Source organism: Microtus oregoni, unplaced genomic scaffold (genome assembly GCF_018167655.1).
Source record: "Microtus oregoni isolate MIOR12 unplaced genomic scaffold, Mior012 000026F_ref0000081, whole genome shotgun sequence".
In the NCBI taxonomy this organism is placed as follows: domain Eukaryota; kingdom Metazoa; phylum Chordata; class Mammalia; order Rodentia; family Cricetidae; genus Microtus; species Microtus oregoni.
This window is the reverse complement of record NW_024543085.1, coordinates 19,696,458-19,840,636: the sequence shown is the minus strand read 5'-3', so window position 1 is coordinate 19,840,636 and position 144,179 is coordinate 19,696,458. Positions and strand designations below refer to the sequence as shown.

The following is a 144,179-nucleotide window of genomic DNA, read 5'->3' as shown; positions in this document are numbered from 1 at the left end:
AGCTGCACAAGACAGTTCCAACTTGGTTAGCTGAAATGGTGCACATCTTATACAACATTTTGGCCAGACCTGCACGAAAATACTCAGAGACTATTTGCAATTTTAAAAGACATTATCTTGAAATTTAACCATCATTTTACTTTCACAGGATCCCCCAGAAAGAACGTCGCCCCTATGACAGCTGGAAGTAATTCTAGAGAACGACGTCCCCTCTCCCAGTAAAGTTTGCCCTTGGGTTTAGGGACATCATTTAGGGGTTGATTATAATTAGTATATGATTGAGGGTTGGGAGAGGAATTTTATAAGCTCAAGGATCATTTTGAAAAAAAAAAAAAAGAAGGAATGATGGGATAATAGATTTATAATTGTGAGTTACTGCTTTTAGACAAATATATTGGTATCAATTCTTGTATAATGAAACAAAGTTAAATTATATGGACTATTGTACGCATGCATGTTTCTACCTCTGTTTAAAACATTTTTATGTATTGACATATATTGTATTGATATATATATTGTATATATTTACCATATTGCAGTGTACATTTCTACCTCTGATTAAGATACTTATATAATATTTGTGTATTGATATATATTTACCTACTGCAATGTATATTTGTACATTGTTTATATTTGGAGGTCATTGTCCTCATTTGTTTCACAGTCGTTTATTGTCTTAGTCTTTAAGTTAGATAGATATTGAGAATTATATAGACTAATTGTCATCTAAGTTTGTCATTTATAATTAGACTAATCAGGTTCTTTAGATATATAGAGATTATACTCAGTATAGATAGATAATCTTCAACCTCTTCAAAGAGCTGTAGAATATGGCCTTTAATCTAACTCAGAGTTTCGTGATAGTGAGACACAATTGCTCCTGGCAACACCGCTCTATTCCCGAGAGAATGTTGAGCACCAAAAACACTCCACCTGGAGCCTTTCTATTTTGGCAGAACTGGCCTTTGGGCAAAGAAATGCCCATACCTCAACCACTGACACAGATACAGAGCATGCATCAATGGATAAAACAGGACTGTCATATCCTGCCAAGACAGGGTAAGATAGTTTTGAAAAGTTCCTTGCCTTTAATAATGGTATGTCAGTTATGTTAGGCCTTAGCCAAAATTGGTTGACTCAACGTTGCAAACGAGACTTTGGGTGATTGCCCAGGTAGTCAGTTGTCTCTGTCAATTGTTGCACATTTTGGATATATCTCGTTTGTTGAGTAGTGTTTATTCCCTTCTCAGATCTTTGACTGAGTTGAAGATTATATAATTGTAGTTACTCTTTACATTATTTGGACTCCTTGAGATAGAATGTTTAGCAAAGCTTTTGTTCTCAATATTGTTTGTTATATTTATTATTTGTTGTTATTGTATGTAGTTGTATTTGGTTTAGTTCTGTCTTATTTAGACAAAAAGGGGAGATGTAGGGATAAGTCCCGCCCCTTAGGGGGCGTGTTCGCCTCGGGCTAATGTCTGCCTATAAATTTGGCGAGCAAGCTCCGAGCGCTTGCTTCTGCTTTCCTGGTCTCCGCGGGAACGGTGGTTCTGTAAGTCTATTTCTACATTAAAGCTATATATATATTTTTACACTCTGTCTGCATTCATTTACGCCGGTACATATATGTGCAGACATGCATGCGTGTGTGTGTGTGTGAATATTGATGGCTGGGGCATGTATACATGTCTGTGTGGTATGTGCGTATGCATTCCAAATCTTACAGGTATAAGAGTTTATCTATCCATCATCTACATCTTTAGCCATGTGTTGCTTTGACGCATATAAAATCAGTATAAGAAGAAGTGGAGACTCTAGTTGGTGTTTGCCCTTACTCTTTGTTCGCTTTCCTGGTATGCTTCTCTTGGCCTTGGTTTCTTCTTTTAAACTTTCTTCTTGCTTCTGTTAATGCTTTACCATGAACCAGAACTAGAGGAAATGCTCTCCAATGTCTCTTCCACCCCTGGGATTTTGTGAATCCAGTTCAGTGCAAAGCACATGGTTTAAAATGTAACCATCCCCATATTTAGATGTCACACACACACACACACACACACACACACACACACACACACACACGTACATCTGCAGGTATTCCTTCAGAACTTGACCAGGCTCCTGTTCTCCACAGACAGAAAAATGATTTAACATTTACATTTATTTCATGATGGAAACGGTGAAATCAGGAATTTTCCTCAAGAGCAAGGATAAGACTTCAACTTTTTTTTTTAAAAAAAATGAAAATAGCAGTTGAGACTTCATAACATATGTGCAACGTGTTTATTTTATAGTTTCCAATCCTGAGTGGTGTTAAAGTCTGTACCTGATAGTTCTTACACCTGCACTCATGAATAGTCTGCTTAGGGATTATGCAAGATCACCGAGATAACATTTAGTAAGGTAATCTAGTCCTTCGTAGAAAAACATACAAGGAACAGCATCACTTAAAAAACCCAACTCTCCTACTGTTTAAGTGAGATGGATTATAAAATGGTTGAAACTGGAATAGAGGTGAAAGAAATGATTTTATCACATGCCCATGGAAGGGAGAACAGTTAATACACAGAGTCGATATTTGAAGCTCCTTTACTGCTGCTGTGTGACTTATTTATTATATGCCATTAAAGCAGAATGTCACGGGTGAGGCCATTTATAAAGAAAAGAAACTGGGGCTTTGAGGAGATGCCTAAGCTCTTCTTTAGGGTGCATCAAGACCTCAATGTACATCTCAAAACCAAATACCCATAACTAGGCATAGCTGCCTGTAACCCCAGCACTAGGAGGGTGGAGACAGGCAAATCAAGAGTTTGCTGGTTGGATATTCAGCCAACCTAGCAAAACTGCCAGCTTTTCATTTTGGGAGCACTCCTGTCTCAAGGGTGACAGAAGAGGAAACCTGTCACTGCACTCTGGTCTCCACATACTTTGTGCCTTTGTGGTCCATCCTTTTGCATGCACCACACATTTGAACACAACACACTGGCCCAGACGTTTTCACACATACAAACTTGGTTTCTCACAGTTCTGGTGGCTGAGAAGTCCATGATCAAGGTGTTTCATATGTTGAGGAGCATCTTGCTGCACTGTGACATAGCAGAAAAAAAACAAAAAAAAAACGACCAAACACAGCCTCAATGCCTTTATGCAAAGGTTACTGGGATTCTTTATAGTTCTAAGTGTGATTTCATATTTTCAGAAAAACTATGAAGATAGTTGATGTAAAAAGACGTACTGCCAATCATATTCAATATTTTCATAATTTATGCATCATTAGACATGTCTCCTAAGCTGCTTTGCCTCTTTTTTTCTGTAGAAGTAGGAACAGATTTGCATTAGGCTAACTCCTCTTCTTTAAGTACAAAATGAAATGGAGGCCAGTCTATATTTCCAGTAGCTCAGAAACAAAAACCACTCAAGTCTAAGAATTGTGCTTCTGCTTTAGCCTTTTTAACCCTTTTCAACACCTGAGGGGAGTTCATCAGACGTTTTGTTAAGCTAACAATGGTGTATAATTTAACCACTCTAAATGAACAAATGAAAAATCAAAATGGGCAAACAGAATATTTAGGAAACCACAGGGTGACACAGCAGAATACTGGCTGCTACCTTGCCTTACGGTTCAGAGCTGGGAGCATCTGGCCAGCATCTGGTCAGTTTGTGGGCTTCCCTCAGAGGCTCTAAATCAGAACAGTGACTACTGCTGGAAGAAGTGGTCAGAATGGAGTTTCAATCATTTCACTAAATATGTGTACTTCCATTAACAACAGCCCTTCCCCAGCTGTAAAACAGGACAGAAAAATCTCACTGTAGAATTTCAGCATGAACCGAATTTAGATCTCCAGTCCCAGCAAGGAAGCTACAATACAAAGGAAACCAAATAGTTACAACTCTGGAAGTAATTCTCAAGGTGTCATCAAAGCTTTGGCCAGCTGTGCTTTAGAGGGTTTCTTGGACTACGGTGAAACCAGCCAGAAAGACAGTGGAGCTGTCCACTTAGAGGGACAATCTTTAAGGGAAAATGACAGGAGGGAAAGCCTCCCTTAAGATCCACTTACTGGAAAGATCCCAAGTGTTGGGGACTCAGAAGCTCTTCTGAAGTAATTGAGAGCTTAGAGGAAAAGCAGGCATGGTCTATGTGCAGTGAAGACTCAGGGCACTGATGAGAATGAGGGAGGTGATCTCTCTCTCAGATGACATTTCTCAGCTCCTGAAGTGCAGACTCCATGCAGGAGTTTGCCACCTAAAGGCCACCAGGGGCCAGGCTTGGCAGCCAGAAGGTCTTATGTGTCTGAGAACTGGAGACCAGGCAGTGAGCAGGGTATCTGCCTTCTTTCTTTCAGAGTATCATTTCTGGGGAAGAAAATGGGCACTCCCAATCACCAAGGGAGATGACAGAGGAGCAAGACTTCTGGTGCCCAGATTGTTCTGATCCTAGCCCAGTAAACAGGGTGTAATAGATGCTCGTGAAGGATTCACCACCACACTAATGGAGTGTTCTCCGCAGGACTTCTAGTGTCCAGGAAGATGCTGCACACTGCGGGTTTTTAGTATACAGGTTCTTCTATTGTCTATCAAAGAAAATACGTCATCCCTAGAGAATTGCTTGTGGGAGGGGAATGAAGTCATATTCGGCTGAAACTCTCCGCTCTCCCAGTATAGATTTCTAATGCCTATAAGTGCCATTCAACTTTTAAAGAGAAAATATATTATCATCCTTCTTTAATAGGTAAATACATTGTTAGTAAGGTCTGGAAGAAGCAGTCCTTGTATTATAATCTGCACAACTCCTTATACGTCACTCTTAGGCCTTCCAAAATGAGAGAGAATTGCATGAGTCACCAACAACTATTACTCAAAGAGTCCAGTGAAGACAAAAGGAACTCAAAAAGTAAATGAAGTTTATTTAAGGAAGCAAGATCTCCTTGGACTTGGGTTCTATGTCTCCTAAGTTTCCCTAACTTAATTATCCCGATTCTTCTCTCGTACCCTTGATCCTCTTTACCAGTTGTCTAGAGTCTCAAAAATACACAGCAGGGTCTCACTACATTCCAATCTACTTCTTGAAACACCTCCTTGAAGTTGAGACCCATGCCCTGCAGACTAACAGCCACCTTATATGTGTTTTTTTATATATAGCTAAATATATATTTATTTTTATTTAGCTATATATATATATATATATAGCTAAAATAGTTATGACTGTGTAATATAAATGTATATTTATATACACATATTTCATGTAGTTCAAGTAATAAATGTGTTGAATAAGTAAAATAATAATTGGAATAACCTATAAAAGCCTACCACTTTAACCTTGATTGTATCAGATTCCAGTCCATCCTGGTACTATTTTCAGGCTCTCTTCTCACTCTGATTTAAAGTGGGTGGTTACCTTGATGACTTCCATGTCTCTAGGATGATGTGGGAAGTGATGCTTTGGTTTCCTTTGACTCTAGGAATTCATTACAATTTGAGCAGATAATATAACTATTGAGTTCCAATTTTTATTTATCTATAAAAGCAACATAGCATTTTTTGCTGTATTTATCTAATAGTTTCCAAAAGGAGTTCATATAAATGACTGTGAAGACCTTGAGTCTTCTTGACAGTACACCACCCAGTACACCACCCGGTCATGGTTATACTAGCCAAGCCTGGGGCTTGAGCTCCAGGTCTCAGAAAGCTTTTGACAAGAGAGTTTCTTCTGTCTACAAGGTCATTTGTTACCTCCCCCTTTTCTAGAGCATTCCTTAGTTTTACCTGTATGCTCCTTTGTTCTGTAGGTTGAAACTTCCTTTCCCCTCTCATCTCTCACATTGCTTCTGATTTTCTATCTTAAGAGTCCCTTCTTTCACTTGTTGTTACTGTTGCTGCTGTTTCTGATTTAAGTCTGCACCATCACTTCTCTTACACAACTGGGTCCAAAGAGACTTTGACTTACTTAGATTTCCCCTTTTATAAGCAGGTTAATAGCTGACTCACTCACCACCTTTTCTGATCGTATACACAGGTGTTTTTCCAAGAAGTTTTTCAATAAAATTAAGGTTTAGGGGTAGCTCTCTGTTGCCTCACTACAATTAAGTCTCATGAGCTCTGCTCTTTCATTTCATATATCTCCCTATCAGGACCCAGCTTCACTAATGCAGAAAGATCTCACCCTCCCAAGCTACTGGTGTTTGGTCTCTTTAATGATTATCCACAATTACCTTTTCTCTTTACTTTGAAGCTGGGTATGGTCAAGCCTACAGAGACAGTCAGCTTCAGATCTGTGAGAAAAATACTATCACCCAGTAGAAGACCAGGACACAATCCAAACGTTTCACCCTTTCAGTGGGGTTTTTGAAGTTTATGAAGCAGCCACAAGGTAAGTACAGGACATGTCTCTACTATGACATGCTTCTTACTGAAAGATTCTTGCCTAAGAAGCCTTCTTGCTGAGGTTACCATTTTTTGCATAGTGATGCTTGCCTTTGGATACTGAGTCAATCTTTTTATTGAAGTAACTCTTAGCTGAGATTTCCAAATCATAGTATAATATAATTGCTTATTTTTTTACTTTTATAGTAATACTATTAATATGATAAAGCAGTTATAGCAGCGTCTTAAAGCCTAGTAGGTAATACAACAGAACTGTGTTGTTTAAAATGGGTAATGGTGGCGTATCATGCACTTCTGAGAGATGGGGGCAGTACTGAAGGTTCTCCTTGGTTAGGTAGAGTTCAAAGTTAGCCTGGGCTACATGAAACCCTGTCTCGAGCTCAGGTTCAAGATGTAGGTTTTATTTTGTTGTTGTTTAATTTAATTAATTAATTTTTTGTTACAGATTGGATCTCAGGCATGGTAAACAACCTACCAAGGACTGACTTGCATGCCTAGCCCAAGGTGGCTCCATGCAAAGGCAGCAAGGGAAAACTTTATTTTAGACCTCTCTCTAACCTCAGGCTCTCTCTTTTTCATCTCCACGTGGCTTCTCTTCTATTAGTATTAGCTTCTATGTGCAAAATTCCTTCTTTAACATTTTCCTTTGTTTTTGAGATTATCATAGGATTACATAATTTTCTCATATCTTTTTCTCTCTTCAAACTGTCCTATATATTCTCATTTTTCTCTTTCAAATTCATGACTTATCTTTTCATTAATTGTTTTTGTGTGTGTATTCCTAAATATTACCTGTTCAGTCTGCATAATGTTGCTTGTTTCCAAGACTTACCATTTGGTATTTGACAACCAATTGGTGTGCTCTCTCCTGGGAAGATGTTTCTCTTGGTATTAACCTTCCTTAGTTAAAATGGCACTAGTAGTACTGTATTCATGCCCAATTTAATGACTTCATTTTAATGTGATTATTTCTTAAAGAACCAATCTCCAAATGTCACCCTTTGAGATGCTGTGGCTAAGCCTCCAACATATAAATTTGAAAGCATATAAACCATGACAATAATAGCATAATCAGTGACATAAATACATAATTTACTATAGAGTATGGATACAGTATTACTAATTTTAAAATAAACTTACAGAAGCCTATTATTCAAATGTGAATTTAACTATATGCCCAGACATAATCGTACTCATCAAAGCTTTATTTAATGAAGTGAGAAATGTACCATAAGTGCCCCCTTATACCTCAATATTCTTCCTCACCTTTGTGTTTCTGGACTTGAGAGTTTCACCAGTAGACTTCCTTAGAGAATTAACACATTTTTATAACTCCATGTCTCTCATTCTTGTCAGGACCAAAACTGAAATCGCTGAAGACAAAAAACAAGCCAGCATGTTTCTTAGCCGCATGATCTCCACTAGATCTCAAGAGGATATGGAAAGCAGTGTAGTGAACAAATTGTTACCATGTCAGACAGTAATGTGTGTGTATGTATGAGTGTGTGTGTGTGTGTGTGTGTGTGTGAATGTGTGAAAGTGTGTTTATGGATGTGTATGTGAGTGTGTGTGTGTGTGTGTATGTGTGTATGTTCAGAAGAGTTCTACAATATTAATCAGTATTTAAAACCTCAGTGTATCTTGGTAAAACAGCTGTAAGTTTCTTAAGGTAATGAAACTGATCAGATGAATATCACTGGCAGATGGGATAAGAAGCAAAATGACAACTTGTACTTATACAAGGGGCACAGAGTAGGCACATTTCCCTGGGAAGCCCAGCTTGGTAGAGGGAAGCACGATCCACCAAAAAAGAAGATAAAGAAAAGAAAGTGCTTATGTGGAGAGTGAGGAACCCTGAGGAGAGGTTCGGAAAGGAGGACTGAAGAAGGAGAAGAGAAACACTAATGTCAAATATTTCCTTCTTAACATTCCTCTCTACTGACTTTTGAAGCAAACATGTTAATCAAAGCCTGCCAACGAGCCTGTCTCCTTTGGATTCCATAGTTGCTTGTGTGTGTGTGTATGAGAGATAGTGAAACTCTTGTTTGTTATGTGTGATGAGTCTAGTGTTCAACAGACACTCATTGGTTGCTTATTACCTAGGTACTCAGTTAGCTGTCAGTGACAAAAGAATGGATCAAACAGTACACTTTGTCCTTGTACCATGGATCCTTTTAGCTTTAATCCTAAGCATTTTTTTCTGGTTTCCTGTAAGTACTTAGTGGTAAACAAATAAAGATACCACTAGAAACACATTTGATTTTTACACACTGTTTAAATTGCAGCCATTACTTCCTTAGTGACATATTTGGAACAATGTCTGAAAACACTGACCACTCAACAAATATGGCTTGTGAGAAGAAAAGTAAGATGCTAATATAAAAAAAACTTACATTAATTATTAGACTTAGAAATAATGATTCGGCAGGGCGGTGGTGGTGGATGCCTTTAAACCCAGCACATTAGAGTCAGAGGCGGGCAGATCTCTGTAAGTCTGATGCTAGCCTGGTCTACAGAACGAGTTCCAGGAAGGCTCCAGAGCTACAGAGAAACCCTGTCTCGAAAAACAAAATAATGATTCATCTGGAGGCATGAAGTTGAGCCATAGGCTGATGCAGAACTATCAAGTTACAAAGGCTGCAAATCTCCTGAGCAAACTTATTTTGCTTGGGCCTTCCCACACTTATTTGTAAGGCGGAGGAAAATAGGCAATATATCTTCCAATTTCATAGACATCACATGGATCAAATAATATAAAATATTTCATAATAACTTTGGGTTTGGACCTGTAGAGATGGTTCAACCATTAAGAGTACTTGCTACTCTTCCAGAGGTACTGGGTTCTCTTCCTGACATTCACATGACAGCTCAGAGCCTTCTGAAACTTCAATTCGGGAGTCTTCCAAGGGTACCAGAAATGTACATGGTGTACATGCAAGCAAACACACACACACACACACACACACACACACACACACACAGTAAATCTGAATAATAATAATTTAGGGATTTGTAAAAATACTACTAAATGTCATGTTACTAACATATGTGCTTAATGTTAATCCAAATATTTACCAATTCAAATGTACTTGATATTTTATAATAAGAAATACACCACACCCAATGCTCTGATTTAATTATTTAATGGAAAATTACAATCTATAATCACTTATGGAACTACAAACCTTATGAACATCCAAGATAGGTTTAGTTTCCTTTACGAGAGTAAAAGATTCTTAGTTGTGAGGATAATGGTCCATGCTAGTTACTCTGCTATCTTCGTAATCTCCATAGCAACAAACTCTGGTGTACCAAAGAGCTGAATTTGATGTGGATACCAGAAGTAGCTTCAAGTTATCACAATGGAAAGTGAAAAATGTACTTGTAAAGTAAAGAAAAAATCTGTATAAGTACTTCCTTTTCTACACTGTTCTTCTCTCTATTAAAAAGTGGATTATTGAAAAGCGAAGCATTCCTGGAAAAACAAAACATTGTAAGCACATAATTCCCAACTCACTTAAGGGAATTTGTGGTTTTTCATGCGAGACTGTAAATAAGAGGTATGCCTCCAGGATATAACAGAGAGGAAGCCAATATGAGGCTGGGGTCTCTTCTGAGAACATGTCCCCCAGATGACCGAGGTATGTCCCCTGAGGTTCTTAAAGGTGTTGTCACATTACACACCATAGCAGGGGACCCTTTTAAATGCATGGGCCTTTGGGGCCTATAGTCAAACACTATCCAAATCACAACATTTGTCAATGCTTTATTGTACTCTCATTTATTCATTGGAGAAAGTATTTAGGGAGTACCAACTCCAAACACACACCAAATCGAACAAATAGACGCACAAAAATCACAAAAACATTCTTCCTCAGCTCAGCTTGCTCATAGTTGAGTGGGTGAGAGGGGAGACAAATAAAGGAATAGCTGAATTCTCAGGATATATTCCTTTGGGAGTGGTTAGAAAAGAAATGTCACAGAGGAAATAGTGTCTGGCCAGTCTTCAAGGTCAGATTCCTATTCTTTTCCTCAAGAAGTCTGTAGTAGGAGGTCAAAATTCAACCCCTGCAAAGATGAGAACATTTAGCTTTAGATGTCGGTGTGTGGGAAGGAAATAGAAAATGTGTCCTTGCCTCAAGCCTAATCTTGTCTCTAAAACATTACATTTTGTGCTCTTAAGAACTTTTTAAAGTGTGTTTCTAACTACTAGATATGAAGGATGTCATAGTTCCTTCAGTGACAGTGTAGATCTGATAGAATTGTGATACCCTCTCATTTCAGTTTGTCCTTCTCAAAGGTATTATCTAAGAAAACTGTGCTCCGTGATTGCTGGATTCCTCCTCTATATTCCAAAATTAAAGACGTTCAAAGAAAGAACAGGATATATTGAATGTTGATAGTCATTTTTATAGTTTCAGCATTCATGATAATAAACTTCTTTCCCTAGACTTTCTGACAAATGTCAATTCACCCTGTCAAGAGCATGTGGACACTACTTTCTTTGTGACTTTCCCTGTCTCATAATGAATGTCTCTAGCACATTCTCCTCCATCATCCAAATGCATTAAACCCTGCAATACAGTAAAAACTCTCAGCCCAGTGAGCATCGTCTCTGTGAGAAATGTGAACACAAATACAGCACTCCACATAGTTTCAGGCCCTTCTTTTGTTGGGCATTTTCTTTTTGGTTAATAAGGAGATTGTTTTTCTGGGCTACACAGTGTCTGAGAATAGTGAGTTGATAGATAAACTTATCTCTTTTCAGAGGATTTTTTTTCCAGATTGTCCTCTTAACTGCTTATAAGTGCCTAATTCAATCACTTGATACTATTCAAAGCTGCTAGAAGGACACATATGCTAAAAATCACACACTATCTCTCTCCATCAATAACACTATTGTTCCAGGACAAGATCCTTAGAGAGGATGCACACTTCTACGGGGAGTGGACAGAGCACAGATAAATCCTAACATCATAGAATCTTCAAATTTTTAAGCCAAAAAGAGAATTTAGAGAACATTTAGTCCAATATCTCATTTTGCTAATGATCATATTAAAACCTAGAATCTCATAGCCAGTAGAGGTGACAGGAAGTAGAGGCAGGACAACAAAGTCTGTGGTGGCTCACATTGCCCAGGCTTCTCATGGTGTATTTATAAAAACAAGTGGGTTTGGCCGTATGTGAAAAATATGTGATTTTTGTTGCTGTTGTTGTTGCTTTTAAAGACCTAGCCTGGAAGGTGCAATTAGTCTGGTATTTGTTCATCAACTGCTCTCACTTCCCTCCTCCTCTCTCTTTCCCTCTCCACCTCCCTCTTCCTCTCCATCTCTCTTTAGTACCAGGATTTGAACCCGGTCTTCATGGATGGTCCATATGTATACGATCATTAAGCTGTCTTCAGATCTGCAGCCTACCTTTCTCCTTATAATTCTCACTGGAGTAAAAGAGAAGTAGGAGGAGACAATGTTTCAAATTATGATATTCTAAACACTGAAGCAATTTGCGGGTTGGAAAATACAGGTATATAAGACATTAGGTTCTTAAAAGCGATTTCCAAGCTGTTTAAACAATATAATCTAGTTCTCTATATGCACAGGGTTCAGGTTTTAGAGAAACTGACCTCTGCCACTTTGTTAAGGCATGCTGTTTTAGAGGTCCCTGGTCTTACAACTGCTATAAAAGTCCAGGGAGTAAAAGTCTTTATGAATACATGTAGGAAGCTCAGTATTTACATTACAATATTTTCTTAAACAGGAGGAAATGTATGATGCCTGAACACCTAGAATCCTTTGCTATCTCATCTGGAGCAACCTCCACCTGAATCCCCCCAACATCCTGAGTGTAGTGGCATTCCAACTGTATTTTAATAAATAAAGACTGCCTGAAGATCTGAGAGTGAAACAGTCCCACCGGTCAGCCCTACAGACCAGATTATGGTAACACACACCTTTAATCCCAGTAGCCACGATAACACATACCTTTCATGTCAGCGGTGCACACCTTTAATCCCAGCCCTCGAGAGGAATATAAATCAGGGCACGACAGCTCTCAGACACAGTATCCCTCTGAGATTCCAGGATGCAGCATCGCCATTTCTGACTGAGAGCGACATAAGAGCTAATGGCTGGCTGTTTTGCTTTTCAGATCTTTAGGTTGAACCCCAATTTCTGACCCTGAGTTTTTATAAATCGTGCTTCACTTGAGCATTGTTTAGGCCCCATTCCTTCAGGGAATAGAGCACACCCTTGTGGAAGAGGCCCCGTGTACTTTGAATCCTCCACCAGTACAATCTTTATGCATATGCTTATCATGGTTCCTTCCTCTGGGCACTAGCCCTGAGCTCTGTTTATCAACCGATAGAATTCATTCTTAATGAAAAGGCCAAAGGTCACAAGTTCTTCTATGTTTAAACATGTCAGAAAAGTAAATCATGAGGTTAGTCTCTGGAAGACTATGATCCAGTGTCTGTAAAGATGGTACTGCCGTAGCACACCTGATATAAAAGTTTAGAAAAGCAAAGAGGAGGTGTGAGGTAGGAACACAGCCTCTGTTTGAGACAACTGGAATGCTGCAGACGATCCTTGGCTGGCAGACTCTAGAGGCTGCTGAAGCAGGGTTAAGGTAGGACACAGTGTGTTAGTATTAGTATCTAGCTTCCGTTTCATCTTTGCTATTAGCACATGTAGAAATCAATGTTATGTGTATCTTATGGGTTTAAGGTCAAAGAGACTGATGCTTTGGAGGCTTTATGGGCTGCATGCAAACTGGGAACCTCTATCCTTAGAGTTAACTATGAGTTTGACTTTGGCTTCTAAGGTGTGTCTGTCACATAATGCATAGGGCTCCTGGGTGTTGAGTCATCAGGAACGGAGATGGGGACTCACACAACTGGGAAGTCTTAAACACTGACAAAATTCTCTATGATTCTCCCCTGTATCAACATCTGACTCCTCCTAGGGGAGAGATAATATTAGGAGCACAATCTGAATAAGTAATTAAACAATGGTTATATACTCACCATTGAAACTCAAAATCAGGCATCTTGCTAAGCATTAAATGTCGGCTGAGGGTTCATCATGGATTTGGGGGCTATTTTTATACAGCATAAATGTAAGTTTGAGTGCACTGTGTGCACTTTAGAATTTTATGCGTGTTTCCTTGCTTAATTTTCATAATAACTCAATGAGGTAGATATTACTTGATAACCATTTTATTACTATTTTGATAATAGCTTAAATGTACTTTATGAGTTATTTCAATCAAGAAACATTACTTAAAAGAACTGGGGATATGGCTCAGTGGTTAAAGGGTTAACTGTGTAATTATGAGGATGGGAGGTCAATTCTTTAGAACCCATATAAATATGAGGCAGGTGTGGAATCCAGCCTACAACTCCAGCACTCAGGATGCAAAGACTGAATGAAGATCCTTAGAGCAATCTGATAGCCAGACTAGAGACTCTACCTCAATGAATAGGGTAGAGAGTAATGAAGGAAGACATCTGATGTTAACATAGGGCCTTCACGCAGCACACACAGAAGCATACACACACATGCACACACACAGAGAAGCATACACACACAAACACATACACATAAATACACGCATATAACAAACACATATACACATGCACACAAACACATAAACACATGTACACACATGTAAAACACACACATGAGATTGAAGTTTAAAAACCATCAATAAAAATCACATCTTTTGTTCCATAGCAAGACTCTTTAATAAATCAATACCCACAAAGAGAGATTTGGTGTGCACTAAGAATTCTAGATTAGTACTTACTTGCGTAAGTGAAGTCAGCATGCGTGTTGAAAATAACAGTTGGATGGCCAGAGGGGACTCATAAACACTAAGCAGTCATTGGATGAGAGGTTTATACAACTTTTAATTTTCATGTTAGAGCCATTTGGGGAGTTTGAGAGGCTCTGAATCCTGGGTCATACCCCCAGAGCAATTGAGTTGAATATCTGGGTATGATTGAGAGACTCGGGAATCGTGTTTTGGGAGGTTTCTAAGGAATCCCAACAAGTACTCAAGGCTGAACGACTGCTGTATGACCAGTGTGAGTGGGTATTTAGTCTCTCGGCATTGCTTACCTGTTCCCACAGGTTAAGAAACCTGGCTGTCAGACCAAGCTGAGGCGCTTGTAACCTGTAATCATTATCCCCATGTTTTCCGTCAGGCTTATCTGCTATGAAAGAGAATTGAAATTTAGAACCAGCTGAAGTTCTAAAAAGGTCATTCTGCAAAGGCAGGAAGCTGCCACCCCCTCCACACCCCCTGTTCAGCAGCAGTGCTCAGGTGGGTACGTTTTGGTCACTGAAGAAGTAAATTACAAACTACACAGGGCCCCTTGAATGAAGTTGCTCTCTCAGTAAGTTCTGGCTTCCCAGTTATTATCTTGTGTTTTTAATAATAATGGAAAATAAAAGTAAGACATTGTCTTTAGAATAATGAAGGAGGAAGTTTAGCAACTACTTCCAGTTACCTCAGGTACCAAGCCCCCTGCGAATCACAGTAACTTGGTGAATAAACACTAGTTACTAAGGAACTTGGCTGTCAGACCAAACTGAGGACCCTGTAACCAGTAATCATGGGACAATAGAAAGGGGCTGAGATTGTTTCTAAATGGAGGAAATATCTCCTCTATTCAAAGTTAAATTCCACTTCACACATATATAACACATTCTGAGTCTCTCCCTCACTTCCCTTCTTCTCCCTCCCCTTCCTCCTGTCTGATTTAAACTGAATTGTAAAAATAGATATGAAAGTCTTGTTTTAAAAGATACTTGACAAATATTTAGATAAAGGTCACAACAGAGTTCTAATTTCTATTTCCCTCCAGTAATACATATAAAATTATGCTACTGAGAAAATACAACTTGATTTTAAGGAACAGACCAGAGAATACATTCCCCCACCAGCAGCAGTGATTATACATTTGCACTTCTGTTCTACAACTACCAAACACCTATCAAAGTCATTATTCAGGGAGCATAGGTGAGCAGAGGGGTTTGTGTGCCAGAAACTGATAAACATCTGGGAATCCAGGTGCTCAGCATTTAAATTCTGGAGTGCAGAAATGTTCCTTCATTACATGAAACTGTCACGTTATTATTTTGCCTAATGATACCATCATTATCATATTCACTTGAGTGACAAAATGCCAGATTCATGCCCATCAATTTTCTGTGGTGTCTTTCCAAATCAAAGAGCCTTTCCTTTTTAAATCCATCAAATTAGCATGGTGAGCTGAAGCCACACAGAGTGGAATACAGCAGTTATATTCAAAAATTGTAAGCTATCTTAGTCCTCTCCTTTAGTTCATGCATTAAATTTAGTTTTGCCAAGATTTAGTCATTTCAGCTTGAATTATTCTGAGTTTAATTATGCATATCAAGACAAATATTTAAGTGTGAAAATTTTGATCTCAAGAGATGGTGAGAAAAAAGTAAACACAATTTAGAGAGGAAGGACAAAAATAAACATTCTTATTATACCAAGCTGTTAATCCATATCATTCAAATCTCTTTAAATGAATTAAAAGAACACATTTCATTTCCATGTATTTAGAAATGGTAGTTTGTCTGCAAACATATTATATCAAGTGTAGTTGGTGGAGATTACAGGAAAATAGTTAAAGGTGTTGATAGGTCTCCAATAATTTAGCAAATTAATTTTAGAAAGAAATATCAAACCAAAAGGCAAGATACTAGGTTAGGGAAATAGCTCAATCATTAAAGGACTGCCTCAAAGGATAAAGATCTGCATTGAACCCAGAGCCAAGTGTAGTAACACACACTTACAATCCCAGTACCGGGAGGCAGAGAGAGGCAGATCTCTGGGATTTGCTGACTAACCAGCTTAGTTTGCTTGAAAGACATCAGGCTAGTGAGAGAACCTGTCTAACAAAGTGGACAGCTTCCAAGACACAACTCTCAAAGTTATCCTTCTCTCTTCATTTGCCGGCACATACATGCATATGTGGATATACACGTACATGCACCCTCATATACATGCACTTTCACATAAGTAAATGCAAGAAATTTTATTATTAGGGGCTTAGGACCTGTGTTCAAATAACCTAAGTGGCTGTTCCTTGTATATATGCACTTGGCAGCCTCTTTATTGGTTAAATCCTTACTTCAATATAGCGTAACTCACACATTTTTTTGTGTGTGAAAATTGAAGTAATAATGTGTGCTGCCCACAGTAGGTATCCAAAGCATAGCTGTTGTTTATAAATCAGAGAACTATTATATATTATACTGAATTATGATATTATTATATGGTGACTTTATTTTTACTTATAAGACTTTCAGTTAACGGAGAAGAGTAGGCAAAGACTACCTAAATTTTAGTTGACTTTAGGAGAATTCTTAAATAATATTCATGTGAATTCAGCCTGAATGTCGGATGGCAGTTCGGCATGCTTTGTTCGTATGTGATGACTGATCACTAGGTTTCTAGTTACATCAATGAAACTGTACTCATTAAGTAGGATCTGCTTCATATTAACTAAAGGTACTACCTCTCTACTCAATCGCACAACAGAACCATCTTGGACAGTTGAGATGAATCTCAGTTCTCCACTGGTTCCCTTTTATAGCCATGAACTTAGAAGACTATTGGTTACATTCTGTCTGAATCTCTCCAAATTCATCTTTTTTATGCTGCTCTTTTAGTAAGGTATTGATTGTCTTCTCTTGCCTGAAGTCTATGGCTCTCCTATTGCCTTTTTAAGTTTCCCATTGCCTAGATAAAGGATCAATTACTTTTCTAAGGCAACTGGTTTCCTTCTTTTTCTTGTCTTCACTCCATATGAGTCACCTATTTTTCATCACATGATATGATGGCTGATAAAACTTTGAGTAAATTAAACCACTTTTTGAGCACGGTTTTAATGAATCCAAAACTTCTTACTTTTTTACCAAGTTAAGTATAATATACACAGATACCTGTATGGGAAGGAGCAAGTTACCAATGGTTCCTTAACATCACATGAGTCAACAAAGTGACATTATGACAATATCATAAAAATGAAGGTATGGGTTGTCATTATGCATCTTAGAAGACATTGAAAAAAATTTCAGTGACTGAGGAAGACATTATGGGAGTAAAAAGTATGGATAAGCTCTGATTGCTTATTCTGTACTCCTTAGCGAGCTCGGGAAACTGTCATAATAGTTTCAGTATGTTTTCCCCTATTCCATACTTTCACATATAGACCTCATGTGGAAGTTCATTACACAAAATTAGACAGATATCTGGCATTTCACTAAACTAGTGCAAAAATATCCATTGAACATGAAGCTGGGGGAGGCAATGAGGAACCTGTAGGAAGAGATCTTTAGGTAGAGGGAAGAATGAATGCAGAGTTCCAGGAGTAGCAACCAATATGGTTGGTTTGAAAAACAGCAGAAGGCAGGGTGAGAGAAGTGGAGGTTGACATATGAATAAAACTCATAGGATCTATGAACCAACCTAAGATTTTAGCTTTTCTTCTGGAGAAAACAGGAAAACAATGAATTATAGAGTGTATTGACATGATATGAATGGTACTTTTAAAAACACAACCACTGACAGCCAGTTTTTGGTTTGGGTTCTAATGGAACCCAACAGACCTACCACAGTAAGCGCTGGATATTGCAACATAGCTGAAGTACAAGACAAAGACCATAAAATTGTTTTTATTAATATGATAGAGGTTCTTAAAGAAGAAATGAATAAATCTCTTAAAGATACCTGTGAAAACACAAGCAGTGGATTGAAATGAATAAAACAGTTCAAGACCTAAAAGTAGAAATAGAAACATTAAATAAAACCAAAATGAGGAAACCCCAAAGGTGGAAATGAAATATTGAGGAACTGAACAGGAACATCAGAGACCAACCTCACCAAAGGAGAAGAAAGTGAAAATCACTTCAGACAGTAAAGACAACAAAAGAAACTGATAACTTGATCAAAGAAAATATTAAATCTAAAACATCCTGATACAAAACATCTAGGAAATCTGTGGCTCTATGAAAAAAATCAAGTATAAGAATAATAGTAATAGAGGAAGGAGAAGAAACCCAGGTCAAAGGCATAGAAAATGTTTTCGAAAACATCATAGAAGAAAATTTCCCTAACCTAAAGAAGGAGATGCCTATTAAGGTACAAGAAGCATACAGAACAACAAATAGACCGAACCAGAAAAGAAATTCCCCTCTGTTTATAATAATCAAAACTCCCAAACATACAGAACAAATAAAGAATATTAAAACTTCAAGGAAAGAAGACCAAGTAACATATAAAGGCAGATCTATTAGACTAACACTTAATTTCTTAATGGAAATGTTAAAGGCTAGAAGGGCCTGGACAGATGTCTACAGACTCTAAGAGACCACAGATGCCAGCCCCAGACTATACTGCACAGAAAATCTTTCAGTTACAATAGATAGAGGAAATAAGGCATTCCATAAACAACTAAATTTAAGCAATAACAAACTATAAATTCAGCCCTACAGGAGGTGCTAGAAGAAAAACTAAAATAATAAAGTTAACCACACCCAAGTAAACACAAGGAATAAATAGTCCCAGATAAGCAAATCAAAATGGGAAAATGCACAGCATGCATACCACCACCACTGCTACAACAACAGCAAATATAAGGAATCAGCAAACACTATTCACTGATATCTCTCAATATCAATGGTCTTAATTTTCCAGTAAAAAGACAGACTAACTGAATGGATATGACATCAAGATCCACCGTTTTGCTGCATATAAGAAGCACCTTAACATCAAGAATAGACATCACTTAGGGTAAAAGAATGGGGAAAGGTAGTCCAAGCAAATTGACCAAAGAAGCAAGCTGGTGTAGTCATTTTAAACTAATCAGAAGAGATAGGGAAGTACATAAGGCAAACATACATAAAGGAAAACACCATCCAGAGGACATTGCAACTCTAAATATTATGCAGCAAACACCAAGTTCATAAAAGAAATTCTACTACGGCTTAAATGATATATTAACTCTCACACACAGATAGTAAGAGACTTCAATACCCATCTCTCACCAATAGACAGGTCAAACAGAAACGAAAAAGAAAATATCTTCTCAGGAGCTCCTGGAAATGGTCTCCAGAATTGAGCACATTCTCCGATACAAAACAAGTCTCGGCAGGTACAAGAAAATTAAAATAACACCTTGACATACTTAAAAGACCTGTACCCCATCAAATTGGAAAAATCTAAAATAAATAGATAATTTTCTCAATATATGTGGAGATTAGTTGTTAAGTCAATGATAACCAAGCTATAATCTATGGAACAATAGAAGATGGATATAGTGTAAGAGACTGAGCAGGGACAGATAGGTCTCCTTAGAAAAGGAGAATAAACTAGATAGATATGAATAAATGAGGGTGGGAGTAGGCTGGAAAAAGAAGACTAAAAGGAGGATATGCAGGAAGAGGAAGATTAGTAAGGGACTATGGGAAGAGATATCTTGAGAGCCATTTGAAGAATAGTGTGGAAATGGTGGAAACCTAATATAGCAGAAGTTTCCTAAAATATATACATATATGATGGCAATATCAATTAATAACCAAATCATGAAGGAGACAGAGACACAAATGGCCATCTCTTGTCACCAAATGAAGCTTCTTGTACTGGGATTCGGTTACACCTAATGGAGTTGTTGGCCAAAGGGGTCCCATAAGAACCTTCAAACAACACAAGCTGTTGCCAAGCCTATAGGTTTTTCTCCACAATTTGATAGCAAGGCCCCATTGCTGAAGACAGCACCTACACAAATCATTGAACACTGAGAAGTTGAGCTTCCTATGTAGAGTTTTCACTCACTGGGAAAAACAAACTATTCTTAAGGGTATAGGCTGCATGCCAAACAATAGATGGACAAGAGTAAACAAATGCAATGGCATCTTATAATGTTGTCTTAGGACTTTTCCTTTACTCTTATTATTTGAAATCGTAAGTTAATTTTATTTATATATTTTTTATTCTCTCTTTCTTGTCATGTAGGTTTTTGTGTGTTATTATGGGTTCATGCTTAGTGTTTTTATTGAATTCTTGAAGATTCAAGCAATGGAGTCTCTATTTCTTGTGCCTTCTTTTAGGCTCTTTTAATTCTATTTGCTTTCCCCAATTTTGATGTGTTATTTTTCATTTATCTCATATTTTATTTTATTATTATTTCCTAGAAACCTTTTTCCTAATGATAAACAAAAAGGAGTTAGATCTGGATTGGAGAGGAGGTGAAAAGGAACTGGAGGAATAGAATAAAGAAAACCATAAGCAAGATGTATTGTGTTAGAAAAAAATAATCTATTTTCAATAAAAAGGGGAAACATTCTGAGTGGAAGAGATTGATTGGAGGTGAGTTGTGGCCAGGATGTGGGCAGGAAAGTTATAACCGAGGGACTTCAGGTCTCTGGCTAGGTGGAGGGTGCTGTGGTACAGCCGGAGGATTGTGAAAACAGAGAGATGGGGTCAGATTCTGGACCTTGTTTCAACAGAGTACTGACAGGATGATCAGACCAGAGCCGTTGTGACAGATCCCGAAATTGTTTTCTCCACCAGGTCCTCGTTCCATTTCACCTTACAAACCAGTATAAGGAGTGGTTGTTGAGATGCTTGTTGTGGGTACAAGACCTGCACCCCCAACAGAGCAGTAAAGTCTTGAACCCTTTTGTTATGCCCAGCTGACTTTCTCCCTAAGAGCTCCCTTCATCCCACGACATACTCTCAATATCATAACAAACATAGCCTTTCTAGTTCATATCCACTAGGTTTTGAGAAATTTTCCAGAATTCTTATAGACGATTTACATAGTATTCTGGGAAGAGAAGCCATACTGCTCTGAGTGGCCACCCTCCATTTCAACGACTGATAATTTCTGTAGCTTCCTCTCTGATTCCACTCTCCAACTCCATCCATCCCCATATCCACACAATAACTACTTGTGAAATACACTAACTAGGTGTCATTTGCTAGTTAACCTATCAGAAATATGTATTTTATAATGTGGAAGGGTAAAGAGATTTGGCAATGACAAAAACAGAAATAAAAATTTAGCCTTCATAAAAAACAGCTACTAAAGTCCCATATCTTCCAAGGATGTCATTTTGGTTTTGCCTTTGTCTCTCAATGTGAAAGAACTGTTGCTTTGTGCTTTTTAAAACACCTCTGGAACAGGGTTAGGGGAAAAGAGGCTTTCAGGGAGCAGAGGCAAAAGGTAGTTTTTGAGTAGGCAAGTTATTTCCCTGGGCATAATTAGGATTTAAACAGCATGGCGCTCATTTTTCTGCCTTCACTCTATGGTGGTGGAATAATGAGAATTAACAGCATTTTGACTAAGCCATTCCAGCTTAGTACCTTAGAAAATCAAGCTAATTTCCATTCTTGGGATAAACAGATCCTCAAAGGCCCATAAATGAAAACTCAAATACGATCCTGGGCAATTTTGTTCACTTTAAGTCCTATTTGCTCTTTTATAAAGGCAAGCGCAGTATGGAAGGGTGATTATTCGATCTCCAAACAATCCTTTAGTTCACTCTGAGGTTCTGAAACTGGTGAGCTTGTGCAAAGAGCCACAGAATTCTGTTCTCATGCTGAATTTGGCATGCAGGATGCCTTTCTCCATGAGCCAACATGGCTCCAATATAAAGTAATTTGGTTGGATTGATTTCCTCAGGAATTGAACGGTAATGTATTTTAGCATCCTCACACCCTGTGTAGAGCAGGAGGCTACCCCAGTGTATCCAATGGCTATTGCCTTTACATGTGAATCTCCTTTTGTTGGTGTTTGTTCCTTTGTTTGTTTGTTTCAAGCTTTGTCACTTCGACTTCTGTGAACCGAGTCTGAGCTGTTAGGGTGGAGTTGTAGTGCCTACAAAGGGTGCACAAGTGCTCTGATCATTACGCACTCCGTCTCATAAAGCTGGGAAAATCCACCCTGAGTCCAGGGCTCTGCTTCTGTGTGTCTGTGCTGCCATTCTGAAGAATGGCAAGTCTTACATTAAGATCAATGAGCGTAATGATTTTCCACCTCAGTGAGTCTATAATAATGATCTTGGAAGAAAAATTAAAAGTGTGACCTTCTCATAGAAACCCAATAAAGTGCTAATTGACAAATGCACAAAACAAATAGATCTGGGGTTGTAGTCAGTCAGTTCCCAATAAAAATCTACTTGTTACTATGAAGCCAATGTTTGCTGTAGCCCTCATTCATTCTTTCATTCATTCATTCATTCTGTATGTTATTTACAATTGTGTGAAAAGTATTACTAACATGCTAGGTTATTAGGTCCTACTAGAAATGTCGATTGTGGTAGGTTAAATTATTCAAAAATATTTAAATGCTGGGATTAGTATGTGGCTTGCTTGGGACATACAGCGGCCTAAGTATAATTTTTCCCTTTGATTTTTGAGTTCAAGTGTTTTATCTGTTGACCAGAGAAATTATAAGAATATCAAAATGTAACTGTATGATTTTCCCCAATCTCCTACACTTCTGCCATTGCTATATGATGTTTTATATGTCAAGATTTCCCAGTAGTCCATGTGTTAGAGTGAGACCCACTCTACACTGTTGAGTTGTGGTAGAAAATTAAAGAGTTGCAGGCTCAGTGATAAAGCACTCACCTAGCATCTGTAAAGTCCTAGGTTCAATCCCCAGGGCTGAAAAAGGAATAGAACAAAAAAGATGGGACCTTGGCAGAGAGCTTTCTTTAGGACAATAGGGAAAGGCCCCTTCAGCTGACCTGCATAATACAAGAATAAGAGCATGTTGTTTAAGTCAGTATGTGGCTGGAAGGGTCATTATTATGCAATCACAGCTAGGTAAGACAATGGGTGCATGCCCAGTGGTTAAATATACTATGTACTCATTCACTGTCTCATTTAATTCTTATTTCAAGCCCCTGGACTAGATATTATTATTCATATTTTGAAAAAATAGCATCAGATAGGTGATCTAAACTTTCAAACCAATAAAGTCCTTTTATGATTCCAAAGACTCCAGAGCCAGTGGAGATTAAATGTTTTTAAAATAAAAATTATTCATTAAAATTAGCTGGGTGTAGTGGCGCACACCTTTAATACCATTACTCAGGAGGCAGAGGCAGGTGGGTCTCTGCGAGTTCAAGGCCAGCTTGGTTTATGCAGTGAGTTTCAGGACAACCAGGGCTACACAGTAAGACCCTGTCTCAAAAACAAAAAGCAAAAATATTTATTAAAACTAACTACTAGTTCAGAAGTTGTTGTCAGTTTTCACAATTGGTTCTTTTCCATCATTTGGATTTCAAGCAAGTCTGCCTGACTACAGTAAGGTGTCCTCTTTGCTATTCTTCCCTTTCCCACACCCACCTTTGCTTCTTCAGAGTGTTATTGAAGTTTGGAACTGTTTATTCCTTCTTCCCATGTCAGATGCAATTTTCTTTGGAAGAGGGCATTTTCATCTAGTTGACTTTCATATTTTATCCATCTAGTGAGAGCCTGGTGGCTGGCATGGAGCGTGAGCTCAGTGCAGAATGGCTATGTCAGCAGGTGAGAGATAGGATGGGAATACAGGAGGCTGGCCAGTAGGCCACTGTAAACTTGGATACGTTGGAAAGGAGCCCTGAGTAACAAGAGTCAGATTTAAGACTTTATTTGTGGGATGTGATGGGAGGGGCTTTATACATATATGGGAAAGAATAAGAAGAGAAATTTGTCCACCAGAATTATACATAAGGCATGCCCTGGGTGATCAAAATTCTTTTCTTTTTGATAAACTCCAGTCAAATGTAGAAAAACAATATCACTGTATGGGTCAGACTATTTTTTAATTGAAATGTATTTGTTTTTTTTTTTTAGAGTTTGATAAAAGAAGCCAAAAGGAAAAATGTTGCAGCAACTGATGTGATGGGATCAAGAGGGGGAAAGACCTCCAGTGAGCTGCTTTCTTCAGCTGCTGCAGTCACGTCAAATCCTGATGAGTTGTTAGAGAAGTCATACAGCAGACCAGACAATGATAATGACTTTCACTAGTGACTTCTATGAGGCCAGGAAAAAATACACAGGTTTGTCTTATTTCTATCCAGTTTCTAGCAGACTACCACCCACAGAATTTTCAAAATGCCTTATTTACCTCAGTGGCTTTCTACAGCATTGAAAATGATCAAAAGACTACAAATGATGGCTAGAGAGAAGGCTCAGTGGTTAAGAGCACTTTCTCTTCTTACAGAGAACCTAGGTTCAATTCCCAGCACCCACATGGCACCTCACCATTATCTGTTACTCCATTTCCAAGGGATCTCTCTTATGTGTGTATACCCAAACACACACAAACACACACACACACACACACACACACACACGAAGACAAAACATTCAAACACATGAAATAAAAATAAATACACTTTTAAAGGACTCAGTGAACCATCAAAAAAGTATAACAGTGGCCCCAAGTTAATGAATTTATTAGTCTTACCATGTTCCCCACCATTTGGAGGCAGCTAGCGAGCCAAGCAGAATGGTTCTTTGAAGTTGCTTACTTCTCATTTACTTAGGTAATATTATATCCTTCTGGAGTCTTTGATAGAGTTGAAGAATAGATAGATAGTTATAATTTTCCATTGTTATGATAAAAGATAAAATAGATATAAATATTGTAACTGTAATTCTTGCTTGATAACTGTTTTGTTATATGTAAATTTACTATGTTAAAATGAAAGCCTTTATTTTTGTTTAAACAGAAAAAGGGGAAATGGTGTAGAAGGTCCTTTTGCATTTATGTTTCTTTCATTGGTTAAATAAAGAAGCTGCCTTGGTGTTGTGATGGCGGCGGCAGGCTACATCCCGCCACCCAGCTAGCTTTACCGAAATAATTACATGGAAACTGTATTCTTTTAAACACTGCTTGGCCCATTAGTTCCAGCCTCTTTTTGGCTAGTTCTTACATAATGATATAACCCATTTCTAATAATCTGTGTAGCCCACGAGGTGGCTTACCAGGGAAGATCCTAACCTGCGGCTGTGTCTGGTGGGAGAATCATGGCGACTGCCTGACTCGGCTTCTTTCTCCCAGCATTCTGTTCTGTTTACTCCGCCTACCTAATTTTCTGTCCTATTAAAGGCCAAGCAGTTTCTTTATTGGTTAACCAATGAAAGCAACAGATAAGATATAAGACCCACCTCCATCACCTTGGCCTTTGGATAGGGCAGCCCTTAGGTGGGTGGAGTAGACAGAACAGAATTCTGGTAGGAGGAAGGCAGAGAGAGAAAGAGAGAGAGAGAGAGAGAGAGAGAGAGAGAGAGAGTCACCCAAGAGCCAAGTCAGACATGCTGAATCTTTCCCGGTAAGCCATGACCCATTGGTGTAATCTGTAGATTAATAGAAATGGGTTGAATCAAGATGTGAGAGTTATCCAATAAGAGGCTAGAACTAATGGGCCAAGCAGTGTTTAAATGAATACAGTTTCTGTGTAATTATTTCGGGAATAAGCTAGCAGGGTGGCGGGACACAGCCCGCCACTCCTCAATACTACAGAATTAACTAGGTTTGATTATCTTGCAGGGGTAGGAAAGGTTCTTTAGGAGTCTGATTTATTTTCAGTCAGTATTGAATATTACTAACCCTTCCTCTGAATTCATAGGCTGAAATAGGAGTGGCATCACTCATCAAACTAGTAATCCAATTGTCTACTTTTTAGTTTTGGCTTCTTGTCTTGGCAACTTTATGTTTTGATAATTGCATATCTTAATTTCAGAGATAAGAATGTTTCCAACAGTAGATTAACTAGAAGTGAAAACTGATGCTCAGCCCTTGTGTGTTTCTCATTCCTCTGGTCAATAACTGAAGAAGAGAACTACCATGTGGGCTGTAGCGATTGATCTGAACTACCAAGAGAACAGAAAATTCTCAACATGGGGACAAGAAAGAATAATGTCTAGATCAGAAGACATTTCTTGGGGTCCCTTATTCTTCACATGTTCTGGAATGAATAAACGGAGACATACAAAACTGAATCATGACTGGAGTAGAAATGTCCCAGAGTTCTCAGAAAGAAAGGACTAGCTCATCCTGCTAAGCAAAGAACCAAGACTACATAAGTCTTCTACTGAAGGCAAGAGTGGAAAAGAAGTGGGTATAAATAAAGCTATTACTAGGTGACCACTTGCGAAGTGAGAAACATAACACCTGCATTTCCTCCTTGTTTTGTTATATGTGTGAGTGTATAGTACATAAACAAGTATATATTCATTCTGTCTTTCTTCTCTTATTCCTTGACCATGTCATATAGAATTTATTGGCTTTATATGATAGTCTTATTTATTATTCGTTGTATAAAGCATTTTCTGGGATTTGCATAAATGGATTCCTAGTTCCCTGGCTTGGAGACTCAGACTGAATTAAACTATTAGCTTTTCTGGTTCTTCAGCTGGAGATGGCATACCATGGGTTTCTGAATTTGTTTCCATAATTAGTGATGGAGGAAGGTCATTGGCTAATAAAGGACCTGCCTTGGCCCATTTTATTGGTTAGAAGATAGGTGGGAAAAGTAAACAGAACAGAACGCTGGGAGGAAGAGGAAGTGAGCTCAGACTCCACAGCTCTCCTCTCGGGAGCAGACGCCTGAGAGAGACGCCATGCTCTGCTCCTGGGCAGACACACGCCATGAAGCAAGCCGCCAGGTTAGACATGCTGAACCTTTCCCGGTCAGACCGGTGCTCACAGATTATTAGAGATGGGTTGATCGGGATAACAGAATTAGCCAGTAAGGGCTAGGGCTAAAGGGCCAAGCAGTGTTTAAATGAATACAGTTTGTTTGTTGTTATTTCGGGCATAAGCTAGCCAGGCGGCTGGGGTGCCAGGGACGCAGCCCCGCTGCTCATATTACTACTATTAGTTGAGTCAATATGAATCTCTTCTTATTCATCTCTATCATCTGTGTTCATAGGCTCAGCCTCTCCAGATAACCCTCACTGATACAGCACAGGGTTTGGAGATGCCACAACAAGTTGTAAATGTGAAAAGGAAAACTTAAGTAAGTTTTAAAGATGTGTAAAGTAAAAGTAGCATAATAAGAGTCAGAAGATGTTATACTAGCAGCTGTTGAGACAAAAATTTTGAAACATGCAGTTATTTGAAGAGAGTAAAAGCTCATAGAAGTTCTTTAGATAAGTGTCTTCCTTTTACTATTTCTTCAATTCCTTTTACTAGAATTGCTTTTCTATCACATGCATTTTCTTAAAGCCAAGTTTTTTATGTGTTGAATTGCATATACCAAAATGTACACAGTGAGGTCTTTTGCCATTAGGTTTAGGAACAGATGAATGAGGTTGGCTATGTTCTTCTTCTCTTCATTATTTTCTGGTATTTATGATCATGCTCTGTTCTGTTTGCCACATTCTGAATTGTCATCGTCAGGATGATGAAAGTGTTTCATGCCACAGATGCTGACAACAAACTAATTTGTTGCTTTGGAATAGGAAACTCTAGTCTATAGATAAATGGATGAAAACACAGAACAGAGATTGTATTTATAGACAAAACAGCCTATTTGATGTTCTGGAGTTCAGACTGAGAATATATGACATAAGGAATGACTTAAATTCTGATTCTAACAAGAATATTAATTGTTCTCCTCTTGCCTTGCATCTGGTGCCTCCGTACAAACCTTGCTCCTTTAATTAGATTTCAGAAGATTGAGAAAAAGTCCATGCCTGATCCGAATTGTTTCCCTTGGTGACATTATTAAGTTTCATTTCAGCAGCCTGGAGGTGAAGGCCATCAACCAATCATCAAGTTCCTACAGCATCCCTACTATGCAGTTTCTTTTGTGTGAGGAGTGCGCTAGGAGCACATAATTGACTTTAGGAGGCAAAAAATCCGCACATACGTAATAGTAAAAGAATAATGAGAACCATGCCAAGTGGAACGGACTTTTAGTACAATAGATATTTAGAGAAAGGAGAAGTCAGCATAGGCTAAATAGCCAAAGGTTTTAAAAATTACTATTATCAATTACTAACATTATAACAACAATGGCTAGAAGTTTTGAACATTATATATTCACCACATGACACATGGTGTGCAAAGCACTTTGTGAGCCTTCACTGATTTAATGACCTATTATTATTCCTACTTGTAGAGAGAAAACAATGCAGCCTTATTAACCCCCATTTGTAGTTGGAGATATTTAAGGTGGTTAGGTAATTCATCCATACCTGTTAGAACTATAAGTCAGAAGCCACAATTTATTACAATTTCATAATTTCAAACCACAATACTCATTTCCAAGATTTAGGGAAGTACTTACTCAGATTTTTAGCAGGTGGATTCCAATAGGTAGGGTAGAAGAGTGAAGACATTTCTACAGAAGTCTGTGTAGACATCTGGAGACAAATGAATAGACTTTATCTATGAGACACCGCAGGAAAAGCATTGCAAAACAGGACATTTGTGCTTTGTAGTAAATACGGGCGGCGGGGCTGCGTCCCCAGCACCCCAGCTGCCTGGCTAGCTTATGCCCGAAATAACAACACACAAACTGTATTCATTTAATCACTGCTTGGCCCATTTCTATCTAGCCTCTTCTAGGCTAATTCTCACATATTAATTTAGCCCATTTCTAATCATCTGTGTTGTGCCCCTAGGTGCGCTTACAGGGAAGATTCTAGCCTATGTCCATCCTGGGTCAGAGCTTCATCGTGTGCGTCTACCTGGGAGCTGGGAGCATGGCGTCTCTCTGAGGCGTCCGCTCCCGAGAGGAGAGCTGTGGAGTCTGAGCTCACTTCCTCTTCCTCCCAGCATTCTGTTCTGTTTACTCCTCCCACCTATCTTCTAACCAATGAGGGCCAAGCAGTTTCTTTTTATTTAACCAATGACCTTCCTCCATCAGTGCCTTCATTCTTGGGAAAGTCTGGGTAAGTCCATTTTACACAACTATACTGTAATTCTGCACAAAACATCTTGAAGTAAGAAGCCACTTTCAAACATGGCACTGGAAGTGCTGTTTAAGAAATGACTATCATCTTAGATATCAAAATCTTCACACTATGTTGAGAGGTCGAGAATCCAAAGAACAAATGAGTCACAGTAATAGAATCTGACTAAGCCGTTTTTCTGTCAGGTTTGGTGTGTCCATTGGTGGTATCCTTGTTCAGCTCATATTTAAGTAGTCATGTTGGTGAGACTTTATAGGTATATTATTAGATATATCTCTCTGATATACTAGGAGGCACAATCTGATAGCGAACTCCCTGGTCTTCTAGCTCTTAAATAATCTTTATACTCTTCTCCAGTGTTCCCTGCCATAGGTGGAGTGTTTTGTAGATGTATCCACTGGGACTGGACTCCACAACTCTACACTTTGATTGGTTGTGGCTTTCTGTAGTGGTACCCATCTCCCTGAAAAAGAGCACACCACTGGTTGTTCAGTGTCTAATAGTCCTGAAAACATACATAAATGTAGCATTATATGGAACGGAGAGTTTATATTAGGAATTTATACATACATATGTACATACATGCAATAATAATTAGCCAAGAAAGAGAGCCTAAATTTGGAAGAGAGTGCTGAGGAGCACTGGGAGGGTTTGCAGGGAGGACAGGTTAAAAAGAAAATGTTGCAACTACTTAAAAAAATAGGCAGAGGAGGTCATCTTTCTTTTATCCACTTGCAATAACATCCCTGAATATTTGCATATCAGTTACTTTTGCATTGCTGTGACAAAATGCCTGAAGGAAGCAACCTGAAGGAGGCAAGAGACATTTTGAATCATGGTTTTAGAGTGTTTAAGTCCAGCATAGCAGAAAAAAATTAGCCAAGCTGCTCTGCTCAATAGACGCCTGTGGCGGAAGCTGCTGTTGTGACAGCTGACCACAATCAGAGTGACCTAACCAGGGTCCAGGAAGAAGCTTCAAGGGTATGACCCTCACGACCACTTCATGATGACTCAAAGGCCTTGGCATTCTCCCAAACAACATTACCTACCAAGGGCTTAAACATTCAAAACAGGAGTCTCTTGGTGCAATTCATGTTCACACCACCACAGTCTACTGCACAAGACGACAGGACTGCAGAGTTGCAAAGTCAAACTCTGAATTCGTTCCCTCAAGCAGTCTTCAGTCTAGTCAGGGATCTTGGTTACAGGCAAGTTAGAATTCATGAGAATGGGAGGGCGGGGGAAGGCAAAGGAACGATTCTCTGAGAAAACACGTATCTGGAGAAAATTGAAAATTGGATGGCATAACTTTTTAATTTATTGTTAACTTAGCATTTACTATAAACTAGAAGTTGAGAAAAACTTAGCGATAGGGAAAAAGATAAATGTTTAAAAAAGATTAATCTAGATAGATTTTAGAATAAATATCAAACAAGTCTTACAAAGCAAATGAATTAAGACTATAAAGTTAATAACAATTAACCAGACACAAAAGAGAGATAATATTTTTACCATTTGGGTGAAAAGAAAAGGCCCATTGGATGTTGTATTTGGACTAAAAGCAAGATAACAATCACCATAAATAACTAAATAACTAAAGAAAGGCCAGAGATACAGAAGGAGTAACAGGTAACATGATTTTGAAGATTCTGAAGAAGAAGCTGAGGGAAGATTTCCAAAGATTTCTGTTGACAGCTGCAATTGGACAATAGAAAGGTAGTAAGAAGAGAGTGATAATCAACTATGAAATGGCAGACAATGGAATGGGAGGCAGGGAAGTGTCAATTCAGAAAGTTCATTAGAAGATTTGGCTAACATTGAGTTGGTAGACTGATGAAGAAAAAGCAAAACATTTAGAACATAAAGCTACAGGGTCATGGCAGTAGGTAGGGGTGAAGAAAAATAGGATGCCTAGATTTTACCCATGAGATGTATGGAATTATTAAACTTTTAATCACCTATGGTACCAACTGTTGGTGATAATGTAGAAAACTGCTTCTTACACTCCACTGAGAGATATATAAAATGGTCAAGCTTCAGCAGAAAATACTGTGGTAACCTTAAATGACGTGCTTTCAAAATGCTCAAAGATCCTGTTCTTAAGTGTTTGCCCAAAATCAAAGAGGACATAAGTTCACAGAAGACATAATGTAAATGTTCTTAATAGTTTATACTGAGAAGTGAGACACTTGGCGACTTTACTCATGCCCATCACTTACTTTATGGCTGCATCCACCCACAGAATAACATTGTCAGTGATAAAAAGGAGGGAGATGTTGGTCACACATCCAATATAGCCCAATCTCAGAAACAAGTTTAAGGGGCAGATTGTATCAGTCCACTCTACATGGCATTCTTTAAGGACAAAATCACACACATGTGAACAATATTCTCCAGAGGCTAGTGGATACATGAGGATGATCAGAATGCGGGGCCAATTTACTTGTGTGGTCAATCTAAAGAGCAAACCTCTGGGTGGCTACCTACATAAGAAATCCATTATCTCACTAGGAGATGAAAAGAAAAAGGAAAACATGTGGTAGCTACTATTCATCCAACGATAATAACTCATGCCTTCTGACGGTGTCTATCTCAGAGGCTGTCTTCATTTGGATTCAAAAGGTGTTAGATGAATATGCCTCTTCAACATGTAATTATCCTCACTTCAAGACCCTTCAGGAGACTTGAGATTTCTCTAATCATCCACATCTCCACTAATTAAAGATGCTTTCCCAGCAGGATCTTTGTTTTTTGTTTTTTGTGTTTTTAAATCAAGATGCCTCACCTGGGAATCATAACAAGCACTTTGAGAATGTATCAGATACGTGGATGGTCGGAGGCTACACTATGAAGTCACTTTCTTCTCATTGTGTTCTACATTAGAAGCTTATAGTCTTTGAATTTATAGCTTACCAGTAAACACATTGATGAACAAGTATGAAATGCAGTAAATAATTAATTCAGTAAAACCAAACATAATATTTCTGTTCAAAAATCATGAAATATTAAACTTAAAAAAGTCAAGGAGCTCTCCCAGGCACCGTAACTCAATTGAATATCTTAATACACATGTAATCTCAGAGCCTTTATTATCATCAGTCTTAATGGGAAGAAGGCTAAGTAACTTCCCTGAGGTCACATAGATCATAAGTGCAGAGACTTGAATGTGAACCTAAGAAGTTTAAAAGACCGTTACTCTCCACTACAACCTACTATATTAGTGCTGCACATCTGCGCTCTTCTTTACCTACAAACCAAGAGTTATGCTGTTGTGAATACTTATTGTGTGCAAAGACCAAAGTTGAAAACAACAACAAAAAAGGTTCCAAGGGGCAAAGTAAGCATGAAGTAGGGTGTGCCTACAAAGCTTGGGAAGTAAGCATCAACATAGTGTGTGTGTGTGTGTGTGTGTGTGTGTGTGTGTGTGTGTGAGAGAGAGAGAGAGAGAGAGAGAGAGAGAGAGAGAGAGAGAGAGAGTCCTACGTGTACCAATTTTAATTCATAATTGCTCTCAGTCCAATTACTTTTGGAAATTTCTCGGTATAACTGACATACTGTTATATTACCTGAAGGGGAACAAAATATCTTGAATTTCACCAACAGTTTGGTATCATTAGTTTCTTTCTCACTCTGTGGAAAACAATGTACTGTAATAGTCAGAAGGCAGGCCAATATCAGGTCAGTCCCTCACTGCCCATCACTAGGGTTATGGTAAAAATTGTGTGGAGTTGACATATTATTACTTCTACTCATATGATAGACATCCATCTAGTGACTTATTTAAATATTTTTGAAAAGTTAGAAAAATTCCCAGTTTGGTTTATGCCAGAGGATAGAACGATAAATAAAAGTCTTTGCTTTCAAAGAGCTGGATCTCCTGATAGAGGTAGACCAATAAGTGATGTTCAAAAAGTAATAAAGGGGGCCTGGGTGATGGGTTCACTTTATAAAATGCCTACTATGACTATGAAAGCATGAGGATAATTTGTTTGAGTATGAGCTAGCTTTCTCGGGTGTGCTTTTACAGTGTGTTTACCCTATGAATCAACGGGAAGAACAAGAGGCTATCTATAGAGCTGGAAATAGATGGTAGAAAGTTGCAGCCAGGATGAAGTCTTACAGAGCCTTGCTGTAACATATGATCACTGGGTAGCTGAGAAAGTGTGAACTAAGGGAAGATATGAAGGCTAGAGCTTCCTCTGAGTAGTCAGATCACTGAGAACATGATAGGCTGTGCTGGCTCCTGATCATGTCGCAGCTCATTGGTCCAAGATGCTTCATGACCCATCTGTTTGTACACCTCTCAGAACTTGATATGGTAGCTCAAGATCAATCTCAAAGCCCTTAACAGGATTCTGCATTTTAGACAACGGTCAAATAGGATAATTTGACTTGCTCAATTCAGACAGTTTAAATGAAAATCAATAGGCCGCCATGGGTACTAGAACCCAGGGTTGAGCTGAGGAAATGATTCAGTAGCAAATATGTTAGTTATGCAAAAATAAAGACCAAGGTTTGGATTCCCGGGGCTTATATAAAAAGCCAAGCTTGCTAGCATGCACCTGTTTTCCTTGATAGGTGGTTGTAGGAGGAGAGATAGGAAGATTCCTGGCAGAGCTCATTGGTTGACTCGTTTTGCTAAACCAATGAGATCCAGGTTTAGTGAGAGATCCTTGTCTCAAAAGCTGGAGAAGAATTGTAGAAGACAGATGACATCAACCTCTGCCCTCTCTACACACACATGTATACATACACTTCCCAAACCCATGTGTGCACACGCACCCCCAAATATACATACACTCACCATCAAATACAAAAAAAAACCCGTGCTTCAGGACTGTAATCCTTACCATTTTTCTATCACATCAGAGCTAATATTTTCTTACTAAATTATGGATGCCATAGTCAGACAAGGAAAGAGTGTTCTCATAAATCTAGACGTGTCTCTGTTTTTTGATGGTACGAGGATGTGAGAAATACTTTGTGGCTGGTTGGTTGTTTTGGTAAGACTGTCGGAATCAAAAGAAAAACAGTGGATTTCTTTTTCAGGCCATATAACAATAGTTAGGCAGAGCTGCTTAGAAGAAAGTGTTCTATTAAGACAGATCTGTGTTTGGAACTGGAGAAGCCTCTTTTTCATAACTGTGAACCATCTACATTCTCCACACACAAATGCAAAGAAAAGGAAGGCTTATTGCTGGCCAAATGCCAGAGATGACCATGAAAGGTTTTGTCTTGTCCAGTGAAGATCCTAAAGAATCTGAGTAGGAGGAAGCAATCAGCACAGACAAGGCCTTTGTGCTCCTGCCCTTGAGCCCCTTTCTGTGTACTCAGTTATGGGGAGTCCGTGTGTAGAAGGAGGCTGCTCGTTCTTTTCCAGGCCACCCAGGCCCAAAACAATCACACTTAAATTATATTAATTGCAACACTGTTTGGCCAATGACTCTATCATTTCTTAACTAGCTCTTAGATCTTAAATTTACCCATTTCTATTAATCTGTGTATTGCCACATGATTGTGCCCTACCGGTAAGGTTCCATCTGGTGTCCAGTGTCTGTCTCCTGCAGCGGCTACATGGCATTTCCCTGACTCTACCTTCTTTTCTCCTCTATCTCTGCTTGAAATTTCCACCTTGTTCTATTCTGCTATGCCAGCGGCCCAAAGTAGCTTCTTTATTAGCCAATGGTAGCAAGCACAGTCACAATGTACAGAAAGGAATCCCACAGCGTCTGTGTCTGTAGATCAAAACTGTCTAGGACTGTGCTCACTGACTGCCAAGCCTCTGCTGAGCATAGACCAGGTTCACTTCTTCCTCCCACTGATATTCTCAAGAAATTCACAGTGCGTGCTATGACAATGATGGAATAAACAGTAATCTATCTTCATTATTTAAGTTTGAAGCCTGGACTGACTCAATTATAGTAGCTATTACTACAAACTCTTTATAGATAAAAGTTCCCTATATATACTACACAGTGACACCAATTATGTGTTTAGATAAGTAGGTCATTAACTACTGACATGGTCATTAATTGGACAATGAACTGCCAGGAAAAAGCAGCATCTAATGATTTTCTGAACAAGTTGATTTTTCAATACTGTTCTCTCTATATAATTATCATTTGAAAAATTGTAATGCATACCTATTCCAAAAAGATAGATGTGAAATGCTTTTAATTTACGTCATTGAACACAACTAGAAACTATGTGAATATGTTCTCATTTGGCTAATGTTATGGGAATACAAAAGATACAATAAACAGACTTCTATATCACTAAAAGATAATCCTTTAGATATCACAAGTACGTTAATTTTCTCTTGTTACCTTTATCATCAATACTTTCCCTTTTCCTACTTCTAGTTAAGAATGTCATTTTGTCTATCTTGAAGATTCCTTTTCCTCTCAGGTGCCTTACCGGATGCTTCTGTTCTATAGATGTCACTCTTAAATATCCAGCCTTGGTTTCCCTTTTCCAGTCACACTGCTGATACCAGACTCAATTTATTGCCTGAACTGCTGTACAATGCTCTTGGTATTGATTCCTTCCTACGTATCCTAAACTGCATTGCCAGGTGAGGTGGCCCTCTGCTTGGAAAGCCCAAGCAGCACTTGCAGTGCATGATAATGTGACTAGAGATGTTTCTCTTTTACAGACCTGGTCTTCCAATGGCATAGCCCAGAGAACTGCCTTCTCTTGCTGCTCAGTACTAAGGTCCGAGACATGAGACTGGGGATATGGTAACTGCAGTTGTTCATAAACAGCCATAATATCAGGAGAGCAGGTGGAAGAAGATGGTTTCCATAGATTCCATTTTGTTGGGGATGGTAATGGGAGTATTATTATAGCAGAGTTAACTTTAGCACCCAGTGGCAGCACTTTGTGGTCCATTTTGAAGGTGATTTTGAGTAGCAGTCTTCTGATTGGCCTTGAGTCAAGGCCTTCAGCTCTCCTGAGGCTGAGGTTCTCTGTAGATCACCACCAGCCTTTAAGGAAGTTCAGTTCAATGCCTTAAACCTATTTAAGTATTCTTCCTGAAAGCAAAACCAAATCTATTCTCATTTTCTGATTAAGGGAGTTCTTGGAATCTTACTGCTTATGGAATGAAGTCCAAATTTTGTAAGCTGTAATTTACCTTCTATTGGCTTTGCCTTTCCATCATCCATAAAGATACTATAATCCATACACGCCAAACAACACACAAGACTCTACCTGCTTATATTTTAATGCTATTTAATGCTATTAACCCTTTGCTAAGTTACCCTTAATTCTTTCCCCATTGTCTAACGGATGATCATGATTTCATATCTTGTGTCATACCTGACCTTTACTGTTCCCTTATCAGAGTTATACACATTTCTTCTGTGTTCCCACAATGTACCATGGAACTATTTTTATGTCTGTCAGTCACATTGCTGAAAGTATATGTTAATACCTCATCACCAGGTTGCAAGTCTCTCAAAGGTAAGAAATATATTCTTTTCCTCCTTGGACCTCCTCTCCAAGCACAGTTCTAGACATCTGAAACAGATATTACAAATGAATGGGTTCCTTCTTTTAATTCATCTTCCTTTAAGCTTTACAATTCACTTCCTACCAACTTGAGCAAATGTTTCCTTAAGTAGTCATAAAACTCCTGAGGGCTCTCTGTCCTTGCTTGTAAACTCCTTCCAAATATTTCCTTGGAAACACTAGCTCTGATAAAAGGTTGTTCCCTTTACTCTGAGCAATTCTATACTCTATTTCTATGTACTGGGGCATTTGACTATTTTATCATTTAAGGAACTTCTGGAGGCATTACCATCCCTGACTTCAAACTCGACTACAGAGCTACAGTATTGAAAACAGCTTGGTATTGGTATAAAAACAGAGAAATCGACCAATGGAATCGTATAGAAGACCCAGATTCTAACCCACAAACCTATGAACACCTCACTTTCGAGAAAGGAGCTAAAAGTATACAATGGAAGAAAGAAAGCATCTTCAACAAATGGTGCTGGCACAACTGGATGTCAACCTGTAGAAGAATGAAAATTGACCCATATCTATCACCATGCACAAAACTCAAGTCCAAATGGATCAAAGACCTCAATATCAGTCCGAGCACACTGAACCTGATAGAAGAGAAATTGGGGGTACCCTACAACAGATGGGCACAGGCGATCGCTTCATGTGTATAACCCCAGCAGCACAGACATTAAGGGCAACATTGAATAAATGGGACCTACTAAAACTGAGAAGCTTCTGTAAAGCAAAGGACACTGTCACTAAGACAAAAAGGCAACCCACTGACTGGGAGAAGATCTTCACCAACCCCGCAACAGACAAAGGTCTGATCTCCAAAATATATAAAGAACTCGAGAAACTAGACTTTAAAATGCTAATTAACCCAATTAAAAAATGGGGCACTGATCTGAACAGAGAATTCTCAACAGAAGAAGTTCAAATGGCCAAAATACACTTAAGGTCATGCTCAACCTCCTTAGCGATCAGGGAAATGCAAATCAAAACAACTTTGAGATATCATCTTACACCTGTCAGATTGGCTAAAATCAAAAACACCAATGATAGCCTTTGCTGGAGAGGTTGTGGAGGAAGTGGTACACTCATCCATTGCTGGTGGGAATGCAAACTTGTGCAACCACTTTGGAAAGCAGTGTTTCGGTTTCTCAGGAAATTCGGGATCAACCTACCCCTGGACCCAGCAATACCACTCTTGGGAATATACCCAAGAGATGCCCGATCATATGACAAGGGCATTTGTTCAACAATGTTCATAGCAACATTATTTGTAATAGCCAGAACCTGGAAACAACCTAGATGCCCTTCAATGGAAGAATGGATGAAGAAAGTGTGGAATATATACACATTAGAGTACTACTCAGCGGTAAAAAACAATGACTTCTCAAATTTTGCATGCAAATGGATGGAAATAGAAAATACTATCTTGAGTGAGGTAACCCAGACCCAAAAAGATGAACATGGGATGTACTCACTCATAATTGGTTTCTAGCCATAAATAAAGGTCAGTGAGTCTATAATTTGATATCCTAAAGAAGCTAAATAAGAAGGTGAACCCAAAGAAAAACATATAGCTATCCTCCTGGGTAGGGGAAGTAGACAAGATTGCCAGGCAAAAAATCGGGATCTTAAGGGTGGGTGGGAGGGGGGTAAGGGAAGATGGGGAGAGAAAAGTGAGAAGGGTAGGATGGGGAGAACTTGGGGCAACGGGATGATTGGGATAAAGGAAGGTTGGATAGGGGAGCAGGGAAGCACATATCTTAATTAAGGGAGCCATCTTAGAGTTGGGAAGAGACTTGGACCTAGAGGGGCTTCCAGGTGCCCAAGGCGAGGTCCCCAGTTAGTTCCTGGGGCAGCTGAAGATAGGGAACCTGAAATGATCCTATCCTATAACCATACTGATGAATATTTTGCATATCACCATAGAACCTTCATCTGGCAATGGATGGAGATAGAGACAGAGACCCACACTGGAGCACTGGACTGAGCTCCCAAAGTCCCAATGAGGAACAGAAGGAGGGAGAAGATGAGCAAGGAAGTCAGGACCAAAAGGGGTGCACCCACCCACAGAGACAGTGGGGCTGATCTATTGGGAGCTCACCAAGGCCCGCTGGACTGTGACTGAAAAAGCCTGGGATAAAACCGGACTCTCTGAATATGGCGAACATTGAGGGCTGCTGAGAAGCCAAGAACAATGGCACTGGGTTTTGATCCTACTACATGTTCTGGCTTTGTGGGAGCCTAGCCAGTTTGGATGTTCACCTTCCTAGACCTGGACGGAGCGGGGAGGACTTTGGACTTTCCACAGGGCAGGGAACCCTGACTGCTCTTCAGACTTGAGAGGGAGGGGAAGAGGAGTGGGGGGAGGGGGAGAGGAGTGGGGCGTGGGGGGGGGGGGAGTGGGAGGCTGGGAGGAGGCGGAAATTTTTTTTTTCAATAAAAAAAAAGAACCAAGGAAAAACAACAACAAAAACAAAAAACAAAAAAGCAACCTACATCCCAACTCAAAACTCATTAGTTTCTTTTCACATTGCTATAGCAAAATATGTAACCAAAAAAAAAAAATCACTTAAGGAAGAAAGGGTTAGTTCTGGCAGACACTTCTAAAGGAAGTCTGTAATGGTGTGAAAGACCCCCAGTGCGGGGAGACTCTCACTCAAGTATCGGGATAATACAACTCCCCCAGTAACTCCTTGCTGCAATCACACTAGGCTTATTCGACAAGACAGGAAACAGTGCACTGGGGCCGAGACTCATAACCCACGCAGGGGAGGAGTTCGACCATGAATAACTGGGAGAAGGGGTTTTTAAAGGAAGAAACCACAGTACAGTATTCTGAAAGAGGTAGGGAGGGCTTCATAGAAAATTCTGAAAATATCGGTGATGATCACATGGGGGGCAACTCCCTGTTTCTCAAGATTATACTCAAGATTAGAATCTAACTTTATCTTCAGCTAGTTCCTGAAACTGAACTGGCTAATCCTAGATTTCTGATTCTTCTCTCCCTGCTTAGATTTTTGGCTCTATTTTTTCCTGCTAGGGGTGTCTGGATTTATCCAGGTCTTTCAGGTGGAGAAGACCTGGCAGCAGGAATATGCAGCTCACACTTATTAGATAGCTTTCTTCCTTATGTAGTCCACGACTTCAGCCCCTGGAACAGCACTTCCTGCATTCCAGGTAGATCTTTCCACCCAAAGGAACTCAATGTAAATAATTCCTCACAGGCATTGTAGAAGCGGAGGTAGTTTTGGGTCTTGCCCATCTGTTTGAACCACTGCAGAGGTTACAATCAAATTCTAAAACAGTTTTTTATTTTTTCACACATTTTTTTTAAAACTGCACTATGAAGTTTTGAGGGTATCATGCTTAGTAAGAATGTTTACTTAAAAAGAATATTTTCAAATATAGTAGCATTTAAAATGTAGTTTTTAAAAAGGAGATAAATGGATAGACAGATAAGTAGATGATAGACAAAAATGAACTACTTTAAAAACCACAAGAAAGGCTATAAGTTGGTAGAACCATATTGAAAATAATCTTGAGTTTCCTCAAAAAATAAAATTATTATAAAATATAGCAACCCTATTTCTTATACTGTATTAATCCATTTTCTGCTATTATAATGAAATGTCAGAGGCAATCTAGCTTTATAAGCATTAGAGATTTATTTAGTATATAGTTCTGTTTGGTTCTCAAATTGTGTGGACCCCAAAGATTTTGCCTTTGATAAATGTGCATGTAAGCAAGAGTTTATAGAGCAAAACAGAAAATCAGAAAGTGACCCTGGGTTGGTCTTATGGAGTTTTTCTGTGAGAAATTCAGAAGTCTAATCTCCACTAAGGGAATGCTCTTTGTGGAGGCTCAGAAATCTGGGCCCAGTTCCCTATTGACCAAAGGTCAGAAAGTTGGAATTTATCTCTAGTTCCTTCAAGGTTGTCGCAATTCCACCTCAAGCAAAGGTCCCACCTAGAAGTTGCTCAGGAGCTCTGCTCTCCCGAGGTTATTGTCAACAGGTGTGGCTAATAGACAGACCTTGTACTCTAGGAATAAAGTAGTAGATTGTTCCTACCTCATACAAGAGTCTAAGGATTCAACTAAGTTCCAGTTCCCTTTACGGAGATAACCTGGGATTCCCTACAGCACGTTTTGGTCTAGTGTGTGAGTGTGACCTGTTTTGTTTTAGCAACAGAATGTTTAACTTTGAAAGTAGCCTGCGACCTTCAATTGGTAAATTCATTTCCTTGTTAATGCTGTCTTTTGTCTTCTACTTTTTGCGGTCAGGGGTATTTTAAGCAGTTGGAAATTAAACACGGGTGAATTTTCAGTACTCACTGGAGTTCCCTCCTGATACTATCCTACATGTTTCTCCATTTTATTGTTTTCATTCACGTCTTCAAGTCTTCATATTCTTTATTTCTAAATCCCCATGCCTCTACCCTGGCAAGAGGTATTTTTGTCGAGGCTGGTCCCTGACAATGCTCCCAGCAACCAAAAGCTCTCTGACTGGTCATCTTTTGAAGGTTCCATGGTGTCCTGTATCACTACTAGGGACGAGACTTTTAACATGTGAAGTCTTGAAGAAGGCACTTAATGATTTTTAAGCAATGATATGGAACTATGTGCAGAAGAAATGAAATCAGTATCTTGAAAATACTTGTGCTCATTTCAGCATTGTTACTGAGCCAAGACAAAGCAACCACTTACACTCTGCCAGCGGATTAATGTTGTGTGGGGGTAATGCACTGTCATTCATCCTTGGTAAAAGGCTGTCTGTCATTTGTGACAGCAGCAATGAACCCAGAGGGTGTTATTTTAAAATGAATAGTTGAGGGACAGTATGATAACTACTTCATTTCTCACTTAATGTGGAACCTTAAAAAGAAAACCTTACAGAATCAGGGAGTGGAAAGGTGGCTGCCACAGGCTGGAGAGGAGAAATAGAGGGTCATTGGTCAAGCAGTTTTTTTTATTTATGTAGGATGAGTAAGTTTTGAAGATTTGATAAACAGAATTGTGACAGCAACTTACAATATTGTATTAAATCAAAATTTGATTAGAAGATAGAAATGATGAATCAATACCACAAAAGAATAAGGTAAAAAAATGATAGTAAGAGCTGTATTAATCACTGTGTTATTTAGCTTGAGTCTGATGACCAGTTCCTTTTGGATAAGTGTATTAAAGTTTCAAGAAATAAACAAATCTTATTTGTCAGTTGTAACTCACAGTTAAGTTAGAGTGAAGATAATATGTGTTGTGGCTTCCTGTCGCTTTAAGGGACAAACCACGCCCACTCTCGTTACCTCTGACCTGCCTGCCGCCATCTTGGGCCCTTCCTTTTCTGATTCCTTGACGTGCGTGCTTTTTATTATGAGGAAGACCTGGGAATGTTATGGTTTTGGTCCCTTTAAGAGACAAGCCACACCCATTCCCCTCCCCATCCGCTGAGGCAGGCTGATCTTCAGCTTCCGGCCTGAGCTCACTCTCTTTTCCATCTTCCTCTCAGAGAGGCAGCTTTGCTTCTGCCTCTCTCCCCACTTCTCTGTTTCCCCCCTTCTCTGTCTCTTTCTCCTCTTCTCTCTCTCTCTCCTTCTCTCTCTGTCCCCTGCTTCACCCTCCCTCCTCCATAACCCCCTGAATAAACATTCAACCTCACCATGCATGTCGTGTCTATCCATGTTTCTGTCTTCTGCCCGCCCGCCATGTGTCTCCCTGCCTGGAACCAGCCATTGCTCAGGGACCAGCAGCCGTCTCTGCCCGGGGCCCACTGCCTGCTGCCACATGGCCCGCCACCACTGCTCTGGGACCAGCAGCTGTCTCTGCCTGGGGCTGGCTGTTCCCAGGGCCTGTTGCCTGCCGCCACATGGCCCGCCGCCACCATTTGGGACCTACAGCATTTCTGCTGCCTACTGCCACCGGGGATCTTAGAGCATTTTTAAAAAGAATAACAATACGTACCCCCATTTTTGGATAATAAAATTTCTAGAAATATCTGTTTTATTTAACATGTAATAGGGTTATTGCTTTTGTTTTAAATAAATATAAAACATTTTAAATACATTTCTTATTTAATGTATTTATTGATTTAAATATATATTACTTAAATATGCTAAGTAAAATATATTACTCATTTGCTTTTATTTGTCTTATTATGGAGATAGTTTTGATGTATAGATCTTTGATAATAGACCTCAATCATATATCTAATTTGCCAAGATTTTCTCCTTTTCTGTGTGTTGACCTTTTACTTTTCTGATTGGGTCTTTGACTTTTTAGCTTAATGTTTGTGTGCAGTTCCAGGAAGGGGTTCAGTTTCATTTTATAAACCTGTACATCTCTAGTTGTCCTAGTAGCTTTTGAAAATGCTATTATTTTTCTCAGTGAAATGTCTAGGGGCAGGTTTACTTTTGCCCTAATTTTTTTTGCTTCCAGTTTCTACTAGCTATACTCACTTATAGCTTAAATCCAAAGTATACATGCTCAGACCAAGCAGATAATTAGTGAAAATATGTGACAAGAAGTCAATTCTGTGAATCAGTTAACTCAATGGCTATGAAAATATGATGTACGATATATAATCACATTAAGTCACCAGTGTTGAGATTTTAAAAAAATCCATGTGAAACTCATCATATACTTTCCTCCCTTATCTCATGTAAATATAGACTGGATTTCCTGGGATCCTGTTAGAAAGTTGTGCTAACACCATTTTTTATCCTGTGAATTTCTTGGTGTTTGTTGGAATTGGCTTTGGGAAGCTTTCTTCTTCTTCTTCTTCTTCTTCTTCTTCTTCTTCTTCTTCTTCTTCTTCTTCTCCTCCTCCTCCTCCTCCTCCTCCTCCTCCTCCTCTTCTTCTTCCTCTTCCTCTTCCTCCTCTTCTTCTTCTATTTATTCTTATTTCCCTATGCCCTCCCATCTTTCCTCTGACCTTGCAGTTTCCTTCCCAAAACAAAACCAAATTTAAATAAAAGACCAAACTAACCAGATAAAACACACACACACACACACACACACACACACACACGAGAGAGAGAGAGAGAGAGAGAGAGAGAGAGAGAGAGAGATCTGTTGTGAAGTTGCAGCGTAGCCTGCCAAGTCACACATAGTTTACTTAGTCCATTCAGCTTTCCTTGCACGTATTCATAGCGACGAGTCATTGGTCTAGCTTGAGGCCTCTGGTTTCTGTTACCCCACTGATAAAGAGCTCTCACTGGGGCTCCTCCTAGATAGATGCTATTGTCCTATGTCATGGTGATCTTGCAGTTTTGGATCTATAGGTTTGTCCCCTTCACCTGCTCCAACCATTCATAGATGAGGTGGATATTGGGATTAGCTAACTCACAGCCACGGTTCTGACCTGGGTGGTAGCTGGGCTGGTCAGCCCTGCAGCTTTCCTTCATCATCACTCCCTGGGCAAGCTCTCCAGCACTGCCCACATTAGGTCACCCAATGCAGCCTGTAGTAAGAAGCACAGCAAGTTCTCTTGCTCTCAAGTCCTCAGATCCAGGTCACCACATTCATTCCACCAGGGACGGCTCTACTGTTTTCCTCGGGTCATGTAGAGGGCCCTCTCTTCTGGCTGCTGTAGGTGCCATTCGAAGAGGAGGGAAGAATCAGCTCTCCTACTCCCATATCCTCAGAGCTGGCTCATCTGCACACCTGACAGTGAGGCCAGCTCTCGTGGGCTGTTCAGGTGAAATTCAGGGCCTGCTCTCCTGTGTGCTGCAGTTTGTAAGGGTCAGGGCCAGCTCTCTTGCCTGTGACAGGGAGCAAGGGGCAAAAGGGGGAGGGAATCTTTCCCTTACTGATGCCACTGCTTTGGCAGACTAGGGGAGGTGGTCAGCTTTGTTACTCTCACACCCTCAGAGCTGGCTCACACAGGGTCAGCTCAGGTGTGCTGTCCAGAAGGCGTGCAGGGTCTGCACTCTTGTGTGAGGGTCAAGGCTAGCTCTCTTACTCTTGCAATCCCCAGGACAGCTCTCTCACCTACCGCAGATGGCAATGGATGAGGGGGTGAGGGCACCTTTTTCTCTCCCATGCCACCACATGACAAATGAGGCAGGACAGGGTCAATTCCCTGCTCTTTCACTGTCAGGGTTAGCTCACCTATATCCCAGACCATAGGGTCAACTCTAGTGTGCTGCCTGGGTGAGGGGCATGCCTGTGGTGAGGGATGGGGCCATCTTTCCCAAGCACTGGGTCAGTTCTCTCCTGAGGGGAGGGTCCAGATCTTCTGCTGCAGAATCCAGCAGGGGGTGGGGTGGTGAGGTGGGGGGATAGGGTGGAGAGAGGGGGTGAGGGTAGGGTGGAGAGGTGGGGGCAGTTATCTCAGCCAGTGAAGGGCAGGGCTGACTCATCACAGCATGGTTCCAATGACATCTTAATGGACACCATCACAGAGCCCAGCTGCAGTAGGACCATGACCCCAGACGTGGCCCATGATTGTAGCTCGGGCTAGATGTCATCATGGCTCTGTGGCACCAAAGGCCACCTGAATCAGTATAGCCCTGGGGGCAGCATGGCCCTCGGACACCAACATGGTTTCAGGAGACTGACCAGACCCCTGAGTCATCTGCACGGCCCTTGGTAGTAGCAGGATCCAGGACACCAACTCAAACTATGACTGCTGAAGGGCCACAGACCTAGACATGGCCCTCAGCAGCAGCCCTGGCTCTGATGACACCATGGCCCTTGGACAACCTGTGTGGTTTTTGGTGACAACATAGGTCATAGACATCAATACAGACCCCAGGTATGATAGGACCATGGACCCAGACATGGCCCTAGGCAGCCGCCCTGGCCAGATGTCACCATGGTTTGGGAAGCTTTCTTAATGTTTTTATTGTTTTTCTTTTTTTAGAGAAAAGACCATCAAAGGCTAGAAATTATCCCTGGAGCTTTTCATAATTACACGTTTATTTCACAGGGATAACAAGGCTGTATGGATTGATGAGTGTTTGTTTGAATCATCTGTAAAACATACACAATGAAGAGCTGAATGAGATATATTTCATCATATAAATATTTGATTTTTAAAGAGGACATAATGATGATGCCTACAAAACAGTTATCTAACTGGAAGACGCCAACATAAAAGAAGCCATACAACGAACAAAGAAAATAAGCACATGTTAGTTTTGTATTGTTAAAATAATTTCAAGACCTCAAGTTTGCTTGGCTCGGGTTTGGAAGTCCTTGCTTATGTTTGGGTAGATCGTGAGGCTCTGTGGGAGGAGCCATCATAGAGAGCAATATCAGAGTATGTGTTGAGGATACAAAGCATTTACTTTCTCTCTAAGAAGCAAAAGAGAAAGAGAGCAGAGTCCAACAATTCCCTTAATGCTACACCCCAATATTAATGCCCTTCTAATGTGTCCCACCTCCTAAAGGTCCACAGTATTTCATATATCTGCAATCTGGGGATCTAAGCCTTAAACATATGGGTCTTTGGTGAACAGTTTTCTGAATCATAGCAAGATGTTATCTCTAAGAGCCTTAAAATGTTAGAAAAAAGTGAAGGGATTTTCAAACTAATCATAACTGTTAGAGAAACCAGCTTCTTAGTCAACAGTTGGAAATTTTCTCCAAATATAAAGAAACTTGATATATTAATTGTCATGATAACACACTAGCTAAGCTAATGTAACCAAGCAGTATGGTTGCCATAGAAAAAAGTACCTGAGGTGTCAATCCAAGCATGCTTCTCGAGTGGATTTTAAAACTTAGCAGCAAAGCTTAGAGAGATAGTTCAACTGTTGAAGAAACTTACTTCTCTTCTAAAGGACATGAGTCAGGACTCAGGAAGCCCATGTCTGAAGAAGGACAATTAAAAGACATCCCACATTAGCTCAAAATTGAGAAATAGTAATTTGTTTAGGGGTAGACTCACAAATCAGAATCTTCTGCTGGAATGGAGATCAGAAACCAAATCCCACAGCTGGAAAAGAGGTCAGATGCATGTTCTATGTCGGCATAAATAGTACAAGAGGCCACGCCCCAGTGGGCGGGTAACCATTGGCTGCAGGACATCCTACAGCACATGTCTCTTGCTTGCTTTTACAAAGCATAAAACGCTGTTTTGTGAGCTCAGGTAAAAACAAAAAGAAAACTTTTGTGTGAAAGTGTGCATGTGAAGGGAACAGTAGACTGAATGTATGTCTGAGACGTGAAGAGACACTTTAAAGTTGAGATGAAAAGGTTTAAACAAAACAAAACAAAAAAAAAAACAAACAGCATTTCAAAGCTTAACTAGGATTAAGTACCTTTTCCCTTAGGGAGAACTTAAGTTTGCCAACCTGGCTAGTGGTTTTTGGAATGCCTTGGATGGCGAGGCTCTTGGTATGGCATGCATTTACTATGCTTCGGCATGTAGGAATGTAACAAAGTCCCTCTAATCTCAGCCCAGTCACTTGATCTAGCCATTCCCACATGGGCTGAGGCAGGCAAATGCAAGTTAGGAAGATGGCACAGGACTGTCCCTAGCAGGCACACTGACACATAAAGACCTAGCAAAAGAGAACAGGAAAGTGTTTTGACATGCATTGTGTTTCATTGTGTTTACAGCTGTTATTTGCAGTATTGTAAGGTGATAGAGATGAATTTTCCAGTAAACCACAAGAGTCCTGGAGTTGGTGGACACTCTTACTACCTATTTTGGAAATTTAAAGTAGTTATTTTGAATCTCGATTTTTCCCCTCTGTCTTTACAAGTGTCATAGGACATAATTGAGTATGATTGCCAATCAAGTGCTTCTCTAACTAAAATTTTTCTCATTAGGGTTCTATAATCCTTCTACCATAGATAGAAAAAGAAAAGTTGTCTATTATGCTGTTTGCATATGTTCAAACCTATAGCAAAAGCAAATATCATCTCATCCCAAGGCCTCTCTTTCAGCAGTGACCTCTTTCATCATTGGTCTCAGTCAGCAGTGGTCTCTTCAGTGATGGAGAGACACCTGAGTGCTTGGAGAGTTTTCACATATTCTTACATGAGAAAAGAAAAGACTGTCTGGAGGTACATGTTACTTACACATATGGCATCCTGCATATTTTGTATTGATTTTAATTTCTTTAGGAAAACACGAACATTTTTAATTTTCTAATATTTAAGACATCTTTGTTTGGAGAATTCTTTTCATTTTTTTTAAATATTTATTTATTTATTATGTATACAATATTCTGTTTGCGAGTATGTCTCCAGGCCAGAAGAGGGCACCAGACCTCATTACAGATGGTTGTGAGCCACCATGTGGTTGCTGGGAATTGAACTCAGGACCTTTGGAAGAGCAGGCGACGCTCTTAACCACTGAGCCATCTCTCCAGCCCCCTGTTTGGAGAATTCTTAACAGGGCAAAAGTATATTTCATTGTAAGATTGATTTCTTTATGTCCTGCAACCAAAATGGTGTGCTTCTTCAACAATAGGATCTCACCATATAATAATGGCAGGTAGCCAGGAGCAATGGCTATTGCACGTGCTGTTTTGGAGACCTCTGTGGTCTCCCTGACTTTTTGAGAAGTATTCCCATGCCTGGCACTGCAATTTTTATTTGATAACTCACTTCTTCTGGAATCAGCATTGTCCACACACACAGGGTACCTTAGTTCAAATGCTTCTAAAATTATATATTGAAATTCACCTTCTATCTAGTAGATTTCATAAAGCTTTTTATATACCCTTAGTTTTGCTTAACTGTCTTCCCCCCTTGATCGAACCTTTAATCTCTATCCTTTCACTCATTCTCATGTAGCATATTTTCTACAGCTCCCTCCAATTCTATTTCTAATTGGATTGTGAAATCGTTGTTTTTTTATATATATTTTTCATACCCCTGCCATTAGGTTAGTTATCTACCATGCCACATAATGTCCCCTATTCTTCCTTGATCCTCCCTTACAGAGAAAATCCCAAGAATAATTAGGACAGTAGATGAACCTACAAGAAGACAAATTTCAGCTCATTGTCAATGAAAAAATAAGATGAACAGAGAGGAAAAGAGTTGTTAAAATCTGGAAGGAAGAATGAGCCACCTGTCATTAGAGGAATCCAGCAGTGTGTTGAGAAGGAACAGGTTTTGATATACATATTTCCTTAGGACTTAGAAAAATTTTCCAAACCAAAAGAACTATGTTTTTAAAAATGTCCAGGAAATGATATTAGGATGAGATGTTTACTTGAGAATTTATAATAAGTTATTATAGAGGAATTATTATGCAAATAACAAGTAATAATTAATTGCCCTCCAATAGCACTTGTCTTATCTTTACCCAACCAGAGGATTCCTTGCCTGTCAAGTCGGTCTTTCACTTTGAAAGAGATAGTATCTTGTGAATAAGAAAAGGCACTTACTAGAAAGACTCAACTTGGTCCCATTTTATTAGTTGCTAAGGTAGTCTATGTTCTGTTGCTTTAACAAGATCCCTGAGGCTGGTAACTCTTTATAGAAGCTGCAGTAAGGATACTCTTTGGAGATGCAGAAGTTCAAGAATATAAAACCATTTTGGTTTGGCTTCTGATGAGCCCCATGTGATGGAAGATAAGTTAACATGCATAGGAGACAAGTCACATGAACACAGAGAGGTAAGACATGCTGGTGTACTTGACATCCAATAAGTCTCGTGGTCAGTATTCCAGTCAGAAGAGATTAGGTCTTGGCAGGACCCCATCCTGTCCTGGGAATGCTAACCTAGTCTCTTAAGGAGGACTTTATATGTGAGTAGCTCTCATAAGCTAACTGACTCCTGTTGATTTCCACCTGTTAAACATCTTGTCACCACCTCTCAAAATCGTTAAATTGAAGACTAAACTTCCACGTTTGAACTTTTGGGGGGTACGCACTAATCCCAAGACACAGATGCCTAGTTCCCTTTCAAATATCCCAGAGCTCACACTGGTCTTTTAACACTATTGTTTGTGCATTCAGGTGAAAAGTATATACTCAGCTGGATCCTCAGGACTTTTCAGCTCTAATGGTATAATCATACAGTGATATAAGTCAAGAAGAAAACGTTCTGAAATTTTATCTTTGTAAGTCTATGATAAAAGAAGAGGAATTTGCCACCAAACCAAATAATAAAAAAAAAAAATCCAAGTGCTGAAGAACAGAGAATGCTGTAACTATGCCAACAGAAAATTACTGCAGAAGGGCAGCCTGGCCAGCTTCCATCTTCATGTTAATAGCATATTGTTAAATATTCTACACTTAGGTAAAAAATGATTTTTGAAAGCGATCGGTCAGCTTGACTGCAAGGCAGACCGTGTCAAGGCCATTTGCTGCACTTAAAATCAGCATTAGGAACGTTAACATTTTGTTTTCATCATCATCAAGGATAGGGAATGTTTCAAAGGAACAATATTTTTGGTAGTCAAATAGGGGAAATTTTTTTCTTCTTCCCTAAGAGAAATAAACAAACACATTTGACTGAGAGCAATAATGATTTTGTAGCTGAACTGAGGGTGTCTTGGATGGGGACAGGGATGTTTTGGCCTCACTCATTTCTTTAAACAAGTATATGTAGTTTTCCTCAAGAGTTGGTGCTGACTGAATCCCTATATCTGCATGATAGGAATCTTCTGACTTCACAGGAGGGGTGATGGCTTGGATAAGCTCAAGTTGTATGGTGGATCTAAGTAATTGATTGCTAATAGTCTTCATTTTCCTTTGATGAATGTACTAAACTTGTATCAATGTTCTAAAACATTACAGGCTTTATTTGCTTCCTCATCAGTGTGCAAATGCAATAAACATTGCATTCAGGAGTCCTGGGTTTGCTTCTGAATACGCTGATAGCTCTCATTAAAACTGATACACTGACCGCCGAGACTGTTGGAATGTGAATATTATACCAGGTAGCTAGGGAAAAAAGTAAGACCACAGCATGCAAGGGGCAGGAGTGCTATCCTTGCACTTAGTGTAGCTTTACTCTCCTTCCCTCTTTATTCTTTGGTTTTTCTAAACAATTTGAATAATAAGTTGTTCATTGATTTATTTCTTCATTCCTATATCAGATAACTATAAATGTCTACTCTATGAAAAATGCCCACTGAAAAAATATTTATAAGGAACCTATGCTCTACTGTTCCTCACAGATAGCAAATCAGACTATACACATACACACACACACACACACACACACACACACACACACAACTTCAGCATTGAAAAGATAAAGCCTACTACCTGGGGCTGTGAGATCATGAATCTACATGAAAACCAATTACCGCCACTCTACCAGATCACCGTAATTCCTAAATACATTCCAAAACTTCTTATAGTCACAGATATGTGTAGCTCTCACCACCCCTCATCCAAGGAAATTCTCTACAAAGCAAACCAAGACCATTACAGAAAATTACAATGGGTCATAATACAGTGATACGTGGACCATGTGGAGACCAGCTCCAGTGGATACAACTACAACATAAGCCCTGCATTGAAGGCACAGGGAGCATCATGGAAGGAGGAGTTAAAAGAGTCTAAGAGCCAGAGAACCAGGCTGCGAGATTGTGCCAACTAGGAATGATAAGGAAGTGATATTCTGATACTACGACTATGTGGTTGCGTAAAAAAAAAAAAATCAAATAATGATACCACCAACAGAGCAGCAAATGTGAAAGGAAAAATTCTCACTAAGTCCCACTGCCTCTACAAAACTACAGATAACTAATGACTACTGAGAGAGTGAGGATTACTCTTTTCCAGAGATGAAGTTCCTAATTCATTATCCAACACTCAGTGGTCAACCCTAAATTATATATACACGGCCACATTAAATGGACTCGGTAGGTTGTATTTATGTATTTATGTGTGTATATGTCGATTAATAATAAAAAAGAGGTAGTCAATTTGAGAGGAAAAGAAGGAGAGGGCATGTGATGGGTTGGGAGAAAAGAGAAAGGAGGAAGTGATGTAATTTCATTTTAATTAATTTTTGATAAAAGAAAAAAGTTAATTGAAGAAACAATAGGCAGGTTTTAAATAAAATGTCCATAATAAATAGAAGTAAACACATTAAACCATAAGCAGTAACTATTTTTTCAGCTATTTTATGAAAGGATTTAATAAAGATTATATTGGTGGTCACTTTACCTCATAGGATGTAATCATACTTTAGAAACATGACCTATTGTAAAACATTCAGATTAGCAAGCAAATAACATCTTCTGTATTGTATGACTTTAGTTCTACCAATGACATTGATTCTTCAAACTACAGCTTCATCTGTTGGCATTATTAGCTAGCAGCACTTTGGGTTTACTCTGTAGGTAATAATTAATTGCATTTGTTTACAAATCATAATGCCAGTGACTCTAGAGAGAAAATAGGACACTCTATAAAGAACACATTAATCTAATTTTATTTAATATTCAAATCTCTGGGCTTATGGACTAACGTGCATCTTATTGCCCCTTTTGAAATGAGCGTTAATGTTCCGGAATGTACTTTCTCTTCTTCCCTTCCTCTATTTTTATCATCTCTGAATTTCTCACTTCTAACATCCCGTGGTACCAAAAAAAAAAAAAAATGAGGTAAGAGTTGGTCCAGAAGAAGCATTTTCTCAAGTTAGCAGAGGGAGTGGCCAGTCCTGTGTTGGCCCTGGTGCTAAGACAGACTAGTCACTGAGTCTGTCTGAAGAATCCCTCTTTTGGAATTTGCTTCTCTTCTCGGTTCACAGAAGCCAGGTCCTTGCCTCTCAGGACACAGTTCAATCTTAATCTACTTGGTCAGTTATTTACTTCATGATTATTAAGGCTGTGGTTAATGAATGATGCCAACCTAAGCATTTGGGGAACTTGTATTTAAATCTACACTCTACATGGTTGACAAATAATTTATCCTTCATTTTAGGAAATTGGATATGGGCCTAGAAATTTGTCAATATTTTTTTTATTTATTAAAAGTTTCCACCTCCTCCCATCCTCCCATTTCCCTCCCATTCCTCCCAATCCCCTTCCCCTCCCTCTCCAGTCCTAAGAGCAGTCAGGGTTCCCTGCCCTGTGGGAAGTTAGTTTTGAAGCAAGGTTTTACTCTATTGTCTGTGTTGCCTAGGCTGGGCTTGAACTCATAATTCTCCTATTTCAGTCCTCCCAAGAGTGGGAACAAGTAATTATCAGCCATGTAACATCACCGTCTATGTTCTGGTTTTGTCAAGAGGATTTGGTTCAACTTAAAGCTTTGAGACATTAACCCAAAGTAATTGAAAAGAGTAAAACATGCCAAGGTAAATGCCAGTACTACTAGATGGTGGTAAGGGGAAAATGTCTTGTCTTAATAGCTTGTAAAATGCTTGGAGATCAGCTCACATATAAGACCTCCTTTTCCCCGCACGATGTCTAAAAGCTTTGAAATTTATAAAGATGTTTGGAATATATAAATAGACATCTCAGCTGGTGAGATGGCTCAGCAGGTGTAGGCACCTGGTACTGAGCACGGTGATTTAAGTTCACTCTTTGGTACCCACATAGCCAAAGGAGAGATCTGGTGTCTGCATTTGTCCCCTGATTGTTATACATTTTCCATGATATAGATATGTTTGTACAGTTATACACACACAAAATAAACAAATTTTCAAAATAAATAAATAAACACTCATCAAGAATGACATTCAGTTTGGGAGCTAGTGGAAGCTTAGGAAGAAATGAATTCCAGGAGAAATCCTAGTTTTCAATTCCCTGACCAAAATTCTCAATTGAAACTGACTAAAATTGATAGGCATTTTATACTCTGAAAGTTCAAAGAATGAAAACAGCAGGGTGACTGACTGAAGCAGATGCTCATTCACTTAGAATACAAGTCTTTTGACTTTTGGTGTGATTTCCCCTCCTTAGCAAGTGTACATCAGCATACACTTAAAAAAATTAGAAGCCTTTGAAATGCCATGTATCTTTTGAAATGTGAACACTCTACTGATCAACATCTTACTATATAAGCAATGTGCCTATCTGGCTTTATTTGATTACAAGCACAGGTAAGCACAGAGATGACTACCCACACAGTATGTACTTATACCCAGAACTTTACTAGAGACAAGAGAGGCAAATGAACACCTCCCACTCAAAGAATTAGTAGTCTTACCGAGGATTTAAGATCCATATGCTCTTCGTTTAAATGAAGAGCAGAAGGAGGGAGAACATGAGCAAGGAGGTCAGGACTGCGAGGGGTGTGCCCACCCACTGAGACAGTGGGATGATCTAATGGGAGCTCACCAAGGCCAGCTGAACTGGGACTGAACGAGCATGTGATCAAACCAGACTCTCTGAACGTGGCTGACAATGAGGGCTGACTAAGAAGTCAAGGACAATGGCACTGGGTTTTGATTCTACTGCATGGACTGGCTTTGTGGGAGCCTAGTCTGTTTGGATGCTCACCTTCCTAGACCTGGATGGAGAGGGGAGGACCTTGGACTTCCCACAGGGCAGGGAACCCTGACTGCTTTTAGGACTGGAGAGGGAGAGGGAGTGAGAGGGAAATGGGAAGAGGGGAGGAGGTAGAAATTTTTAATAAATAAATAAATAAAAAGATCCATATGCATTAGTAAAATAGTGAATGAAGTAAGTTATTCTACTTCAGAGACATGAAAGAGATTTAAATCAATATTGCCAAATATTAAATCAATAATTCTCAAATTTTAGGGTGCATGAAATTACACACAAAGCTACATAAGCATTAGGAGTGTCAAGACTCATTTTGGTTCAATGCTACAGCCATTTGCATTTATGTCAAGCACTCCAGGATGCATCCAAATACAAGAGGCTTCCTGGGATGGACTTTTGAAGTAATGGATCAGGGAGTTGGGCACAGATTGGAGTTACCATTATAGAGAAGCAAAATGAACATGAATTAGTAAGATCAAATTTGAAGGAGAGAAGGAAAGCATTTTCTTAGCAGGAAAGGCTCAAAGAAAAGCACACATTTGACAATGAATATGTCATAAGGAAAAGGCAACCAGAAAACAGGTTTGAGGGAAACTCACTTCCTCTCTGTTCCCCCTGATTGTCTGCACCACCCAAGTGTGATGGGCGATCAAACTGTCTTAAGCCAGATGGGGAAGGGGCTTCTTCCATCTGTGTTCAAACCTTTCATCTCACTTGTGTTATCCATAATGCCTAAGAGTAAATGACAAAGGTACAACCCTTAGGCTTACCAACCCATATGCAAAGTCTCTATTTGTTTGTGAGCTGAATACAGAGAAAATATTGTAGATATATGGAATAGCTTTTTTTTTTTTTAAAAAGAAAGCATTTCCTTAGGTGTCAGAAAAGGTTCAATTCAAGCTATTACTATGCCACTTAATTCCTGGCACATTTTTATCTGACATGTTTCCACAAAACACAGACGATAATAACAGCAAATAACAATACAGATGTTCATGACTGTATTGGTGTATGTTCCTGCTACTAGAAAGTGAACCTGGAGTCTCATGCTTACTAGGCAAGGACTCTACCACTGAGTTACTGTCCCACACCAATCCCCCTTTTTGCTTTTAAATATTTTCTTAAGCTTACTATATTTTCTTATGCTCACTTTGTACCTTGGAATGTACTTGAACTTACAATCTTCCTCCCTGAGTCTCTTGAGTAACTATATTTATAGGCCAGCATCACCTGCCTGGATTGTATTAGGTTTTGAAAATTAATCAGGGTCGCAACGACAAAATCCCTGGAGCATAGTACAATATGGTGTACAAGACAGTAGTATTGGTCATTTTTTAAACATTTGAACAGAATGTGTTTTAAATTAACTGATGTTCACCTGATGATACAACTTAATTTCTATACAACACAATTACTGTGTGTTAAAATAACACAACTGTAGTATGTTACAGAAGTTTAGGTTTCTCTGCTTAAAAATGAGGCAAACTAACATGGGAAACTAACTTGTCTTTTACTTGAAATTGATTAACACCAGGGCACAATTTGCATTCTCTTAAGATACATTCTTTAGAAGCTTCTAAATTCTTGACTATTCATTCCTTGGAAACTCCTGAGTGACATTTGCCACCTACTAATCCTTTGAGTTGACTGGAAATTACTTTGTCAGATCTTTTCTGTCTGTGACAGCTAGAGAACATAGCTGAGTATTAGGGGAATGGCTGTGTGGTAGGCATGAAGCAGAGGGTGGATGTTCTGTAACTATGGGCTAAAACTTCTTGTGTGGACACCCACCAAAGGCCTGTCTAGCTGCAGCTTCAGGCCTCAGAAATGAGGGTCCTGAGAACCTTCCTATGGGGAGAGACTGTCCCTGGAAGAGAGCAGAGGCACAGACAAGCACCAAATGCTCTTCTTAGCCTCTGTGCCACTGAAGCGTCACCTCTCCCAACACTGCCTAGGCCCTCATTTCTGTCAGATGACATACAAATGCCATTTCATTTTTTGATATCATTTCACAATGTCATATCCTCTGAGATGAGACAGTGAAGTTCAAATGCTCACACCAGGCGGCCTAAGATAATCAGAGCAAAAGTTTTCCTTCAAAAAAATCAAAAAAAAAAAAGGAAAAGCATGTGATAAACTAGTCAGGGCCTTCGTGGGAAAAATAAACAGCTCCTTTAATCTGTTCTTAATGTTCTTTATTATTGCTACTTTGTGGATCGTCACAATTGTATGACTATCATTATTCAGATGGCAATCACCCTTTCTTTCATCTGTGAAATTTTTTTATATAGTACACTATACTTATTCAGAATATTTTTTTTTGTTTACTTGTCTAGTTTTCCTGAATCACCCTCTGTGTGATTTGGCTGGAAATATATCATTTTAGAGGGGAAATTTTCTTACTTACATTATTAATACAGGGATTGTTATTGAAAATAATTTTTTTCCTTGACAGAAAAATAAAACAGAGTCAACACCACTATGGAATTAGAAGTCTGATCTAAATAATAACCATACGTTATATAAGAGTGAAGTCTGTGTCAAGAGAAAGCCACTATAAAGTACAGGAGTTCTGGGTAAGCATTTTGCTGATATCTGGGGCACAGTGCAGAGTTGCTTAGTTGAATCTTAGTGGCTAATCAATTTACAATTTAAAGCACACCAGACAATCCCTAGCCATCTCCTCTAGTCTATGTTGTAACAGTTTTCGTCATGCACACATGGAGGCCCTCGCACACATACACACAGGCACACACATATCTTGAAGGACCCCAGTGAATTATCTCTTTACAGCTCCCTTGGCAAGTATGTAGCTAGTATTAGGGCAATAATATCAATTCAAACCCGTAACTGTCTTAAATGCGAGGGTCTCTACAAGGTTTATTTTTGTTTCTTACCAAAAAGTGGTATTAGGATCTCTAAGAGACATGGATTATCTTGTGTTCAAAGTGAAAGGAAAAATTGTTATCACTGTTTTAGAAGGCTGACTGGGTACATGACCTGGTAAGCCCCAGAAAACCTTGTCAACACCTAACACCCTTTCTTTTACTCACTCCCCAATGCTGAAATCCCTGCTGTTGGAGTTGCTGTTTCACCTTAGACACGAGTACACTTTCTTAGGCAGGGCTCTGGAGGGATACTGAAGGGATCACAAGCGGGACAGCTCCAGCTAGGAGAAGCCAGGAGTCATCCAAAGAGGCAGCGGGGGTTGAGAGTGGACACTCTTGGTTAACGTTATGATTTTACCTTCCCCTGGTCGCTCCAGGCTACAGTCCAGTTACTTTGCGCTAAGAAAGAGAAAAGGAACTAGTCTTACCTTTTACAAATCACATAAGCAAATGGTCTTTGAGTCCTCAAGCATTCTTGGGCTTATCTCTCTGTTTTAATTGTGATAGTAAAGCAATAAAAATGAGTTTTAATTTTAACTAACGCTACTCGGTCTGAGGCAGTAAGTAAAGATGATCAGGTAGAAAATTATTAATCCAAGCTGGTTATTTAACATCTGCCTGAGGGTGAAGCGGACACTGCTGAAGGTACCTGCTCAGGACAATGAAACCCCTCAGTTATGTGTTGGTCTATCGCCGCTTTCTCCTTGTGATTCTCTGTGTTCTCCTTCTATTGCCACTCCCTCTCGTTGTCCGCACCAAGGTAAGTAAGCCTAGAGCTCAGACTGGCACATTTATTGAGCTACTTAGGTTGTCCTTCAATATTGATGACAATCTGGTTAAAAGCTGAACGGACAGTAATAGTTTATGTTTCGCTATGTATTACATTTTGTCTATTTTCTTTGTTTAATAGTTAATCTTATTTGCTTCTTGGCATTGTTAACTGGAATAATTAAGTATAGCAATCAACAAGAATTGTTTTCCACTTGTCAACTAGATGAAAGGAAGAACAGCTGATCTTTCAAGTTATCAACCAATGAGGAGCATCGTGGATAACAGTCCCTTCCCCTGAGAATAGGCAATCATAAATCTCTGTATAAAAGACTATCAGGGATGTCTATTCTTGTGACACTGTGACATGACGCTCTTGTCATCTGCAAATGGGCTGTGTTGTATTCATAGTTATTCTAGGATACAGGAGGCCTGTGGGCTGTCGGTTAGACAGCCCTGGGCAGAACAATTGGCAGCACAGGGTCTAGAGTCAGCCGCAAAACTTCCCAGAAATTTAATTTCCTCCTAGAATAGAGACATCAAAAATGTGAAGTTGTTTTCCAGGTTAATCAGAAAATGTAATAAATCATCTTACCGTGCTTTGATATTTCAGATTTTAGTGTACTTACGTCGGTGTGTTTATGAATATCTTTTGGCTTGCTTTTGAAAAGAACCAGTCTATTAAATCCAGAATATTAAACTCAGTGAATTTCCCATGTTTTGGTGACGTGATCTGAACTAGCAAACAGTGAGCGGAGCGCCTTCTCTGTGCCAGGCACAAGTGCGGTTTGGTGGTAGGAGAACAGGTGCTCAAGAGAGGCTCTCTGCTTGAGATGCCGTATTTAGCGCTTGCAAGCTGTGTGACCTGAACCACTTACATAACCTCCCTGTGCTTCTGTTTGCTCCTAAGAGTGGGATCAAAGCAGGCTTGTTGTGAGGATGAAATGAACAGGAAGCAAGGGCCTCCCAGTCTCCCTTCCTGTGTGGCCTGGACAGCTAGCGCGATTCTTACCTCCTCGGAGTGGAAGAGAGCCTGCCTTCCCGATGCTCTTTTCTCATGAGTGCTGTTGAATTAATAAAACGGAATAAGTAACTGTTACACAATAAACACTCCAGCTCCTCTCACAAGTCTTAGCCCCCGACCAAGAAATCTCTAAAGAAGTTTATACGCAGTAATAGAGTGTTTTATATTTAGCGGAGGCCCTCTCGATCTGCAAAGTCAGCAGAGGAAGGGTTTTTTTGCTCTATAGGTGTGGGTGGGCCTCTGCGAGGCAAGATCTTTTCATTGCGGCTCCCAACACTTGATTTCCACCCCTGAGAATAGGCAGCTGTGTGACCCCAGTGGACAAACCAGACAACAGAATTGACTCATACATACAGGGCTCTAATTTAGCTCCTCCCCATCACGTCTGCAAGTCTGTCATTCTATCTAGTGTGAATAATAACCTCTACTAAGCCCCCTGGTCTTAGGAATTTCCCGATGTGTCAGAGTCTTCTCATGGGCACATTTTGATTCACACAGGGTGCTTGCCATACTTGAACATTTCTGCCTTAGTCTCAACATCGGGTCTTACTTATTGCAGAGAACACAGGAAATTAAACTAAAGTCAATTTCGTGCCATGGCCGCACATCTTCTGTGCCGCTCCTCTGACGTACAGATGAATCTCACTCTAATTACCAACCGTAATTTTAGGGAAAATAAATATGAGCCCACAGAGAAAAGAAAACAAATCCATAAATTAAAAGCAATAGTGTGAATTCATGGTTCACTAACTGGAAAGTACATTATTGCTGAGAAATGTACTCATTGATTTTTCTTTTCCAAACATGGAATGATAAGAGTATATTACATCTATGCATTAGTCCAAGTACCCTGTGTGCCAAGCGAGGAGCCCCAAACACGCTGTCCTTGTGGGTGTGTTCCTGTGTTTCCTTCTCATCAGCTCATTTGTTAAAATTCATTTAAGGTTAATGGGAAATTTTTTCCTCACACAAAAACAGAATTTCATTTTTTGACTATTTTGGATAGATATTTTATTATTAACCGACTTCTACCTAAACGTAAAAGAGCATTATTTTAACTCTTGAAATGAAAGCAGGCAAGAGGTATGAGACTTGACAGAGGCTTCCACTGACAAGGATGTGAATTGATTTACTGGTAACATTTTTGTTACTGAAGTAAGGGAGCCTGCATTTGGAGAGACACGGCAGTAAGGTAACAGAAAAATTCAAGCAAAACAAAGCCCACATTTACCTTTAAAAACACAGTGGATCGCTGTGACATAGAACCAAGAAGCAATGAATGTTGGCTGATATTTTATTTTTTTAAATTTATTTATTTATTAAGGATTTCTGCCTCCTCCCCGCCACCACCTCCCATTTCCCTCCCCCTCTCCCGATCAAGTCCCCCTCCCTCATCAGCTCGAAGAGCAATCAGGGTTCCCTGACCTGTGGAAAGCCCAAGGACCGCCGACCTCCATCCAGGGCTAGTTAGGTGAGCATCCAAACTGCCCAGGCTCCCCAAAGCCAGTACGTGCAGTAGGATCAAAAACCCACTGCCATTGTTCTTGCCTTCTCAGTAGTCCTCATTTTCCGCTATGTTCAGCTAGCTTGAGCTTATAATTCACGTTCCTAGAGAAGTTAAATAAGAAGGTGAATCCAAAGACAAACATATAGGCATCCTCCTGAATATTAACCTTCATCAGGCGATGAAAAGAGACAGAGACAGAGACCCACATTGGAACAGCGGACAGAAATCTCAAGGTCCAAATCAGGAGCAGAAGGAGAGAGAGCACGAGCAAGGAACTCAGGACCGTGAGGGGTGCACCTACACACTCAGACAATGGGGATGTTTTATCGGGAACTCACCAAGGCCAGCTGGCCTGGGTCTGAAAAAGCCTGGGATAAAACCGGACTAGTTGACTGATATTTTAATTCTTCTACTTGTTACTAGTGCTTTTAGGCACTGGCCTTGCTTCCTATCTTGACTCCATCTACGGTAGAGCAAGTGTCAACAACAAAGGGACCCTCAGAGAATTTTTAAGCAACCTTAAGAGGGAAGGAGAATGGACATCTCTGCAGAGCATTCCTCCGGTCCAGGCATTCTGCCAAATGCTTTGCTCAAATCATTATAGTTAACCTTCTAACAAACCAACAGACGAAGGCTGACATGCCAGAGCTCTCGTTTTACATCTGAAGGAATCCGTGCTCCGACGCTGAATGCAACAAAAGCCGAGGAAGCTTGTTTTGAACGTGGGTTTTTGTCAAAACTCAGAATTCAAGGTGTTAGCAGGTGTTTTGGACTCGTCCCCATTTTGTGTTTTTGAAAGTTTATTCCCTGTGGATTGTTAATCATTTATCAACAGCTCGGGCGGTTCTAAACACGATAGTGCCTCCAATAAGTCAAAGAGCAAAGGAGGCTAATCCTACCCATTTCCTTAATTAACATTATGCCCTTAGAGGATTCAGATAGAAGAATGGCATTGATTCCCAGTAGCGGGGAAAGGTCTTTTGAGAAATGAAGCAATGAACTAGGTGTGTGCCATGTCCTAATGTCCCAGAGTCCCAGCTGTATCACATGGCTACATCTGCTTGTCAGGTTATGGTGACCCTTTCCCTTCCAGGGTTCACTATGACTCATCCCATTGGGTTGGTATCTTCATGCCATCAGGTTGAGTGAGAACTTGGGCCCATGTTTTTCAATGCTTTGATTGGAAAAGTAGTTTATAAGGAAGAAGATTGTGTCTTAGACCTAAAGCTTCTGGGTATAGGCTAAACAGAAGACCAGATTTATTTTTTATCAATTGGTTATTACTTTTACTCATTCACTCAAAATTACAGAGTAAAAATAGAAAGAAAAACCAGTAAAGAGCTTGCCATGATCTGGTTCCTCGTGTTTCCAAACAACACTTGTCTGAGTCCTTTGACTGACCAGTAATTTTATTTTTTTTATTTTTTTAGTATGTCTTTTAATTTTTCCACTCAAAAATTTACACTTTCTCCCCTCGTCTCAATCCCCTCCTGCTCCCCCACTCACTCTCTTCTTTCCTCTTCCCTCCTTAAGAGAGGGCAGGGAACCCTGCCCTTTGGGAAGTCCAAGCCCCCCCCCCCCCCATCTAGGCCTAGGAAGCTGTGCATCCAAATAGACTAGGATCCCAAAAAGCCAGTACATGCAGTAGAAACAAGTCCCAGTGCCTTTATCAATGGCTTCTCAGTCAGCCCCCATTGCCAGAGACATTCATAGAGTCCGGTTTGATCACATGCTCTTTCAGTCCCGGTCCAGCTGGCCTTGGTGAGCTTCCATTAGATCAGGCACACTGAAAATAATGCTGCTATGAACATAGTTGAACAAATGCTTTTGTAGTATTATTGGGCATCTCTTGGGTATATTCCCAAGAGTGGTATTGCTGGATCCTGAGGTTGGTTGATTCCCAATTTCCTGAGAAACCACCACACTGATTTCCAAAATGGTTGCACAAGTTTGCATTCTCACCAGCAATGGATGAGTGTTCTCCTTACTCTACATCCTCTCCAGCATAAGCTATCATTGGTGTCTTTTCTTTTAGTCATTCTGACAGGTGTAAGATGGTATCTCAAAGTTGTTTTGATTTGCATTTCCCTGACTGCTAAGGAGGTTGAACATGATCTTAAGTGTCTTTTGGCCATTTGAACTTCTGTTGAGAATTCTCTGTTCAATTCAGTCTAGTTTCTTGAGTTCTTTATATATTTTGGAGATCAGATCTTTGTCTGAGGAGGGATTAGTGAAGATCTTCTCCCATTCAGTAGAATGGCTTTTTTGTCTTAATGACAGTGTCCTTTGCTTTACAGAAGCTTCTCAGTTTCAGGAGGTCCCATTTATCCAATGTTGCTCTTGTTGTCTGTGCTACTGGGGTTATAAGTAGGAAGTGGTCTCCTGTGCCCATGTGTTGCAGTCTACTTCCCACTTTCTCTTCTATCATATTCAGTGTGCTGACCAGTAATTTTAATTACAAGTGAATCTCTGCATTTCTATTGTTCCCATAATGGTGAGAAGTTCAATTCCAATACATTTCTGTAAGTGCTCCTTCAATAAATTATATCTTCTTATGAATCTGAAGCACCAGAAACATTTTTAAATTCTCACCTAAACACAAAGGTTTCTTTCCCAATTAGTAGTTACTGTTCAGTAAACAAACTTCTAATGCAACTGCTATTCGTTTGAATTAAATAGTCACAGTAAATTTTTTTCTCACTTTAGAGGAGAAATTCCCTAATTATTCCCATACAGAAGACTGTTAGTACTGACCTAGGCAGTGTGCCACAGTTTCACTTATATTCTCCATGTAACTGTATTCATTTATGACTATTTCTAGAACTTTGTTAATTTTAATCTTTTCAGTATGTGTTGTTTTATTTTCATTCTTATTTTTACAGTGTTTTAGCTTTTCTTGGTATTACTATTTATGAAACAAGCGACAACAAACAAAAAGATTAAAAGGAAGCCTGGCTAAAGACATAGCTCAATCAATGCAGTGTTTGTTATCATCCATGAAATCCTGAACTCAAGGCTCAGCACTGTGTATACAAGGTGTGGTAGTCCATACCTATAATCCCAGCCTCTGGGAAGTAGAGACAGGAGGACCAGAGGCCAAGGTTAAGATCAGTTCATTAGATGCTGTCTCTATAGATATGCAAATAGATAAACAAGCCCAGATGGTTTCAGAAGCAGTAGGAAAAACATGAGCAATCATATATTATTTTGTTAGGTGCATTTCTCTGAAGTATGCCTCACTCCATCTAGCTGATGCACTGACTAAGAACCTTTTTCACAATAAAAAAAACAGGGAAACAATCGTATGGGTACCGAGAAACATTTAGGAGGTGATGGATTGTAAAATGCTGGTCACATTTCAGTTTTCTTTTTGGGTACTTTTGTTTTAGTTTTTTTGGGGGGGGGGAGTAGGAGGAAAGGGTTTTACAGCAAGATAGAGTCAAAGGAAGAAGAGAGTGGGAGAGTCATGATACAATACTAGTCCCACCCCCACCGGTGTGGCCTCTGGGATGCTTCCCCCTCTGTCACTCTTCCATTACTGAGTATGTTGTCTTACCATCTAGATTTTCCTCTTTCTGCCCATCTTCCTCCCATTCTCCAGTTTCGTTGTACCTTCCTTGAGAGGACAATTTTCACCCTTATTTTCTTTTTTTAATTTTTATTTATTTTTATTATTATTAGTTAATTAAAAATTTCCACCTCTTCCCATCCTTCCATTTCCTTCCCACTCCCCCTATCCCCCTTCCTCTCCCTCTCCAGTCCAAAGAGCAGTTGGGTTCCCTGTCCTGTGGGAAGTCCAAGGTCCTCCCTTCTCCATCCAGGACTAGGAAGGTGAGCATCCAAACAGACTAGGCTCTCACAAAGTCATTACATGCAGTAGGATCAAAACCCAGTGCCATTGTCCTTGGCTTCTCAGTCAGCCCCCCTTGTCAGTCACGTTCAGGAAGTCCGGTTTGATGACATGCTTCATCATCCAGCTGGCCTTAGTGAGCTTCCATTAGATCAGCCCCACTGTCTCAGTCCTTTTTCCAAAAGTCTTACCTGAGTACTGACTTAAAAATATAAGCTGGATACAGCCAAGGATCTTTTTATCCTAATAACCTTCCATACCTATCTTTCACAGTCATTATGTGCAGTCCCTAGAGTACCAGTGGATATTCCTGCCCCTTTTCCTTTGCCCATGCTGCAATCTCTTCCTGGAATGCTCTTCCCCTTTGTCCTGCCCTCTTTGAGAAGACAGGCTCAGACTGGTACAGATTGAGAATCATTATGACTACACTGTTTTAATCATAACTGCATTGGCCCTGTTGTAGTGTCTTCCATATGGCAGTTCCCTTTCCTCTACAGACTGTAAATGCTCTAGGAGAACCATGCAGATTGCTAACCTGTGTCCTCTAGCCTCAAATGCAGGACTTGTCACATAGATAGTACATGACAATGTTGAGTGAGCTGATAAATTTTCTCATGTGGTAAAAGGATTTGAGATTTAAGTTATATCTAATAAGAGAAATCAGATTCACACTTTTTCCATGAGCTATAAGGTGAAAGATGTTGATGGGAGGAGAGAGCTTCTAACATGGAGAAAAAAGTAGTGAAGAGACAGATCGGCATTATGTTTTTTAATTTTTAAATTAACGTGCAATGTATTAGAAACACTATGGCATTTTCTTCTATTAAAATACACTTTGTTAGGAAACAATATTGTCATTGAATAGTGTTTCCATCAGATCTTGACAAGATTTGCTCATTTTGAATTAAGCCATTGTTTTCACATTTAAAACCACGCAAGTGTTCATTGAGATGCAGCTTCTCTGGGCCTGTAGTTGTTGCTTGCCCCAGAACCCATGATGGAGTCTTAAGGTGTCAAGAAATACAGGTCAGTTGCTTTAAGCTTCTGAGACATATGAATACTGGCCAGGGTTTAGCCTTACCTGTCTTCTTTTACTTAGATAATTTTGATAACTTTTCTAAGAGATTTTAACATGCTACCCTCAACCCATTTCCTCATCTTTAATGTGAAGAGGATTCTCTTCATAAAAAGTTTCAAGTATTTTCTATAGATTAGCTCCTATAGGTTCACCTAAAATTCTTTTGTTAAATCTCAGCTTCTGGGCATTGTTAGAAGAATCACTGGGTGATTCTGATAGTAATTCTTTGGATTGGATCCTATTGTATTGAATGCAGAATTTTAGTTATTTCCAATTCAGTGGTGTGGGGGTTGGGTGAGAAGAAAGTTATGTCTTTAGGGTGTTATCTAAGTATCGAGGGTGAATGAAAAAGGGAATTTAAAAATATTGCCTGTGTGGCATAGTGGAACATCCAATTGCAGGTCTCTGCTATCCATTTTAAGTCTAAAATGTAACAAGAGATGCTTACTATTTTTCCTTAACTCTATAGTTGAGCTCCATACTTTCCATCTTCTAAGACAGGAATCTTTTAAAGTATATTAAGCTTTTTGATTAATATGGATTGAGCTTTGAGCTACAGCCACTGCTGTGGGGCAGGTGTGTCAGAAACCATGCAAAGCTTCTTCAGGCTTCGCCAGTAAGAATGCTTTCTTTGTAGCACACAGACTCAAGATGCATGATTCCCCTCCCTTTGTAATTGCTTTGTGTTCTTTTTGGGAAACCAATTGTCATGAGTGAGACCTTGGAGGGTCTGCATTCCTCAAGCTCTGATGGAAGGAGAGGAACTCTCTTACCCACATTAAGGACCGTGCCATCAGCCAAAGTACTCCCCAGTTATCAGTATGTATCATTTAAAAAGAGAAGGAGTGAAATGGAGCCATCATTGGAAAGAGAACCAAAGTGAAATTTTTAAGCCTAGTAGCCACACTTCCCAAGATAACAGGACAGAACTTTGTGAGAGGGGAAAAATGCAAATTGCAATGTCATCCCTCCATTTGCCTTGGCTGCTCTTAGCTGCAGTGAATGAGACGAAACAGGGCTAAGATGCACTTAAATTGGGACTGAGAACATGGGAGAACATCAGCTGTGGGGACCTCACTTCTGCACATAAATATTTTGGTCATAATTCTTTTGCTTAGAGAGATGAGAACTCTGGGGGAAAACGGAAAGACATAATCTCAGCTTGGGGAGAGTCACAGTCTCTGGGGCCAAGCTAGAAGAAGAGAGGGAAAAAAAGAGGGACAAGGTAAAGTGACAGCGATTCCTATGTGAAGGGACCTTGTAGGAGAATGGAAAACAACTGTTTTGCATAAGCATCAAAATAAATCATTAAGCATAATAGTAGAATGACCATAGAGGACCCATGTTCAAGAGTTTCCACCAATATTACTAGAGTCAGATCTAGGTCAACACCAGAAAACTAAGGGAGGAAGAGATACTGTCAAACCCATGAAAGACAAGGAGAGTAAGACTGACCATTGCTTCTAGTCCACAGGAAGCAGGCACTACCAGTTCTCCAGGCCAGGAAGAACCACACATCAGCTCCCTTATTTGGTCAAACATCCCATTTGGGTCATACTTAGCAGAATTAGTACTCTCAGATGACAGGAACTTGTCTAAGGACTAAAGTGAAATTCCTGTGGTGGGAATATAAATATAGAAAGAGAAGGCACAGAAATAAAGCAATTATAAAGTTGTTTTTTGTATGTATGACTTTAGGGCTGACCACTTGATACTGGAAACCAATTTGAGGGTTCTTCCACAGGGAAGACTATTCCTTCTGTTTTCTGCATTCCTTAGTTGCCTACAAATCTTTGTCTAGGGTTGAAGCACCATGATCTTTCCCACTTCTCATGTAAACATGTCTATTGTCATCATGCTTGTTCAGATCTTGATTAGACAGCCATGTTGATGAGACTTCATGGATGTAGCTTTTTTGACTTTTCTATGAGACAAAAATGTCATAACAAACTTCCTGTTTCTCTGAATCTTACCATCTTTCCACCTATTCTGCTATGATCCACAAGCCTTACGTGCAGGAACTGTACTGTAGATGGATTGCAGGTAGTATTGATATATTTAGGAATATATCAATATGTTTATAAATGCAACAAAAATTAAAGAAATAGAGGCCATTATGTTGAGTGATAACAAAGTATTATGAAGGAAGTGTGTTGAGAGGATTGGAGGGAATAATGGGAAGGAGAAAAAGACTGCAATTATATTTTAATTAAAAATATTAAAAGTACATAAATAAATAGAATAATTCCCACTAGAATACATTTGAAAAGCTCAAAAATGAATGCATTACAATAAAGAAGACTGCAGAAATCAATATACAGGTGACCACATCCTAACTGCAAGAAAAGTAATTAAGAATTCAGCAAGAGAATACATATACGAAGACAGATATTTTTTTTTAAATAGAAATACAAAGCATGGGACATCAAGTTAAGGTAGGATCAATCTCCTCCCTTTGGATTAAGGTGGGGCAAGAAAATCCAGTATGAGGAATAGGCTCACAAAAGCTAACCAAAGCATTAGAGACAGATCCTGCTCCCACTGCTAGGAGTTCCACAAGTAGACCAAGCTACACAACTGATGCACATATGTAGAGAGTCTAGGCTGATAACATGCAGGCTCCTTGGCTGTTGCTCAGTTCAGGCAACTTATCCATTATTGCTAGAAGTCTTAGCTAGGGTCATCTTTGTAGATTTTTAGAAATTTCCCTTGTATCAGGTTTCTAGCTAACCCCAACTTGATATGCCACGTTGTTTTTTTTTTTTTAACACCCATGGGAGGCCTTGCCCCTTTCTTAACAGCAAAAGAGGAGGAATGAACTAGAGATCGGTGAGGGAGGGAATGGAAGGAGAAGACAGAGGGCAAACTACCGTTGGAATGTAAAATAATTGGCTAAATTTAATAAAAAAGTTAGTTGTAGGAAAAACCAACCTACCAAAATTAAACCTATTTCATGAAAAAAAAAAACTTTCCAGGTCTTTTCATTTAATATTTCAGACTACATTTAACTGTAAGCAACTGATAGGAACTATGAAGAATGAAAGCAAAAAAAAAAAAAAAGAGAATGCATGTGCTACAAATGTAAAAATAAAATCGAAGTGTCAGTAAGAATGTATGACTGTTAAAAATCCTAGGTAGGTATGAGAGACATGAGTAAAGGTAGTCCTAGAAATTGAAAACAACAAAAACAAATAAAAAAAATCATGAGGGGTTATTGGGGGTTTTGAGTTGTCCTAGGTAACCAATTTCCCCAGGGAAATGTCTGTGCTTTGGTTGAATTCAGTTCTCATCAATGATGAATCTTACATAACAACCATTGCAAGCAATTTACTGTGACAACATCACACACAGTAAGATGAATAGCAAGAGCATGACAATGTCATGGTTCAGGTTTAGCCAGGAGGTGCACTGATTAGGAAGACTATTTTTTCTTATGCCTAAAGATGCTGGGGTACTTTGGCAGGTGTTTCTTTTATAAAGGGAACTTATGACATTCTTAGGGTGAGTTTGTTTTCTAATCTGTGCTGTGTCTGCCTTATGGCCCGAAAATCCCTTTGCCCCTTTACAGAAAGATTGGTAGCAAAATATGAGGTAACAACAGCCCTACAAGACATTTGAATTGGCCTCATGTCCATCATTAATTTTAGATTTCTTCAAGATATACTACATTCTACATTCTGACTTTAAGTCATATTCCAGTCTGCCAGCACTTGAAAACATACCCCAGTGGTCTGTCAAATATTAAGGAATAGATATTGGAGAGTGAGGACAACTTCCTCCAAGGATATTGGAGAGTGTTAAATGTCCTGAAGATCAATCAAGAGAACAAATCAAGGGACAGACAGGCTTCTTGGGTTAGGCACCTTTGCTCTAGGTTTCTTAAGTATTTGACAAGAATCATCTACCCACCAACAACAGGAGGAAAATCTCAAGGAACAAAATCCTTCCAGAATGTCAAAGGAGAGCTAAGAATAATAGTATTATCTAAAACTATGACCCCCAACAGTCAGTAAAAGGGCAATGAGGACCTCAAAAGCTTTGAATGTCAACCGTAGCAGGTAGGGCATTTACTTTAGTATGGTTATTTTGGCCTCCAAGAGTTATCTTTTTGTGATGTAAGAAACATCTACTTATGTCACATATTAAGGTCTCCCTAATGGTCACCACAATTGCTCCACCAGACTTCTATCAAGAGGAAGTAAAAGAGAAAGGGCCTGGAACACTGGCTACAGACAGGGGAGGGAATTCAAGAAGGGGCAGGGTGACTCTGGGTTGGCTAAATAGGAATTTCTAGAAACAGGCCATTATGATCATTCATTTGGCTAGCCCAAATGTTGAGCTCTGGGTCCACTAAGAGGATGCTCAGGAAGTTATAGAGGAAGTTCCAATCTGAATTTGAGCATCCTCTAGGCCAGGGTATCATAATCTAGTGCTAGCAAGAGAGGAGTGGGTACCATGCACAGAACAATTTGGTGGGGGCTAAACTACATAACTGTCAGGGAGAGCAAAGCGGGTACATTATTTTGATGTGTAGTCAGAGGGCACGAGAGTTAAGCTCAGCTGTGGATACAAAACAGGCACCTGTGGTGAGGGAAGATGGTTAACAGGCAATAAGCAATTGTGTGGGATGAGACATGGATTGAGTGTGACTTTCTGGGGCTCATATGTTGAAAGGTTGGCCCCAATGTGAGGACACTGAGAAGTGAAATCACTTTTAAGAAGTGGAGACTGGTACTTGGGAATAACAAGGGTAAAGTCATCTTGAAGGACTATTAATTCTGTGGACCCTTAGTACCCATGAGAGTAAGTTATAGGAAAGGGCCAGTCTGGGTTCTCCTTAACCTCTGGTTTATATGAACTTCCCCCATTGTGGTACCAAGCATCAAAGGATAATCACAGTCTTCTAAAGTAGACCACCAGTCTTGGGTATTCCATTATAACAGTGGAAAACAGAACATCACATGGGGAGTGGACCACTGGGAGAAGTACATGAAGACCTAGCAGGAAACTATGATTCTAATTCTTATTTTTTAGGTAAAGTTCAGCCTATTACAGCAAGTTTGAGAAAAATAAAGTTTTACCAATATAGGTCAGAAACCTTACTGAAAAACCATAGAAATTAAGAAGAATGATAATATTGTAAGAAACAACTTGGAAAAGCAGCAATAAGGCAGGGAGTTGGGATTTTTTACATTGTCTTTCTACAACAATACTATAAATTAGTATAACCATCTTTCTAGAAAATAGAAGTACCTAATAAAGTTTAAATGAGCTTTTCCACCTGGAAATTTTGCTACTTGCTTTCTGTTCTAGGGTTGAAAATCTTTTTCCTATAGCCATATGGAGCTTAGGTAGAAAGATGTTCACAGCCATATAGTATTGAAAAATTAGGGAGAGTTAGAAAGCTGTATGCCCAAATGCTAATATATTCTTTAACAGGAAAATTTGATCTACTTAAAATGAATTTGACAATAGTTACACTATGCTAGCATATATGCCTTTCCAATATAAATGCTGAATGAAGTCACAAAATGATACACAGATAAAGCATTATCTAATTTTAAAAGTGCATGTTGGGGCTGGGGAGATGGTACTGTATGTGTAATGTTCACTACACAAGTGTGGGTCTCTGTGTTTGGGCCTCCAGCACTCATGAGAAAGCCAGGTGTGGTGGTGTGTTTCTGTAATCCCTGTGCTGGGAGGTAGAGACGGGAGGATGCCATGGCTCACTGGTCAGCCAGGTTAGCCAAAATGTCGAGCTCTGGGTTCACTAAGAGACTGTCAAGAAAGAAGGAAGAGAAGTAGTTAAGAAAGGCATTCTAACATGAACCTTTGACCCTACACCTGTCTGCACTGGCAGGTGTACTCATACATGAATCAGCACAAATGCAGACACCACACACAAAGAAAAGAGAGTTATTAAAATGTTAACAGTCTTGCGGGGTAGTGATGCATGCCTTTAATACCAGCACTTGGGATACAGAGGCACGGGATCTGTGTGAGCTCAATGTTGGTCTGGTCTACAAAGAAAGTTCCAGGACAGCCAGAGCTGTTACACAAGGAAACCCTGTCTTTGAAAATCAAAGAAGATGAAGAGGAGGAGGAGCAGAAGGAAATATTAATGATCTCTATATAGCAAAAATCACACAAACACTGATGGAAAGTGACAAACCTCATGCCAGACAGGGTCAAATCTGGGGGATAAGTACAGGGAAGAATACAGAGGAGCGACACTGACTAGTTTTTCGCAGAAATGTTTTACATTAAAAAAAAATTAAGTTAATGTGACCAAGTCCATACTTGTTCACTATGATAAACAACCATATCTGTTAGGTAATTTTTTTAACTGTCCTAAATATTTTAGAAATTTGAAGGCTCTTTGAAAACAGATTGCTCCAAAGCTTTAGCACCTTGATGTTTTTATTGTAAAGGAACAGTGTCTTCCCAGAACACTTCCATCACCCTTAGTGGGAGCGAACCTTCCTGCGGTAGGAAAAGGTGGAGGCAGACAAGAGTGGGCAGGGGAGGTGCACAGGCAAGCATCCTAGGCTACCGGACAGGGCATCATCTCTGTGTGACCTAACGGAATGTCTGATGAGTATATAATAAATAGTCTCCTCTCCCTGAATGAGTGTCTTATTTTCTGAGATAAATAATATATATTTTTAGGGAAAATAGGGTATCTAGAGACTTTTGAACAACTAAGTGGCATTTTTAGTCCTGAGGAAATTCATGAATATTTTTTATCTTCCTTTTTCTTCCTCCCCTTCTTCTTTTCTTGCCTGTTCCACCTTCATTTTGCTCACTTCACATATGGCATTTCGAAAAAGGTACCATGGATCTTGAAAACATTTTGCAATGTCTGTGATAGTCATAATTCCAAGACCAATAGGTCTTTTCTTCCTGTGTTTTCTGTCATAATACATAAACAAGATAAAAATAGCACTACTCTGACTTCTGTCTCTCTGATCAAGAATTTATAATACTAAATGACTTGTCTAACTCTGGAACAAAATTTGAATTAAAATGTATGCTTGCCATGATTGCAGTTTATATAACAACACCAAAAGTATTGCAAGCATCTACTAGACTTCGAAGGGTGGGCTTGAGGTTGGTAAAATAATTCCCTCACTCTACCTGGACAAGGGTGACTCTGTGTGTTCCCTCCTTGTCTAGAATTTCAGTTTCATTCAGGCATGGAAAATTCCTACAAATTTTTGCAAATTATCTAACAGAGACAACAGAAACATTGCATAATTATATGTGAATTAATCATATGGAAAAACTGATGTTCAAATGTTGTTGGGGAAACACCATGAAGGGGATATGATTTTGACTGCACATTGCAGGATTGTCAGGCTTTCCAAATAGCTTATAAATCCAGGGATTTTACCTGGCAGTAGGATATTCCCTGCAAGCAAGATTCTGGAGCAAGTGGTAAATATAAAAAGAAAAGACTGAGTGATCATATACCCAATAGCTTTTCAATCTTTACCCTAAACAACATCAATAAAAATCACTTGGTTACTTTGAAAATTCTGGTCTTGTTTCAGTATATTCAGGAACAGGCAAACATCCTACAATTTCTTGCAAGTTCCCAGGTGATCCATGATTCAATGATCCAACAATCCATTATCCAACATTGCTGGTCCATGGATTATATGGGATATAAGCAGAGAAAGACGATGAGTAAATACAAAAACTCAGGAATAAGGACACAAGCAGGAAAGTCAGAAGAGGAGGGAATGGTTTGCAATTAGACATTGACGTAAATGCTAACTTAGCAGGTGAGCAGGGCATGGGGAGAAGCTATGTAAAGGGAGAAAGCAGGTGGCATTCTCTAAGGGATAAATTCTCTTTGTTTCTGGAGAACTATGTCACAACACGATACTAATGTTACCCAGTCTCTCATTTTTTAAAAACATAAATTCATTGTATTTTAACATAGAATCTACTGATTTATAACTCTTGAGTCTAACTTTTACATATACACAAATTTTCACATACATAAATAGTCAAGTATTGTGAGTCTAACAATCTGAATTTGCCTGTTAGAATTTCAACTATTTCAGATCTTTAAATAAGGTAAAGAGTCCTGAATCTGAACAGAAGTGGGTATTAAAAAGCCCCCTGGGAGGCCCTGTGGCTTACTGGGAGACAACCTGGGAAACAGAAATGCTGTGAGTTAAGAGTCTGATGCAAAGTGAGAGGCAGAGATCAGAGCCATGCATCACGAGGGTCTCAAAAGGAGACTGTCCGTTTTGAGACAGTCTTTCTGTGTAGACCAGACAAGTTTCAGTCTCGGGTAGTCTTCCTTAGTTTCCCAAAAACTGGGACTAAGGGTCTGTGCAACCATGTCTGGCTCAACAAGCGTCTTTGCAGATAAAGAATTAATGTCAAGCTGGGCGGTGGTGGCGCACGCCTTTAATCCCAGCACTCGGGAGGCAGAGGCAGGCGGATCTCTGTGAGTTCGAGACCAGCCTGGTCTACAGAGCTAGTTCCAGGACAGGCTCCAAAGCCACAGAGAAACCCTGTCTCGAAAAACTAAAAAAAAAAAAAAAAAAAAAAAAAAAAAGAATTAATGTCAAGAAGTATGGGGATAAGTCTGGTTGTAGAGGAAAGATGATTGAATACAAGTTGAAATTTTTGAATTATTATAAAAAAAAACAACTAAAAGGTGCTTACTTGATGAAGTCACAGTTGCATTAGTTAAAATACGAAAATCTCTCAGGAAATGTAACCATTCAGAAAGTGAAATTTTGCTGGTTGTTCTGTTACCAAAGCTGTCCCATCTGAGCAGATTAGGACTGTTAGGGAAAAATTTCAAGCCCACCGTAGAAGTTAGAGGTGGTGACCAGAACTCACCAGTCTCATTTGGCTTTTTCTTTTATTTTTCTGGTGTAGAGTGCTATATGTAGTTGCTGTAGAGTGTTTTCGGGGTGTATGGGCCTTTAATCTTAGCTTTATGAAAGAGAATGAGGAAATCAAGCTGCCTTCTTAGAAGATGGTCTGGTCTTGGAACAAGCTTGTCTCTAATGGACTCGGGTGGAGGCAGAGGGGCAGAACTGAGGCTTAGTGTAAGAACAGTAAACAGCACTAAGAGACTGGTTGGCCATAACTCGGGAGCATATGATAGCCAAGGGGCCCATGCTGTCTTCTTGTAAGTACGGCAGGAAGCATAAGGTTGTAGGGAAAAGTTTTGGGGCCATCTATGGGTTATCGTTAAAACAAAATACACAGTCGTCCCTATACACTGGCATTTTAAACTAAACTAGTGCCTACAGAATCTCTCAAGAGCAGTTTAGAAGGGTTTAGTCAAGGCTCTGCTTTATTTTGCTGTTTTATTGTTTGTCAAGACTACAGGGGCAGACTCTGTGAAAACTGTCAACATCAAAACACCTTTATTCTTTTTCCTTTAAAAAGATAACACAATGAAATGCGGCAGAGTCTGGGCTTATTAAGACTCTCTTAGATTCACTGAAAGAGAAAGGATGCTGGGGAGCCAATGCCCAGCCCAGAGGATTCAGCTTGATGCTGGTGAATCATAGCGAGGGAAGCTGGATATTGTGCAGACCTAAAGAAAAGACCTCATCAAAACCCTAGCACACAGTCTCTCTCAGTAAATTTCCAATGCAACCCAGAGTTCTCAGACAGCAAACAGCACAAGAACAAGAAGCAGCAATACAGTGGATGACAACATTTATTGATTGTTTGGCAAGTTTCAGGTGATTTCATACCAAATTATTCAGGTTACAATGGTTGTAAATTTTACCACTTCCTTTTAGTGCCCTAACAGAAACCTGGTTTCCAGCTAAGCAAAGCAGCAGATTTCATTAAGATTAAGATTCCCTTTGGGCCTCCTTGTGCTCTCCGCAGCAACTCAGCTGCCTTCCTCAAAAAGCCAGTTTTTCCTAAGCACATGAACCTGCACCCCTAGATTCACACGCTTAGAAGCTGCATTCAGGTTCATCTGAGCCACCTGTCTCATCGCTCCAGGAAGTCTTTTCTTCTAGGTTGATTTCCCACTTTTGGTTAGAAAATACGAATGCAGTTTCCATCCAAACACATGCAGCTAAAAGAGAAAAGTAATTCAATTAACGGAAAGGTATATCATGAAGAAATGTCTCCAGCCTGCCTAGTTCTGCTTTCCAACAACACTCCAAGTACATTTGAGATGCCAAATGAGAGCAAAGACAGACATCCATGTGCACTAATTAACTTGAGCAAAGAAAATTGATTCTAAGATATTCTGTTCAGAGGGAAATATGAAAAAAAATGGAAAATTTTCCAGGTTTCCAGTTTTCATGTTTATTAACTTCTTCTCCAAAGCCCTTAAAAACAACTATGTGGTGGTAACTAAACAACAGAGACATTTCCACAACCTCCCTCTCTCAGTTGCATCCAGCAAATGTTCTATTATTTGAAAGGTGATTTCTGGGGCTCATTTCATTTTTCACCTGATGTCTTGTCTTAATTCTTTGCAGGAAGCAGAATGTGCCTACGTCCTCTTTGTTGTTGCCATCTTTTGGGTCACAGAAGCCTTACCCCTGTCAGTCACAGCTCTACTGCCTGGTTTAATGTTTCCCATGTTTGGGATCATGTCTTCCACACATGTAAGTTCTCCTTCAAATGTCTTCAGAATTTGATTGCTTGTTGTGTGTGGTGACATCGTTTGAGAAACGTTGCCTTTAAAAGGAGCCATGATCCTGACGTAAGGGCTCTTCATAAGTGCCCCCAAATTATCTACATGCTCCCCCTCTGAGATTCTGCGTGCTTGTCTACTTTTGGGGGCAAACAGGGCAGAACTTGAGTCATGAGTGTCTGTAAAAGAAACTGTGCCCATCTTCTCTTGCTGACACTTTTATCTGGTGCCTCTTTCTCAGCAAAAGGGGCCACCCATTTACATCCTGAATAGTCTCAGACTAGTCCTCAGAATTTGAACTGACAGCACACACACAAAAGGAGGAAACACTTTCTGCTTTTAATGAAGAGAAACCTTCACTGTCTTCTTTTCTGGAAACCTGGTATTTCAGAAGACAAAGCAAAATTAACTTTGATGTGTATCTCTATTTTGTTTTTGCTGGGAGGAGTTTATTCATGCTGAGAGCTGCTTTTTTTTTTTTTAACTTTATACAGTCTAAGGGTGTCCAGCTAAAGGAAATAGATTCAGTTTTCATTTAATACACAAAAGACCCTGAAAGCAAAGCACTTATCTCCATTTAGTCTCTAGTTAGCAGACAGTTGCCTAACTTAGAGTACCAACATTCATCGGAAGGAGTTCAAGTTCAACCCAGTCAGTACCATCCACCTTTTCTTCCATTTTCTGCTTTGGTCCAATGCTATTGTCTGGATATTCACACGTCTTTAATGTGACAGTCTTCGTTAAACTCTTCCTATGAGACAAGATTTTCCTACTTCATTTTCACATTCTTCTTCCCCCTGTTGGATCCAAAATCATTTTGTACTTATGACCCTGTTTGTTCCTCTTTTCATACTGGTTTTCTACATTCATCCTGATTTTGCTTCCCTTCTTTCTTATTATGATTGGTTCGGAGGTGAGTGTGGCAAGGGTTATCCTTCAATTCCTCTTACTTCTAGGCTGATGTTCAGCTTCTGAGGAATCTGAGACCCAAAATCTCAGTTTCTGAAATGGCCTAACATGCTGATGGGTGAGTAAGACCAATCAGGCACAGAAAATATGATGTGGGAGATAATTGTTGTCGTACCACTGTGTCTGGCAGTACATGTTCAGAAATCTTTATTCTTAAAGGTGACATCATCACCAAACCTAGGGTCTGAGAGGTGGAAAGAGACCTGGGACAACTATCACCTAGGGCAGGCATCTCCTCCATTTATGTCCTACAAATGACAATACTCCATGTCTTTTTGATTGTAGGTTTTCAGTAACTCACAGAGGGGGCAATTTTGATTTCCAAAAATTCAGTTTTATTTAAACCAAGTCTGATGTTCAATTACATTGAGCCATGCAACTTTTACCTCACAACTGTTCTGCAAATACAAATCATCTTTCTTTTGCACACAGCATATTTTTGCATGTTAAAATTAATGTAATCCCTACCTCCAGTCTTTATGATCTCTAGACCATAACTCCTCTCTTCAAACCTAACACCTCCAACATTATCACTCCTACCACCCTATCTTCTTTTCTCATCCCAGAACTATCTCTGGTTTGTCAACATTACTGAAAATTAAATCAGTTAATTAATTAGCTATGTTTTTTTGTTGCTGTGGTAAAGAATCCTGGAATGAGCAAATTAAGGAAGGGATAATGTACTTTGGCTCACAGTTTGGGTGTAGAGTCAATGATTCTGGGGAAATGTTGACAGCAGGAATTTAACATAGCTGGTAATATTATGTCTGTAGTCAGGAAGTAGAGAGCAATGGATGTTAGTGTTCAGTACAATTTCTCCTTTGTATTCCATCCAGGATAGAAGTCCATAGAGTGTTGTAGCCCACAGTGGCCAAATCTTTCTGCCTCAGCTAGCTCATTCTAGATAATACATCTCATGTATGCCTAGGGGCTAACCTAATCTAGATAATCCATCTCACGTATGCCTAGAGGCTAATCTAATCTAGATAATTCATCTCACGTATGCCTAGAGGCTGACCTAATCTAGATAATCCATTGCAGGCATGCCTAAAGGCTGACCTAATCTAGATAATCCAACTCAGGCATGCCTAGAGGCTGATCTAATCTAGATAATCCATCTCACATATGCCTAGAGATTAACCTAATCTAGATAGTCTATCTCACGTATGCCTAAAGGCTAACCTAATCTAGATAATTCATCTCACGTATGCCCAGAGGCTGATCTAATCTAGAAAATTCCTTATTGGAATCTCCAAAGGCTTGTACACCAGATGAATCTAGATCTCATCAAATTGACAATACTATGGTAAATATTAAATGTGCTACAAAGTAACTACTCAATAAATAATTAATGTAGCTAGTAGACTGACAAAAGCAGACCATTTTAGAAATAGCTGGAGTATTGCAAAAGCAAATAAATGAACCATTTATACTCTGGTATGATGTGTTTCAGTCTTTTGAAATGCATACAGCACAGGACCTCTTTGAGTCCCTTTGCCTAGTGAGTGGAATGGGAGCTTACAGGAAGTCAAAGACCTTAGGACTTTTAGTGGTGATATATAAACGGCAACTGTAATTTTGTTTTCTGGACACCCAGACCCAAATATCCCATAAAACTATGTTAACTATAGCACTGTTTGGCCAATGACTCAGGCATATTCCTAGCTAGCTCGTACATCTAAAATTAACCCATTTATATTAATCTGTGTATTATCACAAGGTTAGGTTACCTTACTGGTAAGGTTCTGGTATCATTTTCCTCGGCAACTATATAGCATCTTTCTGACTCCACCTTCTTTCCCCCTGCACTCATTTAGTTTTGCTGCCTAAACCAATTCTGCCATACCATAGGCCAAAGCTGCTTCTTTATTAACCAATGGTTTATAGCACACAAAGGGGAATCCCATATCATCTTCCCTTTTCTGTGTAAATAAAAAGGAAGGTTTAAAATTTAACATAGTATAATTACACATAATAAAACAGGTATCAAGCAAGAATTACAGTTACAATATTTTTTGTGAGTCTACTGTTTTATATTTAATTTATCTTTTATCATAACTAAGGAAAACTATAACTATAACTATCTGTCTTCAACTCCATCGAAGATCCCAGAAAGATATACTATTACCTAAGTAAATAGAAAATGCATTGTAAGCAACTTCAAAACTCTAGAACTGACAAAGACATCTTGCTACCTGGACAGATACCCAAAGTTCTTCTGCAATGTTGCGAGCATCCATCTTCAGCCTACAGGCCCATAGTTTCTAGCAGACTTTTCTCCATGAAGCAAGAACTTTGAAAGACTGCTTTGCATCTATTGGCAGTTTGTCATTCACTTTCTTCTGTGTCCTGATAATGTCATTCAGACTCTTTCATGAAGCAGAAATCCTGAAAGACTATCTCACATTCTTTAGGCAAGTTCAGCAGTCATTTTTCTGTGGGTCCTGAATGTCCAGCTCATACAGCATATTAAGCAGTTCAGGCAAGAGCAGTTTCTTGCACAAATGACTAACAAACTCTATAGAGAGCTTCTTTGATTCCCATCATCCTCTTGAAATAATTGGTGCTGCCAGAAGCAGACATGTTTCACTGTCTAGAAAAGTCTAAGTTCTTGAAACCTTTCAAATGTCATATTCTGTTGGTCTTTGAAGTGTTGAAAACTATCTGTCTAACTGAAATGTATATCTGTTTATCTAGAAGACCTAACTAATATGACTACAAGTTTGAATATTATAGATGACTATCTATTAATCCATAATTTTAAATTATATGTTGCATTTTAAATGAGCTGTATAAACATAATTCCTTAAATAAGAGTAGAAATATACATATAACAAAATTGACCTTTAATTTGTATCAATAAACCAAAGTCCATACTAACGTTAAATATTCATCTTGTGATCTTTTTTCTACAATGGACGATGAAACTTTAAAAAGTAAATGTCTGACTTAACATACATCCAAAGCTTGTATGGACACGGTTACAAATTTAGTAAAAGAAAGATGTGAGTTGAGTAGTTGATATGTATCCTACATATGTGTATGATCTTTGTAATGTATCTTAATTATTCCTTTTTATCATCTGTAAGTGAAACATGAAGTGATAAGTCAAGCTGTACAATCAAATAAAATACGTAAAATAATTTTCAAATGCTGATATAACACCTATGAGTTTTTATATCAACAGTTTTGAGAGTGCTACCTGTCATTGTGCCCCATATTTTGAGTTTCAAATATCAAATCTATCATTGAGTAGATGAAGATCTTCATTCAACTGGAAAGCCCTAAGAATGTCCCTTATTGGCCACCATAGTTACGGTCTTACCTACTTTAAGGCCAGTGCTGGATATTCAAACCTTGCTATGCCTATTACTGTAATTGAAAGCTACCAACAACTATTGAGTTTTTAATACTGTTTGAATTATACCTAAATATCTAAATAGTCGTGTGTGATAAATTTGATCTTCTACAACAGATATTAGTATTGGTATTGTTGAAAATACGCTTATAAATAAAATACATAAGAAAAATCTATGCATATATAGTTTTTATTTACTCAGTCATTCAATAAATATTTATGTGGTGAAGCCTGCCAGACACTTGGAAAACATTAATAAATAAAACTTGGGGAAAATTTTATCAATAAAAATAGAGAAAAATTACCTATTTTTTAGGGGAATGGAGAGAGTAAATAATATATTTGATGAATAGACGAGTTGAATAGTTTGCTAGAAATGTAATTGATAGGGCCTTAATGTTTAATGTGCTTGTTATGTAAACTCAAAGATATAAGTTTGGAGCCCAGCACCCACACAAAAAGCCAGATGCAGCAGCATAAGCCTATAATGTCAACTCCAGGGAGGTAGGAGATAGGAGGTGCATGGTGGTAAGCCAATCTACACAATTTTTGAGCCAAAAATTCAGTGAGAGAACCTGTCTCAGAAAATAAGGTAGAGAGTGATAAATATACAGATACCTTCTTCTTGACTCCACATATGCAGGCTTAAGTACAAGCACTTGCATACATGGGTACACACACATGGATACATCATGCACACACACACATACTCACACACAAGAAATGCAATTGATAATACAGATAAATGCAAAAAGTTAGTGAAGATCAGAAGGAGTAGCAATTTTAGATAGCATTGTTTAATCTAATAGGAATTTTTACCAAGGTAGAACAACCTATGTATCTGAACAAAGAGTTACTGGAGATAAAGAAGTTATGCATTTGCATATTGATAAATGCCCACTGAAGGGAGAAACACCCAGTACAAAGGCCTCAAGTCAGGCCAGTATACTATAGTAAAAGAAATAAATGTGATATCAACTATGGGGTCAGGGGGTCAAAATGGTAGTAAGATTTGGGCTGGCCATGGTCAAAGAAGGTCACAGCAAGCTTTTACCAGTTGAGGAAGTAGAAACTTAATGGAGAATTTTGAGCAAAAAAGGTAACACTTTTTTTTTAACCTGACAATGATTTTCAAAGAATAATTTGAGCTGTTATATTGAGAACCTAAGCAGAAAGGAGACAGGCAAGCTACTGCAAGTGAGGTGGAGACCATGGTAACTCAGAACAGAGCTATCACACACACACACACACACACACACACACACACACACACACACACACGCACACACACACTGGCTTAATGAAATTTGAAAGAAAAGACAACTGACTTCTTCTATTTATTAAATATGACATACAATTGAAAGAAGAGATTCAAGGATACATCCTGGGTTTTTGATCTGTCAGGTAGAGAAATGGAATTGCATCCCATGACAGTGGAGTCATTGTGGGAGAAGCAGGTTGGCTGTGGAGAGGACTGAAATTTGGGATTCATTGCTGGATGTTTACACGTAAAATGCCTATTGGGTACCTAAGCGAAGATGTTGAAAATAGATGTGGATACAGCTCAAAAGTTCAGGGTTCCTGAGACATGGGTTCATCTGGAGATATTAGTTACTGACAGTCATCTGCATATAGATGTTTTTTAAAGTCTCTGACATGAGATCATGTAGGGGAGTAAGGACAGAAAAGTGAAGCAGAGTCGTGGAAAACCAGAGGGGCTGCAAGTGAAGGAAATGCTTCAAGGATGAAGCAGTGATAAGGCTGTCAAATTTGCTGCTAAGTCATTAAATATGAAGACCAGAAAATTTATCATTGTGTTTAGAAAACAGAAGAAATAAATATTTTAAGATGAACTATATAATCATATTAATTTTAACCAACAAAGCACATTTTTAAGAAGCATTCTTATTTAGCTCACAGTCAATGTGAAGAACTACTTTTTATGACTTTTTATTGATTTGTTCAAGGGTTGCTCAGCTGATAAATTATATGCTTAGGCAGGAACCCAGGTGTTCTGATTGAAAAATTCCATATTTTTAGATGAAATCCTATTTGCGGGCAGCAATGCAGCTATCTTGATCTTGTAAGTAGACTTTAAATCTCATGAATTTTACTTGACATATCCATTTTTCTCGCCAAATAGTTATATTTATCAGTGTCATTTCTAAAGCACCAAAACTTCCTTCATCTATCTATCTATCTATCTATCTATCTATCTATCTATCATCTATCTATCTGATCATGTATCCAATGCTAGCCTCAACAATTAACTATGTAACCAAGGATGACCTGAACCTTTTTCTTATCCTCCTACATTTACCTTCTGAGTACAAGTCTGAGATTATAGACATGCACCAGGCTATGGTTTACTTGATGCTGATATTAAAACCCAAGACTTTGTGTATTCCCAGGCATCTGTGTATGTTAGGAAGTAATCTACCAGAAGATGAGCCACATCCTGATTCCTTCAGAGCAATTTTTTTTTGCTACTATTTCCTGGACAGTTAATCTGTACACAATGCTCTTTCTTAAGTCTATCTGATCCTTATGAAAAACTAGAACCTAGGCTCTACATGAGCAAACAAAGAATATGGACCTCCTTCTTTAAGTTTAATCTCTAAATTTGTTTACAAATTAGATCATACTTTGCTGGTAAAGGACTGGTAATCTATACACCTAAGGGCAGATCCATGTTGGTACCTAATTTTCAAACTGAAGTTTGAAAACGTTGGCCATTTATTTATATATTATCATTGGCTCTTGCATGTCACCCACAAAGTTGAATAATTGTACAAAGACCTTATGACACCAAAAATATAGAAAATTTACCATCTATCTTTTTAAAAGCATGATAGTCCCTCAAGAACTAAATTGGTTACAAGAATAACTTGCTGCACATGGTGATGCATACAATTAACACCGGCACTCCAGAGGCAGAGCCAGGTGGATAATTGTGAGTTTGAGGTCAGACTGGTATACACACAAAATGCCAGGACAGCCAGGGCTACATACAGACCCTTCTCAGGGTCCCCTCATAACCATAAAAAGAATATCTTACAGTCCTGAACTTATTCTGGTGCTTAATCACTTATTAATGCAGTATTTTGCCCCTCATTTTCAGGGCATCTATTTCAAGATGCCCAGAAATTGCCCCCAAACTGTTAGCAGTACTGAACTCCACATGGACTATGAATTTTTCTCATGTGATCTTCAGTGCTCTCACGTAGTTCCAGAGTTAATCTGGCCTTTTTTAATTTTATTTTTATTTTTATTTATTTATTTATTTATTAAAGATTTCTGTCTCTTCCCCGCCCCCTGCTCCCATTTCCCTCCCCCTCCCCCAACCAAGTCCCCCTCCCTGTCAGCCCAAAGATCAATCAGGGTCCCTGCCCTGTGGGAAGTCCAAGGACCACCCACCTCGTATTTTATATCCTGCTGTCTTCTTTTGCTTGAGATCCAGTGGTAATTAAAATAAGAATTACTTAATATAAGTACTTTGGTACCATAGTAATCAATCTGATAACAAAAAAGGTTACTAATAACTAACTTAGAGGTAATATACCACATGGAATACACGAGAGATTAGGTAGGGTGACATGCTGGTACGGATAAAGAAAGATAGTGTGAGATTTTATTATGTAACTCTGAGCAGAATATAATTTTAAATTTACAAATTATTCATTCGGCTTCTAAAACAAAATAACAATAGTCTCTTATCCGGGAACTTACAAACAATTGAAATTTAATTGTTCATGGGTCTGAAGGCTGAGAACTACAAGATCAAAATACCAGTAGAGTGTCTGGATAGATGGTTTAGCAGCAAAGAGCATTTGTTGCTCTCGTAGAGGATCAGAGTATGGTTCCGTGAACTGGCAATGGCTAACTCACAATCGCCTATAAATCCTGTCCTAGGGGATCCAATATCCTCTTCCAGCTTCCATAGGATTTACACACACACACACAAACACACACAGTAAAAACATCAATAAGATTTGGTGTCTGTTAAGTCTTAACTTTCTGCCCTGTAGATGTTGCCTTGATGTTTTACTTGCGGTGAAGGAGCAAGAAGCTCATGCTATCCTTTCATAAGAAAGAAGAGCCAATATTATGTTCATTTTATAGTTTAATATATACAGTTTTGGAAACAGCAGTATTATGCCAGAGCAGTCATGGAGTTATTTCGATAAGCCAAACTCAAAAAGAGGTTAGAGTACCTTTTAAAATTCGAGTATCAGGTCTTGCAGGATGACTTCCCATATTTCTGGACAAAGGTGGTCTCTTATGCTGGAAGTTAATTATGCCTTGAAGAAGTATCCCACATATACCCCTGACACTGTCTTGCCTTCTCGGCTAACTTGTTTCTTTTCATTTAATAACTTACAAGATTCTTGAACCTAGGGACTTGATAATTTAAAAAAATCTATTAAACATAAACCATATGTGCTATGTACATACTAAGTTCAAAACTACCTGATCAATATAATTCATTCTATTTTCAAAATTATCTGGTCTAGTGAAAGGGAGATTAAGTGAAAAAAAATCAATATAATAGGCACTGATTTTTGTAATAACATGGAGAAATACCATGCAGTCCAACTTAGGTTCCCAGAGAAGGAATCTTTGGAGATTTACCGTCCATTTTAATCCATGAAAGAAAATTAGGAGTTTGGAAGAAATGCAGAAAGGCCATTCCATCTTAAATTGGAAGCAAATACTAAATTATTTTTGTGTTTGGGGAAATCTATAAACAGAACGCAGTTGGATGAGGTGGTCAAAGACTGAACTGGGGCGATGAGGTGAAACTCATCTTGTTAAGTATGACAAGCGGATAATAAAGGTTTTGGTCTTAGATACCACAGAATGAACTGAAAGGGCACAGAAAGGTCAATAATGTGACTAGATTCACACTGTAGAAAAGCGAGTAATGGTGGTTTAGAGTGGATTATAAAAAGAAAGATGGGGACCTTAATTAAGGTAATTATTTGTGCCTAGAGAAGACTCAATGCATTTATAAATATAGAAAATATACAAGGATCACTAATTATAGGCTCAATGTCCTTTATTTATGGCTAGAAACCAAATATGAGTGAGTACATCCTGTGTCCTTTTTTTGGGTCTGGCTTACCTCACTCAGGATAATGTTTTCTATTTCCATCCATTTGTACGCAAAATTCAAGTCCTTGTTTTTTACTGCTGAGTAATACTCTAATATGTATATATTCCATACTTTCTTCATCCATTCTTCCATTGAAGGGCATCTAGGTTGTTTCCAGGTTCTGGGGATGTTCTATCGGGAATTCACCAAGGCCAGCTGGCCTGGGTCTGAAAAAGCATGGGATAAAAACCGGGCTTGCTGAACATAGAGGACAATGAGGACTACTGAGAACTCAAGAACAATGGCAGTGGGTTTTTGATCCTACTGCACGTACTGGCTTTGGCGGAGCCTAGGCAGTTTGGATGCTCACCTTACTAGACCTGGATAGAGGTGGGCGGTCCTTGGGCTTCCCACAGGTCAGGGAACCCTGATTGCTCTTCGAGCAGATGAGGGAGGGGGACTTGATCGGGAGGGGGGGAGGGAAATGGGAGGCGGTGGCGGGGAGGAGGCAGAAATCCTTAATAAATAAATTAAAAAAAAGAAAATATACAAGGAACAGAACATATATAAATGAAAAGGGAATCACAGATAACTCTGGAATTTGACTTAGGCAACAGACTGGATGTCGTTTCATTCTTCCTGAGACACGGAATAAGAGGAAGACATTGTAGGATATTTGGGTTGAGAACATGGGTGTCATTTTGAGTTATTGTGCTTTTAGATGTATGTGGAAATGAAAGTGTCCATTGGTTTCATATTCTGGAGCCTGGACTTCTCTATCAGGATACAAAGAGCATAGGGCTGTACTCACTACTCATTCAGCAAGTATGAAGTTGATTTCTACTATATTGATAGTGTGTATGTTAGTCATGCAGAGATAGGAATTATCTCTCTAGAATTTTCCTTTAGATATATGAAACAACAAGAGCGCACACGGAACTTTCCAGAGTAAATTTAATTGTGAGAACAGATTTAAAACATTTCAAAGTAGGCAAGAAAAAAATTTCTCAAAGAGCAAGGAACAAGCTATTGAGGAAAAAGGTTGTTCACAAGTATAGACACACTAGAAAATCAATATACTAAAACAGTTATTGCCAAGTAATGACATAGAGTTAGCTGGCTAGAAGGTTTAGAACAGAATAAACACATGTGGAAGGATAGGAGCATAGAAATAATTTCCTACCCTTCCTCTTTAATTTATTTAATACTATTTCCTGAGTTTCTACTTTGTGTCAGGACATACGATGATCTAAAAACATCAAGTTTCTGAAGTCACACGACATGTGGTTTTGGGGGTAAGACAGGGAACATGGCATTAAGAAAGCAGTTGCAAGATATGGTAAAGAAAGGAAACACAATGGGTCAGAAAGATAGCAGGACCTACTTAAATCCCAGATGTTTCACCACTGAAGAAGTTCTCATGGGGAAGAACCCATCAGACAGCTCCTTCATTTTGTCTCAGAGGAGAGCTTCTTCAGCTCCTCCAATGCTTGTCATTTCTTTATGTGGTGAAGTTGAATTCTTCTCTTCCAGTTTTTTTCAAAAAGATGTAATCAATTGTTGAGCTCTAGTTAACATATTGTGCTTTAGAATATTTGAATGTAGACCTCTATTCTAATAGTTCTTGGTAGTCACCCTCTAAACTTCCTTCTTTCCACTCGTCATTCTAACTTCTACTGGCCAGCATTCTCCCTCAGTTTCCATCTATGAAAACACATATTTTGTCTCCCTGTGCTCGACTTAATTCCTTTAACCCACTTTCCGTGCGCTCATGTGGCCAGACAAAGACTGCACACCCTCTGTTTCCTTAACACTTTAGGATGGATGGCAGATACATTTTAAAGGTTACAGTAATAAACAAAATAATATTATTATACTTATTACCCAATTACTACCAAAAATAAATAGCAAACACTTAGAATACATTTAAAAAGTCATTGTTTCACAAACATTGTACAGGTTTCTGCTTGTCTGCTTCCAGTTTCAAGGGATAGTATCAGCTTTTTTTTTTATTTTACTGAAGTCAGGCCATTTATAAATGTTAATATAATTCAAAATAGCAAAATCACCACCAGAATTCATTTTCTTTTCTCTTTGTCTTCCATGGCATTAGAATAGTTTGGGTTTATCCCTCTCCTTCTGTTTTGCCAGGCATTTGTGAGGATATTTTCTCGGCCAATCCCCTTTTTTCATCACAGCTTTGTGATTTGATTTTATAAAGCATTTCCTAATGTCAATTTTCCTAAATTTCAGTTGCATGAGATGCTTCCTTCTAGCATGTTTCAAGTGAATTTTTTTTTAAAGTAAAGAAATTCTGAAAATGGACAGTACGCTAGGCCACTTTTTGAAAAAGAAGATAAATGATCATTTAAAGGCTTTATAAAGGTCTGTGGGGGAAAGATAGTACTTTAAGAGTTGAGATTTTTAACTTGATTGAACACAATTCTCATGGAGTGGGGAAATTTGCATTTAACATATTGGGAATTTTTTGGAATTATTTAGGCAAATGGTTGCTCAAAGTGTCTGGGCACTGTTTCTCTCTGAGTGATAGTAAGTTAAAGTGGTTTAAAATGATGGCCTTTGGGTAAGGATTTTTAAAAAAAAATGTAATAAAAGATTTTCAAGATGAAATCATTCGAATATGAAAGAAGATTATAGTTCTTAGAAAAGAGGCAGTGATAAAGATGTGTATTTGGGTTGGTGAGGATGAAGATTGAATGGCAGAAGTCATAAAGCCAGCACAGCTGCTTGACACAAACCAAGCAAAGCTGAGCCGTATGATGGCCACCATGCCTCTTTAGGTTTTAATCTCCACCTGTTGTATACTTTGGGGAAATTTTAATGTTCGTACAATTTGAGGATATTGGATTGAAGGAAAATTTCTTATTAAGCATTTATGCCTTCTTCAAGGAGTACTGCTTCTAAGCTTTCTAGTAAAGTCCTGAGCATAGCTCCTCTCCTTTGGAAGATAGCCCCCTTAAGAAAATATACTTATCTACTTGAATTTTTTAATTTTTAAAAAATTTTTATTGAGCTCTACATTTTTTTTCTGGTCCCTTGTCCTACCTCTCCCCTCCCCATCAACCCTTTCGCAAGGTCCCCATGCTCCCAATTTACTCAGGAGATCTTGTCTTTTTCTACTACCCATGTAGATTAGATCTCTATATGTCTCTCTTAGGGACCTCATTGTTGTCTAGGTTCTATGGAGGTTGTGACACCCATAAAGAAGTCAGAAGTCTCTTTATAAGGCTAGGAAATATTCTTGAAACATCTGCCCTGTACTCACTCAGGAACAAGAGAACCAAAACAAAGTAGACTTAAAGGTCTACAAGATTTGGTGGCTACAGAAGTTAGCCACAGATCAGATTACAAATCTCTTCCTACTATACATTCAGGCAATTATGTGATATATACAGCAACAAAGTTAGATTAGCTACGGTTACCTCTGCCTTACACAGGGGCATACATTTATGAACAAAAAATGATGAAGAAAGATGACCAAAAAATGAAGTGTCAGGACCTCCCTTTCTTAGAAAAGTTAGCTCAGGCAGAGCCACTATGATGTCTTACAACCAAGGGTTAGACATAGAAAGAAATTCAATAAAGATATAAAATGCAAAACATTAAATTATGACAGAAACTGAGTAATAACTGAAGCACTTTTGGCCAAGAGATTTTTCTTGGGCACTTTGACAATTAAGAGTTACTAATAACTTTTTAGTAATGGCTATCTGCCCGGGCTGGCTTGGAGATTTTCTTTTGGTCTAGTGTCTCTGAAGCTGCAAAAGCTATCAGTCTAGGAACAGACTTACATGTGCCTCTAGATTCTTCCTTCCTTCCTTCCTTCCTTCCTTCCTTCCTTTCTTTCTTTTTGGTTTTTCAAGACAGGGTTTCATTGTAGTTTTAGAGCCCGCCCTGGAACTAGCTCTTGTAGACCAGGCTGGCCTCAAACTCACAGAGATCCACCTGCCTCTGCCTCCCAAGAGCTGGGATTAAAGGCGTGCACCACCACCACCCAGAATGCCTCTAGATTCTTAAAAATTGGTTTATGGGGATGTTGAGTAAAAATGATTGTAAAAGATAACACTGTTCTGTCACAGCTTATTAATGACAACTAAATTTATGACCCCAGATGTTCAAGAGTAAGTTAAACACATGTCTGGAAACAAAAATGATATGATCTATGCTTTGGTACAACTTGGATTCCTGCTTACTGAGTTCTGTATAAATAAAGAAGCACTTTGACCGCTGTTTAGTCAGGCTGTAAGATTCAACCATCATGCCTGGCTCATCCATCCCTCGTCAGCTTCTTATCTCCTTCTGGGACCTGGCCACCATGTGGGCTGAACCCTGGCAGGTGGGATTGATGTGGAATTTTCTGACATTTAAGTCATTGGTACTCCAGCACAGGGCATTTTAAAAGTAACATCAGTTCATAGATGGAGAAATTATGACCACTTATATGAAATGACTCATATTTAAAAATCTAGTGTCCTGTGTATGCATATTTCCCTGCATGCTTTTAATAGCTGTATTTCTGAATAAAACCATAACCATATTTAAATTTTTAGTAAAATACATTTACCTGTTCTTTGACACAATAGAAAATGATATAGTTCAAGGTCACAGTTAAGTGTGGTAACCGATGAGTGTCTTAGTTGTACATCATTCTCTTAGCAAGATACGTAATCTGTGGGTTTAACTGCAATTTCAGGTGGCCTCTTCTTACTTCAAAGACTTTCACCTGCTGTTAATTGGAGTCATCTGTTTAGCAACATCAATAGAAAAATGGAATTTGCACAAGAGGATTGCTCTGAGGATGGTGATGATGGTGGGTGTGAATCCGGCCTGGTGAGTACCTTGTTGACTTCATTTACACTACATCCTAAGCAGACCATTTTGTGTAGCGCAAACCACAAATCAGTAATGCAGAAAATGGCTGGGGTAGCAGGGTGACTGTGAAAATATGAAAAGGATATGAAGTGTGCTTGAGGGGTAGGAAGGAAAAAAAAACAACTTTTCTTTCACCACAGGTCAAATTTCAGGGAGACTGGAACAAATAACCACAACTCTCACCTTTAATGCATCATTGGAGTCAAAGATTAGAGGAGCCTTGAACCTCAAAGGAGGAGGCTGATATCTGCAGAGTAGATTTCAATCCCACTTTGTTTATTTGCCTGATTACACATTCAAAACTCATCCAAGAGCATCCTTTATCAACAGGGAGGATGTTATGAGCCAAAGACAAAGGCATTACTGACAGAATACAAATCTGTGCAGAGAAATTTCAAGGTGAACACATTTTTCTTTTCAATTCAAGTGTTGCAAAGTGAAACAATCAATTGAAATTTTTCTTCTATATGTGAAATTACTCATTTGACTGATTTCCCTTCACTGAAATGAATGTTTTTTATTCCATTAAATTAATTGGCTATTTGGGTTCTATTCCACCTCTTGTTATAAACACGAACATCAGCTAAGGAACATTTCCAGTGTCATAATCATTTGCATAATGTTTTGCTTTAAAGCCTTAGGTGGTTTTGCCCTTCTTATCATTTTTTGGAAAATAAGAAAAAAATGACTCCTGTTGCATAATTTCTTCAAGGGCATAGCAGAGTATCTGTTTACCCCTGTGGAGTACATTTCTCTGCTAAAATACTATGTGTGTATATTCATGCATGCTTCTCTGTGTATATATGACACATACGAGACAATTTGACAAAATACATTGCTTAGAATATTTAGTATGCAAATATATTTCTTTATAATGTATTTATTATGTACATACACTAGAAAAGCGTCTTCCTCTTGGGCATCATAGAAATCTTATCTATCTGGTCATTAGTCCGGGAGAGGGGATAGCATACTGCACAGTAAGGGAAGACTCCTATCTGTTACATCACTGTATGGCTCTTTGGTCTAAGGCATTTCCAACAGTGGAAGCTTTACCTGTTGCTAATATTATTTAATATGGAAGAACTATAATTATATAGATATCGACTAAAAGCTTCCATTTTTAAAATTAAGATTTACTTCTTGTTCAAACAAATTTCTAAGATGTTTTATGTTGCTCCACACATGGAAAATATTCCCCATACTCGAGTCTGAAACATGGTATAGAATTGCCTATATGGATCTATTTTTTGAAATGAAGATTTTATAATTGATACTTCATAGAAATATCTACTTCTGGATTATTTGGGTGGTCTCCTATCAGATCAAACTTTCCCCCAAGTTTGTTTTGAAATTTTATAAAAATGGTTTAAGGCCCAAAGTCTTAGATTTGTTATTTTAAGGATAAATTACTCTGGTTATAAGAGGAGACAAGTAGTAAATCTAATTCCTGACAGCAGGAAGAAATGCTAGGTTCCAGAGAATATAAATAATAGAATGTATAGAAAATTCTGAAACTTCAATTTATAGAGTGATTGTAACCATTATCTCCACACACTACATATTGAACCAGAAGAGTGAATGAGTAAAGTGGAGATTTATAAATATTAATCCTGTTCCTGGTTCTGCTTGGTGCACATACTAACAGAGAAGGGGCCAACGGATGAAATAAAAGCAAGGGACTCTCAGAAGTTGGTTGCATTTTCATCTTCCTTGTGTCTAAAGACAAATAGCTGTTCATTAAAAAGTACTCAAATATTAGTAACACTGCAAGCTATTTTTCTACATGCCAATTTGCAGTTAAATGTAAATGTAATGACTCATCTGGTTTTAGAAAGAATGCTCCCCCTAGAGCCTTTAAAGGGATATACAGGTTAATAACTATACTCTTAGATGTTTGACTTTGATTCTACCTGTCTGTATAACCACACTCGGATTTCCCCATCTGGACAGAAACTTAAACTTCTGTGTTATCAAACACACAGTTCCCAATCTGTAAATTAATAATTTTTACAGCTGAACATAGAGAGTTACGTGGGCTAGACAGCACAGCTCCACACTAAAGACCCTCTCATTTCAGGCTGACGTTGGGGTTCATGAGCAGCACTGCCTTCTTATCTATGTGGCTTAGCAACACCTCTACTGCTGCCATGGTGATGCCCATCGTCGAGGCTGTGGCGCAGCAGATCATCAGTGCTGAAGCAGAGGCCGAGGCCACTCAGATGACTTATTTCAATGAATCTGCAGCCCATGGACTGGAAGTTGATGGTATCATGTGTTGATATGGCCACAGTGGGGTCTGGTCATTTAGGCAGTAGGCATAAATCCAAGCATTCTGGGTTATATTTTGAATTAAGTATGCATAAATGCATGAGATTCATTCAGCCTCACCGTTTTTTGTAGTCCCCAGTGTCTATCAAAATGAATTCTACAAATATTTTTCTTTAAATTAACTGCTAAATAAATTCTCTGGCATAAAATGGAAGGATGCCTTTGTACCCTCCAGTCAGTTCAACAGAACACGCTCTTGTCCTTATCAGTAGACACCCAGCTTACTTTCCTTTTACCTGAATGGTTTTCCTGCATAAATTATAGATCATTAATTCTATATCCTATTTGGGTGCAATGCAGCATTAATTCCAACACTGGTATTTCCTGCTCTGATGAACTGCTCTGATTGCAATGGAAGATGTTGCAGGATATTTCTGCTTATAAAAGAAGAATGCTATTTTGGTGTAAGGTGAATTTGTTTACTTTTAATAATGCTTCCATCTTCTAATGGATACATGCACTTACATATACATCTGCACACATACACATATGAAGACCCAATAATAACTTTATTTAAATGTGGTTTCTTTCATTTAATATTTTACAGAAACTGTTATTGGACAAGAAACAAATGAGAGAAAAGAGAAAGCAACACCAGTTCTAGGGTAAAGACTATTGATATTTTGATAAGGATTTTCCAAATTAGATTTTAATGAAATTACAAACTGGGTCAATTTATGTTTCAGAAGCAGTAATGACGCAGGGAAAGTTTCAAGCAAGATGGAGACAGAAAAGGTATATTACATTTGATTCCTTCTAAATACTTGTACATGAATTACATTAGAACTGCAATTAGATACAAAACTATTATATACAATTACTTTCTATGACTAAGTCTGGTTGTGGTCCAATGGTTTGATAATCCTCTTTGGATAGACGTCCAGATAAAAATCATTTTTGGAACTATAAATCTGCAGCATTACTTTTTTTCCTTTTACTAGAATCTCAGTTGGCAATTATCCACTAAGTTTAGAGAAATACAATTCTACTTGTAGAATATTGTGTCCGTTCTTACTAAATCCTATTGACCTGTTATGCTGGTTTTCATTAACACCATCTCCATTTCTTCAAGACTTAAAACACCTTTTTCTGTATAATTACAAGTGATCATGTAATTTTAGTGTTCCTGTTGCCACTAAAAATTCAGTGTGGAATTCATGCGTTGTTTCTGTCAAATACAAGGCAAAGGAGTGGTAGTTAAAGAGAGGATGGAGAACTTAGTGAATGGCGCCATATGATTTGTTTCCTTAGAATAAATCCATATAAAACACTATACTACACTGCACCAGCAGCCCAATTTTTTCAAGATTGCTGAAAGTAGTCCTACTTAATAAGTCCTACAGTAACCATAGCATTAAGAAGAGGAGAGCAAAGCATATATCCTCTCATTGGACTGTGTGATACATTAACATGGAACTTAATGGGAAGAGGAACATTATTGTGGTTCATAGGAATTTCAAAGAGAGAGTTCTATGGAAAGAGAAAATAAATGCAAAGCAAGGTTTAAACCATTAGCTATGTCTACTGAAGCTTTTTACTACTAAAACATCATATATACTTACAAAAATGATGTTATCTTTGAGGATAGGACTATTCCTTATAAAACATTAAAAATTAACGGTGAGGTAGATGCGTTATAGAAACATACATTGGAAAATGAACTTTGCATATGCTCATGAAAACTAGCAAGTCTAAACAGAAAGAATAAAGAATATACACTCATGAAAACTAACAAGTCTAAATAGAAGGAATAAAAAATGTACACATAGCCAGGAACTTGCTTGGAGATATCTTTAGCAAGCAAGGTTTTTGGCACCATGCCTACATTTTTTTAATTCAAATTTACTTGCTATCAGTTGTGTCCTGGGCCTTGTAGGGGGAGATGTTATAAAACAGACTGCTCTTTATTATACATATTTCAGAATCTAGTGATTGTAAAACAACAAACAGACGCAGAAAAGCTACAGCAGAATTTGCCCAGAGGTCAACACTCCCAAAAAGAAGCACAATTAGTTTAATATGGGTATGCAATGGAGAAGGAGTATGAGATAAAGATGCTTGAGTCCGGGGGTGGGGGGGGGAATGACAGTCTTCATGAGAAGAGTGTAAATTTCTAGTCTTTAAGAAAAGTTGTATTTTATTCTAATTTTGACCCCAGCCTATCCCACAACCTGAAACATGGTAGGTATTAAACATTCACCAATTCAGGAATGAGTGACTACGAAGCGAGAAAATAAAAAAGACAAGCTAATCAGAGAGCATATTCATTAAAAGCACAGCACAGCTGAACTCCAAAGCCTCCCAGGTCTGCAGAACAGTACTAGAGATGAATGAAATAAAAGGGGCAGTTCTTTGAGCTGACAGTGGAGTTGGGTTGCATTGATGGTAACATTGTGAAAGGCAACGGGTATGGACCCTCCTGTTTTCTGATTAATAAGACTCTTGGAATGAGAAATTTATAGAAAATGTCTCCACTGTTCTAAACTGGGGGTAGACTGGAATATGGTACATTGAGATGGGGAACACAGAGTGAGGAAAACCTTACCCTTGGAAAAAGTAAAGCAGTTGGAGGCATACTGTAAGCAATAAAGATTGATATCGGCATTTAGGAAAGAGAAAAAGAATGTTAAGTTCTGATTCTAAGGGCTCCTCAGATTTTAATACTTTAAAATTCAGCTATCATAGAAATAAGTGGGTTTTTTGTTTTTGCTGTAGAATAGGCTTTTTGGAAAAGAGAACAAACATTACTTTGTATATACAGAATATATTTTTATTTAGTCTTTGAGATTTTCACACATTTATGTAAAGCATTTTGATGGTATTGACTGTCACTTCCCCTATTCCTCCCAAACTCTCAGCCAAAATTTGTCTCTTAACCATTTTCTTATCCCTCCCCCGCTTTAAAAATAAACCATGGAATCAAATTAGTGAGGCCTATAAGCACGCGTGTAGGGCCACCCAGTGGATCTGGAGCTACACTGAAGAAAATGCTCCCTTTCTAGCAAGGAACAACTGTCAAGAATTCCTCATGTAGGGGTTGACTTCATGAGTGCCTCCCCCTTCCATTCTGGAGTTTTTACTTGGTTGATCCAGTGCAGATCTTACATAAGCAGCTATAGCTACTGTGAGCACCCGAGTTCTTGGCTCTGTCACATTCACAAAATGGTTTGGCAATAGTCTTCTCTAACCTCTGGCTCTTCCTTGACATTCCTTGAGCCTTTGGGAAGGAAGGCATGATAAATATTCCACAATTAGAGATGAGCATGTTATAGTCACTTAAGCTCTGCCCTTTGAGCAGCTGTGAATCTCTGTATTAACTGTGGTTCACTTCTGGGGTGGAGGGCTTCTTTGATGAGGTCTGAGAAGTGCATTCATTTATGGGTATTTAAAAGGTAGTTTGATACTGTGTAGATTTAGCAAAATAATAATAGTAAGTTCTTTCTTGTGGCCCGTAAACTCCCCAGCCAGGCTGGTTTGGGGTCACATATCAGTTCTGTTGTATGAAGTGGGCTTTAAATTACACTAAAAAGTGCTTCGTTCTTCCTGTAATATACACACCACTCAATTCAATGAGCATACGTTGTCAAACTTGGTCACTAATATAGCTAACAGGGTTTATATCTGGGTGAGACTTGATGATTTTTCTCCCCCACAAGCCTGGAGAGCACCTCTTACCACTATGAAAACCTCCCAGATCATGACTGGCTTGGTTTCTCCAGGTTTTGTGCCCCAGCTGTGGTATCTTCAGAAATAGGTTCTTACCTTCAAGTTCTGTTGAGTAACCAGGAGCAATGACAATAGAGTGCATTATTTTGAAGTTCTATGACATGCCTCTGATCAACAAATCAAAGAGAGACACACATGGCACTGGGTTCTTTATTTGATAACCGCTTGTGTCTTGGAGAGCACTATTCACCTGTGTAGGGCAACTCTAAACCCTTTTTAAGACTTACTTTTATTATGCTTAATCTTGCATATGTGTGTTTCTCTTTTCTGTATATGGGTATGTACACATGAGTGCAGGGGCCCTGAGGAGGCTAGGACATGGTGTTAGATCTCCTGGAGTTGAAGTTGCAGGCAGATATAAAGGGCCAGAAGTAGTTTTAGGGAAGAACGTTGGGTCCTTTGCAAGAAAAATGTGTGTTCTTAATTGCTAAGGTATCTCTCCAGTGTCCATTTACACAGAAACACACACACACGAGGTTTATAAAATAATAGGTTTCCATATGACTCCTTCAAAACCCCTTATTGTTAATGTTCCTTTTCCCACCCTCTTGTCGGTCTTACCCTCCCACCACCTCTCCACTTTATCCATAGCCTCCCAATTTTAACATTTTTTTGCCTTTATACCACATGAGCTCTACTGCCCCCCCCCCCCATTAGCCCTTCTTAGTTTCCTGGCTTCTATAGGTACTCAAAAATAAAATCTAGGGGGCTGGAGAGATGGCTCAGTGGTTAAGAGCATTGCCTGCTCTTCCAGTGGTCCTGAGTTCAATTCCCAGCAACCACATGGTGGCTCACAACCATCTGTAGGGAGGTCTGGTGCCCTCTTCTGGCCTTCAGGCATACAGACAGAATATTGTATACATAATAAATACATAAATTATAAAAAAAACAAATAAAATCTACAAGTGTAAAATGATTTTGATTCTTAGCAAATACAGCTCTCACTTTTCAAGAATAAACAAGTCATGTCGTTTATATAGCGATTATAAAGAACTGCAGCTGTTCTTCATCAGGTTTACATTAGACAATTTAACACTGACTGACTATATGGAAAAATATATACCTAATTTATCTAGTTATGAAATAGAAGGCATATTTGAGTTCATAATGTTTTGTTTGTCTGCATTGTTCTTCGAGTAGATAGGGTGTTCTATTGATTAAAATAAACCTGGTATAGTTTGACAATGCATTTTATCTACAAGCCATAAAAGATAAAAATATTACTGGAGATGTGATTAGAAGGGACTGGAGAATGGTCAATATTTAGTGTTCCTTGAGTCTCAGAAACCAATCTAATAGTGCCCACATCAAAGGGGCACTTTCTTATGCTGCATACCTAGCATGGGGAGAATTTTTTTCTCACCAGGCTCTCCTCTCACTATAGGGCAAGGTCTAAGCATTAACAGGTATCCTCCTGATGCCAGGAATTAAAGTGATAGGTAAGTAGCTTGGCCATAAATTCCACACTACTCTCTAAAAACACCTGTAACATTTATAGAAAGAGGAACGGGAAAAAAGAAATGGTGAGCACAAAGAACACTGGAATACGTGGGTGATGATATCTCTCAGGTTCCATATTACAGATAGAAAACCAAACATCCCTTGTAGGATGTTCTAGGCCTCTGAAAATGAAATCGCAAACAGGAAAGGAAGCAACCACCAGCGGCCTCCAAGGTGAGCATTAGCATTATTCGAATAGACAGCTCAGAGTTTTATTCTCTCATAATCTCTCAACCTTCAGGCATCTTTGGATGAACAAAATTGGAAAATTGGTACGTTTTTATGAAAAACTGAGATAATTGTTTTTTATTCATTTAATATAACTTGTTGTTCCTCAGAGGTAAAAAAGTTTAAGAGAATATCCTTGAACAAATTGGATCAAGCTTTTAATTTGGTGTTGTTTAGTCTGGGGGTAAAAATTCTTATGATTGAAAATTAAATTATAGAAGACAACACTTCTTAGTTCTTGCCAAGAATTCAAAGTCTGGTAAGCATAGTAATAAATAGAGTTCTTAACATTAGGAATGAAGCCCATTAGTTCTACAAGGCAAGGCAAGAGCAATTTAGAGACCTGGCCCCAGACTAATTATTAAATTGGTATTTTAACTTAAATAGCAATGGCTCTATAGATGTAAGCGTCTTCTACATTACTCTTCCCCAACCCTTGACCAGGTGAAATTCAGTCACCAGGGAAACTACTGTACTTGTTGCATACTGCTCAGTTCTTATTTGACTTCAACTTAGAGGTCTTCTTTCACTTGTGCAAATCTCATGGCCGAGAGATAACATTTATAGAAGAGCTGAGTATGGAGAAAGGGGATGACCATACATTCTTCGGAAATTGCTTCTGCCATTTAGGAGCTCACCTTAGATTTTTAAAAATCTGAGCAAATTGGGAGCATGGGGGCCTTGGGAAAGGGTTGAAGGGGAAAGAGGGAGATAGGAAGAGAAGCAGAGAAAGATGTAGCGCTCAATAAAAATCAATAAAGAAAAACTTAACCAAAGTTGAAGTTCCAGATCCTACGGTGGCTATAATTCATTGTAATTCAGTAAAAATATTTTATTAATTATATTTTTTTCCTAGTAAACTTTTTATTTTATGAATTGCAAAAATATTATTGAGCAGAGAACAAAAGCTCAGCCATACTGAAAGCATTTGCAAGTTAGTCTAACCCACCAGAAGCAACGAGCGTCTGTGTGTCTTCCTTGGTTCTCAATTTGTTTTCTTTTTTTAAATATATTTTGAGTACCAAGTATTTTGCAACTTATACATACATATATAGAGAGTCATTGATGGACCTATTCACTAAGCTTTTAACTATATTTTATAACCTCATTTTCTGTACTAATATTTCAAAGCTTTCTAAAAAGTCATCATTGATTAATAAACTTACTTGTGTCCTGTTTTAATAACTTTAGTTTCTGGTGCCTTCGATGGCCCCTTTCTGACCATTTTTGCTTTCTGGTCTGTCTCATGCTGCTAACTATTTTCTTGTGTGTTTCGTGCTTCCAAATGTTAATTTTCCTTGAAATCTCCACAGGGAAAAAAATCTGAGTTCAGAGTTGCAGCTGCCTACAGGAGTTTTCAATCATAGTACCATATTTCCTGTAACATACAAGTAATGACTATTTGTGCTATGAAGTGCTTATGATAGGAAATTTCAGGATATTTTGTAGTTTTCTCCAGGATTAGTTGACACTTCCTTCTCTCTACAAAGGTTATATTCATTGTGAATGTTTTCCTAGACTCATCCCTCCACACAGCTGGCCTTGGGCACTATCTTCCATTCCAAATTCCCTTTGTATCAAGATAAATGAAATCTCTGGAGCAAAGTCAGACAAGATTCTCCCTTATATTAAACTCACTTGCACTTTACAGTTAATACAGATTTCTTCTTTCATGCAGTTTCATAAGATATTTTTCAAAATGATGTTTAATGTTTTTAATTGAAAACTGTTCAGCCAGGAGTTTGATTTGTTGTGAAACTGAATAGACAATATGCTATTATCTATCTATTATTTCAGTCATTTCACTGCTATAGGGAGAATATCTTGTACCTAGACCTCATATGTTTTTCTGTTAACTAGAAAACTGTAAAGGAAGCTTCCAAATACTTAGCATCTAACATAATTCAAGTTTGTAAGTAAACCGTGTAGTATGAAAATCATAATTAAAAAAACACTGCTGAAAAATAGCATATTTTTAACACTGAGTAGCCTCCATGTCCCGAATGCTAAATTTTGAAAACTGTTCTGTACCTCTCCCTATTGCTTTGTAAACTGGTATTTACATTCACAACACGAATCATAGTCCTTTAGTAACTTCAGAGGATGGAAACCCTATTTCAAGGATTGTTCTCGATCATTTCATTTTTATTGAAACCCTGAGTTCTCCAGGTTACCTCTGACTAGATCTGGAACAGATCTTCATGTAGTGTTCACCCTAAGAGTTGGGGCACGAACCCTCCCTTGGTTTTGATTCTGCTCACTTGTTTATTAATTGCATGCCGCGACTTCTTTGCAGAAGTCATTTCCTTACAGAAATGATTTCAAGCCATCAGCACCTTCTGGAAAGTCAAGCTTAATTAAAGCTAAATAACAGTATCTGTTATCCATTGAACCGAGCACATGGAAACTCCATGTGCAAACAGAATGAGGCCCAGTGTTTTCATACCTCTGTGCCTTTGAACGTCTGCTCTCACTCTCCTTCATTAGTTATAGCATCTGCTGACATATGGGCCATAAAGGCCCCACAGTTAACCTGCTGATTCATTAACAGTAAAGAGTTATTCATTAAAACAACAGCAACTAAGGGATTGCCCTGAGGCTGTGCATATAGTTAGAACAAACTCTACCACCGAACTATATCTCCAACGTATTTTCTCTTTTATTTTTAATCAAGACAAGGTCTCACTAATTTTCCCAGATTGTCCTTGAACTCATTATGTAATCAGAGACTACCTGCCTCACCCTTCTAGGGAGATAGCTGTCTTTGAAGTCACTTTGTATAATAGAGACCTTCCTGCTTCAGCCTTCTAGATAATAGTATTACGGTCCTATACTATATTTTTTGTTGTTTTAAAAGAAATATATGCATCAGAGTTTCATTGAAATGACATGTTAAACAGGTCAATTTACCTCAGCTCTATTTGAATCTTCATTAAATGAAGAATAAGTAGAATTTTAAGCCATAATTACAATCAATTTTGTAATTATAAAGGCAAGGGAAAACAGAAAAAATAATTCCAGAAGCTGGAATCCTGATGAATGGGTGGAAAAGACTTGGTTATCTGTGGGCATTGAATTGAAAATCAATACTAAAGAAAACCAGTAGCTAAATTTAAATAGTGCATTCTTCAAAGTATCTATGTCAAAAGGGAAGAGAGCTGACAAACTTTGCTTCTGAAGCCATTAAATCTTCAAATGTCTTCCTCAAATCCACTTAGACAGCTGTTCCTCTATCAAGGAGAAGTGTTATCTTTGGAATGGCAGCAGAGACAATCAAGAAAATTTTTAGAGATGTCTCTGAGCTGAGGTGGGGGAAGGCAGAGATCCCAATGCAACTAAGGGCACCAACTAAATGTTCATGCCCTGTGTACAGGGAACCTGTAGCTGCAATGCCCTCCAGGAGAGCGGGCAGTTGAGACCTGCTTTCTATGCTGGAACCAGCATCCCACTCTAATGCCCTCCAGGTGTCAACAGACAGCAGTCCACAAAGGTCTTCCCTGGGGAATGCAATCAGTACAACAGAGTAAACAACATCATCCTGACTTAAAGTTTCTGAGAGAAGGCCTGTCAGGGAAGTTCCGAGCCAAGAGCGAGTCCCACAGCACACACGCAGAGCTTCTGAGCAGTGTTTCACTGCTTTAAATATGAACAGGCAACCCCAAATTCCTAGACGTCTGAAGAAAGCCTGAGGCATGAAGAAGAAGTTCCAAACAAACAACAAAATCAGCTATGTGCAGAAAACAGTCAATGCAGGGAGAGGAAAATATGAGAAAGGAAAACATCATTATGTTTAGAGAGGTCAAGGAAGAAACTGCATTTATAAAATCTAAACAGCATTCTGGAGAACAGCAAGGGGATACAAGAATATAAAATAGAGAAATATACAATGCAAATAAGTGTGTGAAGTATAAATAAAATGTGAAGGTTTCAGAATATACTGTAAAGGGAAAATTCAGATGGTGAAATATGGAGAAAAAAGCGCAAGAAAGTAATGAGGAATTCAGGAAAAGGGTAGATAACAAAGAGGAGTAGAACTTTGAGAAATCCAAAAGTATTTCCACCATGGAAGAATGGAACATTTGTCATTAAAGTCCTGATGGCAGCCCAGAAAGTGAGCAGACCTCACAGATCCCATTTGAAATCCGAGAGCTAAGAATACCATGGGTAGAAAGAGTACTCCTCATGCTTCCAGCTTTCAGAAAAGCAAAGGGAATGGGGACTGATTCCTTTTAAAAGACTTAAAAAATATGGACAGCTGAATACTTCTTTCTATTTACACAGAATATTGGAGACAATAGAAAACCAAATTGTGCCTTCAAAATTCCAAGTTATGCTTGCACCGTATCCTATCAATACCAATGCCCAACAAAAACAGCAATGAAGTAGGAGTTATCTAGCTCACTCTTTGGAATTCTAAGGGAAATGGCCAGATGAAGATGTCCTGGCAGATATCATACCTAGATAATAACACTGGAGACTATTTTATGTGTTTAAAGTAGCCTAGCTTTGATTACAATGGGAGAAAATCGACAGAAGGGAATAGTTAGAACTGAGTGGTTTGTCCACAAAATCCTGAGCAAGAGAGTGATACATATCATTTTATAAAATCTTTTGTGTGCTTCTATCTATCCATGTATCTATTCCTATCCAGGTTTTTCATATTCACTGAAACACTGAATTCTACCCTAATCCAAATTATGTTATTATAATGTTAAGATCATGGAAGAATAGAAAGGCTAAGTGTGTTGAGGGTAGAAAGCTGGTGGGGGGTTGTTAAATGCTGCCTAAGTGGAATATAAAAATTGAATTGCAATGCCTATATCCGAGAAAGAGAAATATGTCCCGAGCTGGGACTGGTGGTGCAGGCGTGTATTTACAGCTACTTGGGAGAATAATGCAGGAGAATGTCCAGCTCAAGGACTGCCTGGGTGGGCTACAGAGTGAATTCAAGGCCAGTCTAAGGGGCTTAGTGTGACCTTATCTCTAAACAGAGAAGTAAAAAGCCTGGAGATGCACAAGCAATGTTCTAGGTTCACTCTCTAGTACAAAAAAGAATTAACAGTGTGTAAACACTAAGGCGGGTGCACATATACACAATAAGATCTGCAAGATTGTAAGCTAGCTGTTGGCAAGCTGAAACTGCATAGCAAGAACTTACAGCCTTCATAATCATCCTTTTATAGTGGTTGAAATATAAAGAGAAGCCTTGATGTGTTCACAGTGTATTCAGGTCATTCCAGTGAACGAATCTGTGGGGTCTCTAGAGATTATTGGTTGGCTGTTGGTAATTCGTAGGCACAATTTCAACATTCAAAGTTGCAAGTGTACATCTTGTTCCTGGCATCTGCCATCACTGCCACCAGGAGGCGTCGCAAAGTGATACCTAGGGCTGGGGTTTCTGACTCTCTTTGATTATGCCTCAGATTTCTGCATTTGGTCGTGACTGAATTGGAACTATTTCAGTTACTCAGACGATCTGGAAAAACACTAGCAAGGTCTTAGATGTCATATCTCCGTGTGTTAACTAAAACACTACTGTATGGCAGGTATTGGAATTGGGTCAAACTCTTAGAAGTAGTTTTAAAACCTTACATAAATAAGAAACCTATTGGAAGGCAGTGTAGTGAAGAAATCACTAAGAGGGAGCTAGGTTGCAGGAGCTGTGGCTTCAGTTCTGTGGTGAATGACTGTCACATTTAGGGCTTATTTTATTATCTGAAAAAAATGATGTTTGTTCCATGTCAAATATACATATCTGTCTGCTCTAGTGGCCTATAACCATTTTACATGTTAAAAAACTCTTTCTTAAAAGTGCCAAGGATACAAAATATATCAACAAGGCAGCAGATACTATAATTACATGATCAAGAAATACTATTATTAATATTTTGGCATATCTTTTAGCATTATTTCTAGTTACCTATGTACATGTGTGTATACTTTTGTGTTTGAGAACATGCATCAATCTGTCTACATTATTTCACAGAAGTCTCCTTCACCTTATTACATAAGCACTCTCTCATCGTAACATACCCATGACACAAGAGGCCCCTCATCACCCATGACACAAGAGACTTCCTGGCCACTTCATAATTCATATTTCTAGATGCTTCACATTTTATTTTAATCCCCATTTTCTTTGAAATTCTTATATCCATATTCTCCTTTCCCAACACCTGACTCAGTAGAAAACAAACATACAACGCTCACCAAAAGCCTCCACTATGAAGCCACAGAGTGACGATTTTCTCATCTTTTATTTGCAAACACATGTGTCCTTTTGGGCGGGGTCTAACTGTCTATTTCAAGTGATTCAATCCACCTTCTTATTGCTCTGGTGCCAAACACTTGATTCTAGATTCAAGTTATTGTCTTAAGAGGACATCGAAGATGAATTTGTTGTAAAGCTTTTTTTATATATAATTTCTGTATCAGCAATTGGCTCTGCTTGCTTCAGTGTAACAGGTTGACTTCAGTTTCCCATTCCCAATACAAAATGACAGTAAATCTCAGGTTCATGTTCACTAGGATGGGAAATATGTGTATCTCCCATTCTACACCAAAAACATTCTTTAAACCCTTAATGGGTATGATCAGTTAGTGATTATGTTTACTTATTGTGAAATTTGAATTGACCTTAAACTTTCTGCCTGTCTAAATCCATCGTATCTTCACAAATATCAGTTAATGTGCTCACACTGGAATTAATGCTGCTTTTACATTCTCTATTTAAAAAAAGACTGTGGCATCTCAGTATGAAATTATTTTTATTACAGACCTTCCAGGGCATTTCAATGATTATGTTTATATGCAAATATTTGAAGTTCATCTTCCATATAAAAATCTGTATTTTTATTTGCTTTTAAATCTGAAAGCTTTAACCTCAGTGGGGAGCAATGCATAAACACATTTTCAAAACTCTGTACCTATTAGTTTTAAAATGTCCAAATTATACACCACTTCCTGGGTTGTTAAATGTCTTTTTTGTAGTAAAAATATTTTATATATAAGCCATACATTTCAGGTTCCACTTAGGTTCACTAATGTATTTTTAATAAAGTTTGCAATATTTTAAATACCTTTTGGGTAACTTTTAAATAGAAAAAAATCACAAGGAAGAATACAAACCATTTCCATATAGAAAGTACAAGGCAAATAGTCTTTATAAATTTCTTTCTTTTTGGTGAAGAGTAGATACCTATGAGGGATGACCTTTAAATTAATTAAAAAGTAATGGTAAATTATAGTCCATAGTACCACACCCTGCCATTTCCACATCCATGATGACTTTTAGAGAGAAGTCATTTTTTCTTATCATGAGTTTGTTAAAGGCCTTACCCTGTCAATATTGCAGCTAGCATGCTTATCTGTATGGAATACCAATGCACCTTGTTGTGCTTGGTGGGTGGGAGTACATTTTGTTGCAGGCATTTTATAAAATATTGTAAAGGTTCTTTACAAAATGAACTGCAGGACTAACCTATGATCCATCAATACTATTTCTGGGCACATATCAAAAAGAAATGCAATCAAAGTTACAGATAATATCTAGGCCCCATTATTCATTGGAGCACTATCATAATAGCCAAGATACATGGATAAATGTATTTTTTAAAGACGTTCTTGGGTACCAAGATAACCTGTGGATGCACTTATAGCAATTCTTAGCCATTTAAGATGTGTCGGATATACTAGAGATGTAAAAATAGCCTTACATATTAAAATATATATGGATACAGCACAATACATAACAAGTGCTCATATAGTTCCTAGATTTATTTGAAGATTGAAGCATAAAGAATAAATGTAAAATCATCAAGGGGTGAACCTTGGAGTCTCAAAGATATTACTAAATCAACCCAGGAAAGAGATAACATAAGATGACATTATGGCTTTGGTTATGGAGGAATCTAAACACATTTGCAGCACTTTAAGTAAAAGGAAATAAATGGAATAAGTGAACAGAGTAAAAGAATACTTAAAGGAGGACAAATAACACAGAATAAGAGTTGCAGCTCTGGACTTTAAAGCAAAGCAATAATTTTATTACCCAGCATTGCCACTTTGAGGCACTGACTCTTGGTAATTCATTTAACCTCTCTGTGTCTTATGTCTTCATCTGTAACTTGGTTTAATACTGCCCATGTCTCTAAGATACAAAATTGACATGGATAGAATGTAGTTCAGGAAATCCTTACCTGTATAGTGTGTAAAGGTGATACTGAGCAGAAGCAAGTTGGATGTGAATAGCTCCTGCCCCTGTGACTTCCCTACCAGGCCGGACATCAACCTAGAATTGTAAGCTGAGTTAAGTTTACAATTGTAAGCTTTTTCTGCCTGTATTTTTGTCAGGATATTTTCTCACAAAACAGATATGAAACTAGGACAAATATTTTGGGTAAAATGGAGAGACCAAATCGGACATAATCATTAAATGAAAACACTAAATAACTACTTCAGAATAAGATCAAAAGCATAGAAAAGAATATCCAGGTTATATCATCCAGAGAGAGAGAGAGAGAGAGAGAGAGAGAGAGAGAGAGAGAGAGAGAGCGCACATGCGTGCATGTATAGGAATGCAGGATATTTTGGAAGCTGCAGTGAGGCAATTACTGACCATGTACCATCAATAACACCAGGAAACTATAGGAATCTTCGGAAGTTATAATGAGAAGGAAGAGATGAAGGAAAAGTTGGCTTAGAAACAGAAGAGAAGCATTAAGGAACGTTTGAAATTATCTTTGTGAAGTATTTCAATGTTTTATTTAAATGTTTATTTTATTGTTACAGTTCTATGAACAAAGAGGTATTATGTTATTAGTCAGCCCAGGCTACTATAACAAAACACGACAAAATCCCATTAACCACACTTAAGTGTAGGATTCAGGTCTGGCAGATTTAGGGGGTCTGATAAAGACTGCTTCCTGGACACAAACATGGCTACCTCCCTGCATTTCCACTTGGTGGAGAGAAATCTTAATGCCTTCTTTTAAAGGGCTTTGATCTCACCTCATGGCGTTAACTCTAATTACCTACCAAAGGTTCCATCTTCAAACACCATCATGTATATGACACAGGAAAGTTGTAGCACATTTATCATATAAGAAATATTGTTCTGATCACAAGTAGAGCTGTTCTCATGATGTATTTTCTTATTGACAGAACAGAGTCACAGGAATAGCATATCGGTCAAAGAGGGACCACATGATGTGTAAACTCATGTGTTTATCTATTACTTACTCTTCAACCATTGGTGGGCTGACAACAATCACTGGTACCTCCACCAACCTGATCTTCTCTGAGCACTTCAATACGTAAGTAAAATCAGATTGGTGGTTTAACAAGTGGGCAGCAAACAAACCACAGAAGTTGTTCTTACCTGACTAATCAAATCCAGAGACTGAACTGTTATTTGAGAATAATGTATCGTCGCTTCTGATGAGAATGTCTCTAGATCTAGAAACCTTCCTCGGGACTGAGGATGAAATATGCAGGATCTAGTAAATTAATATCTACTTGAAGGTTCATTCTGCTAATCTAAGATCAGATCATGATTTTATTCTGCCAACATCACCAACAGCAGGCTTATTATGTATGGGGTGTAGCAGAACTCCCAACTGAGCCTCCTACCAGAGAGGGAAAATTTGTTTCATTGTAACTAATGTGATAATGAGTGGGCATGCAAAGGCAGTGTTGCAAGAGCTGGTTTGTGCAGAGATTGGCTACTGAGCATTTGGACTTGAATGGTGAACTGTGAACACAAGATCTAATTGCAAGAGGCTGAACTTGGCAACTCCAAAAATATCTGAAGCTAGCAGAGAGGAAAGCACCAGAATATCCCAGGGAAATGTAAATAATTAAAGTTTACAGTTGTGAGACCAGAATTTTATAAAAATTGAGAAATCTTCAATTTCAACCATGGTACTGTTTTAGTTAAAACTTCTACAACTTTGCTTCCCTACTTTATAAAATTTAACCCAAAATAATATTTCTAAGATGTAATTCTTCCTATGTAAAATAGTCACATTTTGTAAAAGTGCTATGAGAATTAAATGTGTAAATAATGCTAAAATGTGTTGCACTGTGTAAAACTGTTGGAGCAGCCATTAGAAATACATGTTTTTGTTTGAGCTCAGAAAGAAGGTTTATTTCAAGTATTAGAGGTACATTTTATATCTGCTGGAGTACTAGAAAGATCTATGGCATTTAAGAAGGCCAAGAAGAGGAGCTAGACATTTCTCATGAAAGATAGGGCTCAGAATCAGGGAATTCATTACACTCTAAGAGGCAGAACCCCAGGCTCTTTGGACCTTATCAAATTATTTGTAAAATGTTTTTCATACAAAGTTTCTCCAACAAATCCAACCCTAAGAATGTCATTCCTTGTTCTCCAAAGAGAAGCATCCTGTGTACAAAGAACAATGATGTAGAAGTTCGGGCTCAGCACTGAATACCTTTGTGTGCATTTAATGTTTCTGTGGATACACATCTATTTTAATTTATATATTTTAATATACATATATATTTATGTTATTTTATGATTTTAAGAACAATATATTTTGATAACGTTTTCCCCTTTCTCAACTCTTCCCAGATCTTTCTCATCTTCCCATCTTCCTATTCTCTTTCTTTCTCTCTTCCCTAAACAAGACGAAAATTAAAATCAAAACAAACTAGCACATGAAAAAACAAATTAAAAGTCTTAAAAAATATGGAGTACATTTCCCATTGTTTAGCTATACTTGGACATGGGGTCTACCCTGAAATGTGATTGATATACCCAATGCAATCCATTGGAGAAAACTGAATTTCCCCTTTCCCATAGGTATCCATTGCAAATAGCTTCTTGTTTAGGATGGAGCTTTGTGTCCACTTCCCATTCTAGTGATGCTTCATAGGTTCAACAATCACGTAGGAGGAAATATCTGAAAGGTGCTTGATTCATAAGTGGAGGACATCTGAAAAATCAGTGTGGAAGGGCTGTATCTGTGAACACCCAAATTCAGAACTGGAATTGCCCCTGAGTCATTTCTGCAAGCTTGAATTACACCCATGGTTAAGAAAAGAAATCCAGCATCTCAACTAGCTCTTCAGAATCTTATTCCTAATGTTGAGACTCAGTTACTACTGTTAGTGGCAGAGGACTGCTGTTATGTATAGGATAGTTAATGATACCACTTTCTACAGTTGAATCCATGCAGACTTTGCCCCTATCCTTCATGGTTCTTTGTAGTATATCAACCAGTTTTTAAAAATTACTACTTTTTCATCTTTTTCTTGATTCTTTGCATGCACTAATCTATTTGTCGTACCAGGTCAAGAGCATTTTAAAGAATTTGAACAAAAGTTTCAAACTATTTTCATGAATCTAATGTCCCTGATCATAAAATTTGACTAAAATTTACTTTAAATTTAAAAAATGCTTAAAATACACCCTGAAAGGAAGTGTTTGTCTTCAACATTTTGCCTTTGCACTAATAATATATTGAAAGAGTGATTATAAAATCAGATTCACCATTTGATAGAAATACTGTTATAAAAGAGAAAATACATGTCATTTTATAAGTTTTATATTATTAAATAAAATAGATACTTAATGAGCTTTTCCTTGAATACTCTTTTGCAAAATACAGTAGTATCATAAAACTACAATAGGACAATGTTGATTCAAAATCATTGAAAAAATATCAAAAGCTTAAAGCTCTCCAAAATATACTGTTTTTTAATATATATTTAGAGCTAGAGAGATATTCTGCTTTATTTAGGAATTCACTAAGGCAATACAGTCTTGTCTTCTTTATACGGCTTGCTGTTGTTTTAAAGAATGACGAATTTGCAATTTTTTCTTCCAAATGCTAAAGACGACAAAGGAACTTGAATATCAGCAATTTCTGTCACTGATATTTAAAGTAAGGTGCCATCTCCCAAATGCACTATTGAAAGGAAAATATTACATAACCTATTATGAATTCTTTTCCAGCTATTTACCTGCCTATTTATTTTCTATTTACTATAATATATTTACCAATAAATCTATACATCATTTTTATAGATAGGGTTGAGAGATAATAATAGAACATCATAATATAAATACTCCAGTACGCTCAAAAAGGAGTACTTCTGCTTTATGCGACAAAACATTTGCTAGTGGAAATCGGACATGATTCAGAAAGATTTTTAAGGCAAACACTATGTACAGTAATAAAATTAGTACAAATAACTCATAAATCAATGGAACAATGTCTACAATGTATTTTCTAAGGACTGGGGCGGTATCCATTCTCTACATAGTTTAGAGTATCAGTGGGCTCTCAGGTTGGCATTCTAGGAGTCTGTGGAAAGGAAAGCAATTAGAAGTGCATAACTAACATCCTGACACATGATGAAAGGCTACTTCTGAGATGTTAGACTTTAAATTTAAGACACTAGACACCCAGAAGGTCATTATAATTAATTTTGAAAGTTTCAGGTTAAAGAGGGGTGAAAGCAACTATGGTACCACAGTGGTTCCAAGAACTTCTATAAAAGAAAGGCAGATTCACTGGAAAAATGAACACACTTAATTGAGACAGGCTAACATGTCTTACTAAGTACCTAACCACACAAAGAACTGTAGCAGATTTTGTAAGTTTATTCACCTAATGTAATAATAGGTCAAATAGTATATCTTTAAGAGCAGAGCTTAAATTTTTGAACATAGAATTTTAAATAATTGTCGGAAAAATACTAAGGAAAAGTTAAAAGAATACCAATATGCTGCCCATAAAGAGGGTGAAGGAAGTTAATTAAAGTAGAAGAATCAGAAGTACTCGGTGTTCTGATAGCCAAAACTGAAGTCCACCTTCAGAGGAAAAGGTGAAATAGGGGCTCCTGAAGGGACAAAAGGGCAAGAAGATGACTGTGGAAGGACACAGTTCCCCTTGATGTTCTGGAAGAGAGTGGGCTCAACAGAGCAGTAGATGGTGCACACATTTAGACTGATGAAGAGTGAAGGAAGTCCATAGTGGGGAGAGGAAGACACAAGTTGACATTATTCACATTTGAAAAAGGCAAGAATAAATTTTGGCCTGGCCAAAACTCAAGGGGAATTCTTTCAGAACAAAGGTAAGATTTCAGTCTCGTTTTCACAACTGAGAGAAAAAAAAAGTCTTGGAAAAGGGAGGATGAATGGAGGAATAAGGAGAAGAGAGCTTCTTAACAAGCATTGCTGGAGACCAGCTGTAGCAAGATATGCATGGAGTTCACAAGCACTGATCGTTCTTAAGGCTCATCCTAACAACTGAATAATGCTTACATCAAGATATACTTGTGAGAAGAAATTTATTATTGAAAATAGTTATTATTTTTGTAGTAGTAGGGGAGGTTTTCAGGCACTATTGCCACAAAATAAATGACAGCTATCAGTCAAGAAAGAGCTATAGCAAAAGAAAATGGGATGTTATCCCAGGTAAAATGACAAACACACACACATATATATATATATTATATAATATAATTATATTATAATAATATAAATATATATTATTAAGGTTTTAAGTTCTAACTGTAAAATTATGGGCATAGAAAGTATCTTGGAAGGAATGTTTACGTTAAGATCATCACGGTCATTCTTCTTAACCGTGTGCTCAGTCGTTACAGCAGTCACTTTATCTACACGAGACATGCTCCAAAAATCTCCGTGGAAATCTAAGCCTATTGATAGTATCCAACCACAATGTGGCATTGGTTACACATATAGTACTGAATTTGTAAAGTAGTCACTGTAAGAAATTTTTACAATACCAATCAAAACAGAAGAGCAACATACTGTAATGGAGGTTATAAGACATACCTACTTTCTTTCTTGAAAGAGTCAAGGCAAGTATGAATATTTTTAGATTATGATTGATGGCTGATAGCTGCTCTACAAAAAAAATGAAACTGTGGCCAACAAGTGGACTATTTCAAGGTTCGTGGGGCCAGAGGATAGTAAAAAAAAAAAATCCTTTTGTGACTGGATGGTGGTGGCACATGCCTTTAACCCCAGTACTGGGTGGCAGAGGCAAGTGGATATTTGTGAGTTTGAGATCAGCCTGGGCTACAAAGCAATTACCAGGACAGGCTCCAAAGCCACACAGAGAGACCCTGTCTCAAATAAATAAATAAATAAATAAATAAATAAATAAATAAATATAAATAAAATGAAATGAAAGAAATGCATTTGTTCTTGCCTTGGTTTCAAAGCCTACTTGACTACCTTATTGTCTTTGCTACTCCCAGATGAAGAAAATAAATTTATTTTGTCCCAACACATTACTAATTCCCAATAACTACCATGGCTCTCACTTTGGAAATGAGCAGGATAAATCTCTTAAAAACAAATTCCCTGACATGTACCAGAGAGGAAATGTGGGGACCAGTAAAATGACTAAGCAGGTAAAGGTGTTTGCCATCATGATGGGCAATCCGAAATTAGTTCTTGGGATCTAGATTATAGAAGGTGAAAACCAACTGCTGTAGGCTGTTCAATGACCTCCATATAAGCTCTGTGACATGAACATACAGACACACAAAAAACCCCACACCCATCATTCACAAATGCATAATCATTTTTTTAAATTAAGAAATGTAGACATCAAAGACTGGATCATATGTCAGTTCAGATTTTAGTCCTGTCATATATCAGCTTAACTTCTTTCAAGATCAGGCTTTTATCTAAACAGGGGAAATATTAATTTATTAGCATAAGATTAAAGTGCAGAACATGTGTGGCTCTTCATAGGGCCTGGGAATGGCAGCATTGCCAGCTGCTCCACTTTGTAGCCACCTTGCTCTTCTGTTGTTCTTTGAGAATCCCACATGTCTGCAATTGATCATATCCACACTCCTTCCTCCATCTTCCCCATGTCTATGTGCCAGTTTCATGCCCTCTCAACTTGGTGTCCTTCATGTTTTTCTATATCAAGGCCAGTTTGTGCAACCCAGATATTCTTGGATGTATGTCTCCTACTGAAGCATGGTCAACCTTTCAGGGGCTATGCTCCTAGGGAAAATCCACCCTTCCCTCCCAGCAGTTGACAGTTTGCAACCGCTCCCCTGCTAGAGACAGGACTTCACGCCCACTGCCCCTTCCTGCTGGGATGTAGTCTGCTTGGACTTGCCCAGGTCTTGTGCATGCTGTCACACTGCTGTGCGCTCATATGCGCTGCTTGTTCTTGCTGTTAGGAGTTGTGCCTGGCTCCTGAAAACAAAAAGCAGTCAACACTTTCAGACTTCTGTTAAAAATAAATATCTAAGAGTCCTCAAATCTAAAGCTGAAAATCAGCTTAGCCTTGCACAATTAAAAAAGTTCTAAATCAAAAGGATTATAATAAAAACAGATTATAATCAGTATAGACACCAACTCATTATGACTGTTAAAGATCTTCAACAAGACTGTAGATTTCCATATCTACATCCTTTCTTTTGAGGCTGTTTCTGTGCATTTTTCATTGATATTAAAGTTAATTTATCGTGTTCATAGTTGGTCATAAGAAACACAATAACAATGCTATCTTCTTCACTTGGAAATATACATGCTTTATGTCCAAGCAGATCTGTTTTAGGCGAAAAAAAATGTAGCTGTTTTAAATGCCTTTAGAATAAAAAAGATTTGATACTAGTTTATGGGTATTTTATGACATACATAAAACTTTCTAATTTTAGGTGGGACCTGTAGTTGAAGACACAGTGGGTTAGTGATAAACAGTTTTCTTTTTTTTTTTATTTAAATTGAAACTTCTCCTGGGTTGAAAATTCCACTTGACTTCACAATCTATGACCTTAAATAATACACTTTGTTCCAAAGACTTAGTCTTTTACCTGTGAAATGGAAGTGCCATCCTCAGGGGATTTTATTAGAATTCCAAGTTCTTAGCCTACTTGCTCATCCTTGCACCTTTTTCTGACCTCTTCAATCAAGGTGAGCCTAAGCATGCACTGAGATACAGTTTCACACCCGAATCTCTGTTTCATTCATGCTTGATCATCCTTCCCTGGCCTAGAATCCCACCGAAGCACTAATGGCTTCCCATTTTATATCTATATCTCTACCCTCTCCTCTTATCCCTGGCCTCATGTCCATAGAGGTCTATCAAAGATCACTTGGAAAACTAAAGGGCACATCAAGTCATTCTGAATCGGTTCCCCAGCCAGCCTGTCCTTTAGACTTCACCGTCTTCATATGTGGCACATTTTCTTCATATCTATGAAAGGAATTCTTATGCTCATGGATTGGTAGGGTTGCTATTATGAAAATAGCCATCCTGCCGAAAGCAATCTGTTCATTCATATAATTCTCGTGAAAATTCTAATGCAACTATTCTCAAAAATTCTCCTTTGAAAACCTTAAACTTCATAAGGAATCACAAAAGACACCAGACCTGCAGAGTAGTTCTGAACAACAACAAAACATTGCTGGAGGTGTACCATACCTTACCTCAAGCTATACTTCAGAGTCATAGTAATAAAAAGCAGCCTGGAGCTGGCACAAGAGACACACTGGTCTGCTGAAGAGTGGCATACAACTGAGAACCCAGAAATAAGTCTATCCATGAACAACCACCTGATTCTTGACAAAGACACCAACAGTACACATTAGAGAAAAGACAGTTCCTTTCAAATTTTAAAAATACATAATTATAGCCAGGCAGTGGTGGCGCACGCCTTTAATCCCAGGACTCGGGAGGCAGAGGCAGGAGGATCTCTGTGAGTTCGAGGCCAGCCTGGTCTACAACAGCTAGTTCCAGGACAGGAACCAAAAAGCTATGGAGAAACCCTGTCTCGAAAATCCAAAATAAATAAATATAAATATATAAATATGTCAGTTTCTCCATTCCCTTTTTCCCTCCTAACCTTCTCAGACACCCCCTCAAATTTATGGCCTCTATTTCTTTAATTAGATATGAATAATATATAATAATTATATTAATAAAAATAATATATAAACACATTGCTAAATATATAAATACCACCTGTTCAGTCAATATAATGTTACTTGTATGCATATTATTTCAGGGCTGACCATGTATTGGATAACCAATTGGAGGCTCTTCCCTGGAAAAGACATTTTAGTGGCATGCATACCTTGGAGGTAACCAATAGCTCTCTACTTGGACTCAAGGCCCACTCAGCAAGAGGGGAGTCATGCATGGTACTACAAACTTATCCAGCTACTCAGGGTTAGTGAAGTCATGCTCTTGGAAAAGAATCTGCAAAGGCTAATTTACTAAGCCCACATAATTCCTAACTATATTCTAAATATTTATTCTCATATCCACAGGCAAAACACCACTTTCCACAAGTACTACGGGGAAAACTGGGTATTGATTGATATTCAGACAAATGGGATTTGATCATAATCTCTTACTCTGTATCCATTTACTTAAGAATATCAATTTGTAAATGAATAAAGCCTGTTGCTTTCTTTTTATCTTTATCACCACCAACTAAAACTTTGAATTGACACATTAAAAAATTCTTTATATTTACCGGATGTTAAATTATGCTCCAACACATAGTTTCCTGGTTCAAATTATTCATTGTTATGTCTTTTATGATTATCTATAGTAAAATTGTAGAAGATGACAGGGTTTCATTCCTTAATGGCTGAATACCACTCCATTTGAATATCTGCCATATTTTCTTCACTCATCACTAGCTGAGAGTTTGATGACACCTCATGCCAATTAAAAAAAACGAAAGTACAATAAACATGATATTTGTAATTTTTTCTACTAACTTCACTCCTTTTGGATGTATATCCATTAGTGAGACAACGAGATCACATAGAAGTTTTATTTTCAAGAGACGTAGAGGCCTCTATTGTGCCTTCTGTCATTTCCATTGCTACCAACAGTGAGGAAGGGCTCCCTTTGCTCCACATCCTGGCCAACACTCACCTTCTGTCTTTCATCCTTGCTAACTCAGTTTTACCTTAAACATCATTTCTCTCATTGCACTATATAAATATTCTCCCTTTCCCAACCACTCTTATTTTGTTATTCTGCTTGATTTTCTATTCGATTGCCAGATTTTCCACTTATTGCCTGTGTGCCATATTTTAGTATGAATTTCTTAAGAGCTTCTATTATGGTCATTCATCTTTATATCACCAAGACCAAGGAAAACACCCACCACTAATACTCATGTTTAACATAGCTATATATTCCATAGTTTGGGATAAAAATAAAAAGATTTTTATCAGGACTGAATTTTTTAGCACAATTCATGACAAAAAATATGGATAGTTATTTTGGATATAAATTTGCATTTATTAAATTAAATAATATGAAGAGCCACGGGAAAACGAATGCCATAGGAAAATAATTCTTTTTTAGCATACTATTTGGCATATTCATTCTAGGTATGCATTACCGTGACATTTATAGGGCCATATTCCTATGTAGTTATTTATAGCCTTCTTTACTACTCAAGAAAAGAAATAACCACACAGATTTAGCTTTTCAGGGTTCTGTTGTTTTTCCTAAATAAACTTTCCCCAAGTCAAAACTTCTGAAAAGTTTTTTTTTTTTCAATCAAATATGCTCTCTAGAAGTCTAACCTGTGGGAGCGGGATGCAGCCTGATTCCACGGTGGTACAAAATGGTAAAGGTAAAGTGAGGCTTTGGGGACATTGCTCTGATCCTAATCCATATCGTGCATCCAAGTATCAATGGGCTGGACAGAAAAACAAAGGCCATTCTGTAACCCACATTTAATACGACTTTCAGCGTGAGTGTGTCCTCACCCGTGTTTAATATGACTGACGGAACATTCAGCGTGAGTACATCCTCACATGCTTTATTTTCCAATTAAAAGCAACAGGACCTCCTGGACATTGTAAAGTATTTTCTTTTCGTCTAGTTCTATATATATTTTAGACATTTTAAAAATTATCATTTGCCAACTTCTAATTATGTAAACATAAACCAATCCTTGCCTGTCTTCAAGGTAGATTAAAAATATCCGTTATTATTAAGCTAATAATGCTAGCTCCAGAGGTCAGGAGATTCAAGAGTTTTTGTAAGTTCAAAGAAAGCTGAAGAAAAAAGTTACAAGTCTAAAGTTGTGAGCAACTAATTATTGTGTGGAAAAAAAGTATAGATTTATTAAAAGTCATGGGAGCATCACGAACAAGGTGCCTCTTACTTAGAAGCTGTCTTCAAGAAAAAAATTAAAGTATGTAACTTTACTACCTACATGTAACAAAAGGCATTTTATTTATATATAATTTAATTTTTCATGTGGTATATTTTGATCATATTTTCCCTCTTCCAACTCCTCCCAGATCTTTCCTACCTCCTTACCTGTCTGACTTCAAATTCTCTCTCTTTGTCAAAACTAAGGGAAAAATCAAAATAAACAAACAAACAAAAAAAAAAAAAACCCAACGAGACAAAAGAATGCCCAAAGAAAACAAAAAGGCCACAGAAAGCAAAACTAAAATGTGGAGTCTTTGTATTGGCCGACTGCTCCTGGGCTCGATGCCTCCCTGTGGTGTGGGTGATATGCCCAATGGTAGTATATAGGAAAGAACTGATTTTCCCTTTCCCAATAGGAATCAATTGCATATAACTTCTTAGTTCATGATGGGACTCCGTGTCCACCCCAAACAGAATGACCAAGATCAAAAGTTTTATGAATTATTTTCTTTTAATTAAAATACATTTTTCCCTCCCCCAGACCATCTCAATTCCTCCAAATCCACACTCTTTCTGTTTCTCATGGACATCTAAGGAATAAAGACAAAATAAGATAAAACAGAAAGAAACAAATTAGAATAAGACAAACAAACAGAGGAAAAAAGAGTCAAAGAAAAAGCATGAGGAACACATAGAAACACACAGGTTTGCATACACAGGAATGCCATAAAAAGACAAAACTGGAGGCCATAATACACTTGCAAAGTACCTATAAGGTTTTAAAAGAAAAAAAGAAAAGCAAAATCTCCAATGCAGCGCTATGAGACAAAGACCCTCCAAAGATGCCTTTGAATTTGTTTTATATTGGTTAGCTACTGGTTGGGTCGACCTTTAAGAGTGGTTCATTTCTTCAGTGAGAATCCCTTGGAGAAAACTAAATTTTCATTTGCAAGTAGTTATTAATTGGAGCTGGATTCTATGTTAGGTACAGGAGTGCGTGTTCATTTCCCCTCTCAACTCTTAAGTCCTATTTGGTACAAACCCATGTATGTAGGCCCTGGGTATGCTGCCTCAATCTCTCTGGGTCCATATGTGTGTCAGTGGTGCTGTGTTTAAAAAGTCTTCTTTCTTTGGTGTCCTCCATTCCTTCTGGCTCTTACACTCTTTCTGGCAAAGGGTCCTACGGGAACCTACAAACAACCCAGGGTACCACCAAAGCTTTTGGTTGCTCTCCTCAAATTGATAATAGTGCCCCACCGCTGAAGACTACATCTACACAATACATTGAACACAGAGAAGCTGAACTGGTGCCTACATAGAGTTTTCACCCCTATCCCTAGTGTTCATGCTACTGGAAGGTACTCTGCGTTCTATCAGAGAAGAAAGGTAAACACTAACACAACTACAAATCCTTCAGTATACAGTGATAACCTATACTCAAGATAAGCTGGTACTATAGTGGCACAAAGTTTGTGGGCACAGCCAATGAAGATTTGATTTTATTTAAGGCCCATGCCATGAGATGGAACAGATAGATACTTGACACTGCTTGGGTAGCCACAAACCCAACAGTAGATAACCCAGGGACCTAGAATAAAACAAAATACTATGGTTCTACTAAAGGAACATAGGAATAAAATAACTCCTACCCATATTCTGCTATATTCATAGATCAGTGCCTTGCTCAGCCATCATCAGAGAAACTTACTTCTGCAGCAGGTGGGAACAAAGACAGAGACCCACAAATAGACAATTTTCAGAAAGCGTTAAGAGGGATGTCTCCATCAAAATTTCTATGAATTAAAAAAGTTATGGCCTTACTATGTAACCCAGACTAGCCTGAAACTTGAAATCTTCTATTGCAGACTCTCAAGTGTTAGCTTACAAGGTGCCTCTAGGCTTGGGTATACAATTTTCTTAAGTAACAAAATGCAATCTGTTAAGTAACAAAATGCAATATAAAATGTTATACGACTTTTCCTGAGGAGATCTGAACAAATGCCTACTCACCTCAAATATAGTACCCAGAACAGGTCAATCATAAACTATTCTACTAAGTTCAACTTGGAAAAACATACTGGAGTTCCTTATAGGAATTTGGATCCCTCAATGACAGCTATTTCACTAAAAAGCTCACACTATCATAACTGACGACTCTGCAATGCTACAACCCCAGAGATCTCTGCTGGATTTGCATGCAGCTCATTGGGTCCCAGAACCTCTTCCTGGCAATTGTTTCCTGATTATAACCCAGCAGAGTGGCTTTGTGGTTTAGTTTCAGTGTCCTGAACTTGTGTGATTTGTTGACACTCAAAGTCTCATGAATTCCACTCTTCTCTCCAGGAAGCTATGCTTCAATTTAGGGAAAATTGCTATGCAATAACAAATGGTAGCAAAAATTGAAAATCTTTATTTTTCACAAAGCTTTCTGCATTTTGTCATTTGAAAAAGCACTAAAAACAGGTTTTCAATTTTTTGTATATATTTAGATTTCCAACTTTCTTTTTTTATCACTTGAAGAACAAATTAATTAATACCAATTATTTTTCAAACTTACAGATGTTTCTCTGTAGTTATAAAATGATTGTGATGTGATGATTTATTTAGTATTTAAGCCATATTTTGAAGTAATAAATGCAAGGTCACCAAAAACAAAGATGTTTGTTATCTTAGCATGTTTAATTGCTGATGTTTTGTTATTGTATTAATTTGAAAGTAAAAACACTAGAAGATAAAGAAAAATCAGACTTCTTACACAAAATGCTTTCATCTGGTCCAGAGTTGTCTCATTAGACTGAGTTCAAAGTTAGATAGAATGGCCTCATAGATCACCATGATGTACCACGCTTTTGGTAAAAACAAAACAAACAAACAAAAAACCTGAAAAACACTGGAGAAGGCAGTCTGAGCAGAGCGTAAGTTCTTCACAGGTATGAGGATGCCTACTACCAGTGGGGAATGGTACCCAACAGTGAGTTCTTCCCAACTCATCTGGTTAGACTTTGCTCATTCCTAGTTTGATGATTTGAACAACAACAATGAAGCACAACCCCTTTTGCACACTTATTTGTTTTGTATTGGATGAATATGAGCTACAGCGATGGGTGTTTTTCAAAAGTATTTCATGAGAGATTGATTAAAAAGAATAAACATTAAAAATGACCCTCCTACTTTGGTAGGGTGTAGCATAATTATATAGTTACAGAACAGAAGCCGGAGATAAAAAAAAGAATGCTAGTTAGAACACAAGAATGATGTAGACTGTTGCTTTTTTCTTTAGACTATCAGTGAGGACTCATCGTGTCTCTCCTCCCTAACCCGTTTTCCTCTTTGATGTAGACGCTACCCTGAATGTCGTTGCCTCAACTTTGGAACCTGGTTTTTATTATCCTTCCCAGTTGCAGTTATCCTTCTACTCTTGTCCTGGATCTGGCTTCAGTGGCTTTTCTTAGGATTCAAGTAAGTAGGCATTTTACTTTGATGTGATAAAGGTACCTATGACCCATGCTTTATTTCCAGTGCTCGTTCTCCCCTATGTAGTCAGAGGTTGTTCATTGCCAGCTGCCCAGACCTGCTGACAGAGGTTTCTGTCCCACCTGGACCCACAGCCATTCCATCCCAAAGAAACACACAGAGGTCTACATTAATCATAAACTAGTTGGTCTAGTAGCTCAGGCTTCTTATTAGCTCTTATAACTTACATTAGCCTATAATTCTTGTCTGTGTTAGCCATCTGGCTTGGTACCTTTCATCAGCAAGGCATTTTCATCTGGCATCTGGCGTCCTCTGTGAGAACTGCAGACTGACTCTTTCCTCTTCCCAGAATTCTCCTTTTCTCATCACCCCATCTCTACTTCCTGCCTTGCTACTGGCCAATCAGCATTTATTAAAATACAAGTGACAGTGACAGGGTACAGACCATTTCCCCACAGCACTCCCCCCCTTTTTCAAAACAAGAACTCTGAATCAAATCTCCTTTGTTTAACTTTTCTCCTGACCATTATCCATAACAGCACTCCCCCCTTTTTTCAAAACAAGAACTCTGAATCAAATCTCCTTTGTTTAACTTTTCTCCTGACCATTATCCATAACAAATTGTAAACAACATTCTAAACAAATGTAAACATCCATAATCCATTTTGGGGGGAATGTAGGCATAGTTTTCCAGGCTACTTCCTGCTGATTGGGGAGTGCTGATAACCTTATGCTGATAATCTAAAGAAAATTTTGAATTATGATCAAGTCTGGAATGGAATATTCTGTGAGGCTTGAATATTCTGTCAGCCAAAACCATTCTGAATGCAGAACTCAAAGGAAACTTCAACAGAGGCCCTCTAAAATATTGGATGATCTGGACCATCTGCTCCTATTAGAATTCTTCAGGACATCTTCCTTGATCAAACCTGATTTTTCTTAGCCTAGAATGAATCCACAGCCTCTCATTTCCTGTGGAAACAAAAGCAAACTCTTCTCCAAAGTAACATACCTTTGACTTAAATTTTGAAGTAAAGGCATTTTCAAAATATATATGTTGGATTAATCCAGAGCACTTATAACCAAATATCTTTTAGCAGCTTTTGATCCTTCCTCAGCCATGAGACAATTTAAAGATAACACAATAACATACAGTATCCAGACTCTGTGTATTTTTCATCATTATGTGGCTTTATTTTAAACTCTATTTCTTTTATTTTTATTTTTAATTTTTGGCTTTTTCAGACAGGGTTTCTCTGTGTATCTTTAGCTGTCCTGAAACTTACTCTACAGACCAGGCTTTCCTTGAACTCACAGAGCTCTGCCTGCCTCTGCCTCCCAAGTGCTGGGATTAAAAGTGTGTACCATCACACCTTGAACTCACAGGGATCCACCTGCCTCTGCCTCCCAAGTGTTAGTATTAAAGGTATGTGCCACCACACCCAACTACTCTCTTTTTCCTTTTTTTTGTTTTAAGGACTTTATCCTTTTTCTTTTCTCTCATAAGCCTACATATATTTTGTAACACACTATAAACCATTTAGAAGTTTTATTTGACTTTGAATCTATCTTTACTATTTATCTTTTTTTCTGACCTCATAAGTCTTTAATTTGCTAAGTGATATAGCTAGGATTAAAGCCGTGGGTTTGACAGCTGGATCCACCTCATTCCTTAGCTTTCTGGGGTCTAAAGTCATGGCAGAGTTACTGGTGGGAGCCATGTTTATTGCTGTAACTCTATGGAGTTTAAAAGACCCTGACACCACCAAAAAGCATGCTGCCAGCAATTCATAAACACCATTTAAGTGTTTGGTGGCAGGGTTTCTTAAAAGAGCTGCAAGGTTTCACAGCTAAAGCTGAGTCAGGAAGCCTCTCTTAAATGAGACATGCTTGCCTCTAAGAAAAAGAGCCCAACTGAGAAAGTGCTACCATCAATAAGCCATGTTTTACTCTGTTATTTTGTGTCTAAAATTGCTTCCCAAGCTCTCTCAGATTTTCTGGGATGCAGTTGTCCACATTTGTTGATAGAGGTTTCTTCTGTCCCACCCAGACCCGTAGCCATTCCATCCCAAAGAAACATGCAGAGGCCTACATTAATCATAAACTTGTTGCCTTAGTAGCTCAGATTTCTTATTAACTCTTATAACTTACATTTGCCCATAATTCTTACCCGTGTTAGCCATGTGGCTTGGCACCTTTCATCAGCAAGGCATTCTCATCTTGCTTTCTCTGCATCTGTCTTCCTTTGTGAGAACTGCAGACTGGGTCCTCTTTCCAGAATTCTCCTGTTCTTGTTGCCATGCCTCTACTTCTTGGCTGGTTGCCCTGCCTATACTCCTGCCTGACTACTGGCCAATCAGCATTTTATTAAAATACAAATGACAGGATACAGACTATTGTCCCACAGCACAAACCTGAAATAATCAAATAGAAACTGTATTATTACAACACTGCTTGGCCTTAGCTCATGGTTCTTATTGAATAGCTCTTATATCTTAAATTAACCCAATCTATTAATCTGTGCATCATTTTGTGGTTGTGGCAACTAGTAAGGTTCCGTCTGGTGGTGTCTGTCTTCTGGCTACATGGCTTCTCCCTGACTCCACTTACTTTCTTCCAGCATTCAGTATAGCTTCTGCCTATCTCTAGTCTGCCCTACCATAGGTCCAAGCAGTTTCTTTCTTTATTAACCAATAAAAACAACATATATGCAAAAGGATTTCCCATAACACCCCTATGCTAGCCACACTGTATTTCCACATACCACAATAAAAAAACTTAAGATATATAAGCACATTAGGATAAGCTGAAATTATTTAAACAATGTTAGCATTGGCAGAGTCTATAAAATACCTATCCAGTTGGGTTCCCTTTGAATCTCAAACCAGTGATACATTTACTACTCAGAAAGGCATATGGAAGTGATTACATTGTGATCCCCATCCAACTATTACAGGAGAGTTGTGAGAAGCCATGGCCTCTGCTTGTTTTAAGAGGAATGCCCAAAGATTATCAAGATAATTTCAACTGTCAACGTGCAGGATTTCCTGCTTCATGATAGCTCCAGAGTTGATTAACACCTTCAAATTTGTAAAGTAAAATAGAGTCTGAGTAGATTTTCTGTGGAGAGCTGTTGGACTAGTGATTAGAAGTAAGGTATCTTTCTCACTGTTCTGTTACTGTGAAGGACACCATGACCACTAGAAATCTTATAAAAGAAAGTGTTTCATTGGGTGATTGCTTACAGTTTCAAGTTAGTCCATTATCAACATGGTGGGAAACATGGCGACATGTGTGGTGATAGAGAAGTAGCTGAGAGTTATATCCTGATCTGTAGTACAAGAGAGAGAAAGAGAGAGGGGGGAAGGGATAGGGAGAGAGAGGGGAAGGAGAGAAGGGGGAGGGAGAAGGAGAGAGAAACTGGGCCTGGAATCGACATTTGAAATCTCAAAGCCCACCCCTAGTGACACATTTCCTCCAACAAAAACAACACCTCCTAATCCTTATAATCCTTTCAAAGAGTTCTATTCCCTGGCAACTAAGCCTTCAAAGATATGAGCCTATAGGGGCTGTGGTAGTTTGAAAGCAATTGGTCCCCATAAGCTCATATGGAGTGGCAGCATTAGGAGGTGTGGCTTTGTTGGGATAGGTATGGCCTTGTTGGAGGAAGTATATCACTGTGGGGGTGGGCTTTGAGGTTAAATGTCCTCAAGATATCGCCCAGTATCAGAGTCCCAATTTTTATTGCCTTCGGATCAATATGTAGCCAGCACCATGTCTTCCTGCACAGATGTTCCCTGCCTTGATGATAATGGACAAAACCTCTGAAGTGTAAGCTGCCACTTCAAGTAATATTTTTATTACAAAAGTTTCTGTGGTCATAGTGTCTCTTCACAGCAATAGAAACCCAAAGACAGGGGCCATTATAATTCAAAGCATCACAAGAGGTAACAGCAGCTTCTCAAAAGACAAATAAGCAATCTCTACAAGTCCTGCCATAATCAGTCTCAGCACCTTTCACTGTAAACAGCAGGATTTACCCGATACATTTCATAAGATCACTTCTAGCATCATGATGTCAACAGTTAAGGGTCCAAATTACAGCAACGGAAGTAAGACATACTGATCAATAAAGAACCACAAATGCCACTAAAATGTCGAATTCTGAATTCAAGGGAATTTCAGGGTTTCTTTTTGAGGATTGAAGCGGGTAGTTTGGCAAGCACTCAGTAGTCACATGACTGAGATGACAGCCGCCATGAAAACCACAAAGGGCTAATCCACACAATCTCAAATTCAGCCTGTACTTTCAACTCTGAATATTCTATTAGAAAGTAGGTATATCACAATCATGAAAATATTTTTCCTGAATAATGAAATATTTAAAATTTATCATGATAGCTTAATTTAAATAATCTCAAGGACCTCTGAACCAAGCAGGATGCTGTTCTCTAAGACAGCTAAGGTGAACTCAGTTACTAGGACTTCTTTTGAAAAATGACAGAGTAGGGTAGAGTATGGTGTCTTAGCTATGGCCATAGTTTCCAGGTCTAGCAAGGTAATGGTCAATATTTTCCTCTCTCTATTTTTCATCTTATTGTTCCTTCCTAACTGCCCAATTGAGCTACTAGTTGGAAGATGGGGCTGATGGTTTTTAAAAACGCTCTATCCAGATTGTGAGAGCAGCATGTGGCAGTTCTCCTGCTGAAGCAAATGCGTGCAATGTCACTGACTTCAGCAGGTGGCCTTCAGTGTGACAGGCCAGCTGCATACTAAACTCTCCTCCCTGGAAATTCAAGCTTTGGGGGGCTGGTTTAGTTGCACAGGTAGCAAGATTGGAAGCAGGAGAACAATCCCAGCCAGCGGATGTGGACATTAGCCAGTGACTATAGCCCAGTACTGTTTTCTTTCTTTGTTGCTACTTTTAATGATTTTAAACAAACACACATGCCACCTCCATTATTATTTTAATACAGCATGTCACTGAAAATAAAAAAAAAATTAAGAAGATAAAGAGCAGAAGTACTAGAATATGCTGCCAATGAGGAACAAAAAAAAAAAATCCCCATGAAATACACTCATTGGGCAACGTCCATAAATCATGATCAGTGTTGTTTTTAAATAGTTCTCTTGCTGTCACTACTGGTTAGACATGGCAGTTTCATGTTCCAGTTAATTTTCCAGCATCCTCTCATTTTTACAGGGTGTTTATCTCTAAAGGCTCTAGACTGACAAACAGAAATTAGCTGCCATTGCCCTGGCTGGCTAATATACATTCTCATTAGTGTTCTGGCTGTTAGCACAGTTAGCTCCTCACTCAAGGTAAACAATTCCTACATGCGAGAAGCTCATCCATCCTCTGCATTTATTTCCAAGAAGAGGTGGACACATCTTCACATGCTTCATCAGTTCCTTTGTCCCATATGAACCTTCATTTGAAGCAAAGAAAATTTGGCTTGACCTAACTGTCCATTGCCTGCATCCAATGGGATAGACACATGCAGTGTAGAGGGCAGGAAAGAGTTTCTACGGAAAAGTTTGATCTTTGACTATTATTTTCGCTTCCATAGATAGTTCTCAGGGTGGTCTTCCGATTTGTGTCTTGGAATAATAGTGTTTATGTTGTGACTAGGGACAAAAATTTGAGATTGGCATTAGAAGCTTAATTGAAATAAAATTTTCACCAGCCCTTCTCTGTTCATAAAGAAAACAATAATCAACTAATTACAGTCAGAGGTCATTGTGTTGGCATGAGGGTGACTGTGAATGTTTAGGATGTATGGTTTAAGAATGACAGAAATGCTGTTCACCCAGGCACTTGAAAGGCAGAGACAGACAGATCTCTGTGAGCTGAAGGCCAGCCTGGTCTATATAATGAGCTCCTGAACAGCCAAAACTGTATATAGAGACCCTGTATTAAAGAAACAAACAGACAACAATAGCTAAAAGAATCAAAAAAATTCTACTTTTTCAAAAAGAAAGCATGGAACAATGTTTTAGAGCAGAGTTGGATGGCCAAGCACAAACCGTGTCTATGTTAGTAATTACTTTCTCACTGATCCGTCTCCTTTTCACTGTGTCCTAAAATATAACTTTACAGAAGACTGTTTCTGTGTTTATTCCTCACACATAAGGTTTTAACTGAGCCACTCACCATCATCCCAAGGGACAATCCTCAGGAACCTATTTTCCCATCTGATTCTTCCTCCAGAGGTATTCTTAAAAAAGAAAAGAAAAGAAAAAGAAAAGAAGAAAAAAAAGTTACATCTAGAGTAATGTCCCACAAAAACTGTTCAAAGTTTAAAGATCCTAGTCTAACTTCCATAGGCACAGTACATAGCAACCAAGATACCCAATAAATAATACATTTTAATGTAACATCATTATCAAGCATGGAGTACATATTTATAACTATCATTGTATAAGGACTGATGAAGGTGAGCGGCACATGGAAATATGTGCGTGGTACAAAAAGATCTTTAAAAGGGAGTCGATAGGCTGATGTCATGGAAAGCAATGCAAAAATTAGACATCTAGAAGTGAGCAAGCCAGACAGTACAGAGAAGGGAATAGTCAAAGAAAGAATCAGAGACACAGGCACAGGGCATGGATTCCTAATGTCAGCAGACAGTCACGTTTATAAAGCCTTCCCTGAAGTTCTTCCATAAGGAAGGGTGGTAGTAAAATAATTTCCTTAACTCTAAAGCTTTCTTGTCTTTTTCAGCTTCAAAGAGATGTTCAAATGTGGCAAAATCAAAACACCCAAAGAAAAAGCATGTGCCGAGGTGATCAAGCAAGAATATGAAAAACTGGGGCCAATTAAGTAAGATATGCATGAGTAACACACACACACACACCACATACATGGAAACACCCAGATAAACACAAGCAGTTAATGTAAAGAAAATATCACTTACTTGCCAGCAAAGAAGTCCTAAGTCTTGACAAAGACCACAAACCTACGAAGCTCGGTGACTTTAAGTTACTAAGTCACTAAAATGAAATCCATACCACTGCCCAATTAAAATTTGCTAGATAGAAAAAAAACATAAACAAAATTCAGAGACGCTGAGGAGAAAGGGCCTTTTCTAGAGCCCCGGCACTCTCCAAATAAGAGCGCATCATGTTCCCACAGCAGCCATCAGCTTGACAACAGCTCAGAGTTCTCACAAATGTTGACAGCAGTATGTTTTCTACAGGTATCAAGAAATCGTGACCTTGGTAATCTTCGTCGTGATGGCCTTGCTATGGTTCAGTCGGGATCCTGGCTTTGTTACTGGCTGGTCGGCCCTGTTTTCAGAGTAAGTATTCACGCGTCAGCCCTTTCTGTTCTGTGCTGTGTCGCTGCTAACTAACTGTTGAAAAACTGCAGTGAGGTGCTTTGGTTATTTCTTTGGGAAAAAAAATATTTTTATGCCTAATCTCCTGTGGTGAGGTGATAAGTATCAGGTAAGAAAGCAAAAAGGATGGCCGTTATCCTCTGTATAAAAATTAGGGTCCATTAGACATGCAGCTACTACCTCAGGACCAAGTTAGACATTTGAGCTGCTTTTGACCAGGATCTAGGCTGATAGCAGAGTTGTGAGAGCTGTACCGCCCGACTTTGTTCAGGAACCTTCTATTTATTCTGGACAAATCACTGCACGCTCCCACTTCCTCTACCGGGAAGATGGAAATTACAGTAGCGCAGAGAATATTCCTATTTTTTTTTCTTTTCTAGTAAAAGTGCTAAATAGATATTGTGTGGAACAAATGCTACACAGTATGTTTTCTCTCGGTCTATTTTTGACCAGTACACTCTGGTTCTTACATCTAGAAGAGCTTCATCTTGTGCTTCCGGTCTCACATCCCCAGCAACAATCCACATAGTTTGCGAGCACAAATTGAAACTGAGTCAGACGTAATTTGGCCTGATGGAAGAGAGAAACACCACCTTCCCTCAGCCTAACTTTTCTGTTTCCACAGGCATAGCAATAATTTTTTTTTAAGGCCCAAAGGATGAATGCAGATGTCTTATCTTACCTTGCCTCAAGCAGTTCATGAGACAGGATAGTTTAAAAGATCAGCTGGATGCTCTTGATTTCTTTAGACAAAGAACTTCTCATTTTTAAGAAGGCCAAATTAAAAGCATCATCTATTTATTTAAAACAAGCTATCGTTTAATAGAAGATTGGTACTTGATATTTTTCTAATAGGATATAGAGCAAAATAAATAAATAACTCCAGCTCCCTTTAAAATCAACATCAACTATTATAAAGTTTCTCTCTCTCTCTCTTTCTCTTTCTGTAATGTACTGAGAACTAGATGGAATAGTAGCAAATAACAGTAAATAAAACCTAGGAGAAAGTAGCATATTCAGTACAATCAGATCTAATTTTTCTTCCTTATCACGGAAAACATAATTTAGGAGATGCTTTTCATTTGTGTAAGGAAGACAGTATGTGCTATGAGCAGGGGCTTCTCCTCTCACCTAAACTTGTGAGAGACAGCAGTAGGAAAGGAAACGGGGCTTGGAAGAGGACAGAGCTCGGCAGTAGAAATAAAACAAGCACAAGGCAAATAAAATCTGTATAGGCTTATTTCTTGATAGTGTTGAGATAACCCAGTTCCTATTGAATCAAAATTCAAAGTAATAATGAAAAATTATATTTTAAATGTTTTATGAAAATGTTTGTCAACCTTTATACCTTAATTTGTCTAAAGTATGCATTCTGTAAAATGTGTGTACTGTGTGCAGGTTTTAGGCAGCAACAATTTCTCAAGCTGGTATGATATATTAAGATTTATTGCTACCACCCAATGTTTTCATTCCATCTGCTTGAATCTGGACCGATTTCAATATGTCTTTTCATATAAAACAAAATCCAGTTACATGACACCTGGCTCAGTCTGGCAAAATCTTAGCCAAAAATTGTAACTAAAATAGAATAATAAAGGAACAATATATTTATAAGGATTGGTCATGTTTTTAGAAAGTTTATGCCACTCTAGTCTTTCTGTCAACAAGGAAAGAAAGTCAGCCTGCATTGAAGATGCATTTTTTTAAAAAATATATATATCAAATTGAGAAAAATAATGTACTTCCTTGATTATTTAGATTTTTCGCATAAACTGCAAAAGTATAGACTCTTGTAAAAAAAAAAAAGAAGTCGATTGAGATGGAAGATAGGAAAACAAGAATGATGACGCTCGTGTTTCCTCAGTTGCAAAAGTGCATGTCGTTGATACTGCTGACTTCTAAGGCTGTATTCTAATTGTTTGTGTCTGTTTCATTTGTATAATGTCCAGGTGCCTCTTAACTATGGAGGCTTCCGGAACCTGTCTTTTTGCTAGAATGGTCTGGCAATTCCTAGCCCCATCTGTTCCCAAATTATTCTTAAATTGTACAGGGATCATTTGTGAGCATCTCGTAGGTCATTCTGGTCATTAATCTTCTTAAGTTTCTAGAGGGCAAAGCATCAAATGGGTTGATTTCCTTTGGATATATGGTTAGTATCCACTGTGGAAGCAGGTGTTTCATCCTAGAAACCAGATCAATTTGCTTTCACAGTGTATAGAGGAGTTTGAAGGGACACTAGCAACAGCATGTCTCGCTAAATTCAATAGAATGACATTATAAATCAATTGCATGGGGCTTTGCCAAACTCCAGCAACTGTTTAAGCCTCAATTCTCTGACATTATAATAAAAAGCAGTATTTCAGAGAAGAAATTGCTTAACAAATATGAAAGTTTACCTGAAAATTTTGCTCTGTTGGTCTGATAAGGTATTATCTGGTTATTCAGTATTGGCAATATGAGAATGTATTGAATTATTAGGAATGCATTCTGAAATGACTGGTCCTTATAAGTTACATGACTTCATTGGGAAACTACGTTTTAGAACAGACTGTGTAGACTAAATGATCTGTATTTATTATCATTTCAATTTAAGTGTTATTAACATAATTCATTGATATCTTATCTCATACAAGTCCTTCATACCATTTTAATTTTTCAGGCACTCTGGTTATGTTACAGATTCAACTGTTGCGTTAGTTGCCGGGATACTTTTCTTTCTAATTCCAGCTAAGAAATTGACAAAAACTACATCTTCAGGAGAAATTGGTTGAGTATCTTTTTTTTTTTTCCAAAGGAAAAAAAAAGCTATCTTTTTTTCATTTTCATACCAATTCCAGTTCCTGCTCCCATTCCCTCCACACATTCCCTCACCTCAACCCTATCTATACTTCAGAGAGGATAAGGCACATTGCTTTGGGGAAGCTCCAAGGCCCTCCCTATTATGTCTAGGCTGAGCAAGGTATCCATCCAAAGAGAACAGGTTCCAAAAAAGCCAGTACAAACAGTAGGGATAAATCCTGGTGCCACTGCCAGTTGCCCCGCGGTCTGCCCCAGCCATACAACTGTCACTCACATTCAAAGGGTCTAGTTGGTTCCTATGCTCGTTCTTTCCCTATCTGGCCAGAGTTGGTGAGCTCCTATTAGCTCAGGTAAACTGTTTAAGTGTCCCCATAATGGTCTTGACCTCTTTGCTCATATTCTCACTCCTCCCACTCTTCAACTGGACATTGGAAGCTCAATCCAGTGTTCCACTGCTGGTCTCTGCCTGCTTCCATTAGTTGCTGGATGAAGGTTCTATGGTGACATTTAAGATACTCATCAATATGACTACAGGGCAAGTCAAGCTCGGGCACCCTCTCCACTATTGCTTAGGGTCTTAACTGGGGTCATCCTTGTGAATTCCTGGGGATTTCTCTAGAGCCATGCTACTTACTAGCCCCACAATGGCTCCCTCAATCAAAATATCTCTTTCTTTGCTTTCATCTCTGTCCTTCCTCCATCTCAACTATCCTGCCCACTCAAGTTCTCTTCCCCCTCCCCTTCTCCCCTCATATTCCCCTTCTGCCCTCCCTACTCCTCCCACCCCCATGCTCCATTGCTGGTGGAAATGCAAACTTGTACAACCACTTTGGAAATCAGTATGGTGGTTTCTCAGAAAATTGGGAATCAACCTACCTCAGGATCCAGCATTACCACTCTTGGGCATAAACTCAAAAGATGCTCAATCATACTACAAGGGCATTTGTTCAACTGGGTTTATAGCAGCATTATTTATAATAGCCAGAATCCTAGATGCCCTTCAACCAAAGAATGGGTACAGAAAATGTGGCACATTCACACATTAGAGTACTAGTCAGTGGAAAAAAAAAAAAGACATCTTGAAATTTGCATGCAAATGGATAGAACTAGAAAAAAACATCCTGAGTGAGGTAACCCTGACCAAGAAAGATGAAGATGGTATGTACTCACTCATAAGAAAATACTAGATATAAACAAAGGATATTGAGCCTATAGTTCATGATCTTAGAGAAGCTAAGTGACAAGGTGAACCTTAAGAAAAAACATACATATCCACCAGGAAAGGGGAAATAGATGAGTATCATTTCTAACAGTAAGTTTATAGAACATTTTTGAAGAAATTAAAATTCCATAAGCTTCAGTTAGCACACAGAATATTAAAAATGGCCATGTCAGTATAACCTCTATTTTAGCTTATCCCACTTATACCCTGAACCTCCTATTCGGCCAGTATTTATCTCTACCAACAGGAAGACTCTCTAGAGTTTGCAGAAATGAAAGTCTATTTCCTTTTATACCCAGGTTTCAGCTCTTCTTGAGGGATATCTCCTCCCCTGCCAAAATCAGAATATTGACTAACAAGGAAAGAAGAATAATAATTTTGAGGACCTAGAGAAAGACAAATTTAATGAGAAAGATTATTTATAGTTTCACAGAAAGTCCTTGAAGAAAAGAAAACAAGCATCTTATAGGCATAGCCTGAGTTCACAATTGGAAAAGGTGCTTAGTAAGAACACTCACGGTATTTACAACGCATGGTCAGAGAAGTGCACACATCTGCAGGAGCATGCATTCTCCTACATGCACTTCTTACACATGATTCGCTCCTGCCTGTGCTTTATGTTAACATCAGTTTTCAGGGGCTGCATTTTTATGTGCATACATAGGGCAAATGGGTTATAGCAGTTTGGAAGCATAGTTTCATGTTGGTTGCTGATGTGAGTAGCCTAATGACAGAACAGTATTAAGAAGTCTTATTTGCCTTACAATCTTAGGACAGTCCATCATTGGGTCGATATCAAGGCAGGAACTTCAGTTACATCACATCCACAATCAAGATAAAAAAAAAACAAATGCTTTTATTATTTTGAAGCCTCCTCTAGTCTTATAAATTCCAGGGGTTATCTCATGAAATAATATAACCCACAGTTGACTGGGCTCTCCCACATCAATGGACAGTTAAGACAGTCCCTCGCAGACATATCCAAAGGCCAAGCCAATCAAGATAATTCTTCATTGAGTCTCTCTTCTCAGTTGATTCTAGGTCATGCCCAGAGTTCAATGCACTGTCCTATAGTAAGAGTAGAAAGATGAGCCCATGAAAGAATGGTATTACTAATGACAACCTCATAATGATTTATCTAAATGTAATTCAAACATTATCAGAAGGATTTGACCAAAATACTTTCTCAAAGTTTCTTAAAGTATTTTTTCTGTGTCTGAGTGTTCCCTTGCACATGTGCGTGTGCGCTGTTTGGATCCATGTTGAGGCTGGAAAAGAGTGTCCGATTGGAACTGGAGTTACAAACAGCTGTGAGCCACCATGTAGATGCTAGGAATTGAACCCATGTCCTCTGGAAGAGCAGCCAGTGGACATAACTTCTGAGCCATCTCTCCACCTCCAAAGTTATAACATTTTTAATCAGTATAATATAATATTCCACTTAAAGTCAGTGCAAACTCAAAATCGAGGCCAAATCTCTGCCTGGAAAACAGTATCAAGATATTGTAAGTTTCTTGTAACATGACTATTCAGGAGACTAATAAAAATTATTGAATATTCTTGTGTTCAACAATATTTAACTGTAGGGTTTTTGTTTTGCAGTTGCTTTTGATTTTGCTCCCCTGATTACTTGGAAAGAATTCCAGTCATTCATGCCGTGGGACATAGCCATTCTCGTTGGTGGCGGCTTTGCCCTGGCAGATGGCTGTCAGGTAATGCTCAGTGTGTACGAGATTTAACAGTTAACTAGGTGGTTGAAAAGAAGAACACAGGCACAGTCAAGCTTTGGGCATAGTCACCTTTATCCTCTCATTTTAATAATGCAGAATTCAATAGCCATGCAGTATCCCACACAGATGAGGTGAGTTCATAGTTCAAGAACTTTTACAGGCTGTAAGCATAAACAATAATATCACAAGGTCTCAGAATGTCAAAGAAAATAATGCAAAAAAAGATTAAAATACTTAATCCATGACATTACACTTGAAGAGTAGCTTAGTAGGAGGAAAAACTTAGATTCAAAAATGTGGTTCCTAATTCGACATGTTCATTTGTTTGTTTGCTTATATTTTTATGTCATTTCATATAGAATTTGTGCAATTCTTCAGTTTCAATTCAATAACCCATTATTCTATCATTGTCAAATAAGGAGATGAAAAATAATGCCATAAAAATTTATCTTGTGAATGAATTCCAGAATATTTAATGTGGCAATTTCTGGTATATAATGTCCACTGTCAGGAAGAAATGAAAACACCATGAGTTAGACAGATGGCCATTTCATTGATCTATCCACCAGCTGACACAAAGCAAGCTCTTATCCCTTCTAATTTCCCTGGTCATTGTAGGTTTCCTAGAAGAAAATTATCTTCTCTAAAATTTTTTGAGCATATTTACATACAAACACGATCAAATGTACTCAGTAGGTTGTATATATGTGTTTGTATATATTAGAAAAATAATATATGTGAATAATATATATTATATGTAATGTATATATAGTATATAATTGAAGAAGAGACCATGCATTTAGCAGGGGAGACATGGAAGAAAATTTTTGAGGGAATCTTGAGAGTGGTGTAGATACAATGTCAATGTATGAAACTCTCAATTTTTGTTTTGAGAAAGCAAAGAATATTTCTATCTTTCTGTCTGACTACACACCAGTCACTCAGGGGGTTCATAGCTTTCTATTAAATACTCAGCGCTGATTTGCATCTATTTCCATACTCAGTCACAAACAGCAGGATGGCAAGGGAGGAACTGTGACAAGTCCCCTGACTTCTTAGAAGTCATATATTTATTTATTTCAATTTACAGTACAAAGTGCTATTGTTTCTTCTTGATAGGAGAATACTGTTTACTTCTAATTTTCTTACTAGTTCCTGCATAGGTTTTAGATTCAGACCTTTTCAGCAATAAGGGTTAGTAATTACTGTAAGTCTTAGAAACCATTTCAACTCAGAGAGCCTTTTGCCAAATTGCTTTAGGCTTAGATATGCCCAGATAAAAATGGTAGAAGTATAAGACAATAACAATTTTCTTTTCTACTATTTCAGCAGTAATGAGATCTGCATTCTCAGAATAATAACTGCCATCTTTATGTCTGCTGATTTGAACTGTGAGGAAAGCAGAATCAGAAAGTCTGGCATTCATAAGAATGTTGCTCTTCTCTGCTCAGAATATGTCTAAACTGGACTCTAGACACTCAAAGTGGCTTTGAAAGCATCGACCAGACCCTAGAACAGCAAAATCTGAGGAAATGAAAAGGTGTGGATTTAGTCTGATGCACATGGCTCTCTCAGTGGAAGAATTAGGAAATCACAGAGGGAGGAATAATTCACTATAAAGATCCTAGTACCTAATATTAAGATCCTAAAATGTGTATTCTGCAAGAATTTCCAGAAAAACTACTCCTGAGTAACCAAACTGAAGTCAAAAGCTTCTCACAAAAAAAAGTTCGTACAAAATTGTGACCCTAAAAATTGTTTTTACAAAATACTAGGAGACAACTTGAAAAACTTTTGTTCAAAGTTATAATTTGTCTGACAAATGTCTCAAGCCACGGAATATTTCTACTTTAAAAAATAACCAAAAATTAAAAAAGAACCATGAGGTAGCAATTATGTGCTATTTACCTCATGCTGTGTCCTTTCTCTTAAATGCCCCTGACTTGATTTAAGATGATGAATGTCTCACAAAGTGATGGATACTGTCTAACTCTTCCCAGTGAATAATTTCTCTTTGTTGTTGGTTCTTTACACATTACTCAAATGCTTTTTCTAAGATAACTGTGAGAGATTAAATACTGTTTTCTCAAATATTCCTAAGTTCCCAAGAACATAATAAATAATGACAAAAAGTACTAACAGTCTTTAAAGATAAAAATTGTATAACACAGTCAATAGCATACAAAAGATGTTTAAAACCATGCAAGATAGTGGGAAAATGTTGTATGAGTAAATCGTTTTGTGAAAGTAGATGAACTATGTAGGTCAGAAAATGGAAGGGTCCTCAAGAAATTAGGTGATTTAATATTAAGATCCTGAAAGGGAGAAAGAATTGGAAGCAACGGATAATATTGTAAGCATGGAAGAAGCCAGGGCTGGATATTAAAATGATTTTTAAAGCTTCCAAGGTTATGCAATTGCTTCAACTACTATCCCTATTCTTGAAGGGGAACACAGTCTTTAGGAAACTGTTTCATTTTGTAGCAAAGTTGAAGCATGGTCTCCATCAATAATCATTGCTCATTACCAAGAGCTTTAAATCACCATTTAATTGTCTCTTTAAATAAAACTGGGTATGTAGTCAAGAGCCAACAGATAGTTGGGAGAAGCCCCATTTATAATCACCAAAGGAAGAAAACTAAAATGAAAAAAGGAAAGACAAAGAAATAGAACAAGGAAAAAGTAAAGAGAGTGAACAAAGCAATAAATTCTTTAAATTTTATCATTGGTGCCTCAAAGGGATGTCAGAAAGATACGAAAAGAAAAAGAAAATACCATTTAAAAATGATAATAAAGTAATTCAAATTTAGAATTATGGTATCAACTTTATATTTAAAAGTCAGCAACATTCTTTAAAGATAAAATCTAACATATGTCAGAAATACAACAAAAGGCTAAAAGACAGTAAACACTAAAAAGAGTTGATTGTCCGGTACCAAATGGTCAGCCCTCAACATATACATTTAAGCAACATTAACACTCTCAGTAGCTTGAATGTGTGTATATATGTATGTGTGTCCATATATAAGTATTTATGTATGTGAGTCTGTATTTGTGTGTGTATAACAATAAAGAAAAGGGGGCATGAATTTGAGAGGGAAGGGGGAATTAGAAAAATTGCAGAGAGAAGAGAGGGGAAAATGTTGCAACTATATTTTAATCAAAAATAAAGTAAAATTGTGAAAAGATAAGAAAACTAGAGCATTAGTCTACAAACTCCTCAAGAGTCTTTTTAGAAAGAGAAAGAGTAGAAAGGAAGGAGATCTCTATAAATAACACCAGGAATGTCTCGGAAGTAAAGTCTCTGAGATTGTTGTCTAAGAGAACTATGAAAAGGTTCATGCTGGAGGGATTCATGTAGAGTCTACATTGTAGATCTCATAATCTTGAGGTGGAGATAGAATCATAATGGACTCCAGAACGAATCACAAACACTTGCTGCGTTCCTCTCACATCTCAATCAGAACAAGGTAAAACACATCTTCACTCCACTCTAGGATTCTATGTCCTTGTGTTTTAGTTTTTATACTTCTAAATGTTACACTCAGTATTCATACCTTTATATGTATAAATCCATAAAGCTAAATATCCATTCTCATAATGGCTCATTGGATAAATTGCTTCCTCTACAAGTTTGGGAAACAGAGTTCAAATCTCCAGGAACTCCTGTAAATTGTAGGTGGTTACGGTGACCCTCTGTAATTCCAGAGCAAGCTAAATAGATAGATTGGCCATATCAGTGGACTCTGGATTCAATTGAGAGAACCTGACTCCACATATAGCGTGAATAGCAGTCAAGACTCTTAGCATCAATCTCAGGCTTACACACACACACACACACACACACACACACACACACGGACATATGCCCACATACTTATAAACATACATAATATAATCATGCACTTGCACAAACATACACATGATAAAATACAAATAAAAGAGTTAATTCTGTATATGAATCAAAACAATAAACAATAAAACCCATATTTGTGATGCTTGTATTTACTTTGGAAATGAATTTATTGCTTATAATCAAAGTGTTTTCCTGATGCATAGCCTAGATTTTCATAAGTATAAAATCACAAAGGGTAGACTTTTCCTTCTATTTAGGGAGAAATCAGAATAATAAACCGATTAATCCGAGTGCAGGCAATATTTTGGACTACATGAAATGAAACACAGATCAATATTCAATCAATTTTTAAAAACCCACAGAAAGACACAGAAAATAAATTGATAGTTTAACATTGCTGAGTGATTTTGATGATTTCGAAACTATAATTCCCAAAATCAGAACTAGAAAAATAGTGTGAAAAGAAATAAAATAATTTTCAGACCTATAAATACTCTGCAAATGTACTTTCTCTCCTACAATCTCAGCATATTTGAAAGGATGTGTTGTTCCTCCAAATAAGCAGAATGAAGGAGAGGTTCCCACAAAGCAGAGTGATGAGACAAGAGTGGACTTAAGTAGGTCTAAAATTAATCTAGTCCAGATGGAGCAGGAAAAGGGTCTATTCCAGGACAGATATCTTGAGGGAACATGAACAAAGCAAACCCACTTGCTTCACGTGTTTGTTTGCTTGTTGGATATGTCTCCAAATAGTTTGAAGAGCATGATGAATTGGTGATAGGTTTTTAGAAAACTAAGCAATCAGACTAATGTTTTCTTTGGAAAACAAAGTAAATATAATCTTAGATGGTTAAGTGGCTCATCAATGAATAATATTTATATAATTATAGCATTAAACTTTAAATATTGATTTAACCAAAGTATAGCAATGTTCTAAGGAATTAAGGGGCAGAAAACATATGTATGATGAATGGCATAAGAAAACACAATCCTCAGGCAACATATTAGGAAATCAATAAATAATGTTTCCAGTTGAAAACTTAAGAAAAAGCTGAATTAGAATGTTATTTTGAAAGATACCTATACTAACACTAAATATCAGTGTAAATAGCTAATAACAGTTGACAATTCTTGCCTCTGGGGATACAGCTTAGGAGAAGGGGGAGGAGCCTGCAGGCTTCCCTTTTCTTAAAGTTCTATGGTCCATCATGACTTATCAAGACCTTTAGATATTTTGATTACATAAAATTAATGTTTAATAGAGGAAAACATAGAGAGAGAATTTAAACTTCTTAAAGCTTGACCATAGTATTGAAATAATTCTGAAAACTTGTTCCTATCAAACCTACCTATAATTATCAAAACACAAGAATATGGGAAATGATATTTCAGAAACAAACTCAGTAAATACTCTGTGTGTATGTGAATGGTGTGATTAAATTGGGCTTCATTAAAATGAATCGTGTGAAGTGGGACAGTTGTGTAGCTTGGTCTGTTTGTAAGACTCCTGGGACTGGGATCAGGGCCTGTCTATAACACTTTGCCTGGATTTGGGGAACCTATTCCTCATACTGGGTTGCCTCTTCCAGCATCAGTGTAAAGTGAGGAGCTTCAGAAACAGAGGAGGAGTGGATGGGTGGGGGTAGAGGGGAGGCAGAAGAGGAGATAGGAGGAGAGGGAAACTGTGGTCGGGATGTAAAATTAATGAAAGAAATAATCAATAAAAATGAATTATGTGAATAATAAATACTGCAAATTTGTTTTTTAGGCATCAGGACTATCTACCTGGATAGGAAGTAAATTATCTCCTTTAGGTTCATTACCAATTTGGCTAATAATTCTGATATCTTCTTTGATTGTCACGAGTTTGACAGAGGTAGCCAGCAATCCAGCTACCATCACCATTCTTTTCCCAATATTATCTCCTTTGGTGAGTATTACACTTACATTGTTTTCCTCTAGAGTAGGTTTTCTTGTCATTTTGACTGTGAGTTTTCATCCTGTGGTATAGTTTCTTTTGGCCCAAATGAACCTTCTGTAAGCAACCTATATGGTCTTTATCTGCACCAGGTGATGCTTACTCAAGGGAACTATATTTCACATCCAAGTGGGATAATCTTTAGTAAATAATTTACCTTTTCTCTGCACAGGTTTTTGTTTTGTTCTGTTTTCATTTGCAAATATATGAAACTATTCTGGATCCAGTGCAGCCCTAAGTTGATTCAATAGTTCTAGGCACTTTGAAATGTCTCCTTTCTGAACAGTGTTCCTAAGTTTCTGAGAAGTTCTTCCTATAAGTGATGTACAGACGAATGAGAATATAGTCTTAACCTTGAGGCCTAAATTTCTTAGAGTTCTAGAGACAATGTGCTAAAAGGGGGAGGAAGACCACTTTTCCACACTCCATAGCAAGCACATGAGATAACTTTGCATGAAATGTTTTGCTGATTCAGGTGGGGGATGTTGGTGAAAAGAAAGCACTTTAAATTAAGAACTGTTTTAAAGAAACAGCAAAGATTGTCTTTCTGAAAATGATTCCCAGCCACTCCACAGAGTTATTTCCTCGTATACTTGAGTTGCTACTAAAAAAGTAAATCTAGATTGTTTATCAATTGCCTATTGGCAAGAAATCACAAACAACATATCATCTCAGCTTTCGGCTTTCTGGTTTTATTTCGTGAAATAAACCACCAGAAAATTATGCGACAAGTTCCAGATAATAACCATTCTCCCTAAGTAATGATCACTGAGGAATTTTAAATCTCTCACAGAAGTAATTGAGTAAATAGTACACTGAAAATCTCTAGAGCCACAGGCACCCAGGCCTTCCCAAGATTCTCTTGGTTGTCTGCATGCTCGACAATTTCTTTGGTGTCTCTGTCCTCAGTGACATCATCTATTATTTTGAGCTATATTAGCCATCTTATACTTTTCTAAATTGTTTAAGAATATACAAAGATATTATTATATAGTATAATATGTGAATGTATGTAACACTAATTACATAATAAATATATTTTGTTTAATGTAGTTTCTGAGATAAGGTATACTTTACTTTTTAAATAAATTGTAATATAAAGGTCTAAATACATAGCAATAACAATAAAAATAAGAGGTACTTTACAATACTCTGCAAAGTTCTAAATTATGCACTATTTTATGCTTTTAGGTTTCAACTCTATTCTGGGAAAGTATTTTACAATAACTTTGTTCATTTTCATGTTTGGAGTCCACCCTCAGCATTTTAATTCCGCTCTCCTTTGGCTTTTCCTACAGGCGGAAGCCATTCATGTGAACCCCCTTCATATTTTACTGCCTTCCACACTCTGTACATCATTTGCATTCCTTCTGCCAGTTGCAAATCCACCCAATGCTATTGTTTTTTCATATGGCCACTTGAAAGTCATCGACATGGTAAGTTAGCAGCTATAAGAACATGATGTCACCCAATAGACTCCTCTACCTGATGGGCCAAATAAGTGCTACCCTTGCATTCTAATTAATCCTGATAAAATCAGAGTTTGAAGTCTGTTTCTAAAACTGTGGGTACGAATGGTCATAGGATTATTTTCAAGAAGTGGACATGCCATTAGAGTTTATGGTCACAAATAGAGATGTGGAATGCATGAGCATTGGTCGGGAGAAAAGGAAAAGAGCACGGAATTTCTCAACGTGACTCCTTAAACCTATGCCAAGATTAGGATCCAACCTAAGGCAAAAAAGAAACAGGAACACAACTGTTCTGTATCACAAATGTTTATGCAACATTTGGTCTGATGAAGACATTGCTCAATACCTGAGTAAAAGTACCTTTCGTGTAGATCTTGTAGATATCTTTTTTCTAGAGGATCTCTGTGAGAACAAAGAAAAATTTAAGTGATAGAACACATATTTTGTTTCCAAACACAAATCGTGGTAGATGAGAACCAATTTGAGAATATTCCAGTCTTAACCCAATCTCCATCACCAATTTCCAACCCAACCCAAAGGAGAATATAGTCAAAATCAATTCTGTAAGTTTGCTACTTCTGTGGAGTTACAAGGTGAGTTCCTGTTCCTTTTTCCCACCCTAATAGCTGTCCCTGAAAACCAGTGAAATAAAACTTCTGGAAATATTTCTATGCTCAAGGCACATAATATCTTGTTGCAAAATAGAATGTTTAACACAAAATATCACAAACATGTATTGTGTGAATATGAAAAATTATGGCTTGTATGGATAGAAAAGGGATATCCAAAGTAATCATGCTAAATATTTCCCTTTTGCTTTGGAAAGCCATGTTTTAATGCAGAGAATTCAGGAACAGGCAAACAGTCTCTGTGAGGGGACCAACCACAACTACTTTAGGCTTTGCAGGCCATAGAGTTTCTGCCACAATTACCCTCCTCCACTATTGTATCATATAACCAGTTAATGATATTCTATAAACAAATGAGCAATGATATGGTCTAGGGAAAAATCAAATGGTAGTAACAAAAAACAATTTAAGAGCAGCAGCTGACAATCTCTAAGATGTAAAAAACTATTTTGAGATTGTTCATTGGACACACTAGAATTCCTATGTAAGAGTTTCAAAAAAATAGCAACAGTAGGAAAGAGGAATAGAAGTGGCATTACAAAATTTCAATAAAAAAATACTCTCATGGGAAACCAGTACTGCTAAATGATCCTGAAGAATACTGTTGTCACATGGGATTCCTGAAAACCATTCATAAATAAGATCATCAATCACCAATTGTAATTTAACATACAAGGGCAGATTGACTGACATATATTCCAAAGAGAAGCCTCTCTGGTGCTGTCAAAATGATAGTGAGGGACAGATTCTCATTTGATATGAAAGGGAGAATATACCCAGTTGATGATAATCACGACTTATATAGGTCATTGAGGGTATATGTAAATCAGGTTTATGCTTTGTGTGATGCAATTCTGAAATCGCTGTGGAATTTTTTTCACTGAGAGACTGACATGTGTGCATTTTTCCTGTTCTAGGTTAAAGCTGGACTTGGAGTAAATATTTTGGGTGTTGCTGTGGTGATGCTGGGCATGTTCACCTGGATCGAATCTATGTTTAACCTCAATGAGTACCCTGCCTGGGCTCCCAATTTTGTTAATCAGACCATGCCATGACAAGCACAAAATTGCTACTTTATTGTGACTTTGGGACTTGCTAGGAATTCATTGTAAGATGTAACTGTATATTATTGACACATATCAATCAATGATATAGTCACTGCAGTCCTGGTAAATGCCTCACACTCACTGTCATAGAGTCTATACGTCTTTTGAAGGACAACCCAAGAGCATCTACACACCTACATCCAGAAACCTATGGTTGAAATTGCGTTGGCAGACCCTACACACGCTTTCTCCATAAAAGTGATGCTAGTACCTTCAACAAAGTTAGGCCATTTTCCACATCTTAAACTTGGAGTTAAGTGTAACATTTCAAACATTAATTTACTATTTGAAAATCTTCTTATGGAACTAAAAGCAGAAAATAAAGTATAAAAGTAAATGTGATACTTGAATAAATCATTTCTATAGTGTTTTTCAAGGGAATTTGCTAAGGAATCAAGCCACAGCCATTGGTGTAATAAAAGTAACATGTGTATTTATTTATTTATTGAAAATTCCAGCTGCATTATTACTAAGGTATAGACAAAAGAAATTGAAGTTAAAATAGTTATAAATTCCCAAATCCACGAATTCATTTGATAGTAGAAAATTTACAATGATTAATTCTATGTGTCCATATAAACAGGCTATCATTTTATTTGTCTGTGAATTCCATGCTGAGCAATGCATTTTGAGGAGTTATGAATAAATGAGTTGTGATTTGCAGTATTTTACAGTATAGTTAGAAAAGCTGTGCATTAAAACTATTAACACATCTGTGCAATGTATGACGTCTGCATCTGTCACCACAGGATCACAGGATTTGGATTCTCCCCTGCTTAGTCTCACAGAGGAAATAAACTAAAAAAAAAAAAAAAAAAAAAAAAGCCCCCAGTTTCACAAATCCTGGGTTGACACAAAGACTACAAATTTTGAAGAAAATAACCAGAAGTATAGTAATTTCTCTCTAGTACTCTGATAACTTTGCTTAACTTACTTTGTAGGGCCCTGTAACCACTGTTGTCACAGATGCAAACTCTTCACTTGGGTTAGCAGATGTCCGGTAGGTGACCATAGCAGGATAAAAGCATTTAAAATCCCTTCTTTGCATTGTTTCTCTCACTTTATTCTAATTAAATTTATTTTTATTTTAAAAACTGTTTGTTTTAGAGAACAATATATGAAAAATGATTTGTAATTTAAAAATATTACTATATATAGAAGTAAATCACATAAATCTATTGTATCAATACTAAAATAAGAAAGATAGTAAATACAGAATAAAAAATTAAAAAGATGTACTTGACAAAAAAGAAAAACTACTTATGATAAAGAAAACCAGCCTTCAAGCATACAGACAAACAAGAAATAAGATTAAAAAAAGAA

At 38.2% G+C, this 144,179-nt stretch overlaps 1 protein-coding gene across 1 annotated transcript; it reads left to right on the top strand.

Moving 5' to 3' along the window:
* Positions 1 to 57,778: 57,778 nt before the first annotated feature.
* On the top strand, positions 57,779 to 143,680 carry Slc13a1 (solute carrier family 13 member 1). Its single transcript, XM_041675668.1, has 15 exons — positions 57,779 to 57,881; positions 75,833 to 75,961; positions 90,127 to 90,263; positions 92,386 to 92,573; positions 93,184 to 93,241; positions 93,323 to 93,371; positions 107,253 to 107,404; positions 120,590 to 120,709; positions 127,449 to 127,547; positions 127,924 to 128,025; positions 130,724 to 130,830; positions 133,688 to 133,797; positions 139,440 to 139,601; positions 140,948 to 141,085; positions 142,668 to 143,680. The coding sequence occupies exons 1-15, from the start codon at positions 57,783 to 57,785 to the stop codon at positions 142,803 to 142,805; spliced, it is 1,788 nt and encodes a 595-aa protein (XP_041531602.1). The 5' UTR covers positions 57,779 to 57,782; the 3' UTR covers positions 142,806 to 143,680.
* Positions 143,681 to 144,179: the final 499 nt, after the last annotated feature.

Coding starts and splice junctions, on each gene's coding strand:
- Slc13a1 (XM_041675668.1), top strand. CDS start 57,783: ATGAAACCCCTCAGTTATGTGTTGGTCTATCGCCGCTTTCTCCTTGTG. Junction 57,882..75,832: donor CTCTCGTTGTCCGCACCAAG/GTAAGTAAGCCT, acceptor AATTCTTTGCAG/GAAGCAGAATGTGCCTACGT. Junction 75,962..90,126: donor GGATCATGTCTTCCACACAT/GTAAGTTCTCCT, acceptor CTGCAATTTCAG/GTGGCCTCTTCTTACTTCAA.